The sequence below is a fragment of the Aquarana catesbeiana genome, linkage group LG01 (assembly GCF_042186555.1).
Source record: "Aquarana catesbeiana isolate 2022-GZ linkage group LG01, ASM4218655v1, whole genome shotgun sequence".
Taxonomy (NCBI): Eukaryota; Metazoa; Chordata; class Amphibia; order Anura; family Ranidae; genus Aquarana; species Aquarana catesbeiana.
The window spans coordinates 613,121,128-613,265,306 of NC_133324.1; the positions used below are offsets into that span (position 1 = coordinate 613,121,128).

Consider the following 144,179-nt stretch of genomic DNA (forward strand, 5'->3'; position numbering starts at 1 on the left):
TAAAAATTAACTTGGGATAAAGCCTATACACGTAGGCTTCTGCTTCCTCCTAGTCAGTACTGCAAACTGACTGTGCTTTGTCGCTTAATCTTTGAATGGGCTTTTGGATCCATGACCTCCTCACAAGTGACACCCATTCCCTGCCTGGATATACAGTATCTCACAAAAGTGAGTACACCCCTCACATTTTTGTAAACATTTTATTATATCTCTTCATGTGACAACACTGAAGTAATGACACTTTGCTACAATGTAAAGTAGTGAGTGTACAGCTTGTATAACAGTGTCAATTTGCTGTCCCCTCAAAATAACTCAACACACAGCCATTAATGGCTAAACCACTGGCAACAAAACTGAGTACACCCCTTAGTGAAAATGTCCAAATTTGAACCAATTAGCCATTTTCCCTCCCCAGTGTCATGTGACTCGTTAGTGTTACAAGGTCTCAGGTGTGAATGGGGAGCAGGTGTGTTAAATTTGGTGTTATCGCTCTCACTCTCTCATAAGGCTCGGTTCACACTGGGGCGACTTGTCAGGCGACCTAGTCGCCTGACAAGTCGCCTCCCGTTCTGTGCTATGGAACCGTTCTAATCGGAGCGACGCAAGTCGCTCCGACTTAGAAAAAGGTTCCTGTATTACTTTGGGGGCGACTTGGGGCGACTTGCATAGACTTCTATGCAGAAGTCGTCTCGCAAGTCGCCCCGGCAGTCGTTTGCAGGTCGCCTCGCTGAGGCGACCTGCAAGTCGTGCCGCCCATGTGTGAACCGGGCATAATGGTTCACTGGAAGTTCAACATGGCACCTCATGGCAAAGAACTCTCTGAGGATCTGAAAAAAAGAATTGTTGCTCTACATAAAATGGCCTAGACCAGGGATATGCAATTAGTGGACCTCCAGCTGTTGCAAAACTACAAGATCCAATCATGCCTCTGCCTCTTGGTGTCATGCTTGTGGCTCTCAGAGTCTTGCTATGCCTCATGGGACTTGTAGTTCTGCAACAGCTGGAGGTCCGCTAATTGCATATCCCTGGCCTAGGCTTTAAGAAGATTGCCAAGACCCTGAAACTGAGCTGCAGCATGGTGGCCATGACCATACAGCGGTTTAACGGGGACAGGTTCCACTCAGAACAGGCCTCACCATGGTCGACCAAAGAAGTTGAGTGCACATGCTCAGCGTCATATGCAGAGGTTGTTTTGGGAAATAGACGTATGAGTGCTGCCAGCATTGCTGCAGAGGTAGAAGGAGTGGGGGGATCAGTCTGTCAGTGCTCAGACCATACGCTGCATTAAATTGGTCTGCATGGCTGTCATCCCAGAAGGAAGCCTCCTCTAAAGATGATGCACAAGAAAGCCCACAGTTTGCTGAAGACAAGCAGACTAAGGACATGCATTACTGGAACCGTGTTCTGTGGTCTGTTGAGACCAAGATAAACTTATTTAGTTCAGATGGTGTCAAGCGTTTGTGGTGGCAACCAAGTGAGGAGTACAAAGATGAGTGTGTCTTGCCTACAGTCAAGCATGGTGGTGAGATTGTCATGATCTGGGATGCATGAGTGCTGCCAGCACTGGGGACCTACAGTTCATTGAGGGAACCCTGAATTCCAACATGTGCTGTGACATACTAAAGCCGAGCATGATCCCCTCCCTTCGGAGATTGGGCCGCAAGGCAGTATTCCACCATGATAACAACCCCAAGCACACCTCCAAGACGACCACTGCCTTGCTAAAGAAGCTGAGGGTAAAGGTGATAGACTGGTCAAGCAAGTCTCCAGACCTAAACCCTATTAAGCATCTGTGGGGCATCCTCAAATGGAAGGTGGAGGAGCACAAGGTCTCTAACACCCACCAGCTCCATGATGTCATCATGGAGGAGTGGAAGAGGACTCCAGTGGCAACATGTGAAGCTCTGGTGAACTCCATGCCCAAGAGGGTTAAGGCAATGCTGGAAAATAATGGTGGCCACACAAAATATTGACACTTTGGGCCCAATTTGGACATTTTCACTTAGGGGTGTACTCACTTTTGTTGCCAGCGGTTTAGACAATAATGGCTGTGTGTTGAATTATTTTGAGGGGACAATAAATTTACACTGTTATACAAGATGTACACTCACTACTTTACATTGTACCAAAGTGTAATTTCTTCAGTGTTGTCACATGAAAAGATATAATAAAATATTTACAAAAATTTGAGGGGTGTACTCACTTTTGTGAGATACTGTAAATATTATTTTTTATTTATGCTTTAATAAGTCAGTCAGGTGACATGAAAGGTCCTCTTCTTGTCTGAAACTTCTCCAGTGGTGGGCAGCTACAGAGAGCGACACTGATGTCACCACCTCAATGAGGCTCACTGCAACAATACACTATGAATGAAGGGTGCCATGATGATGCCCCATTGACACCCTACATCCATATTATATCCTCAGTCTTCTTAAAGTGGTTGTAAATTCCCCAAAAAACCTGCAAGACAAAGGCATAATGAGCTAGTATGCAGGCGGACTCCAACTGAGAACAAACATCATGTGCTCAGCTGTAGAACCACTATTTTCAGGGGAGATCAGCTACTGTATTTCTCTCATGATAGTTGCATAATTTTAGTGATGCCGCTGTCTGTCCATGTGCCACATTTACCAAGAAACATGTCAGCCAGTGCCCAAAGAAGCATGCTAATAAGAGGCAGCAAAGCCTTGCAGTGCAGATAACATACTCCATCTATAGCTACCCTGATGAGAACTTACCCTGAGGGTGAATAGTGGAGACATTATCAAGCACCCTCTAACATTTATGACCAGCATGACTGGTTAAATTTATGGGTAGCTTCAGCTAGTCATATAAAGTCAGTAGGAAATAAAGTAATGTGTGGTGTAGCAACAGGACATGAGTCAGTTGAATATGTATGGTGGGTGGGGAGGTGAATTAGGTGAATGTGTAAGACAATATTGAGGATAAGTGTTAACAAGCAATAGCCCTGGAGACGGGGGCTGGGTGTGAGAAATGCATTTCATTTGCAGATGAGGTGGGGGAAACCTCAGCATGTGGCCTGGAAAACATCTTGATGCATGGACTTTTTAATTGAAGGAGTGTTGACCTTTTGACCAGTTTTTTAATCAATAAAGCATAAGTAAAATGTCTTAAAAGATCAAAATGCATTTAATTTTATTGATCTGTCACTGAACAGATGGAACACATTTTTGATAGATATGTAAAATATAAACTTGTGTAAAAGCATTGTGTAGATTTTTATGATCATCTGGATAGATTTGGACCTGAAACCAGCATTGCAGCGATTGGCGTTGACCAAGTGCAGAAAAATAGTATGTTGCATTGGAAAGAAAATCAGTCACTTCTGATCTGTGGTTCCAACCTTCTTCTCTCTTGTTGCATGTCTTCCAGAGCACCTTGCAGCCAAGTCACCTTCAAAGAATTTTACTGTATCTCAAGATTGGACATTTAGCACTCATGGCACTCTGTGCCCTCTCACCCCCTGTCTACCATTCCAGGGGTGTTTGGACCAGAGGTGTAAAGGAGGCCTTCTTGTTACTTGGGCCTCTAACCAGGTACTTGATAGTAGCCTACTGTTAGCCTAACCAGGTATTTGATGTAGCCTACTGTTGCTAAACTACTGGAAATGCTAGGTGTCTGGCTGTCTCTGTCGTCAGTGTTTTTCTTAAGTACTGTTCTGGAACAAGCAGACAGCAACTGAAGTAAGTGTGAAAACAGAATGCCTGATCTTCATACTTATTCCAGGTCTGTCACTCAAAGTATTAAAGTAGAATTCCATCCAAAACCTAATTACTTCTAAAAATGCTCCCTCCTCCTCATAACACCTATTCTAACTAACCTATGTAAAGGCCCATACACACGGTCAGAAAAACTGAATATAAACTTCGTCCGATGAACGATCTGACGATTTTCTGATCGTTAGTATATTGCTTTTGATAGCCAATTATGTATTTTCGGCAGACAAAAACTGGATGTGCAGGCTTGAAAATTTTTGTCTGATGTGACCACAACATCCGATTTTCTTTTCATTAGTACAGTTTTCTGACAAAAAAAAAAAAATCTGAAGAGCAAGACTAGGCATGCTCAAAAATGAAAGAACACATACAAAACAATTCAACACATTACGTCACTTCTGACGTTGAATTCTGTTATCAGAAAATTTTTTGATGGTAAGTACCCTCTTCACTTTCGATTTGAGACAACCAAAAAATGACGAACATTTGTCCAATAATCTGACCGTGTGTACAAGGCTTTAGAAAGTTCTGCACACTTACCAATTTTCAGACTGCTGCGGTCCAGTCACATGATATGGCTCCCCTGTGTCAGCCAGCAGCTTCTGCAGGGGAGAGGAGGGAGTGCTGACAATGGATGAGCCATAAGAGTCCATGGGTGCCATCACCGCTCCCAGGCATTACCAGCCATTGCCAAGTGCTCTCTCCCCTCCCCTGCAGCCGCTGCTGGCTAATACAGGGGACAACAGGTGACCAGACTGAAGGGGGCTGAAAATAGGTAAGTGTACAGATCTTTCTTACACAGGTTAGTCAGAATAGGTGTTAGGAATGGGGAAGTAGCATGTTTAGGAGTAGTTAGATTTTACATAGAATTCTACTTTAAGGCCCCTTTCACACTGAGGCGAGAGGTGCGTCGACGGTAAAGCGCCAATATTTTTAGCGGTGCTTTACTGTCGTTTTAGCGGCGGTATTCGGCCGCTAGCGGGGCGGTTTTACCCCCCACTAGCGGCCGAGAAAGGGTTAAAAACCACCGCAAAGCGCCTCTGCAGAGGCGCTTTGCCGGCGGTATAGCCGCGGTGCCCCATTGATTTCAATGGGCCGGAGCAGTGAAGGAGCGGCTCCTTCACCGCACCAAAGATGCTGCTAGCAGGACTTTTTTCAGCGTCCTGCTAGCGCACTGCTCCAGTGTGAAAGCCCCAAGGCTTTCACACTGGAGACACAGCAGCGGCTGTTTCAGGTCAGTTTGCAGGCACTATTTTTAGCGCAATAGCGCCTGCAAAACGACCCAGTGTGAAAGGGGTCTAAAGCTTTTTGACCAGTTTGACAACCAGGCAACTAGCATTTTTAGAAGACATCTTCTCTATTTTAACTCCCATATTGGGTATTCTGCTGCTGTGGAAGGGGTGCCACCTTGTTTGAAAACACCCTTAAGGCACCACCCTTAAAAAAGCTGGCCATGCAGGCTGGTGCCCCCTTAATCACAGCAACTAAATCAAGTCAATCAAATGTTGCCGGCATGCAGGTGTGTGCATCAGCATGCTTACTACCCTCCTGCCATAGGCATACAAACCCGCATTCCTGGTGTGGCAAGTTGGTGATATCAAGAAGGGGTACCTCACACTGCTGATGTTTTAAGTAACAATATAGGAATTAACTTTCTAAATGCTATATAGCAAGTGTAACTCTAAGGGAAGAGACAATGGCTTTTTAATGTTCGCCTAAACAAAAAGGAGCATTCAACCCTTGGTTTGAGACACACTGCAAAGGTAACTTTGGGTTTTCCTCTGAGTTCAGCTATAAGTGAGAAATTGAATGCATGTTGTAAACTGTTAAAAACAGCCCTTTATTTTTGCAAACTTTGATGTCAGTAATGCATTACAAATATTTCAGTAACATTTATTGTTGCACTGCCAATTATAATGTTGACATTTTACAGTGGTTGCCCTTGTACTTTGCACCTTTCAGGATGGTTAAGTATGAGTGTGTTCATGTTGTACAATAATCCTAAAACAAGTTAATATTCAAACCAGAGGACAGCAGATGTGACTGAAAGAACATAGTCAGTTTATTATGCTTTCTTCATGGGTGGATGCTGAGCCAGACCGGTACCAAGTGTTCCCTGCCGTAGATACGTCTCTGGATTCTGTTGGAATTTCTCTTCTGGAAGGCACAGCATCATTCTTACACAATATTTTGTTGAGAAACTGAAAGAAAAAAAATATATTCTTTTTTTTTTTATAATCAAAATTTTTATTTTCTGTTATACTTTTCACAGTTCACAATTATACATCCTTAATTTCTTACTTTACAGTAACTACACAGGATTAACATATTAAACATTAATAAGAGGCCACCTGGTGACATCGTTCTCTTACAACTGACCCTATCCCCTCCCCTCCCCAAAAAGAAAAAAAAAAAAAACAAGGCGACCGCTGCCTGTCTCAGCCCCCTCCCACGCCCAACATGTGTTCGACAGCCAAGTATATCCTGTGACTGATGAAATTCCCAATAATTGTGCGTATCAATCTGTGTATCCAATTCCTCATTGGCACTCCCAACACCTACAAACCAACACGTTAAACAAACCAAAATCATATCAACAGAGAGAAGAAAAAAAAAAAAACCCACCTCACAACCCCATCCGTACAATCCCTGTGATTATTATTGCTATTCCTTAATTATTCCTCACTTCTAAAGAAAAAAAAAAAAAAAACCCTGCCCCACCCGTACACACCCTGTGGTTATTAATTGGTTATTCCATAATTGTATATATTGGCCATTCATGGCCTAGTTCCTCACTTCTATTAAATAATTCATTTAAGGTGATCCAATTAAGCCTAAAGTAAAAGATCCTTCTCCTACCTCCATGTGTTACCAAATCCCCTATAATGTAAGAGGCCACTAACGGCCATATTTGATATAACATCTATAATAGAGAAAGAAAAAAAAAAAAAAAAGAAATCTTAGGTGATTAGCATAATTCCCATTGATTGTGTGTTTCAATCTTCATATCCCCTTCCTTAGTGACATTCCCTACACCAAGCGCCTGCAAACCAGCACATTAAACGAAAACTTCCCACCTCCCTCCCCCCTTTCACCAAATCAGGTATCTCATTATACAGGTAAAAGGGACGGGGAGGGGGGGAAAGACAGCAGTAAAAAATAAATAAATAAATAAAATAAAAAATAAAAACCCAGGTGCTTCCCTTTCCTCCCTGGCTAAACCCCTATGTGACTATTCCAAGATCTTTATATGGCTATGGCTCCCTACACCTTCTCGTTTCGTATTTCCCTCTTAATCTATCCCCTGTACACAATGTATCCAGCCTGCCCATATGTCCTCAAATTCCCCTTTTTTATCTTTTACTACATGAATCCATATTTCCGTTTCCATTGTCCGATTGACCTCCCTTTTCCAATCCTCTAGTGAGAAAAAAAATATATTCAGTTCTGATACATGAAGAAAACATGACAATCTTTCTTAAAAGCAATAGCATGGGCCCATTTAAACCACTCAGGTCCGTTGTGGTGCGCTTAATGCATTCACTTTATGTTGTGCACTACTGTACATTGCTTTAAATTAGAAGCCCAGGCTAGAACTAACTAAGCTTAAAATAGCTTCCACCCACCTTTTAACTCCTATTCTAACTACACTGAAAAAGGAAAATGCATATACGTACCTATTATCAGACAAACAAAAAATGGTGAAGAAAGCGCTGTACCACAGGAAAATAATTATGATGCCATTCCTTGCTAAAAGCATGAACGTTTATTATTTAATAAGGGCATACAGAGGCAAGGGATGGCTGCAAGTGGTGTCACCAACCCAATGGAAATACCTGGAAGTGGGAGCTGCAAGAGTGACAGGGTGGCTCCTGGTATTCTGGTCAATCAGCTTGGGCTGTCAGATAAAGGGTATGCACAGCCAAACTCCCAGCGGTGGAGGGGTGGTCCAAGTCCCAGCCCGATGGCCCACTGGAGAGGCTGATGGTGAGGTCAGCACCTGGGTGTATGGATCGGTTTCCTGGGGACACTGAGGAGCCCAGATCTGATGGCCGTGTAGCGTAATCTGTTAGGAAGGGAGCCAAGCTGAGCCGACTGTGCCCAAGAAACGTAAAAGCCAGCTGCAAAGACTACATGTTACGGGGCAAAAATCCCCTTCTTCAGGTCATTTGGTACCTACCTCCCGGCCTTGCAGCGGTTTACACCATTGTTCCAGCTTTCCAAGGGTTTTGTACTCTTCCTATTTCTGTACATGAACTCATTCTTAATGCATGTTTTCTTTGTTAAAAATGTATTAAAATGGAAAATTTGCTAGTTAACCAAGAGTTCTAAAGGTATACAGCAGCTCTAACACAACTTTTGTGTGTGTGCACATCTACAAAAGTACCAAACCTACATTATCCTACGATACAAATCTGGGACTGAACATGTCTATACAGACTCTACCACTTGTCACTTAAAAGAAAAATGCCAAGTGCGCTAGACTGACCATTATATATACATTACTGCACAGTGTGGCGCAACTCCAATAAAGTAGATTAATAAAACACAATATAGTGCAAACAGTAAAAAACTATAAAAGTGTACACAATAAATATATACAATAAATATCTATATAAGAAATCCATCAATAAAGTCCATATAGGATGATCTTATCAATCTTCTTGAAAAGGAGAGGGGAACAAGTGCGCAAAAAAAGTGAAAAAAAGAATAAATTAAGGATGAGAGAAACCGCCAAACATAAAAAGTATTCCCACACAAAAAAACAATAGGATAAAAGAAATATGTGGCGCTAACTAGAATGTAAAAGTAAATCAAATATCACACAAATAATGTGACTAAATTGTGTAGCTAATGACAATTCTTCAATGTGACATCAAGTGGCTAACAGGATAATAACATTCAATAAATCCAATAAACCTCATAAAGTGCATAAAATTGAACAAAAAAAAAAAAAATCACATGATCCCTGTCTTCTTTGATGTAAGTGCAATACAACCTTATTTTTAAATAAATGATTTGAATTACTGCACCATGAGAGCGTTCTTTCCACTCCCTCTCTATATGGCAAAACTGGAGCTTTGAATACGCTATCTATATAAACACTGAATGTATGATATCAGCGGTTTGGATTCATTCCTGTGACCTCATGTACGACATCTTGGATTTTTCCATATGCCTAATTTGACTCCCTGTAATAGGGGTCAATTAAATCTGGTTGAGATGAGAGTTGAGTGACACTTTGATATAGCGCGGTCATTTACCCCGTAGGGTCCCGACGCACTTGGCGGAGTCCCTAGAAAAAAAACCCACCGACTAGAAGGAGACAGCAGCAGGGAAGCAGCATGAGAGATGGAACAAGAGAGGCTACGCAGGAAAGGCTTGTGTGAAGAATCAAGTCTTCAGTTTCCTGCCAAAGACCAAGATGGTAGGGGCCTCCTGGAGCTCAGCAGGGAGGCTGTTCCACAGCACGGCACCTTGGTGGGAGAAAGCTCGGCCACCACGCCGGGTCTTCTTAGGCACAGAGATGTGGAGGTGCGTGCATTGTGTGTTTGCATGTGGGTGGAGAGGAACCTTTCCTATACTCACTGAGGAAGTTATTAACCCGTGGGATTTATACATGGGCTTCACAATTTTTATGTATTTTTTTATAATTCAAATGAAGGTTTATTCAGTATGGTGATTTATGGATATGTAATTTATGATATAAGAGCGCAGTTTCTTTGTTTCTTTTCACGTTTTAGGTGTTTTTTACACTTTACAACACGCAGCTCTTAATTGTAGTTTATTCATTTTTTGGTCATTGATTTGCGTGGGTTTGGAACCTACTGGCTCCCTATATTTTCTTTTGCAGAAAAAATAAATCCACTTACAATAAAAATAACTTAGGCAGTGCTAGCTGTAAAAGGCATGCGTTGACTTACAACCACTGTTTTAGATGGCCGCAAGATCCTTTTATTCTGCGTATTAAATATTTAAAAACGGAGAGCACTAGATTTGGTTTGTTCTGTTTCCATCTTCATATGCACATCTATGAGTTTGTGGCTGATATCGTGGCATAGAAGACATGGAGGTATAAGGATGCTATATCCCCATCTTTATTCCCCTTAAAGGGAACAACAGCTTGTTATGACCTTACTGGTGATGAAGGTTTCATAACAGTAAGGTGAGCGACTAATGTGCACAAATGTTGGGTGACACTGATACTTCAGGATTTTGTCACACAGTGTCACAATGTATCATTTTATGGACTGTTTTATCGCGTCACAAGAAGGTTGATAAGATCATCTTATATGGACACTTATGCACTTTATAGATGGAGTTCTGATATGGATATTGTGTACACTTTCTATTTTTATTGTTTGCACTATATTGTGTTATTAATTTACTTATTGGAGTATATTATAACCAGATACGACGCAAGGGCAGGGTACTGCATCTCGCGCTCGCTGCAATAGGAAAAACAACTTTTCCAATTGCGGCGAGCGCAGGGCATCCCAGGCCCTTAGGTCTGGTATGGATTTCAAGGGGAGCCCCCTATGACGAAAAATGGCATGGGGTCCCCCCTAAAATCCATACCAGATCCTGGTCCGAGCACGTAGCCTGGCCAGTCAGGAAAGGGGGTGGGGACGGCGAGCCCCCCCCTCCTGAACCGTACCAGGCCGCATGCCCTCAACATGGGGGGGTGGGTGCTGTGGGGGAGGGGGGCGCCCTGGGACTGTGAGGGCATAAGGGGGCGGGGTCAACATCACCCGGTGTCCACGCCGCCTTATGCCGTCACAGTCCCAGCATGCCCAGGGACTGTGACAGCATAAGGGGGCGGGGTCATCACCTATATAAGTCACATCGGAGCGCTCAGAGAGCATTGCAGCTGGAGAGAGCATTATGTCAACATCGGAAGAAGAGGGAAGAAGCCAAGAAGCCAAAAGGCAGAAGTCCGGGCCACCGCTAGCAAAAGAGCGGCATGAAGATAGCGGAGGAGGCGGCAGAAGAACTGGAGCACCGGGAGCAGAGGTCGAACACCGGGAGAAGAGGCCAGAGAGAGCAGAGAAGAACCAACCGGACGCCGGGAGAAGAGGCCGCAGGGACCCCTGAAGTCAGAAGAAGACCCCCGGAGCTGTCTAATAAATTACTTTAAAAACCAGTGTAGTATTTTTTTATTGACACTTTTTCCCCCAGGTGAATGGGTAGGGGTACCATGTACCCCATACTCATTCACATAGGGTGGGGGGCCGGGATCTGGGGGCCCCCTTATTAAAGGGGGCTCCCGGATTCCGATAAGCCCCCCGCCCGCAGACCCCGACAACCAACGGCCAGGGTTGTCGGGAAGAGGCCCTTGTCCTCATCAACATGGGGACAAGGTGCTTTGGGGTGGTGGGGGCCGCAGGGCGCCCCCTCCCCCACAGCACCTACCCCCCCATGTTGAGGGCATGCGGCCTGGTACGGTTCAGGAGGGGGGGCGCTCGCTCGTCCCCATCCCCTTTCCTGACTGGCCGGGCTGCGTGCTCGGACCGGGGTCTAGTATGGATTTTAGGGGGGACCCCACGCCGTTTTTTCGACGTAGGGGGTTCCCCTTAAAATCCATACCAGACCTAAGGGCCTGGGATGCCCCGCGATGGGGCTCGCAAGGTGTCAATCTCGCCGACAAAAGCGGCGAGATTGACTTCCTTTTCTAGTTCCGTCGTACCCGAGTCACGTTCAAAATGAACGGACTTGTCCGTGTGTGGGCAAGTGCGTTCATTCTGAAAGTCCGGCGGGAAGTCCGTCGGGAAGACCGGATTCCGGAAAGTCCGGTCATGTGTAGGCAAATCCATCCGTTCAGAAAGTCCGGCGGTAGCCTGCTGGAAGTCCGGCGGTAGCCTGCCGGAAGTCCGGCGGGAAGAACGTCGGACCTAGCTTCCCAGAAAGTCCGGTCGTGTGTACGCGGCATTAGAGAATAAATCTGATGTTTAGGTGTAATGTTAAGCGTGAAAAAGTTTTTTTAATGCTATTGCTTTATTCCACCATAAGGTAAAAATGGCATTCTTCTTTCCTTATGATCTCTGAAATAGCTAGTTTACTCATAATCCAGTGCAGTCATTGCATGCCAGATTCTGAAACAGTCCTTCTTGTGTAGCAGATACACAATCAAGTTAGGTTTTTAGGGTTATGAAAAGACTTGCACATCATGCTATGAGATTCTGTCAGGTTTTAAAAGCTGTGTCCCTGCTGAGAAAATGTACCAGACTCTACTAAAGAAGGAATTCTTATTGCTGTGCTCATATTGTGGGGATTTCTCCTCATTTTGTTGTGTATGACATCCATTTAAATTTGTAATTGATGATAAGTGGGGAGATTTTCTGTAACTTCTTGTTGTTCTGATTCTCATTAAATGGACAGGAAGTGCGAGGAAATTGCCCAAACAGCAGCAGTGGCAGGATTTTGTACAGTTACAGGCATGTGTAAATAAATTATATGGTCTGCTATGGTCAACTTTAGGTAACAATGATACAGAAGGATTACAGGTTACAGGAGCATTGACATGCTAGCTACCTTCTTTATTGTATTTTGGAGCGCTTTCCCTTGAAAACATTGAGTTGTGAAAATCCATCATATTTTTATTACGAAGGATTACTGCTCAGGTCGTAACAAAAAAAGTACACCTCACCTCTGGTCTTCTGTAACCTTTCTTCTCAATAAATTCTTTAAAAGCAGTAGTTCCATGAAGCTGCAATAATTCTTCATCCTAAAATTAAACAAACCAGTTGCTAGAAAAATCCACATTTTTTAAGCATAACCTTCATTTAGTAACGCACAACAAGGCTACACAACACACGAAAAAAAAAGTTTCTGTATAGTTCCTGTCTCCACTCTATACAGAATCTGATATATCTTTGTCAATCTAACATTCCAAAATCCACTGGTAGGGCACTGTATGCTGCAAAAGTTGACCTGCCCATATGGATCTGTGTTGTCATCATTACCGTCAAGCAAACCCAGAACATTGAATATCTAAACTTTAAACACATTAATATTTGCAAAATTACACTTCCTCATCTCAGGTCTGTTTTGATCAAGCGTCACATGGGTATAATTCTTTTTATTTACCTTTTGACTGAGCTTGGTTTTTGAGTGAATGCCATTTTCATTATTTTCCAATGCTGGGTCTTTTAATGGTTCATTGGCTTTAAGTTCCTTCCACGTTTTAGGATCCAGGTACCAAGCCCCATATCTAGATTTCACCCAGCTTGGGTTGTACGTGGTCTCCTGAGAAATAAAAGAAGTCAGAATCACGTCTTACTCCTTTATATGTGTAAGGCAGACACAAAACAGTACAAGCACATATCCAAACCCAAGAACATAAATGTAAAAATATATTGCAGCTTACCAATCCTTATGCCGCGTACACACGACCGGACTTTACGACATACTTTGCCCGGCGGACTTTTCGATTGACTTTACGACGGACTTTCCGAATGAACGGACTTGCCTACACACGATCAACCAAAGTCCGACAGATTCGTACGTGATGACGTACGACCGGACTAAAACAAGGAAGTTCATAGCCAGTAGCCAATAGCTGCCCTAGCCTCGGTTTTTGTCCGTCGGACTAGCATACAGACGAGCGGACTTTTCGACCGGACTCTAGCCCGCCGGATAGATTTGAAACATGTTTCAAATCTAAGTCCGTCAAACTTTTGATAAAACAAAGTCCGCTGGAGCCCACACAAGATTGAATTGTCCGACGAAATCCGGTACGCCGGACCAAGTATGCCGTAAAGTCCGATCGTGTGTACACAGCATTAGATGTGGTGGCTGCATTCCATTTTAGTTTTTTTTTCTCCCTTATTTTCAACTGGTGATCTGGCAAGTAACACACTTCCTGTTCTAGGGTGGCTCCATCTATGGAGGAGTAACAGACACACCCTTGGACAGCAGTATTTTCTGGAGAATGTAGTGTTAAGGCCCGTACACACAATCGGACTTTTTGACAACAAGCATGCAAATTAGCTTGTGTATGCTCCATCGGACAAATTAGCTCGTGTATGCTCCATCGGACAAACTTTTTCTGTTTCCATCGGACTTTTGTTGGCTGTGCGAATGGACAAACTTTCCGGCAACAAAAGTCCGATGGAGCAAAGTCCGATCGTGTGTACACAAAGGCATCAGAATTTTGTACAAACTACAGTACGCGGCCGCGAGAATGTTTCCAGCGCGAACCCATTGCGCTGGTTCTCAGCGACAGGGTACTGTACATCTCGCGCTGGCTGCAATATTGGGGCGAGCGCAAGAGGGAATTCCGGCCGGTCAGGAAAGGGGGTGGGGACGAATGAGCGCCCCCCCCCCTCCTGAGCCGTACCAGGCCGCATGCCCTCAACATGGGGGGTGGGCGCTTTGGGGGAGGGGGCGCCCTGCGGCCCCCCCACCCCAAAGCACCTTGTCCCCATGTTGATGAGGACAAGGGCCTCTTCCGGACAACCCTGGCCGTTGGTTGTCGGGGTCTGCGGGCGGGGGGCTTATCGGAATCCGGGAGCCCCCTTTAATAAGGGGGCCTCCAGATCCCGGACCCCCACCCTATGTGAATGAGTATGGGGTACATGGTACCCCTACCCATTCACCTGGGAAAAAAGTGTCAATAAAAAAAACACACTACACAGGTTTTAAAAGTAATTTATTAGGCAGCTCCGGGGATCTACTTCCAACTTCAGGGGTCTTCTTCCAACTTCGGGGGTCTCTCAGGCCTCTTCTCCCTCTCTTCAGTGTCGTCTCTGCGCTCTCTGGTTCTTCTCCGGTGCCTTCTTCCTTCTGCCGGGCTCCTCCGCTATCTTCTGCTCTTTTGCTGCTCTTTTGCTAGCGGAGGAGCTCGGTCTTTTGAGACGTCTTCTTCCCTGTTCTCTTCCAGAGATGTTGACACGACGCTCTCTCCGGCTGTAATGCTGTCTGTGCGCTCTGCTATAACTTATATAGGCGGTGACCCCGCCCCCCTATGACATCACAGTCCCAGTACATGCTGGGGCTGTGAGGTCATAAGGGGGTGTGGTCATAGGATGACATGACCACACCCCCTTATGACCTCACAGTCCCAGCATGCACCGGGACTGTGATGTCATAGGGGGGCGGGGTCACCTCCTATATAAGTCCACTGCGGAGCGCTCAGAAAGCATTCCAGCTGGAGAGAGCTTCGTGTCAACATCAGGAGAAGAGGGAAGAAGATGATCCAGATGTCCGTGCCACCGCTAGTATAAGAGCGCCAGAAGATAGCGGAGGAGCCGGCAGAAGATCTAGACACCGGGAGAAGACGCCAGAAAGACCCCCGGAGTCGGAAGAAGACCCCCAGAGTCGGTAGAAGACCCCCGGAGTCGGAAGAAGACCCCCGGAGATGCCTAATAAATTACTTTAAAAACCTGTGTACTGTGTTTTTTTCTTGACACTTTTTTCCCTAGGTGAATGGGTAGGGGTACCATGTACCCCATACTCATTCACATAGGGTGGGGGGGCCGGGATCTGAGGGCTTCCTTATTAAAGGGGGCTCATGGATTCCGATAAGCCCCCCCCACCCGCAGACCCCGACAACCAACGGCCAGGGTTGTCGGGAAGAGGCCCTTGTCCATATCAACATGGGGACAAGGTGCTTTGGGGTGGGGGGGCCGCAGGGCGCCCCCTCCCCCAAAGCACCCCCCACCCCGCATGTTGAGGGCATGCGGCCTGGTATGGCTCAGGAGGGGGGGGGCGCTTGCTCGTCCCCACCCCCTTTCCTGACCGGCCGGGCTGCGTGCTCGGATAAGGGTCTGGTATGGATTTTGGGGGAACCCCCACACTGTTTTTTCGGCGTAGGGGGTTCCCCTTAAAATCCATACCAGATCTAAGGGCCTGGTATGCCCCTGAAGGGGAACCCATGCCGGTTTTTTATTTAAAATTTGGCTTGGAGTTCCCCCTCAAGATTCATACCAAACACAGTGCCTGGCATCCAAGTCGGATCCCCGCACCAGTGTGAACCCGGCTCGCAAGGTGTCAATCTCGCCGATAAAAGTGGCGAGACTGACACAATATCAGACAACAATACAGAAGTTGACCAAAGGGTGGTGGTAAAGAGCTGAAAAACCATGTGATTTGGTGAAAGTTGGCTGGAAAAGTCCTGCCGTCTGTATGCAAGACAAACTTCTGGCCAACGCCCTTTGTACAAAAATCAAAGGGAAAGTTTGTACAAAGTCCTATCGTGTGTATGGGGCTTTAGGCACACCATACACTATACATTTTTCCTGACGCCACCATGGCAGCATACTAGTGATAGGCTCCGCCTTTCTCCCCTCCCTCAGGACCAATGAAATAGCATAAATTAAAGGCCAGTTAGGCTCCGCCCCATTCTTCTTTTTGTCCTCATACCTCCACGCACCAGTGAAGAGTAAGCAGTACTATGTTCCCCCCTCTGCCTCCAGGCTGCTGCCGGCTGGGTTAAGCCTCTCCCAGTACGAAGTCCCAGTATCAGGCTGCTAAAAGCGCCAGAGTAGCTTGGGAGGAATGAAATATGCCTTTAAGGTTGGTGTCTGCAACGCTTGTTGGGTTTGGGGAGGCCAGTTTTGCATCCTTCTTACCTTTGCCTTTGTCTCCTGTCATTTTCTCATTTTCTGCACCTCCTGATCTTTTCCTCCTGCAGTGGCACTGGTCTGGGTACATTACTCCCCCTAGACAGGTTTTCTGTCCTAGGCCAGCTGTAGGTATAGCTTATGTTTGTAGGTTGTGTATGTATAGGTTTGGGCAGGTGGATATGTGTGTGTATATATATGTATATGGATATGTATATATGTGTATTGTAGGGGATCAGAGGGGTGGACAGCTGGCTTAGAGATAGCCCATTAAAACAAAAGCATTGTTATTATTCAGCAAAATGGCAAAATAAACATAAGATAAGACAGACTTGTCTTGTCACACGGTTGTGCACACAGGTACAGCTCACAGTTCAGCGGCACATAGGCTTACAGGTAATAGTTCATGGCTCCAATCAGAACTGCAGTCTTTATGTGGTTAAGCTCACCCAGCACACCATCCAGCAATGGACATGTTCACAGCATGCTGCTGTCTTTCTCTCTCTCCTACTCAAACAGCTCCTCTCTGAGACTTTCAGCCCAGCTGACAATAAGCAGGTCTGAAGGGGAAATACCTGCCCTCTTCTTCTTAACCCTGCCCCAGGCTGACCCTCTACATTATGTATATATGTTCATGTATATGTTTGTGTATATATGTGTATGTTCTTAAGTTGGTTGGTATGTATGTATGTATGTGGGGGGGTGTTATATGGAGCGGTATGTGCATGTATTTATATATGCATGCATATTGTTTTTTTTTTTTTTTTTTTTTTTTTTTTAAAAAGGGGGAAAAGAGAGAGTGTGTAGATGTATATATGTGTATGTAAATATTTAGATATACTTTAATAGAGGGAGAAGCGAAGTCGCTGTTGCCTTATCTATTTTTCCTCTTCTCTGTCTTTCTGCGGCTGTCCCGTCTCTCAGCTGGTCGTCCCATTTCTCCACGGTTCGAGTATCAGCCCATACAAAAGACCCTCAACACTTAGGTGGGGACCACCGTGTCGGTACGTTTTCAGGAAAGGAGTGCCCTCTTATGCGGATTGCTTTGATTTGCTTCAGCTCCGCACGCCCACGCTCTCAAAGGCCAGAGCCAGAGACCATAGAAAGGCGGACGTTCTTCAGAGAAGCATAGCTCGGATGCCGCTCCCACTCAGGAGAGAGGTTCCAAGGAAAACGTCTTAGCTCTTCTTTCCCAAACCCAGCACCTCGACAAGAGTCCTGCAGGACCTGTGGCACAGTGCCTATGCCCAGGAGGCTGGTGAGTGAAGTCGGCCTGGTTGAAGTTTGCAGCTGACAGGTAATACTGAATGTCCTTATTACATTTAAGGTGGCACAAAAGTTTTAAACTCACTGTAATTACTCTAGCTAGCCAGCCCCCTTGTTGCGGGTCTAGCCACTAGCAGAACAACCTGCCTCATTGATCAATCATACTCTCAGTACTCCTGAGGAGGGGGCGCAGCATGCAAATGATTTTAGCTCCCTTGCACCAGAGGAAGGTCTGGAGCTACTTGGTGTCAGTTTTTCTTTGGAGAACTGTGTATCCAGGCAGTCATGCAGACCATTACATGGGTTAAAAGACAAAGTCATATTTACCCTTTCAATGAGCAATCACTTTTCCATTAGGAAACTGGTTTAATGCAAGGCGGATATAGCATCGCTGAAATCCATGCCTACAGTGGAACTGGCTGTTGTCCAATAGGGTGGCGGCTGGGAAGGGCCTGACACTCAACAGAGGCCCTTACCTTGGTGACAGGTACTTTGGGTTTCTGCTCCAAGGATATGGTTGGGGAGGAAATCCTTAGGGCTGATATCATGGGACCCGGCCAAGATGTATCGGCAAATTTCACTGCAGAAGCAGCAATAGTCTCAACCTGGTTTCTGGCCAAGGCAATGCTAAACTCAGTTACGGCTAGGGGTACCCTATGGTTGAGACCCGGGGCGGTGTTTGGCTTCCTAGAAACAAAATTGGAATAGTCACTTTATAGTGCAAGATCTCTGTTTGATATGAAACCAGAGACAGCCATGTCAGAAGTGACAGGAGGAGGGTCCGTTCTTCTCCCATAACAGAAAGCAGGAAAGTGAAAAAAAAAAAAAATATAACTAAAAATAAATAATAATAAATAAAGGGAGAAATGTGTTTCTCCCGCTAGGTTCCACTCCTCTAGGGGTAACCTTTCATAAGATCCATTAATGAAAATCTTTGGATGTACCGCAGGTACCCACAAAACCCTTTTAACGGGCGCATGCCCAGTAGGGTAAGTCCCAGTGGGCATGCATCACGGGTTACTGGACAGTGGATTGTGCAGATCCTTGGAGGATAGGCACTCCTGGTCACTTTTGGTGGATTCCTCACTGTTCCTTCTCCGGACCTTTTTCTCCCCCTCGGAGCTGCCAGATCCACCGCAACCACGGCGGTTACAATACTTACAGACACTTCAGACTCAGAGGGGGGCTGTTCTGGTCCCATCTTACAGGAGAGATTGTAGGTTTCCTACCCACCCCTGTTTGTAGGTCGTGGGGGTTGGAGAGAAGCATTCGCTTGCAGCAGATGGCTGGAGGCTTTCGCTAGATCATCAGGATTCTTAGCTTTACATCCCAAAAATGTTTTCTTTTCTTTTTTATTCCAAAGTAAATTTGGCGATTGGTTGGACACATCTCTGTTTTATCAGCCTACCTTTTAGCCTAGGAATATCTCTAAGAATGTTCACATAGGTTTCAGTGCCGTGTCAGTTCCTCTTGGAGAACAGGGTCTCCAGATTCGCCACTACCTAGGCGTCATTCCTTTCTACATAAAAAAAAAAAGGCGGCAAACTTTTGCTTTCCAACAGTTAAAGTGCCTGTGGGGGCTCTACTGGTTCCTCTGCTTCCATCAGAAAAGGACAGTGACGGTCATAAGGAGAATTATGAGATCAGATGCCTTTACTTCCTGGACGACTTCTAGGTGTCTCAGCCTCCTGGCTGTAATGTTGTCATTCATACCGATGATTTCTTGGGTGCATGGGCATCGGTGCTAGTTTCAACTACAACGGAGGAAACAGGATCCGGCGCAGCTATGGTCAGTGTCACGCAGTATGTATAGCGGTCTGCAGTGATGGAAAGACCTTGAGGATGTCACGAACCATATGACTGGATCAATGTGATGAATCATGTCGGCAAGACAGCCTGGAAGGCGCACTGCGAGGGTCTGTCAGTCAAGGCAAGCTGAGATTGCTAGCCAAGGAAGGTAGTCTCGAAAGCGCTGGAAGGTCAGGCAGCCTTTTTTATCACTTTGACCTTGCTACACAGAATCAAGGGTGACCAGTCATCTTGCGGTTGAGCAACAGGACAGTAATTGCGTATTTTCAGCTCCAGGGAGGATCTCGCGGCAATATGCTATTGAGAGATGTAGAACCCAGAATGTCTGGGTAGGAAGATCACCAGCAAATTCCAGAAGCAATTTACCTCCTAGGGGACTGGAATACACGGACATACTGTCCATCATGCATGCTTGCCAGAGCATGAGGGGGAGGCTTGTCCACAGGTGGCCTACCACAGACAGGCTTCTTACAACAAATTCCAATTTAAGAAGAGGTCTGACTCGGTTTCCGCTCCCCAAAGCAAAGAACAGTGTTTCTCCATGAATCTGCAATCAAGCCTACTGTATATGTTTTTCCCCAACTTCTCTCGTAATGAAATTCCTCTGGAAGCTGTCAAGAATGAGCATGGTAGTCACGACCACCCCTCCATTCTGACCATAGGAATCTGGTGCTTCCTGGCTATCCACTTCAGAATACAGAAGTCGATTCCCCTTCACACATGCACAGACCAGAGATGCAAGCATAATGGCAGGAAGGGGAAGCCGCAGAACCTAGATTGCTCCAGAGTTGCTCCAAGAGTGAGCTCTACTTTGGGTGGTACGAAAGGCACTCTACTAACAGCCTCTATGCCAAGATCTGGAACAAACGTGTTTTTTTTTATTTTGCATGGCAAGATGTTATTCTTACTGCAGCTCTGGTGGCAGCTGTTCTGGTCTTCTTGTAGGTCAGATTGGACATGAACCTTACCCTATACTCTTTTCAGGTTGCAGGTGTCAGCAAGAACAAGGTTTAATTTGGCCAAAGGCCCTTTAGTTTGCAAAATTTTGAAGACAGTCAGGAGGTTTAGTCAACCGCAAGAGAGAATCTTTCACAATTAAAATCTTTCGATGCTGTTGGGGTTTGGACTGTTTACTCCAACAGGGCAGTGTTGGGTTTAAGACATCGCTTACTAACCAGTATTTAGCGCAAATCATCAAACAGAAGTCAGTTTGAAGTTTCAAGCCCTTAGAGCTTCAGAAAAGCATATTGCTTTTGTTACAGGAGTAGAGCTTCATCCTGTAGTTCAGCTTATATCAGAGGTAGCGACAGCCCTCCATCTATCAATCATCTGTCCATTGCCTAACTTTCCAGACGTTCAAGCAAGAAAGCCACACAAATTGGTCATTCCCAGAGCTTGAAAGAAGTTTCTGTCCACAATTGCTCTTTTCAGGTCATATGATAAGTCTTTCATTGTTCCAGATGGAATTCATCAGGCAAGAGAGGTTGCCTCCTGGACTTTAGCAAGATTGGTTGTGCAGATGGGAAATGGGTCATGAGCCTCCTTTAGTGGCAGGATGTATCCTCTTCCAGAGGGGTTGAGGCCTCATAGGAGGCCCAGTTGAAAGCATCTATGGATTCATTCGACAGGAAAGTGGCATGCTTTTCCCAGCATACCTTTTCAACGTTTACATAATAGATCTGGGTGCCTTGTCATCAGTGGGCTTTGGAGGAATGACTGTTCAGTATTCTGTCCCATTTGAAAAAAAAAAAAAAAAAAAAAAAAATAATATATATATATATATATATATATATATATATATATATATATATATATATATATATATATATATATATATATATATGTATATATATATATATATATATATATATGTATATATGTATATATATATATATATATATATATATTATATATAAAATAATTATTTTGGTTTGTTAAGTAGAACCCACCCTGTCAGCTAGGATATGTATCACTAGTATGCTGCCATGGTGGCGTCAGGAAAACGGAAAATTGTATCATACTTACCGTAATTTTCCTTTCCTGACGCCAATCCATGGCAGCATACGTACCCACCCTTGTGCGTTTCGGTATCTAGCTAATTACGAAGAATGGGGCGGGGCCTAACTGGCCTTTAATTTATGCTATTTCATTGGTCCTGAGGAAGGGGAGAAAGGCGGAGCCTATCACTAGTATGCTGCCATGGATTGGCATCAGGAAAGGAAAATTACGGTAAGTATGATACAATCTTCCATTTTTTTTTTTGTTTAACCAGCAGGTTGAACAAAAAAAAAAAGGGGGGCCGATTCCCCCATCAACACATTCAGGTTGTATAGGGGAATCACTATTGTGTTCTGCCAGCGGGGAGCCTTCCCCGTTGGCAGAATAAAATGATTGATGTTGCCGGCTATGGCTGGTGACACCAATCGTTTGGCAAAACGATAGATTGACTTATGTGTAAAACCAGCTAGCCCATACATGGCTTGAAATATTTAAGCAGCGTGTGTTTCTTTTCAAACTGGGAGCTGGGTATTTATGATATCACCTTCATCACCACCTACTGATGAAAAGTACCATTGTGTCAGGGCCCATTCACACTAAAAACTGCACATCTACTGCGCATGTTTTCCTTGCACGTATGAATGCATTTGATGCACATTTTATGGGCATTTACATGCAGTCAATTCATGTTTTTCTATCTGCATTTGTTCTGTGAGGTCACTTCCTTCTTTCTTTCCTTAGGCTTCTATGTGCACGGTGATGCATTGCAGTGTGTTGGAATGCGTTTACATGTGTTTGCATGTGGAAAAATGCAATATGTTGAACCTTTTTTTCACTGCACTGCAATGGTGTGAATTATACCCACAGGATAGCCTGGATTTTGGACTGTCTATGCAGTTGGTGTACAGTCAAAAATGCATCCAACTGCACCTGGTGTGAATGGGCCCTAATGCTGTGTACACACGGGTAGACTTTTCGACCAGACTTGTCCGACAATCCGACCGTGTGTGGGCTTCATCGGACCTGCAGCAGACTTTTCGGTCGAAAATCAGACGATTAGATTTGGAACATGTTTCTGCCGGAACTCCGCCGGACCTCGTTCCTATCGAGAAATCGGCTCGTCTGTATGCTAGTCCGACGGACGAAAACCAACACTAGGGCAGCTATTGGCTACTGGCTATGAACTTCCTTATTTTAGTCCGGTCATACGTCATCACGTACGAATCCGTTAGACTTTGGTGTGATCGTGTGTAGCCAAGTCCGTTCGTTCGAAAGTCTGTCAGAAGTCTGTCAAAAGTCCATCGGAAAGACCGTCAGCCCTTTGAGGTCGAAAAGTCCGCCCGTGTGTACACGGCATTAGAGTTGTGCTGTTGTTTACAAGAGGCTACTGATAATAGAGCAACATGAACTCCCATACATACATACATAAAGGGCAAAACTGGGTTTATGAGCCCCAGCCATTTTCGGATGTCCTGTTCCTAGCATACATTTGAAACACTGATCCTACCGTACACTCTCTTATCCCCGTAGGTGCCTTGGTCATTTCTTGTCGAGGCAAAACCCCCAGAGACATTCTCAATTCTGCAGGTACATTGTTCAGCTCTACCACGTGGATTGGGACGCTGAGGGTAGGCTTGGTGTCATATCCACTGGCAAAAAGGCTGAAGATGGTGGCTTCATTGACACTGCAGTTTTCTCCTCCCTAAAAGGAATACAAATGTTAGTTCAACTCAATATTTTTTAGCTAACAGATAATTTTAAAGCAATATTAAACCCTTAGCATTTGTTTAGCTTAACACATTGCGGTCAATAAAATAAACAGTCCCCAGGAAACTATTTAGTAAAAGTCTTAGGGCCCTTTCACATGGACGTGTCCGTGTACGGGCTCCGCTGAGCAAGCAGATGACAGGTCTGTCTCTGCACACTGTGCAGGGACCGACCTGTCAGAGTGCTGCTCTCCTCTATGGGGGATCAGATGAAGACAGACTGTAGAGTCCGTTTTCATCCAATCCGATGACATGACATGTCACCGCTGACATCCGTCGCTCCATAGACCTGTATGGAGCGATTCAGGTCCACCTAAAAAACTGAATGGTCCGCCCGTGTGAAAGGGGCCTAACCCCAGCACTGGCAGTTTACAACTTTCAATGCAGCTGGAAGCTGCCTTCTCAGTGTTGCTTTCCTGTTTTTTCCTGATGACGCGCGCTTGAGCGTGAAATGCATTGAAAGTGAGGCTCGACACGCAGTACACGAGTCCTCCGCTTCCGCACACAGCTGAGACGCACGCCAAGTACTACAAACACTTGAATGGTGCCGGATCGGCATCTGCTATCCTCTATAGCTGCATCTTAATTCTGCTGTACCTTACACTGACCATACTGGATTCTGTAAGTGTTGCTTTTTAAGCTATTAAAAAACTTTATTACACTATCCATGCCTTTCTGTGGCTTTTCATGGAGGAGCCATCTTTGCAGATGATTGGGATGTGGGCTGGTTTCACTAAGGAGTCATACATATATACATATACCATTTCCGCTTGGATTGAGATCTGGTTTATCCATAAACAGCTGGCCTATGCTGTAAGACCCATGAAGGGGTACATCGGATGAAAGAAGTGTTTCTATTTACTACATGCCTGGTTGGTCACTTGGTGGCTGACGGAATCTGGTGAGCGCTTTGATATACCACTTCGGGTGAAGCACATTATTTGAACCATTCTTGCACTTTAGTATAACACGGTGAATTGAGTATAAATAGAAGATCCATCTATTTACATTTCTAAAGCAATGTCTGATATAAATATGGACTTTTATTTACGATAATGTATTGTCTGTGTATCCACATAATGATTATTTAGTCTATTTGACACTTTATAACTGTTGCGCCCTTTATTGTTTCAAATTTTGCTTATTAGTTATTACTAATTTTAGGTGCAGCATTAGTTACAGGATATTATATGTTATTGCAGTTGGCACCGAAACCCATCCTCCCATTTCCCTTAGCCCTAATAATGAAGTTCAATGGCTCTAACATTCCCTTGGCAGAGTGCCCACAGCGCATCTGCATCACGTACCGCGCTCCATGCGCGACGTCATTTTTGGGCGTCGTGGCAGGAGCACAAGGTTTTCTTATCCAGCCGACTCAGCTGGGGATTCAGCGTCAGCCACAGGGGTGTCCACTGCCTGGGCTGGTAATACTTCATATTCCCATCGCACACATTCCTGGATGAGCTCTCGAGTGTGGATGCTGCAGCAACAACCAGCTGGATACTGGTTTAAGTCACAGTGAAGATATTTGCCAGCACACCATGGAACGACATAAATAGCGTCCAAACGGGTCATCACATGCCTGACGAAGGGGTCCTGCGTGACTCCGAAACGTTGCATTCTCCCTGTGTTGTGATCATGCAGTAAATTACCAGGTTGGACGCTATCTATGTCGTTCCATGGTGTGCTGGCAAATATCTTCACTATTGCCTGGGCTGGGGCCCCTCCCCGCACTTGTCCTGCTGCTGTGACGCTGGTGGCAGACCTTGTAGGTGGGGGGCGTATATAGGGTGGCTCTCCAGGCACAGTTCCTCTAGTTTGTTGCACAGGTGTAGATGCCTTGTTCCACTGAAGCACTATGTTCCTATATACATATTTAAGGCAATCACCAAGCGATCTCATCACACTGTTTCTCAGTAAGTTTTCTTTCTTTCCTATTTCTCACACTATACTCTTGGTGAGTGGGATCTTCTTATGGTGCTCTTTGCATACATCCTTCGTTCACCTTCGTTCTCTACATCTCTGTTGGTGTCTCTTACCACTATCTCACCTGCACATGTTTCCATTTCTGTCAAATTCCATCTGGGTACCTAGTCTTATCTCACTTCCAATTCTTATGGATATTTTATCCATTTATTACAGACCCCATTGGAAAATATCACTCCTGTCTATTACCTTGGACTCATTATGGAAACTGGTAATCTGTGCTATGGGGATGCTGCGTGTGCACCCTGTTGGTGCGGGGCTTCTGTCTACCTCAGCTCCTGGGATGGACTCCCTCTCTGGCCCCACACATACTTCACACCGTTGTTATCTGTTGCATGTAAGTACTCAGAACTGCAGATCCTGTCTTTTTCGGATGTGTTTACTGTAACATTAGGCTTAACCACTTAAGTTCTGGACCATTTGGCTGCCCAAAGACCAGAGCACTTTTTGCGATTCGGCACTGCGTCGCTTTAACTGACAATTGTGCGGTCGTGCAACGTGGCTCCCAAACAAAATTGACGTCCTTTTTTCCCCACAAATAGAGCTTTCTTTTGGTGGTATTTGATCACCTCTGCGGTTTTTATTTTTTGCGCCATAAACAAAAAAATAGCGACAATTTTGAAAAAAAAAAACACATTATTTTTCACTTTTTGCTATAATAAATATCACCCAAAAATATATAAAAAAACATTTTTTTCCCTCAGTTTAGGCCGATACGTATTCTTCTACATTAAGCGTTTTTTGATTGGTTTCCGCAAAAATTATAGCGTCTACAAAATAAGGGATAGTTTTATGGCATTTTTATTAATAATTCTTTTTTTTTACTAGTAATGGCGGTGATCAGCGATTTTTATCGTGACTGTGACCTTATGGCGGACAGACCAGACACTTTTGGTGCGATTTTGGGACCACATTTATACAGCGATCAGTGCAATTAAAAATGCATTGATTACTGTGTAAATGTGACTGGCAGTGAAGGGGTTAACCACTAGGTGGTGCTGTAGTGGTTAAGTGTGTCCTAGGGAGTGATTCTAACTGTGGGGGGGAGGGGCTATGTGTGACACTACACTGATCACCGCTCCCGATTACAGAGAGCTGTGATCAGTGTCAGTGTCACTAGGCAGAACGGGGAAATGCTTGTTTACATCAGCATTTCCCTGTTTTTCCTCTCCGTGAGACGATCGCGGGTATCCCCGCAGACATCAAGTCCGTGGGACCCGTGATCACACTCACGGATGTCGTAGCGCGCGCGCCTGCCCGCATACCGCTTCTTAAAGGGAAACGTACAGGTACGTTAATCTGCCTGTACGTGCCCTTCTGCCGACGTATATCGGCGTGAGCCAGTCGGCAAGCGGTTAATTATATTTTTGTTTCTTGTAGATACCCCATAGCATCTGCCCCTTAGGAAATGTTTTTTACACAAAACGTGTCGGGCATTCAGGATGTAGCTATATGCCTCAATAGGATTAATATCTAGATACATATTCTCTATCCAATTTTTTCAACTCATTTAATTTGGTTTGTGCTGCTAAGTTGACATGTGTGCATATATGAATTTACATATTTTTTATCAACAATATCTATTCTTGCTATGTGCTGTTTATGTACATATCTATGAATTTATGATGTCCATGCCATGCGTGCACGTGTACTGTATGTATATATATATCTATATATAGATATATATCTCTATCTATATCTATAGCTATATATATGATACTGTTTCTACATGTTTTGTATTACTGCATTGTATTTTACTACTCATGTCAATTAACCACTTGCTGCCCGCCCACCGTCAAATGACAGCGGGATGGTGCGGTTCTTGTTCTGGGTGGACGTCATATAACGGCGCACCCGAATGTCTGTTCCTGGTAATGATTACATTAGAGCGCTACTAGTGCCAGCAACCCATGCTAACCAGTGCCAGCAATCAATGCCCACCAGTGCTAACAATCAGTGCCCACCACAGCCAGAAATCATTGCCCATTAGTGATGCCAGTTAGTGCTGGCTTTCAGTGCCGCCTATCAGTGATACCCATTAATGTCCATCAGTAAAGCCCATCAATGCCCATCAGTGCCACCCATTAATGCCCATTAGTGTCACCCATCAGTACCCATCAGTGCCGCTTATCCATGCCGCCTATCAGTGCCCACCAGTGACGGCTATCAGGGCCCGTCAGTGCCACCTATCAGTGCCCACCAGTGCCACCTATCAATACCCACCAGTGCCACTCATCAGTGCTGCCTATCTGTGCTCATCAATGCCACCTATCAGTGCCCATAAGTGCAGAATATTAGTGCTTCCTCATCAGTGCCACCTAATCAGTGCCCATAAGCGCTGCCTCATCAGTGCCCATAAGTGCCAGCTCATCAGTGCCCATCAGAGCAGCCTATTAGTGCCCATCAGTGCCGCCTCATCAGCGCACATCAGTGAAGGAGAAAAATTACTTATTTACAAAATTTACTGACAGAAACTAAGGAAAACCTCTTTTTTTTTCGACTTTTTTTTTTTTTTTTTTTTAGGAAAAAAATCAAAATCCCAGCAGTGATTAAATACCACCAAAAGAAAGCTCTATTTGTGTGAAAAAAATGATAAAAATTTCACATGGTTACAGTGTTGTATGACCACGCAATTGTCATTCAAAGTGTGACAGTGCTGAAAGCTGAAAAATGGTTTGAAGGGGGTGAAAGTGCCCAGTAGATAAGTGGTTAAACATGTTTATATACAATTGTACCCCTACCAGTCAATAACCTCATTCAAAGACCCAAACTCCCTTCTTTGTTTACCGGAACCAGGGATGGAGGTACATATTTATGTGCCTCATCTAAAGTTCCAAACTTCCCCCTTTTTTAAACAAATTAAAGTCGAACGCCAGGTAACTCTTTTTAAGCAGTAAAAGCAACAGTTTTTTGGAATAAAGGTTTTACATAAATAAATATAAGCTGACCATTGTAAGTTCCCCTGTCAGTGTTAAATAGTTTGTCTCATTCCTCTAACTGCCACTTTTGCTGGACAGCTTGGTCTGTTAAAGGAAGTTGATATATAAGTTGATAAATAACAGGTTCAAATTAAGTAATGCAGCCACCATGAAGATTCGGTAAGCTGTTGTTCATATATGTGTATACAGTATATACTAAATTATATATATAGATATATATATATAGATATATAGATATATATATATATATACACATACTGTATACTATATTGTAATAAATATTTTCTGTTTATTTATTCCAAACCTCAGCTTTATTTGGCTTAGAACAGAAAGCTAAAAAGCCCTTTGTTTAAAACATAGATCCGCATTGTAACTGCAAGAACGATGGATAGGATCTATCTAGTTATTCTGGTTGTGCAAGCCTGTCAGGTCACTTAGCTCACCACCATGTATTCAGGTATATACAATCATTGCCTTATTGTATCCAGCCAGGAACATTAAAATCTGATAACTTGTTTTTTTTTATTGCATTAGGGTGGCCAAAGTTACAATTACAATCATTTCAAATTACTTGAATAATCAAGCTGTGTGTGACCTCAATAGGGAATTATAATGAGCACCTTCAGCTATTGGAGATGCTCATTAACACGCACAGAGACTTTTCAACCTGTTGAAAAATCTCTGTGGGCAGACTTCATCTGTCCTTTTATGCAAAAACAGGAAGAATCAAACACAAATAATATATTGTGACTGTCAGCCAAGCATTACAGCCGGTCCTGGCATTTGAGCAATCTGCTTGAGGACAGAAAGATCTCTCTTTGCTTGTGGCATTCAGAGAAATAACGTAGTAGGTATGCTGGCATGGTAGGCATGGTAACAAATAATCTGGCCTTAGATATTTCTTTGTTTTTATTGGATTTCCTTGCATGAGCTGTGCTGCACCGCTAAAAATAAATCTGAAAATAATTCATAACACTAGAGCTGCTTAGCTTATACCAAACAGCTGATTGGCAGCGATACAAGCGGAGAGGACCCCAAAAGTCAGCATTGGAAGACACAGTTTTCTATATTCTGGCTGAAAATGGAAAACCTCCTTAAAACATTTCAATTATCTCAACATTTTTAGAGAACAAAGCCAATTATGCCACCAGCCACTTGAATTTCTGCTATTTTTTGGCAGTGGATGGGAAAAAAAATACAAAAAAGGCATCTTAGCTTGGCCTGGTTTTAGGAGTTTTCATGTTTTAATACGAGTGCCCATAAACTCTAGGTGCCCTGAACTGCTTTGCCTAGCAAACGTTATGCTACAGTTAAAATTAAAGGCTCTCATTGAAACTAATTAACATGTGAGAGATGCTAGGTTTCAAGTATTGCACACTTGCCAAAGATGTCACCCAGTCACAGAAGTCCTTAGTCGCCTGCTTGACACTTTTATCTAATGCTGGTGTCAATGGTCTTGGAACCTTAGATCTTTTCTCGTCCTTTACAGGCTTCTCTTGCTTGACTATCCAAGTATATGGATTTTTAAGCCTAGACTGTTCGCTCCTGTAAATTTGAGATTCAAACAGCATTAAATCTCACTATGCTGAAACAAAAATAGATCATTTATTGTATCAAAATAAATAATATACAATAATACCTGCCTTTTTATTAGATGCTGAAGCAAACACATAATGTATCATTGTAAATATAATGCTGTATGTATTTCTTTTAGAAGAAAACATGGTATGAACTGTCCAGCTGTGTAGGGGTGGGCAGTTCCTACATTGTTTGACACCCCATAGTTATATCCATATGGGATGAATGTAAGAAAAGTCCTGGACAGCCGCACTCAAAATGATAATCGCCTTTATTGATAAAAACAACAAAAGTACATGCCACAGCAAGAAGTACAGGAAATCTGACGAGTTTCACACTATAGTTAGTGCTTAATCATAAGCTATGATTAAGCACTAACTATAGTGTGAAATGTGTCAGATTTCCTGTACTTCTTGCTGTGGCATGTACTTTTGTTGTTTTTATCACTAAAGGTGATTATCATTTTGAGTGCGGCTGTCCAGGACTTTTCTTACATTCATCGTTACTAGCATTGCCGGCACCTGAGGCTTCCAGTTTGGAGGAGAGGTTCCTGACTGACCTCCTTAGAGCGGTGATTTTTCTTTCTATATCCATATGGGGTGGGTGCATACTCCAAGGAGAAGATGGGGAAGGCAGAGGCAATGAACTAGACATACATGGGCCAGGCAGTTCATGCCATTTCTTTCTGTTATGTTTTTTTTCAGCACTCTCAAAAACTCTTATCTTTTGAGGCCTGAGGCCTGTCTTCCATACCACTTACAATTCAACTCCTTTGGGTGTCAGTCCATTCAAAAGAGGTTTTTTTTTAGATACTAGATGGTTAAAGCGGAACTTTACTCATAACAGTTGGATAACAATTAAGGGTTGTAAACCCTCGTTTTTTGTTTTTTTTTACAAACATGTCATACTTACCTCCACTGTGCAGTTCATCTTGCACAGTGGCCCCAATCCTCGTCTTCTGGGGTCCCTCAGCAGCCTCCTTCCCGCATCAAGTGTCTACATTGGAGAAGCGCTCTCCTTGGTGGACACCCGTGTGGGCGTGCTCCCGAGTCCTGCATCTGTGTCCATTTACAAAGAATGCAGGACTCGCGCCCCCCCCCCATTGGATTTGACTGACTGCAGCGGGAGCAGGACACAAGGCACCAGCTAGAGATGGTGTGCCCAATGCCAGACAGAGGATGACAGTGTTCAGGTAACTAAAAAGGGGGGGGGGGCTGCAGCACCACAGAAGGTTTTTCACCTTAATGCATAGAATAGAACCCCTTTAATGTTCTTTAGCAAAAGAACATACATAACACATTTATAATTATGCTACCAAAATTAGTGTGTGCTGTAAATTTCCTCCAGCATTGACAACCTCTAGGAATTTGCCTCTCACGGGGCCATACTGTGGTGTACCGGACACAGACAATGACTGATCAGTGTACCAGCCTGCTGCCGGTACCATGTGATCGCTGTGATCAATCACAGCAGATCACATGACAGTTGTAAACAATGGATGGCTTCCTTTTATGCTATCGATTGTTTACAATTGTGTTGCTAGCTGTGATTGGTCACAGTGATCACATGGTACAGACAGAGCCAATCACAGCTAATCACAACAAAACACACTGAATGAATCAGTTTCATTCAGTAAAATTGGTTGCTTATACCAATAAATTTCACTGATATAAGCAATCCTAATGTGTAAAAAAAAAATAAAAATAATCCTGATCGCTTCCCCAGAGTAGTACAACATATAATATAAACATATATTTGGGTTATTGTCACCAAAGAAATGTAGCAGAATACATGTTGGCCTAAATTAATGAAGAAAGATTATTTATTTGCAAAATTTTATAACAGGAACAAGGAAAAACACGGGGTTTTTTTCAAAATTTTGGGACTTTTTACGTTTATTTAGCAAAAAATAAAAAAAACCCAGTGGTGATTAAATACCACCAAAATAAAGCTCTATTTGTGTGAAAAAACTGAAAAAATGTCATATGGTTACAGTGTTGCATCACCGCGCAATTGTTATTCAAAGTGTGACAGCGCCGAAAGCTGAAAACCTGGGCAGGTAGGGGGTGAAAGTGCCCAGTATGTGGTTAAATCAACTGACACATTTCTATACCTCTTATGCAGCATACACACGACCGGACTTTCTGGGAAACTAGGTCCGACGGTCTTTCCGACGGACTTCCGGCAGACTTCCAACGGACCTTTTGAAAGGACTTGCCTACACACGACCGGACTTTCCGGCAGACTAGGTCCGCCGGTCTTCCCGACGGACTTTCGACGGAGTTACGGTGGACTTTCCTAATGAACGGACTTGCCCACACACGGACAAGTCCGTTCATTTTGACGGGACTAGAAAAGGAAGTCAATCTCGCCGCTTTTATCGGCGAGATTGACACCTTGCAAGCCCTGTCGTGGGGCATACCAGGCCCTTAGATCTGGTATGGATTTTAAGGGGAACCCCCTATGTCGAAAAAACTGTGTGGGGTCCCCCCAAAATCTATACCCCTAAGACCCCTATCCGCACATGCAGCACGGCCGGTCAGGAAAGGGGGTGGGGATGAGCGAGCGCCCCCCCCCCCCTCCTGAGCCGTACCAGGCCGCATGCCCTCAACATGGGGGGTGGGTGCTTTGGGGGAGGGGGGCGCCCTGGGGCCCACCCCAAAGCACCTTGTCCCCATGTTGATGAGGACAAGGGCCTCTTCCCGACAACCCTGGCCGTTGGTTGTCGGGGTCTGCAGGCGGGGGGCTTATCGGAATCCGGGAGTCCCCTTTAATAAGGGGGCCCCCAGATCCCGGCCCCCCACCCTATGTGAATGAGTATGGGGTACATCGTACCCCTACCCATTCACCTAGGGAAAAAGTGTCAATAAAAAAAACACACTACACAGGTTTTTAAAGTAATTTATTAGACAGCTCCGGGGGTCTTCCTCCAACTTCGGGGGTCTTCTTCCGACTTCGGAGGTCTCTCTGGCCTATTCTCTCAGGGTCCGGTTCTTCTCCGCTCTCTCCGGCCTCTTCTCCCGGTGTTCGACCTCTTCTCCCGGTGTCCGGTTTTTCTGCCGGCTCCTCCGCTATCTTCTGCTGCACTTTTGCTAGCGGTGGCCCGGTGTCGCCTTCTTCCCTCTTCTATTCTTCCGATGTTGACACGACGCACTCTCCAGCTGTAATGCTGTCTGAGCGCTCCGCTATGACTTATATAGGCGGTGACCCCGCCCCCTTATGCCGTCACAGTCCCTGGGCATGCTGGGACTGTGACGGCATAAGGGGGCGGGGTCACCGGTTGATGTTGACCCCGCCCCCTTGAGCCGTCACAGAGCTCTCAGACCGCATTACAGCCGGAGAGAGCGTCATGTCAACATTGGAAGAAGAGAAGAGGGAAGAAGACGACGTAGAAGTCCGGGCCACCGCTAGAAAAAGAGCGACAGAAGATAGCGGAGGAGCCGGCAGAAGACCCGGATACCGGGAGAAGAGGTCGAACACCGGGAGAAGAGGCCGGAGAGAGCGGAGAAGAACCGGACGCCGGGAGAAGAGGCCGGAGAGACCCTCGAAGTCGGAAGAAGACCTGTGTAGTGTGTTTTTTATTGACACTTTTTCCCTAGGTGAATGGGTAGGGTTACGATGTACCCCATACTCATTCACATAGGGTGGGGGGCCGGGATCTGGGGCGCCCCCTCCCCCAAAGCACCCACACCCCCATGTTGAGGGCATGTGGTCTGGTACGGCTCAGGAGGGGGAGCGCTCACTCATCCCCACCCCCTTTCCTGACCGGCCAGGCTGTGTGCTCGGATAGGGATCTGGTATGGATTCTGGGGCGGGACCCCACGCTGTTTTTTCAGAGTAGGGGGTTCCCCTTAAAATCCATACCAGACCTAAGGGCCTGGTATGCCCCGCGCTCGCCGCAATAAGAAAATTTGTTTTTCCTATTGCAGTGAGCACGAGATGCAGAACCCTGCCCTTGCGTCGTATCTGGTCCGTCGAACCAGCATACAGACGAACAGGCTTTCCGTTAGGAACTGAGTCCGGTGGAGTTACGACGTAAAGATTTGAAGCAAGTTTCAAATCTAAAGTCCATCGGATTTTTGACCGAAACGGTCCGTCGGAAGTCCCATGCAGCCCACACACGGTCGGATTGTCCGCTGGATTCGGTCCGTCGGACCAGTCCGGTCGGAAAGTCGGCCCGTGTGTACGCGGCATTAGGCACGCTATCAATGAGATCTCTTTGCTTCAGTTCCTGGGTATGCACACCTCCTTGGTACTATGAGTTATTCCCACTCTCCCTGTTAGATTATTTTCTTGTATATACTGTATTATGACAAACTCAATAGGTGATGCTAAAACACAAAAGGTAGTCTGAAACACCAAAACACCCCGTTGGATTTAAGAATTATAGCAGGGAGATTTAACTTTTGGAGAACCAAGGTCATAAAAGAAACCAGGGGCAGGTTCAGCCCACCAGGCTTCTGCTGTAACTAACATTTCACTTTTGGATCGACTAATCTTTTAAACTCTTTCTTTTTGTGTTTGCCTGTCATCGTGGTAGCAACAAGAAAGTTAGGTTGTGGCTGTCTAATTCTCCCTCCGACTTCTCCACCATGAAGCTATGGTAATAGGCAAACACTATGGCAAGACACACCTCATTACCACAAGGACCAGGGATGGTGTTTTGCTCTTACTTAACTGCATTATGTTTACTACTAAGTTAACAGTGCAGCTCACAACTGTCATTCTTTTTTTTTTTTTTTTTGAGGATTATTTATTTAGGGGTAAACAAAAACAATGCACAACATAACCCTAATATTTTATTTAAAGAAAAAACTGGCAAATGTCTGTGGAGGGCAGTCCCATGCTGCAGAACCAAAGGGATGTGGTTCCTCCACAAATAATATCCATAACGGATTATGCAAAAAAAACTTTTGTCGTCTTTCAGCAGCCTTCTCTTAGGGCAAGCACCAAATGTAGAACTGAACCACCCTGTATCTTATAGTCTGAAGCAGTCTTCTCATCATTCATTTGTTTCCCACTATAGGTCAGCCTTTGTTGTTGTGGAGGAATACCCTCCTTTTCTTCAACCCGCTCAGTTGGCTCAATATCAATTTCTATCTCCTTCCCAGTCAGTGACTTCACTTTGATGAGCATGTTGCCGGTATGTGTTCGCTCTCCCCGCCTCTCAGTCTCGACACAGCGCAGACTCGTCATTCTTCTGCTACACCAGACAACAATAGTTTTTCTACTACTCTACTGCTACTTATGAGTCTATTTAACACAATATTGGCATGAAAAATACATTGGCGAAACAATGCTTACATATTTGACAGCCTTGTGCTGGTTTCGCGTGATTTCACACTTTGTGTTTCCTGCTGTTCTTTTGCTGGAGTGAGGATGTTGTCCTCCTGATCCTCCGGGATAGCTTCATAAGAATCGGAAGGACTCTTTAATCTCATTTCAGGGTCAAGAATCTCCACAATGTCTTCGAATAGCTTTACATAAAAAAAAAAATTACGGTAAGTATTTGCAACTAAACTATACTAGACTTTTGATAAGCACAGAAAAGTATTGTTAAAATCACCTTTATATAAGAGCCAGTAAATTTTAGAACTTCTTTGCATAGTAACCACCTAACAATCAGACCTAACCTTCTGCCTTTAAAGTATAACTAAAGGCAAAAACCTTTTTAGTTTTACATTTGCAGCAGAGCAAATGACTGGCTCTTAAAGCCTCATACACACGGTACGATTGTTGGCAGGGGATTCGGCGGACAATGGCTTGACATCAGATTTTCGTATGGTCAGTACACAAATCTGTCACACAAAAGTCGAATGTACAAACACGCATGCTCGGAATCAATGCTCACCAAACACGAAATTAGCAGAAGGGGCCCAAAGGGTGGCGCTCAAGAGCTGAAATTCCTCGTAGTACCTCACTACGTTCGTGTTTGTGGAACGACAATCGTTAGTATGCAAAACAAGATCCTGGCACACGCCCTTTTGACAAAAATTAGACGATTGGTTGGTCAACAATCGTACCGTGCGTACGAGGCTTTAGACCCCATACACACTATTAGATTTTCTACAGATTTTTGTCTTCAGATTTACCAAAACCATGTAGTGCAAGGGCCTGCCTGATTGCATACAAATTGGCCACGAGCAGACCATGCAACTGTACATGCACTGATCCGAAGCAGGCCGGGCTCGGGAAAGCTTGTACGAGCGGATTTTTTGACTGGACTCGAGTCCGTCGGAAAGATTTGAAACATGTTCCAAATCTAAAGTCCGAGAAAGTCCGCTGCAGGCCCGATGGAGCCCACACACGGTCAGATTGTCTGCCGGATTCGGTCCGTCGGACCAGTCCAGTCGAAAAGTCTGCTCGTGTGTAGGCGGCATTATTTCCTTAAAACTACTTTTAAATTAAATGTGGCTCTTACTTCATGTGATATGCCTTCTTCTAAGTGAGGGTAAAGAGCCAGTGGGTGCTGTGTAAGGCCATATTCTATCTGAGCAATGTATTCTCGGCGTGCCTGCTGTAACGGGAGCAGTTTTGAGTAACAGGACTGCTCTATGGTGAACTTTTTTGGCTTCTGGACAGGTTTTGAGTCATGTTCTGCATTCTGTAGGATGGGAAGATGTACACCCGGGAACAGATCATTTGAAGCATCAGAAGAAGCAGGATAACCATCTCGGAAATCATCCGTTCCTTTTGGCAAGAATTTCCATTTTTGGCATTTGAGGGCACCAGATAAGTTCAGTTTTTGGTTGGTTTCTTTGAGAAACTTTCTTTGAAGCCTTTCCTTATACCTGCAAAAAAAAAGAAATAATAATAATAATAATAATCACATTTTTTTCAGTCGGATGGGATAAAAGGGTAGTCCAATGGCTAATAAAACTGCAAATTTTTTGAAAATATATATTTTCATAAATAATACACACATTATTATTTTACTGTACACACAATACAATCTCTATTTTTTTTTCTTTAAATATAAAAAATGAGACTGCATCAAGGTAATAGGAACCAATTACTGTATTTATTGTCGTATAACACTCACTTTTTCACCATGAAAATCGGGAGCAAATAGCGTGTGCGTGTTATACGCCAATACTTCAATTTTAGCTGACTCGGAGGGGACAGGGAGGGGGCCAGGACGAGCGCCATCAGATTACATACAGTGAGAATCTCCTGTTTACTTGGTGGCCTCTGTAATAGGAAGTCCCGTCTCCTGGGCCACCATTGGACCACTGTTCTGTTCTGTCTATCATAGGAGATTCTCACTGTATGTAATCTTTCAGCACTCGTCCCGCCCCCCTCCCTGTCCCCTCTGGGCTGCAGATGGGCACTGACCCTTATTTTGCTTCAAAGTTCCTTATTTAAAATTTAAGTTTTTTTCCTGAAACTTCCTTTTTAAAATGAATGTGCGTGTTATACGCCGATAAATACGGTATATCTACCGTAAAACCACATGCAGTTGCAAAACAGTGGAAAGCTGCCATACTAAAAATTGTGATGTGTTAAACTTTTTTTTCCCATTTTGGATAGAGTAAGGGAGGGTTAAATCCCCTGTAAGGCAGATTTTTGCCATCTGTGTCCCATTTGGGAGAGTTACCTTCACTTCCTGTCTCATAGCCAAACAGGAAGTTTGAGAAAATCCCTGCAAATTTAGGTGAATACCTTGGGGCCCCCAGGTCATCAGAACCAGTGTCCCCATTGGAAGATTTCCCTACTATGACTTTTCTGGGAACAACCCAAAATTTGGGATTTTCTTTAACTTTCACTTTCAATGATAATGGTATACAGGACAAATAGTGAGGACGAATCTCCTTAATGGGGGGCACAGACAGCAATAAAAACTGACCGGTGTTCTAAACTGTCTCCCCTCTTTCCAAAACTAAAGAAAAACTTTTTGCCTTTAGTTCTACTTCAAACTTAAACGACAGTCTCAAGATTATTCTTCTACCTCTTCTATGTGAAGGATACCTATAGTGAGGATACCTATAGTGTAAGGCTGCTTTCACACGCTTTACAGGCACTATAGCGCTAAAAATAACGCCCCCAAAGCGCCTCTCCTGTCACTCCAGTGTGAAAGCACGAGGGCTTTCACACTGGAGCGGTGCGCTGGCAGGACGCTAAAAAAAGTCGTGCAAGTAGCATCTTTATACACGGTATACACCGCACCTAAAGCGCCCCTGCCCATTGAAATGAATGGGCAACGCCGCCGAAGCTCTTTTAACCCTTTTTCAGATGCTAGCGGGGGTTAAAAGCGCCCGCTAGCGGCTGAAAAAAGCACCGCTAAAACGATGGTAAAGGGCCGCTAAAAATAGTGCCACTTTACCGTCGATGCCGCACACGCCCCAGTGTGAAAGTGCCCTTAGAGTTATGCCGCGTACACACGGTCGGAATTTCCGACAACAAATGCTCGATGTAAGCTTGTTGTCGGAATTCCCACCGTGTGTGTAGGCTCCATCAGACATTTTTTGTCGGAAATTCCAACAAACAAAATTTGAGAGCTGGTTCTCAAATTTTCCGACAACAAAATCCGTTGTCGTAAATTCCGATCGTGTGTACACAATTCCGGCGCACAAAATTCAACGCATGCTCGGAATCAAGCAGAAGACCACACTGGCTATTGAACTTCATTTTTCTCGGCTCGTCGTACGTGTTGTATGTCACCGCGTTCTTGACGTTCTGCATTTCCGAAATTTGTGCGACCATGTGTATGCAAGACAAGTTTGAGCCAACATCCGTCAGAAATAAATCCAGGATTTTGTCGTCAGAATGTCCGATCGTCTGTACGCAGCAAAAGAGTAAGTACACCCATATGTACTAACTGCATGTGTGTGTGTGGAGGGGGAGGCTTTAATATTTTATTTTTTACTTGTGGTTTTGATATTGCAATTTAATTTTTACTTGCTTCATTACAAGCCTCCTATGATAGCACGGACAGGTACTCTTTATGGAAACCATAGTTAATGGAGGCCTTAGCTGATTAGGGTTTCCACCTCATCCTTTTAAACCCGAACACATATTAACTACACAGGTTCTTTGGCTAATTAAGGTGGTAAATAAACTTACTTGGTGCTTTATCTGCAGTAAATTAGCCTCAGAACCTGTGTAATTCATATGTGTTCGAGTTTAATGGGATGAGGTAGCAACTCTATAGCTGAACCCCAGCCAGTGCAGATCTAAGACCTAAGACCCAAAGAATGTAGCTTGCCTAGTTGCTGCCTCCAAGACTCTGTAGGCTCTGAACTCGTAAGTGATCTGACCTGTGCGTTTACGAGATCCTGGTTACACATTAGCTTACAAGAGTTTAATAGCAGATTGCAACATGTCATTCTGACAATGTGTGTGGTGGGGGTGACATCTCTCGTGATGTATGCCCTGTTCAGCTAACTTCACTACTAAAGGCAGAATTCTCCAGCAGTAAAACAGGAAGTTGCAATCTCCTGTACATATTATCCATAGCCCATCTTTATGGTTTTATTTGTTAAAAGAGCAGGGAATGATTAGAACCCCTGCCTGGTATTTTTTCCTTTGTGTGTTTCGTTGTGCAGAATGCCTTTCACTTCCTGACCCGGAAAATTAATAGGAAAACTTTGCAAAAGGAGGGGAAATCTCCCCTTGAGCTTAACATACACTGTAAGATTCACCCATTTACGGTAAACGGCTATCTGGGAGCCAACATCCGCAGCTGTCAGAATACCCAAAAAGTGGCTGCATCTGATTGGAGGCAGCCACTGTTCAGCTTACAATTTTTCACCCGCCTCCTTCAATTTTCAGATCGAAGGATGTCGGGAGGGGGATTCTGACAGGGCCAGCCACAGCTTGAGTTTTGGCAGGTTCTTGATAAATTTGCTCCGTACATGATTAGTTCTAGATACTGTCATGAGAACAGGTGTCCACATTGGAAGATTTTCCCTTTTTTGTGTTTTGGTAACAGCTGTAATATTTTGGATTAGTCATCACTTTCCATCTCATTGATAAGAACAAACAGGACCAAGAAAGAGAATAAAAGGGTCATAGATGGATCGAATCACGGCAGGTTCAGCAGGGGCCAGCTGAGATTTTATCCACCTATGGGCAGGCGGGTTGTACTGAAGCTGATCCATTGATCGACTTCAGTACAACCAGCCTGTCAGATTTTTTTGCATGTGATCACTACTGGCGGTTATAGCAGTGATCATTGTGTTCTGCCAGCAGGGAAGGCTCCCCTCTGACAGACAACAATAGGGCTGCAGGAGGGATTCCCCCAGGGCCGCTCATATGTCCCTACCACATGTGACTGTTTGATGTGTGATTACATGCAAGCTGACCACCTGTACTACCCACCACACAAATACACGCAACTTTGGCGACATTTTTCAAATAATTACAAGCATTTAACCTTAAAAATAAAAAAAACTGTGTTTACCCAGCGCCCTCTTTTGTGTCACCCCTTGAAATGATTGCTTTTATTGCCAGTAGCCCCTAATCATTTTTCAAACAATTGTCAACTAATGTAAAAAAAAAAATAGGTAGGTAGTTTTTTTATCAGAATTTAGAATATACTTTACATGTTACTTGTACAGCATGAAAAATGTCCATGTGGAAATTGCTGTGGGGTATAGAGATGAAGCAGCTGAACTGATTAAAATGTGTGTAACTGCATGCATTGCCAAATTTGTAACTCTTGCTATAACAAATAGTGATGAGTAGCCTTAACTATTTTTATGTTTCACAATTCAGCTTGAAAATTGGTATTGAATTTGCAATCCTTGAAAATTAGACCCAATCCATTAAATCTAATATACAGCGGGGACGGAAAGTGCCTTCTGAGTATTTGCTTTGCTCAGTATTTAGTAGAAGCACCCTTTTGATCTAATACAGCCATGAGCCTTTTTGGGAAAGATGCAACAAGTTTTTCACACCTGGATTTGGGGATCCTCTGCCATTCCTCCTTGCAGATCCTCTCCAGTTCTGTCAGGTTGGATGGTAAACGTTGGTGGACAGCCATTTTTAGGTCTCTCCAGAAATGCTCAATTGGGTTTAAGACAGGGCTCTGGCTGGGCCATTCAAGAACAGTCACGGAGTTGTTGTGAAGCCACTCCTTCGTTATTTTAGCTGTGTGCTTAGGGTCATTGTCTTGTTGGAAGGTAAACCTTCGGCCCAGTCTGAGGTCCTGAGCACCTGGAGAAGGTTTTCATCTAGGATATCCCTGTACTTGGCCGCATTCATCTTTTCCTCGATTGCAACCAGTCGTCCTGTCTCTGCAGCTGATCCACAGCATGATGCTGCCACCACCATGCTTCACTGTTGGGACTGCATTGGACAGATGATGAGCAGTGCCTGGTTTTCTCCACACATACCGCTTAGAATTAAGGCCAAAAAGTTCTATCTTGCTCTCATCAGACCAGAGAATCTTATTTCTCACCATCTTGGAGTCCTTCAGGTGTTTTTAGCAAACTCCATGCAGGCTTTCATGTGTCTTGCACTGAGGAGAGGCTTCTGTCGGGCCACTCTGCCATAAAGCCCTGACTGGTGGAGGGCTGCAGTGATGGTTGACTTTCTACAACTTTTTCCCATCTCCCGACTCCATCTCTGGAGCTCAGCCACAGTGATCTTTGGGTTGTTCTTTACCTCTCTCACCAAGGCTCTTCCCCCCCGATAGCTCAGTTTGGCCAGACGGCCAGGTCTAGGAAGGGTTCTGGTCGTCCCAAACATCTTCCATTTAAGGATTATGGAGGCCACTGTGCTCTTAGGAACCTTAAGTGCAGCAGAAATTTTTTTGTAATCTTGGCCAGATCTTTGCCTTGCCACAATTCTGTCTCTGAGCTCTTCAGGCAGTTCCTTTGACCTCATGATTCTCATTTGCTCTGACATGCACTGTGAGCTGTAAGGTCTTATATAGACAGGTGTGTGGCTTTCCAAATCAAGTCCAATCAGTATAATCAAACACAGCTGGACTCAAATGAAGGTGTAGAACCATCTCAAGGATAATCAGAAGAAATGGACAGCACCTGAGTTAAATATATGAGTGTCACAGCAAAGGGTCTGAGTACTTAGGACCATGTAATATTTCAGTTTTTCTTTTTTAATAAATCTGCAAAAATGTCAACAATTCTGTGTTTTTCTGTCAATATGGGGTGCTGTGTGTACATTAATGAGGAAAAAAATTAACTTAAATGATTTTTGCAAATGGCTGCAATAAATCAAAGAGCGAACAATTTAAGGGGGTCTGAATACTTTCCGTCCCCACTGTAAACCTCAATTTCTTAAAGAGGAACTTCAGTCCCCTTGAGACTTGGCTCCGCTCTTCCCTCTCTCCAGCATTGCCATATTTTTTAGTCTGACATGGGCACAGATGTGCCAAAGGGCTTTGCCTGGCTTTTGGGTCCTGGCAGAGCCCTGCGGCACATTGGCCAACGCACGGGGGGGTTCTTGGGATGTTGGAATTTCCACACTGGTGCTGTCTTTGTGCATGCATGGCAACCTGTGCATATGCAGAATTGGCAGAGGGCTCTGCCAAGACCTAAAACCCTGTGGCACATCTGTGCATGTGCAGAATAGGGGGGGGGGGGGGGGACATTATTCTCGCCTATGCAGCGCTAAAAGCCAATAAAGATGAAAAAAATTTGAATGTAAGAGATTAAGGGGGGAGAAGGCAGGGGAAAAAAGTAATTCTTTAGGCTGCTTTAAATTGGAACTAAACTTAAAGAGGAGCTCCAGCCCCCACCACCAAACAATTTAAAGTCAACAGCTACAAATTATGTAGCTGCTGACTTGTAATATTAGGACACTTACCTGTCCAGGGATCTTGCGATGTCGGCACCACAGCCATTTTCTCAAATCGGCTCTCGAGTACTGCCGCTGCCATTTGTTGTAAGGGAAACAAGCAGTGAAGCCTTGCGGCTTCACAGCTGGTTCCCTACTGCGCATGCGTGACGTGCGCTGCGCTTTGTGCATAGCCTGTTGGCGGGGAAGGGAGGAGGGGGGCTAAACTTCCGAGGGACCTCGCCACGGCAAGGTCTCCCAGAAGTGGGGACGGGTGCCTGTCAAAAACAGGTATCTGCCCCCCCCCCCGAAAGGTGCAAAAGGTGGCAACAGAGGGGGGGAGGAAGCAAACAGGTAGGGCTTCCCCTTTTGGGTGGAGCTCTGCCTTAAATAATGAATTAACTAGAAGCAGGCAGCTCTTTATTGCAGAAGGGACATGCTATGTCCCTTCTGCAATAATAAAACACTTACTTGCCTGCTCACAGTCTTCTATTAAAGTGCATACTGAGCTGTGTACTGTATGTGCAGCTCAGCATGCATTCCTAACACACTTTGGCTGTGCTGAAATTACAGACTCCTTTTTTGCATGATGACATCATTCCCTGACCAGTCAATCAGGAGGCCAAAAATGTGGCACGCAGAAGTAGCCGGAGAGAAGAAGACAGGGGCCAGCAAGGAATTTAGGGTGGAAAAAAATGGAGCGTATTTAGGTCGTTCAAAATGGAGCTCACTGTAGTGAGCAATGCTGAAACTGACTGCAGACCCGCCAATGCGTGGGTGTGACGTCAAATCGGCCAGGCTAATAAAAAGCGCCCAGGGATCAATATCCAGAAGCCGGCCGCTTGAAGAAGATGTAAGCGGCCTGCAGGGAGCTCCAGAACGCCACATCGCTGCAGCCAAGGCGAGTATAGTTCCACTTTAACTGCCGCATCGCTAGAATGGGAAGGTGAGTATTTCTGGGGGTTTAGTTCTGCTTTAATGTCATTTCAAAAGTCGATGTGAATACCACTTCAAGACCGCAATATATATATAATATATATCTCTATATCTTGCGGTTTTGAAACAGTTGTCAGCCATAACCCCGGTATTAATATTTTCAGCCGGCGATTCTTTTTCCTAAAAGTGATCCGAGTGGCTAATTAGGGCATGACATCACTTCCGGTTTAGGGTAGATGTGAATACTGCCTTTTTTTGGAAAAGCATCAGATCAATGTTTGTTTAATTTTTTTTTGATCTGATGTTTCAAGGGTAGAGGAGAGATTTTGATTCTTATAGACCCCAGAAGTTCCCATAAAGAGGACCTGTCATGCTTTATTGCTATCACAAAGGATGTTTAAATTTCTTGTGATAGCCATAAAAGAGATTTAAAAAAATGTAAAGGGACAATGTAAAAATATCATTTTTAAATCCCCCCCCCCCCCAAAAAAAAAATATACCACTGCGCAAATACCATATGACATAAAAATGATTGGTCATTTTCTAACAAAAATGATTGATTTTTACTTGTAAACAAAACATTTTTAGAAAAGGCATGGTCTTAAAGTGGTGAAATCAGCAGCTTTTATTAGAACAATCCCGGGTGATTCTACCACGAAGATCCTTGTTTAGACACTTTCTACTATGGGTAACAAATTGTTCTCCTGCATGGTCACCCCGTCACATCCACCTCTTGTGAAGGCCACAAGCAGCTTTACCAACACACATTGCACAGGCATCATCACAGTAAAGAAGCCAATCCAGAGCAATGATGTGCAGCCAACACCAGAGTAGATGCATGGAGATAGGAATTGGTTGAAAGAAGCTGCAGGAGATCTGCAGCACTAAGATGAAAAATTATGAAAAAGTGAAAAGGTTAAAAAAAATACCATTGTTTGTGATGCGCAATGCACATAACAAAGTAAATAAAATCCAATTAGGCTTTTCAACCTTTTGAGCCTTCTTATAATACCAATGTTATATGTGTTCTCGGCTTTCCTCCATCTTTGTGGGGTATACAGGAAATGGTATGTGTATATAGCACGTGTACTTACCAAGGGTGGTGAGGCTTTGAATCATTTCTGTCTCCATCCAGGGTGGACATCTTTCATCAGATCCTAATACAAAGCAGAATTCTTATTACATGTATTGCAGCTTCCAAAGACACAGGGAATATGACCAGTAGGGCATTACTGCACTGTCATATACAATCACCTGTAGAGTGTTCAGTACAGTGTATAAAGTGTATAGTTCTCACACTCCCAGCACCTGCCAGCTCTTGTATTGCCTTCCATTTTGGTTACCAAGGTAACCATGGCATCCTTAGCAACCCTTGTATACACTGACTCTTTTTGATGAGGTCACTAAAGCTGGCCAGTTTTCATATACACACCTGGCTTCTCGTTTTCACAGAAGGTGTCTTCAGCAGGGGGTGTGTTAGTGTTCTGGTGGGCCAGTGTAGAACGGATTTAAATAATATCTGACGTTTTACCTGAGAAAGTTAGCAACTGGCTTCTTTATGGAAACAAACGTAGAAAGGAAATCACATTGCACGCCTTGTGCTCCATCTAGTGGTGGAAAGAGGGAACAGCAGATAAGACCAGAAGACCTGTGCTGAAAAATGTGTGGACTGATGTTTCTATCTTTGGTGTAATAAGCCAGTGCCCCCCCCCCACCCCTTTTTTTTTTTTTAATTCCCCGTCTGATTTCTGTTACGCTACCTTTTATTCTTCGTCTTGTTCCCTGTCCTCTTCGCTTTGTGCGACCCACAAGGTCTTCCCTTTCGACCCCCTTTTTTATAATAGCGGCACTCACCGTGTAAAAAATCCCACGGGGTACAGAGACTCCTTAGTACCTGGTATTCCGGGTCATTCCTTCATACATATACAGTAAAACCTTGGATTGCGAGCATAATTCGCTCCAGAAACATGCTTGTAATCCAAAGCACTTGTATATCAAAGCGAATTTCCCCATAAAAAATAATGGAAACTCAAATGATTCGTTCCACAACCATTTATTCATAGGTCCTTTAGTTTATAGTCCATATAAAAAGATTATAGCAATATGATAGGTTGTGTAACCATAAAATGTCCATCCACAAATGGAAGCCTCCACAAGGGGATTAGAAGCAAAATCAGCAGGAGCTACAGAGTATAAAAGAGAAGAGAGGCACCTCTAAGTGTAGCAATAAGTTGCTAAATGTTGTACCTTCATTAAATGTAACAATATTGCTACACTTAGAGGCCCCTCTCTTCTATTTTATACTCAGTTGTGACATGACGCTACTTGTATATCAAGACATCGCTTGTATATCAAGTCAAAATTTATTTTAAAATGTTGCTTGTCTTGCAAAATGCTCTCAAACCAAGTTACTCTCAAACCAAGGTTTTACTGTATCTGCCTCTTATATACGCAATGGCTGACACTTTGTCAAACTTTTTATGAAATTACAGTAAACGGATGATCCGTTCAGGTCCGCCTGTCAGTTTTTTAGGCGGACCTGAATGGACACTCCATAGACCTCTATGGAGCGTTGGATGTCAGCGGTGACATGTCTGCTGACATCCATCCTGCTCCGATCTGAAAAAGTGTGTCAGAGGAAAAACCTACTTTTCCATCCGTCTGCGGATCGGGTGACAACAGACTCTACGGTCCGTCTTCATCCGATCCCCCACAGTGTGCAGAGACGGACCTGTCATCTGCCTGCTCAGCGGGGATCGACGGAGCGATCCCCCCGCTGAGCAGAGCAGGCTCTGTACACGGACACGTCCACGTAAAAGAGCCCTAACTTGGTTTGAGAGCGTTTTGCAAGACAAGCAAAATGTTTTAATAAATTTTGACTTGATATACAAGCGATGTTTTGATATACAAGTAGTTTCATGTCACAACTGAGTATAAAAGAAAAGAGAAGCGCCTCTAAGTGTAGCAATATGGTTACACTTAATGAAGGTACAACATTTAGCAACTCAAATGGTTGATGATTAAAAGAGGCACATCTAAGTATGCAGGCATCCGGGGTAAAGCTGTCAATATAAAACCATCCTCCGCACCACCATCTATGACATCCCTTTCACACTGCGCTCAACGAGCGGTTCAAGCCTTGCTTTCAGATCGCTCTACTGCAGGGTAGTTTTTAAGGGTCACGATTGCAGACTGACAGCAGTGAGAGCCGGGGGTGTGGGGGATGGTTTATGTGGACAGCTTTACCCCGGATACCTGCATACTTAGATGAGCCTGTTTTATACATCCACCATGTGAGTTGCTAAATGTTGTACCTTCATTAAATGTAACCATATTGCTACACTTAGAGGCGCCTGTCTTCTCTTTTATACTCTGTAGCTCCAGCTGGATTTTTCTTCTAATCCCCTTGTGGAGGCTGCCATTTGTGGATGGACATTTTATGGTTACACAACCTATCACATTGCTATAATCTTCTTATATGGACCATAAACTGAAGGACTTATGAATAAATGGTTGTGGAACGAATCATCTGAGTTTCCATTAATTTTTATGGGAAAATTTGCTTTGATATACAAGTGCTTTGGATTACAAGCATGTTTCTGGAACTAATTATGCTTGCAATCCAAGGTTTTACTGTATTCCATTTCAGTGTTGCCAGAATTGGTTTCTGTACTTACCATGTGTTGCTTTGATATAAAGTATTCTGGAAAAAAAAATCCAGTGGTTTTCCTGTGGTGAGGAATGGATGAGCCACCCTATATGCAGAGGCAAAAATCTGTTCCTAACCAATGGATGTATGGATACGCGCGAACGGCTCTCAGCTTGTCATTGCTTTATACAGGGTTCGCAGCCGCAACTGTTCACATACACCTCTGATCCCAACCACAAGAATCCGCTTTATGTCCCTAAAAGCCCTTGTGAATGTTGAGGGCCCATTTCTGCTTCTCTGAGGGTGTGAGGAGGCACTGTGAGGGCCCCTAAAACCCCCTACGCCTCATGCACACCGGGGCTCTTGTAAATTCTTTTCTCCTGACAAGAGAAAAGTAGCCTGAAAGAGCCACATTTCTTCAAGTGCATTTAGGCCCCTTTCACACAGGCGGCTAGAATTCAGCTTTTAGCTGCGGATAGATGAAGTTATATATCACACCTAAACTCACACAATGCTTTCCTATGCCCCCATTCATACACTGTGTTAAGTGATGGTTTCGTTACATGGGGTTTTGTGCAGTTAGAAAAAATTAATTTGGCTGCGTCCAGGACCGATTTATCGCAGCTATCTGTACCTAACTGCAGGTAATCAAAGTGTACTATTTCACCTGCGGATAGCAGCGGCAACAAGGAAAGAAATACAACAGAAAGCACATCAGATATGACAAGAATGTTCCACCACAGCTAAACGCAGCTGCATGTAAACGCACATTATCGCTGCTAATTGCAATGTACAACTGAAAGTGATCGCTGTGCCTGAAGTCTTGTAATTTCAAAATAGCAAAACATGCTTTTAACAGCGGTAGGATAGCTGCCCATGTGAAAGAGGCCTTAGGTGCATTAAATACTTATTTATGAACAATTATGAACCTCCTCACACCCACACTATAGCCGAAAGACAGATACAGCGCAGGCCTAAATTGCCGGGAGGGCATCCATGTACGTCCCCCAGAGCATGCGCCAACCCAGGCCCCTTACCACGTGATCAGCTGCCAGCCAATGACAGCTGATCACTTGATGAGAAAAAAAAAATCTGATTACCGGCTTTTGCCAAAGGGACATCAGCCCCGCACATGGACACCCACTGCTGCTAAGCAGTGCTCATCAGTGCCACCTACCAGTGCATATCAGTGCTGCCTATTAGTGCCCACCAGTGCCACCAGTGCCTATCAATGCCCACCAGTGCCTATCAGTGCTGGCAGTCAGTGCCTTCTATCAGTACTGCCTATCAGTGTCACCTACCAGTGCCCTCTAGTGCCACCTTTCAGTGCCCCCTGTCAGTGCCCATCAGTGCTGCCTGATCAGTGCCCCCTTATTAGTGCCTATCAGCGCAACCTCATCAGGGCACATCAGTGAAGGAGAAAAATTACCTGTTTGCAAAATTTTATAATAAAATATGAAACGTTTTGTTTTTATCATGTCTTTTTAGAAGAAAATAAAAAACCCAGCAGTGATTAAATACCACCAACAGAAAGCTCTATTTGTGTGAAAAAAATTGTAAAAATTTAATTTGAGTACAGTGTTGCGTGACCATGTAATTGTCATTCAAAGAGTGACAGCGCTGAAAATTGGCCTGGGCAGGAAAGGGGGTTAGGTGCCCAGTAAGCAAGTAGTTGCTGGACTCTATGGGGGGTCATTTACTATAGCAATGCAGTGCAAATTAGCGCTAAAATGGTATTCACTATATCACTAGTAAAAGAATACTCCCAAAATCAAATTTAGTTCCCTGAAAACAAATAGCGCCCAAACCCTTACTCTGCTAAAACCTGGAGTAGTGCACATGGAAATAATGTTTAGAGCATGATATAATTGCCTAAATGGTACTGAATCATGTGGTATATTGTTTAAAGATAATCTGCTTTCACACTGTGTGAAAAAATGATTTCTACACTGAAATAGCTTTAAAAGTCTGAAAAGAGATAAATTCCCTGTCTCTGTACAACTAGGTGCCAACACAACTGAGCATGCTCAGACTGGCAAACAGCTCTCATTTTAGCTCCTATGGCTTTTTTACAAGGCACTATAGTAAAAACCAAAATTAGCACTGGGCTAAAATGCGCTTTTGAGAATTAAAATCGGCGCTATTATAGTCCAATGATTCTAATGGTACAATTGTAACTTCCCCAAATAAATACTTTTAATGTTGAGATGAAATGTATCTTTCTCTGAAATAAATGTTCCTTGCAACAATGCTGCTGCTTCTATTTTGTTTTTTCTCATCTATTTTGTTTTTAAGAATGCTAGAATGTGGAATGTTTTGATGTTTTGGTAAAATATATTTTTCTCTGTCACTTTCACTTTCAACTCTCTATCTCACAACAATCTTTACCCAAACTCTGGGTAAAGTAAAACTGTAAAACTGTCTTTACAAACCACAAACAATACCATTGCTGATGCAAATTTAAAATGGGTCACAATTTTGTCATAATTTGAGCCCGAAAAATGTGATATGTGTACCAACATCAGAAATCAAAATGTAATTCCCATAAATTAGAGGGTAACGTCACTATTCTACACTCACCCACCGAATATCACAGAATATATCAAGAAGAATAAAGCCGCGTACACACGATCAGATTTTCAGACTGGAAATTTGTGACAGGCTGTTGGCGGAAAAGCTGACCGTGTGTATGCTCCATCGGACAATTGTTGTCGGATTTTCCATGGACAAATGTTGGATAGCAGGTTTTAAAATTTTCCGTGGACAAATGTCTGTTGTCGGATTTTCCGAGCGTGTGTACACAAGCCTGTCAGACAAAAGTCCAAAGTACAAACACGCATGCAAGGATGAACCAGAAGCGGTCGGTCTTGTAAATTAGCGTTTGTAATAGAGAATTAACATTCGTGACGCGGCAAATTATGAAATCTCGAAATGCAGCGCACATTCTCATCTTCTTTAATGGGATTATAATGAAGCTGCTTTGCTGGTGATACTGATGGAGTTATTGCAAACAAATGTTCAAGGGCTTTTTTTTCTAGTGATATCAAGAATAATATTATTATGCTTTTTTTTTAATTTGGGCAAGTTACCACAACACCATTATCCCCTAGTTTTTAAGATAAAAAATACAACTATTTTGGTGTCCCTTGTTAATTTTACACATATACTGCACATACTGTATACTGCATTTCTTTGGACATATAGGTGGTGGAATTACATTATTTAAGAGTAAAGCCTCGTACACAAGATCGGATTTTCTGCCAACAAAATCGTGGACTTTTGTCTGAAGGGCGTTGGCCCAAACTTGTCTTGCATACACACGGCACACAATTGTTGGCCAACAATCACGAACGTACTGATGTACTACATGGTTTTTCAGGTCTTTAGCGCCACCCTTTGGGCTCCTTCTGCTAATTTTGTGTTAGTAGAAATTTGGTGAGTATTGATTCGCGCTTTTCTTTTCGCACTTTTCATTTAGCGCTTTTCAGTTCACGCTTTTCATTTCGTGCTTTTCAGTTCATTTCTGAGCGGCCATTCGTCAACCAGACATGTTGCGGAATCGGAGGAGATGACGTGTTATTAATTATTGGCCTTGGAGTTTTTGCTTTGACATTATTTTTTTGGTTGAATAATGATTTGATTTGGTATATTTTCTATATTTTTGGATGCATAGAATGCACTTTTTGGTTAAGTTCTATTACCAGATAGCATGTCTAATTTTGTTTGTTTTATTTTTTTAATGCACAATAAAAAATTGTGGAGAATAATACGTGGCTATGTGTTTTACTTCAAATAACAGTTTGGGAGTAGGCAGTTACATTTAAAAAAATACAATGTAAAATTAACAAGGAACACCAACATAGTTGTATCTTTGATCTTAAAATTTTAAAGCCTGCCATCAAAAAATTTGTCCACGGAAAATTCGACAACAATTGTCCGATGGAGCATACGCACGGATTTTTTTCGCCAACAGCCTGTCATCACACAATTCCCATTGGAAAATCTGATCGTGTGTACGAGGCTTAAGACTGGGATGCCATTACAGTTTATGTGCGTATAAAGGCAGGTGTCCCAATACTTAGGCCAATATATTGTATATTGCTTGTGACACTGAGCATGGCTATGGACTTAGGGCTGGTTCACACCACAGAGATGCAGACTACATGTGTGAGGCTGCCCACTGGCTAAGCGGGTAGCAATTCCATCTAGCAGCGCTGGGGTGCCTGATTCAGTTCCCCAACATGCTAATGCTTGTGTTGAAGTTTATATGTTCTCCCTGTGTGGGTTTCTCACCACAATCCAAAGACATGTTGGCAACCTATTTGTCTCCTGTCGAAATAGTCTCTAATGTAACAAAGTTAGTTTTGGACTTTTAAGCTCATTGCAGCCAGATACTGATGTTAATGTTTGTTAGCACTAATCATGCCCAGGGACTTGGACATTTACAATTGTAGGGTTTACACTGCACAGGTACATATACTTAGAAAACTGTTGCTTTGTTTATGTGCATGCAAATGGCCTTCGATCTTTGGCCTGTAGTTCGAGATTTGATGCACATAGCCAAGGGCTAAGACAGTTGCAAATAGTATTATGTGTTCCTGCTCATCATGTGCAATCACTTTAGACATACATGAAGAGACAGATTGAAAGATACTGGTGGGCGTGTACTTCTATTGGGCGTGTGTCAGTGTGCTAACAATACAACCTTATATAAGTTCTTATATAAATGGCTGCAGTAGGGGGGTTCGCTTGGCCTGTGAAGAGGCACATAGGTCTGTGAGTGGTCTGCAAGTGCACGTAGGTCTGCGGGTGCGTGTAGTTCTGCGAGTGGTCTGCAACTGCACGTAGGTCTGCGAGTACCTGTGTATTGTCTTGATGAGTTACTGTGTATTGTCTTGTTGAGTATTAGTGTCAGGAAGCTAGTTGTTAGGTAATTTGGACAGGGTAAAATCCCCAATCCTCATTAAATTTAATAGGTACGATGCCCGGCGGGTGTGGAGAGGCGACTCGTTGTACAGCTTGCGGCATGTATGCATTCCTTGATCGAGGGTGAATACTGCTGTGCAAAATGTAAGCGCATTGTTTCCCTGGAAGCCCAGGTTCTGAATCTGGGGAAGCAACTGTCAGCACTGAGAAGTCCCTCTACACTAAAGGAGAGCCAGGAACATACACGGCAGGTGCTGGCTGGGGCCAGCACAGAGGCGGTTGGAGACAAAGAGGTGCAGGCACTAGCAAAGAGTAGATGGGTGACAGTCAGGAAGGGTAGAGGGGGAAGTGCCAGGGAGGCCGATCCAGGGCTGGAGCATCCCAATAAGTACGCTCCATTGAGTGACATTGGTGAAATCGTGAAATGCTGGAGCTGAGGGACTCTCCTAGCTGCCAGGGGAAGAACTCCTCCAGTGAGAGTGGGGGGGAAGTGAAGGGAAACGAAAGACAGATTCTGGTGGTAGGGGACTCAATTCTTAGAAGGACAGAGAGGCCTATCTATAACAAAGACCTGAAGCGCCGAACAGTATGTTGTCTACTGGGCGCTCTGGTTCGGCACATCACGGATCTGGTGGACAGATTACTGGGAGGGACTGGGGAAGACCCAGCTGTCATGGGGCACATTGGCACCAATGACAAAGTCAGAGGCAGATGGAGTGTCCTAAAGAACGATTTTAGGGACTTAGGAGCTAAATTGAGGAAAAGGACCTCCAAGGTAGTATTCTCAGGAATATTACCGGTACATCGAGCCACACCAGAAAGCAGAGGGAGATTAGGGAAGTAAACAAGTGGCTGAAGAGCTGGTGTAGTAAGGAGGGGTTTGGGTTCCTGGAGGACTGGGCCGACTTCTCAGTCGATAACTGATACTTTAGAAGGGACGGACTGCACCTAAATGAGGAGGGTGCAAATCAGCTAGGAATGAAGGTGGCCAAAAAGTTAGAGGGGTTTTTAAACTAGGCGATGGGGGGAGGGTCCAAAGGTAGAGATAGTCAGCGCGGAACATATTCCAGAGGATAGTATTGGGGACATTAGTGGTAGGTTGACCAAAGCACATAAACCCAAGGTAAGTATAGTAGCAAGTCCTAGTTGCAATATCTGAACACCCAATAAGAGGATAATATGCGATCGGTCTAAACTACATGTTTTTTTCTAAAAGGAAAAATTTGCGCTAGGTGTAAAGTGAAAAATATAAATCAATGAAAAATGATATTGTGCTCAAGTGTGCAAAAATATTGATAATAATAAACCTATGAGGAAGTATCCTGCGACTAAGCGCTATAACCCTGATAGGGGGCACCACTAAGAATATATACAAAAAGCGCAGCGCTGGATTTGAGTATACAGTGAAAAATATTCAAGCAATAAAATTATTTTGTTCAAATAAAAAATGTGCATATTAATCTTCAAAAAATGTCCATAAAATACAAAAATATAAGTGATTAAACGTCCGTGAGGTACATGAAACACCAATCTGGATATCTGACTTCCACCGCTGTGAGACCCGTCACCAGAAAGATTGAAGGCTTACCGGACCGCCTCTTTAAAAAGGCATGAATCAATCACCACCATGGATGCTGTCCCTCTCCTGGCTGGATCCTGCTGTGAAGCACTAGATGGTTGATCCCAAATCAGTCAGCCGTGAAGGAGCGCCAATCCCAGTAGCATAAATATCCAAAGAAAAAGGGGGGAGAAATGCTCCAATGGTGTAGTAAATTATTAGTTCCTTTATTAAAAAGCCATGAAGGCGTTTAACAATACAAAAGTCCTTGCAAGGAGTGATAAAACAATTCCGATAGAAAATGAAAGTCCGCGCATGCGCAGTCCGTGCGTACGTGTCTACCCTACGGCCGTTTCGTCAGAAATGACATCATCAGGGGCACGCCTACACGTCCGCGCATGCGCTTTAAGTACCCGAGCGGCGAAGCGAAGACACTCAGCCATTGGTTGTCTAATTATTGAAGTTTGGAGACAGCTCGAGGGGGGATGCGAATTGTCCTTCAGCCTTTCCTTTTTATATTTTTTCTATATTTTTTCTATTTAAATAGGCTTAAAATACCAGATCTAATTTAAACTTGGAGCATTATCCAAATTGTCCACAAGATGGCATCGGATAAGATTCATGGAAGCATATTAGTATCAACACTAGTGGTGATGCTTCAGCTGTCTCCAAACTTCAATAATTAGACAACCAATGGCTGAGTGTCTTCGCTTCGCCGCTCGGGTACTTAAAGCGCATGCGCGGACGTGTAGGCGTGCCCCTGATGATGTCATTTCTGACGAAACGGCCGTAGGGTAGACACGTACGCACGGACTGCGCATGCGCGGACTTTCATTTTCTATCGGAATTGTTTTATCACTCCTTGCAAGGACTTTTGTATTGTTAAACGCCTTCATGGCTTTTTAATAAAGGAACCAATAATTTACTACACCATTGGAGCATTTCTCCCCCCTTTTTCTTTGGATATTTATGCTACTGGGATTGGCGCTCCTTCACGGCTGACTGATTTGGGATCAACCATCTAGTGCTTCACAGCAGGATCCAGCCAGGAGAGGGACAGCATCCATGGTGGTGATTGATTCATGCCTTTTTAAAGAGGCGGTCCGGTAAGCCTTCAATCTTTCTGGTGACGGGTCTCACAGCGGTGGAAGTCAGATATCCAGATTGGTGTTTCATGTACCTCACGGACGTTTAATCACTTATATTTTTGTATTTTATGGACATTTTTTGAAGATTAATATGCACATTTTTTATTTGAACAAAATAATTTTATTGCTTGAATATTTTTCACTGTATACTCAAATCCAGCGCTGCGCTTTTTGTATATGGTCTAAACTACATGGCATGTACACCAATGCCAGGAGCCTGGTGGACAAGATGGGTGAACTAGAGATACTGTTGTACGAGGAGGATTTGGATTTTGTGGGAATTTCAGAGACCTGGTTCAACAGCTCTCATGATTGGCTGGCAAACATTCAAGGGTATACCCTTTATCGCAAGGATAGAGAGGGTTAAAAAGGGGGAGGGGTATGCCTATATATGAAGAATAACGTAAAAGCAAATGTGAGAGATGACATCACTAAGGGAGCTAGGGAGGAGGTGGAATCCCTATGGGTGGAGCTCCAAAGGAATGAAGCTAAGGGGAAAATAATACTGGCAGTATGCTATAGGCACCCTAACCTGAGGGAGGAAGGGGAGACAGATCACCTATCACAATCTGGATTAGCAGCAAGGATGGGAAGTGTTATCATAATGGGGGATTTTAACTATCCAGACATAGACTGGGCGGAGGGAACCGCGCATTCATCTAAGGCTCCCCAGTTCCTAAATGTCTTGCAGTACAATTTTATGGGTCAGATGGTAGACGCACCAACTAGAAATAAAGCGTTACTGGATCTACTGATTACCAACAATACAGACCTGATCACGGATGTGGAAATATGGGGCAATTTAGGTAACAGCGATCACAGGTCAATTGGCTTCAGTATAAATCACACAAATAGGAAACATAAGGGGAATACAACGACACTGAATTTCAAAAGAGCCAACTTCCCTAAACTACGAGCCTTGCTAGAAGGCATAAATTAGGATAAAATCTTACGAACAAAGAACACGGAGGAGAGATGGGTTTGCTTTAAAAGCATATTAAATAAGGGCATTAGCCAATGCATCCCATTGGGTAATAAATTTAAAAGCGCGAACAAAAGTCCTGGATGGCTTAACTCCAATGTAAAAATGCATATAAAAGCAAAGGAGAAGGCCTTCAAAAAATACAAGGTTGAGGGATCATCATCAGCATTCAGACTATAAAGAATGCAACAAGAAATGTAAGGGTGCAATAAGGAAGGCTAAGATAGAACATGAAAGACACGTAGTGGAGGAGAGCAAAAAAAAATCCCAAGAAATTCTTTAAGTATGTAAACAGTAAAAAAGGGAGGACAGACCATATTGGCCCCATAAAGAATGAGGAGGGACATCTAGTTACAAAGGATGGGGAAATGGCGAAGGTATTGAATTTATTCTTCTTCTCAGTCTTCACGAGGGAATCGGGGGGCTTCAGTAACCAAAACTGCAGTGTTTATCCTCATGACACATCACAGGAAGCATCTCTATGGTTAACAGAGGACAGAATTAAAATTAGACTTGGGAAACTTAACATTAATAAATCACCGGGACCAGATGGCTTGCACCCGAGGGTACTTGGGGAACTCAGCCAAGTAATTGCCAGACCATTGTTCCTAATTTTTACTGACAATCTACTGACTGGAATGGTACCAGGTGATTGGAGAAAAGCCAATGTAGCACCAATATTTAAAAAGGGCCCAAAATACATCCCTGGTAATTACAGACCAGTTAGCCTAACATCAAAAGCATGTAAACTCTTGGGGGGATGATAAGGGACTATATACAAGATTTTAGTAATGAGAATGGTATCATTAGCAGTAATCAGCATGGACTCATGAAGAATCGTTCTTGCCAAACCAATCTATTAACCTTTTATGAGGAGGTGAGTTGCCGTCTAGATCAAGGAAGGCCCGTAGACCTGGTGTATCTGGATTTTGCAAAAGCATTTCACACAGTTCCCCATAAACGTTTACTGTACAAAATAAGGTCCGTTGGCATGGACCATAGGGTGAGTACATGGGTTGAAAACTGGCTACAAGGGTGAGTTCAGAGGGTGGTGATAAATGGGGAGTACTCAGAATTATCAGGAGTGGGTAGTGGGGTCCCCCAGGGTTCTGTGCTGGGACCAATCCTATTTAATTTGTTCATAAACAACCTGGAGGATGGGGTAAACAGTTCAATCTCTGTATTTGCGGACAATACCAAGCTAAGTAGGGCAATAACTTCTCCACAGGATGTGGAAACCTTGCAAAAAGATCTGAACAAATTAATGGGGTGGGCAACTACATGGCAAATGAGGTTCAATGTAGAAAAATGTAAAATAATGCATTTTGGGTGGCAAAAATATGAAGGCAATCTATACACTGGGGGGAGAACCTCTGGGGGAATCTAGGATGGAAAAGGACCTGGGGGTCCTACAGTACCTGACCGCAAGATTGTGTTTCTAGCGCGATACCATTGTGCTGGCTCTCGGTGACAGGGTACTGTGCATGTCGCGCTGGCTCGCTCATCGGGAAAGGAAAACTTTTTTGCCTTTCACGATGAGTGACAGGCAGTGCTGACAGCTGTCTGGTATGAATCCTGAGGGGGGAACGCCGCGCCAAATATTAAATTAAAAACCGGCGTGGGTTCCCCCCGGGGGCATACCAGGCCCTTAGGTCTGGTATGGATTGTAAGGGGAACCCCCTACGCCGAAAAATCGGCCTGGGGGTCCCCCCAAAATCCATACCAGACCCTTATCCGAGCACGCAGCCCGGCCGGCCAGGAAAGGGGGTGGGGACGAGCGAGCGCCCCCCCCCCCCTGAGCCGTACCAGGCCGCATGCCCTCAACATGGGAGGGTGAGTGCCTTGGGGGAGGGGTGCCCACCCCAAAGCACCTTGTCCCCATGTTGATGAGAACAAGGTCCTCTTCCCGACAACCCTGGCCGTTGGTTGTCGGGGTCTGCGGGCGGGGGGCTTATCGGAATCCGGGATCCCCCCTTTAATAAGGGGGCCCCCAGATCCCGGCCCCCCACCCTATGTGAATGAGTATGGGGTACATGGTACCCCTACCCATCCACATAGGGAAAAAAGTGTCAATGAAAAAAAAAACACAGTACACAGATTTTAAGAATAATTTATTAGGCAGCTCTGGGGTCTTCTTCCGACTTCGAGGGTCTCCGTCCGACTTCTCCCGGTGTTCGGCCTCTTCTCCCGGGCCCCTCCGCTGTCTTCTTCCAGCGGCAGCAGACTGGCCCCTCCCTGGCAAAAGAGCTGGAAGAAGACAGAGGAGGGGGCCGGGAGAAGACAGCGGCGACAAGACAGCGGCAGTAGACCGGGCTCCTCCCTGGCAAAAGAGCTGGAAGAAGACAGCAGAGGGGCCTGGGAGAAGAAGCGACGAGGCAGCGGCGACAAGACAGCGGCAGCAGACCGGGCCCCTCGCTGGCAAAAGAGCTGGAAGAAGACAGCGGAGGAGCCCGGGAGAAGAAGCGACGAGACAGCGGCGATAAGACAGCGGCAGCAGACCGGGCCCCTCGCTGGCAAAAGAGCTGGAAGAAGACAGCGGAGGGGCCCGGGAGAAGAGGCCGAACACCGGGAGAAGTCGGAAGGAGACCCCCCGAAGTCGGACGAAGACCCCGGAGCTGCCTAATAAATTATTCTTAAAATCTGTGTACTGTGTTTTTTTTATTGACACTTTTTTTCCCTAGGTGAATGGGTAGGGGTACCATGTACCCCATACTCATTCACTTAGGGTGGGGGGCCGGGATCTGGGAGCCCCCTTATTAAAGGGGGGCTCCCGGATTCCAATAAGCCCCCCGCCCACAGACCCCAACAACCAACGGCCAGGGTTGTCGGGAAGAGGACCTTGTCCTCATCAACATGGGGACAAGGTGCTTTGGGGTGGGCCCCAGGGCGCCCCCCTCCCCCAAGGCACTCACCCCCCCATGTTGAGGGCATGCGGCCTGGTACGGCTCAGGAGGGGGGTGCTCACTCGTCCCCACCCCCTTTCCTGGCCGGCCGGGCTGCGTGCTCGGATAAGGGACTGGTATGGAATTTGGGGGGGACCCCCAAGACGATTTTTCGGCGTAGGGGGTTCCCCTTACAATCCATACCAGACCTAAGGGCCTGGTATGCCCCCAGGGGGAACCCACGCCGGTTTTTAATTTAAAATTTGGCGCAGCGTTCCCCCCTCAGGATTCATACCAGACAGCTGTCAGCACTGCCTGTCACTCATCGGGAAAGGAAAAAAAGTTTTCCTTTCCCGATGAGTGAGCCATCTCAGCGCTGGCTCCCGTGATGGGGCTCGCAGTTGTCAAATCTCGCTGAGAAATGCGGCGAGATTGACACAATATCGCGGTCACCTACTGTAGTAGATGATAGGCTCAGCAATGGCATACAATGCCAAGCTGCTGCTAACAAAGCAAACAGAATATTGGCATGCATTAAAAAGGGGATCAACTCCAGAGATAAAACGATAATTCTCACGCTTTACAAGACTCTGGTCTGGCCGCACCTAGAGTATGCTGTCCAGTTCTCAGGAAGGATGTACTGGAAATAGAGCGATTACAAAGAAGGGCAACAAAACGAATAAAGGGTCTGGAGGATATTAGTTATGAGGAAAGGTTGCGAGCACTGAACTTATTCTCTCTGGAGAAGAGACGCTTGAGAGGGGATATGATTTCAATTTATAAATACCGGACTGGTGACCCCACAATAGGGATAAAACTTTTTTGCAGAAGCGAGTTTAACAAGACTCGTAGCCACTCATTAAAATTAGAAGAAAAGATGTTTAACCTTAAACTACGTAGAGGGTTTTTTACTGTAAGAGCGGCAAGGATGTGGAATTCCCTTCCACAGGTGGTGGCCTAAGCGGGAAATATCGATAGTTTCAAGAAACTATTAAATAAGCACCTGAATGACCACAACATACAGTGATATACAATGTAATACTGACATATAATCACACGCATGGGTTGGACTTGATGGACGTGTGTCTTTTTTCAACCACACCTACTATGTAACTAGGTTTTTTGTTGTGATTTGTGGGGGAGGGGAGAGAAGGAATGAGATTATGAATAATGACAAATGCCCAACTAGGGTTGTTTGCTGAAATTCTTGTGCATTTTTTCCATCAAAAGTGGGTTTATGTGGCCATGCTGTCAATGTTGTGTGTGTGCATTCCTGTCTGAACAAGCATTTATGGTTTGGGAGCATCTTCTGACCTTCTACTCTTTGATCTCATTGCTTAATCTTGTACACAGAAATGCAGCTTCCAGCAGAACATACTCCCCAATGTATGTGTGTGGATTGTGGGGTGGTGGTGGGTGTTATAGTTTGAATATGTGCCTTTTTTAATATGTTGTAATGCTTTGTAAGAATAATGACTGTTAAGTATGTTTCTATAATCTTGCAGATAAAAAATGTGATGTGCTACCTGTTATACACTGAAAGTAAAGCTTTGTCAACTCTAAGGTTTAGACAAATTTTAGATTGTAAGCTCCTATGAGCAGGGCCCTTAAAACCCAATTACTAACTGTTTTGTTAAATGTAGCACCATACAGTGGAGACGGAAAGTATTCAGACCCCCTTAAATTTTTCACTCTTTGTTATAGTGCAGCCATTTGCTAAAATCATTTAAGTTCATTTTTTTTGACAGAAAAACACAGAATTGTTGACATTTTTGCAGATTTATTAAAAAAGAAAAACTGAAATATCACATGGTCCTAAGTATTCAGACCCATTTCTCAGTAATTAGTAGAAGCACCCTTTTGATCTAATACAGCCATGAGTCTTATTGGGAAAGATGCAACAAGTTTTTCACACCTGGATTTGGAGATCCTCTGCCATTCCTCCTTGCAGATCCTCTCTAGTTCTGTCAGGTTGGATGGTAAACATTGGTGGACAGCCATTTTTAGGTCTCTCCAGAGATGTTCAATTGGGTTTAAGTCAGGGCTCTGGCTGGGCCATTCAAGAACAGTCACGGAGTTGTGAAGCCACTCCTTCGTTATTTTAGCTGTGTGTTTAGGGTCATTGTCTTGTTGGAAGGTAAACCTTCGGCCCAGTCTGAGGTCCTGAGCACTCTGGAGAAGGTTTTCGTCGAGGATATCCCTGTACTTGGCCGCATTCATCTTTCCCTCGATTGCAACCAGTCGTCCTGTCCCTGCAGCTGAAAAACACCCCCACAGCATGATGCTGCCACCACCATGCTTCACTGTTGGGACTGTATTGGACAGGTGATGAGCAGTGCCTGGTTTTCTCCACACATACCGCTTAGAATTAAGGCCAAAAAGTTCTATCTTGGTCTCATCAGACCAAAGAATCTTATTTCTCACCATCTTGGAGTCCTTCAGGTGTTTTTTAGCAAACTCCATGCGGGCTCTCATGTGTCTTGCACTGAGGAGAGGCTTCCGTCAGGCCACTCTGCCATAAAGCCCCGACTGGTGGAGTGTGCAGTGATGGTTGACTTTCTACAACTTTCTCCCATCTCCCGACTGCATCTCTGGAGCTCAGCCACAATGATCTTTTGGTTCTTCTTTACCTCTCTCACCAAGGCTCTTCTCCCCCGATAGCTCAGTTTGGCCAGAGGGCCAGCTCTAGGCAGTGTTCTGGTCGTCCCAAACGTCTTCCATTTAAGGATTATGGAGGCCACTGTGCTCTTAGGAACCTTAAGTGCAGCAGAACTTTTTTTGTAACCTTGACCAGATCTGTGCCTTGCCACAATTCTGTCTCTGAGCTCTTCAGGCAGTTCCTTTGACCTCATGATTCTCATTTGCTCTGACATGCACTGTGAGCTGTAAGGTCTTATATAGACAGGTGTGTGGCTTTCCTAATCAAGTCCAATCAGTATAATTAAACACAGCTGGACTCTCAAGGATGATCAGAAGAAATGGACAGCACTTGAGTTAAATATATGAGTGTCACAGCAAAGGGTCCGAATACTTAGGGCCATGTCATATTTCAGTTTTTCTTTTTTAATAAATCTGCAAAAATGTCAACAATTCTGTGTTTTTCTGTCAATATGGGGTGCTGTGTGTCTGAATACTTTCCGTCCCCACTGTATATTCTGAAGAATATTTATTTTTTTATGCTAGTAAATGTACATAATTTTGTTTCTGCTGGCAAAATAAAAGTACATTATTGAGCTTGTTTGTTGTTCTCTTTTCTTTCTTCTTTTTAATTAGTTTTGGGGGGGGGGGTTTGGGGAAGTGCAATATCTTAGGCCCCTTTCACACTGGAGCGGTTTCCAGGCGGTATTGCGCTAAAAATACCGCCTGAAAACCGCCCCTAAACAGCCTCCGCTGTTTGTTCAGTGTGAAAGCCCTCGGGCTTTCACACTGAAGCGGTGCGCTCACAGGACGGTAAAAAAAGTCCTGCGAGCCGCTTCTTTGGAGCGGGGAAGGAGCGGTGTATTCACCACTCCTAAACCGCTCCTGCCCATTGAAATAAATGGGACAGCGCGGCTATACCGCGGTAATTACGCGGCTATAGCCGCGCTGTACGAGCGGATTTAACCCTTTTTCGGCCGCCAGCGGGGGTTAAAACCGAACCGCTAGCGGCCGAATACCGCTACAAGAACGACGGTACAGCAGCGCTAAAAATAGCGCTGTTGTACCGCCGACGCCCCCACCGCCCCAGTGTGAAAGGGGCCTTACTCTTATCCATAGAAATTATAAAATATAATTGTGCACCAAAAAACCTAATCTCTTCAGCACGCCTGCAAGTAAAAGATAAAGGTGTTTAGGTGGAGTCTTTGTATATAACAGCTGTGGAGAATTGCAGGTAATGAATTCAGCTGGTGGATAGACAGTGTTGTATGTGTCAGCCCTTGTTCACATTGGTGCAATCAAAACGCATGCCAAATCGACGGCAATTGCACTGTCCTTACTGGTGCGGCACTGCAATTTCCAAAAGTAGTTTCTGTACTACTTTTGGTGACTTCGGGGTGTGATTTCCATTGACATCGGTGCAGAAACCTGCACAGATGTCTCTGAAATCATCCCCCCCCCCCTTGCAGTTGGGACTGACACGCGGTAATGAAATTGTGAGTTCAGCTGAACTCGCACTATTTCCTCCCACTGTCAATGTGAACCAGGGCTCAAACTGGGCCTTTGTAATTCACCTGCTGCAATCCCAAGGACACCATTTCTTATTAAACTCCCTTAAGTTTGCCTTCAAATATTGTTATATGTAGAAATACAGATTTGCATATCTGCAAATAAACTAGAATAAAAAATACTAATCATGTTTGCGATCGCAGCTGCGATCAAAAGAGCATGGTTTCACCTTCTGACCCGGAAATTAGTCATTGTAATCACCCGGAAGTGCCGGTCAGGATCTCCATCTAGGTGGACATGGTGAGGTCCCTCTTTAGCAAATAAGAGGTGCTGCTCGTTGGCCGTGTAAGTGTAGAATATGTGCTTACTCAATGTGGAGGTGGATGTGGTAGTTAGATTTGGGTTGGTTGGGGTTCATTGATTTGTTTGGCATCATCACACATTTGCATCCGTCCCATGTGCACACATCACTTCCTGCATTTGTTCTACTGATGTCAATCAGTAAGGACTATGCAAATATAAATGAGAGCTCCTTTTATTAAAATAAATTTATATATATATATTATATATATATATATATATATATATATATATATATATATATATATATATATATATATATATAATATGGCTTGTTTCACACTTGGTTGACTTTTCCAGCAAATTTGGACCTCCGAGTTGTATGACAAGTTGTACCCTATGATTCTCAATGATAACCATACATATCTGTGCTACTTCAAGTCGCACCAACTTCAAAGTAGTCTCTGTACTACTTTGGTTTGACTTTCATGCGACTTGAGGTACAAAAGTTGCTATATTACACAGGCATTCCCAGAAGTTGGGGCAAAGTGGCAGCGAAATAGTGTGACTTGTGTGACTAATGTGAATGAGATTCATGCATAGCACCTTTGAATTTGGCCCTATTGTCACTTGTGCATCCTGAAAGTGGGGCAAATTCGTCCCTGCATTACCTTGGTTTGACTTTGATGCGATTTGAGGCCCATACACCACAAGATTACACAGGCATTGCTTCAAGTCACGGCAAAGCTGTGCAATTTTAAGGTCGCACAAATGCAAATAGGGCCTAATTCAAAGGGTTTCTCAATTAATCTCATTAGGTTACTTTCACACTTGGGTGACTTTTCATGCAGCTTTGGACTTCAGAGTGGCATGAAAAGTTGCTCCCCACGATTTCCATTCATATCTATGCAACTTCACCCATGTTTACATAGCTCTGAATTGACATGTCAAATTGCAGGCAAAATCGGCGCCTATTGACGGCAATGGAACTGTCCGAATTGGTGCGACGCCGCACAGATTCCCAAAAGTAGTTCCTGCACTACCTTGGGCGACTTCAGGGGGCGATATCTTACCTCCCAACTTTTTGAGATGGGTATTATTAGCAAAAGTATGTAGGCATAGGACACACCCCCTAAAACACCTCCTTAAAGGAGAATTATTCCCCCAAAAAAACCCAAAAAGAATTATTAGTTAAACCCCTAAGTTTTTTTTATCAATAATATTCCTTTAGATTGGCTTTGGAAATTTACAAACAAAGCAATTTAGAAATTAGATGAAAGGTTTAGCGCTGGGAAACCCTTTTTGAAAGATAAAAAGTTCAATGAGTACCATTCATATCTGTGCGACTTCAAGTCACACCAACTTCAAAGTAGTCCCTGTATTATTTTGGTCCAACTTTTATGCGAGTTGAGGTCCATAGACCTCAAGTTTACACAGAAATTCCCTGAAATCGCGGCAAAATTGCAGACGCAAAATCGTAGGAAAATTGAGCGACTTTCCCTGCTACTCCTTCATCCATAGACCTCAAGATTACAAAGGCATTGATTAAAGTGGCATCAAAACTGCGCGACTTTCAGGTCGCTAAAGTCACTGTGCTGAGTACTGTTATACCTAGAATATAAAGTAGTCCCACCATCAAACACTAGTAAACGTATGTTCTCAATATAATTGTGCTCAAACGGCTGAAAATCCCACAGATGGTATCACCTACTGAAAGCTTGCATTGTACTCAGCAGCATATGCTGAAAAGAGGCAAACGCCTATTAGCCAATGCAACATCAGCATGAGCATGGTTGTTACTATAATATTAATGCCTGAAAGGCAAAACATTATTGGTATAAAATCATACATCAAACAGAATCGGACTGCGGGCAGGGGGTTTATCGGAATCTGGAAGCCCCCTTTAACAAGGGGGTCTCCAGATCCTGCCCCCCTATGTGAATGGGTATAGGGTACATCATACCCGTTTACAGGGGCGGACTGACAACTCATGGGGCCCCCGGGCAATAGAAGATCATGGGGCCCCCTGTGTCTCCGCCCACATGCAAGCCGCACCTACACAAAGCCCCACTTACATGGGGCACACAGTAAGGCACATCACATGGCACACTGCAGAGCACGGGGCACATCATGGGGCACAGGGCATGGGGCACACAGTAGGGCACATCACAGGACACATAATGGGGCACCCAGCAGGGTTTATTATGCTGTACACATCAGGGCACATTATTGAGCACAGCATGGTGCATCACAGAGGGTACAGGGCACATCAGTGGGTACACAGCGGGGCACATCACAGAGCACATCGGGAGATACACATCAGGGAACGTGCTGCACATCACAGGGCATGTGGCAAATAGTAGGGCACACAGCAGGGCACACAGTAGGGCACATCCTTGGGAACAGGACACAGGCGGTACACATCAGGGCACACATCCCAGGGCATGGGGCACACAGAGCACATTACAGGGCACACAGTAGAGCACAACAGGCGGTACACAGCAGGGCACATCACAAGGCACATCACAGGGCAAGGGGCACAGAGTAGGGCACATAAGGGGGTACACTAGCAGGGCACATCACAGGCCATGGGGCACGCAGTAGGGCAAATAGCAGGGCACAAACCAAAACACAGGGCACACAGTAGAGCACTGGGATCCTCCAGACTTAACACAGTGTCTTTCAGGGTAGCCATCAGGGCGGAAGGCGACACAGTGGGGGTGGAGGACACAGGGAGACACCATGGGGGGGGGGGGTTGGAGGGCACAGGGGGACACTGTAGGTGGGTGGAGGGCACAGGGGGACACTGTGTGTGAGTGGCACAGGGAGACACCATGGGGGGGGATGGAAAACACAGGGGGACACTGTGGGGGGTGAAGGGCACAGGGAGATACTGTGGGGAGGTGGAGGGCACAGGGGGACACTGTGGGGAGGTGGGGGGCACAGGGGGACACTGTGGAGGGGTGGAGGGCACTGTGGGGGGGAGGTGGAGGGCACATCACAGAGCACATCGGGAGATACACATCAGGGAACGTGCTGCACATCACAGGGCATGTGGCAAATAGTAGGGCACACAGCAGGGCACACAGTAGGGCACATCCTTGGGAACAGGACACAGGCGGTACACATCAGGGCACACATCCCAGGGCATGGGGCACACAGAGCACATTACAGGGCACACAGTAGAGCACAACAGGCGGTACACAGCAGGGCACATCACAAGGCACATCACAGGGCAAGGGGCACAGAGTAGGGCACATAAGGGGGTACACTAGCAGGGCACATCACAGGCCATGGGGCACGCAGTAGGGCAAATAGCAGGGCACAAACCAAAACACAGGGCACACAGTAGAGCACTGGGATCCTCCAGACTTAACACAGTGTCTTTCAGGGTAGCCATCAGGGCGGAAGGCGACACAGTGGGGGTGGAGGACACAGGGAGACACCATGGGGGGGGGGTTGGAGGGCACAGGGGGACACTGTAGGTGGGTGGAGGGCACAGGGGGACACTGTGTGTGAGTGGCACAGGGAGACACCATGGGGGGGGGATGGAAAACACAGGGGGACACTGTGGGGGGTGAAGGGCACAGGGAGATACTGTGGGGAGGTGGAGGGCACAGGGGGACACTGTGGGGAGGTGGGGGGCACAGGGGGACACTGTGGAGGGGTGGAGGGCACTGTGGGGGGGAGGTGGAGGGCACAGGGGGGCACTGTGGGGAGGTGGGGGGCACAGGGGGACACTGTGGGGAGGTGGGGGCACAGGGGGCACTGTGGGGAGGTGGAGGGCACAGGGGGACACTGGGGGGTGGAGGGCACAGGGGGGCACTGTGGGGGGGGGTGGAGGGCACAGGGGGGCACTGTGGGGAGGGGGAGGTGGAGGGCACAGGGGGGCACTGTGGGGGGCACAGGGGGACACTGTGGGGAGGTGGGGGCACAGGGGGACACTGTGGGGAGGTGGAGGGCACAGGGGGACACTGTGGGAAGGTGGGGGGGCACAGGGGGACACTGTGGGGAGGTGGAGGGCACAGGGGGGCACTGTGGGGAGGGGGGAGGTGGGGGGCACAAGGGGGCACTGTGGGGGGCACATGGGGACACTGTGAGGAGGTGGGGGGGCACAGGGGGGCACTGTGGGGAGGTGAGGGCACAGGGGGGCACTGTGGGGAGGTGGGGGGCACAGGGGGACACTGTGGGGAGGTGGGGGGCACAGGGGGGCACTGTGGGGAGGGGGGAGGTGGGGGGCACAAGGGGGCACTGTGGGGAGGTGGGGGGCACATGGGGACACTGTGGGGAGGTGGGGGGGCACAGGGGATCACTGTGGGGAGGTGGGGGGCACAGGGGGTCACTGTGGGGAGGTGGGGGGCACTGTGGGGAGGTGGGGGGCACAGGGGGACACTGTGGGGAGGTGGGGGTCACTGTGGGGAGGTGGGGGGCACAGGGGGACACTGTGGGGAGGTGGGGGTCACTGTGGGGAGGTGGGGGGCACAGGGGGTCACTGTGGGGGTGGAGGGCACACAGGGGGGCACTGTGGGGAGGTGGGGGGCACAGGAGGACACTGTGGGGAGGTGGGGGGTACAGGGGGACACTGTGGGGAGGTGGAGGGCACTGTGGGGAGCACAGGGGGCACTGTGGGGAGGTGGGGGCACAGGGGGTCACTGTGGGGAGGTGGGGGGCACAGGGGGACACTGTGTGGAGGTGGGGGTCACTGTGGGGCACAGGGGGACACTGTGGGGAGGTGGGGGTCACTGTGGGGAGGTGGGGGGCACAGGGGGTCACTGTGGGGGGTGGAGGGCACAGGGGGCACTGTGGGGAGGTGGGGGCACAGGAGGACACTGTGGGGAGGTGGGGGGCACAGGGGGACACTGTGGGGGCACAGGGGGACACTGTGGGGAGGTGGGGGTCACTGTGGGGAGGTGGGGGGCACAGGGGGTCACTGTGGGGGTGGAGGGCACACAGGGGGGCACTGTGGGGAGGTGGGGGGCACAGGACACTGTGGGGAGGTGGGGGGCACAGGAGGACACTGTGGGGAGGTGGGGGGGCACAGGGGGACACTGTGGGGAGGTGGGGGGCACAGGGGGACACTGTGGGGAGGTGGGGGGCACAGGAGGACACTGTGGGGAGGTGGGGGGCACAGGGGGACACTGTGGGGAGGTGGGGGACACTGTTGGGAGGTGGGGGGCACAGGGGGACACTGTGGGTGGGAAGCTGTGCAGCAACTTTCTAATAGCAGCACGTGGTGCAAGCTGCTGCACTTTCCTTCCTACATGCAGAGTAGCGCGGGAAGCGGCTGTATACAGACCTCTCGTGATGCGCTCCTCCTCCTCCTCGCCGGCCCCTCCTCTTTTCTGTCCGTCCGAGGTGATGACAGATACAAGCACCTGGGGTGGACGGGAGGGAAGGAGGGGCCGGCGGGGAGGAGGAGGAGCGCATCACGAGGTGTGTGTATACACTGCAGTCTCTTAGCAGTGAGCAGAGACCCGATCAGCCCGTCAATCACAGCTAGCTGACGGGTAGATCGGGTCCCGAAGTGGAAGCTGCCATGGGGCCCCCTACTGGCCACGGGCCCTCGGTCAGCGTCCGAACTGCCCGATGGTCAGTCCGCCCCTGCCCGTTTACCAAAAAAAGCAGTATAAAATAACTCCAAGCTGTCTTCTTCCCTGAGCCGTCTTCTCCTGCCACTGTTTCTCCCACCGCCATCTTCTCCCCGAGCTGTCTTCTCCCAGAGCCTTCTCTCCTACCGCCGCCGTCTTCTCCATCTACTGTGTTCTTCCACACCGCCGGTTACACGCTAATAAAAAAAAAGGCGCTCTTCTTCTGTGGCGGCCTTCCTCCACTGTGTGGTCACCCACTGTGTGGCGTTTCTTACATGGGGTGGGCTCTCCGGGTGACGTCATCAGATGGCCACAGAAGACCGCCACAGAAGAAGAGCGGCTTTTTTTTAATCATTAGCGGGTAACCAGCTGCGCGGAAGAACACAGCAACTGGAGAAGACGGCTCGGGAAGAAGAAACATCAAACACTAGTAAATGTATTTTCTATGTATGATTGTGCTAAGCCCAATAGGCTAGTGGTCAGAGCTTCTACTTTGAAAAACTCAGGCTTTGAAGGACTCATGGGTTCAAATCCCACAGAGAGATGCTAAAAGATTTCATTGGTGAAAAAAAAAGTGAATGCCAATTAGCCAAAGCAGCATATGCTAAAAATAGGCGAATGCCAATTAGCCAATGCACTTTAATTTGGCTGACTCTATTATAACTCTTCAAACGCATGCAATGGTATGTAAGTATTCTATAATATTATGGTATGGAATTTCAAACACCACACACTAGCTAATGGCCAGTTTACATTTTTTGTTTGTTTATTTTAATTCGCTTGTGTACTGGAAAAATAAACACAGCTGGTGAATGGTAGGTTGGCTGGGATTTGAACCCGTGCCGTGAGTGTTGTGGAGACATCTGAGCAGACCACCAAGCCATTGTGCTAAGTACTTTGAACCCTGCATAATAGTGTAGTATGATTAAAGAATGAACATAAATAATTACCACTTTTTAGTCACCTAAATAAAAAAAAAAACATGAAAAAAACAACATACAACAAACAGGTAACTTAAATGTTCAATACATGTAACTTTACAGAATAACAGACAATACTCTGTAATAATCATTCATAACTATATTCGTTAGCAAAAGAAGGAAAAAAACTAGGAATACTAATTGCAATATACATCAATAGATGCACATGAGGTAGAGCACATATCACATAAAAATGTTTATTTCACATACATGGATCATAGTTGCAGTGCAGTGCTATATAATAACTTAGTAGAAATTGGCATTTGCATATACGCGGAATTGCTAACTAGTGCTGATTTCCAAATTTACTAACGTATGTTTGCCGCTAATAGCGGCCTTTTTCATTTGCACGTTCGAATGTTGAAATCTTAATTGCCTAAAATGTTTGCTATTATATGTAATAGTGCCCAGTACTTCCCGGCGCTAAAGTAAATGACCCCCTATGTGTCAATTTCCTTTTTCGTGTGATAGGATCTAGAACAAAGCATCATGGCATGTGTAGTTCAGAATGCTGAAGTGACTATGCCAGCAGGACTGATCTGAACTACAATTAACCGTATGCTGAATGGACACAAGGGATTGCTGGGAAAGGGTATAAAAATGGCTGGTGCGGCCTAGATCAGTCTTTCAGGATACCCTTTGACTCTGCCAGCGTGACAGTGAGCTGCTGTTGATTTGCGGCCTACACAGCAGGGAGCCGGACAGCTATACCCAAGGGGACCTCTGTGGACAGCCTCGCTTCTTCCCTGCAACGGACCGGAGGGTGTCCCAGGTCATCCAGAGATGCCTGCACTTCAGATCTCAGTGGGCTGTAGCGTGGCGCGGTGGGCACCATTTCCCAGAGCCAGGATACAGAGAGAGTTCCTGTTAGAGTCTTCTAATCATCTGTGTCCTTGCCAACTGTATCTGAGTTCCAGAGTGGTGAGCGGGCATAGCCCATCTTATTGTTAAAGACATCGCTTTCAGACATCATTCACACAGTTCAGCTGGTGGTACTTGTAGTTCCACTGAGGTCAGTTCTTATTTTATAATGAACACTGAAAGCAGACATCTATGCCCAGTTCACATTATTGATTCTAGTAGCTATACTGGCTAACACTATTAGGATCATATCAAAGGAGGTTACAATACAACAAGGATAACCTAAAGTTCTGCTAAATTTGCCATACCTTGTTATCAAGGATCACGTTAGTTACAACACAACGAGGCTAGCTAAAGACATCTGGACTTCAAGGAACACCCTTTTACCTTTTGTTATCCTTTTCCCTCATCTGCTTTAATTGCATTGGACTTCATCTAAAGCAGGGGTCTTCAAACTACGGCCCTCCAGCAATGGCGTCCCTAGGGGGGGCCAGAGGGGGCCCTGACCCCCCCCAACATTATGCTGTGCCCCACCATGTGCCCCCCCCCCAATAAAAATTTTTTTTTTTACAAAAAATCAATGTCTAAGAGGGAGAGAGTCCCCAGTCAGCTCCTGCGGGTGATTCCTCCCCCCTCCCTCTGCTTGCTGACACTGCATAATGCGAACGCTCACACAACCACGGCCGCCCGATCTGCTCCTTCACCTGCATCCTCATTGGCAGGGAGAAGAGCAAGTTGCAGGAAGGACTCCACCAGGACTCTCAGTTACTGAAAAAACAGACTGATTTCTCCCATCCTTAGGACAGGAGAACCAGCCTGTAAATTCCAAGAGATGCCAGACCAGAGCAGTCAATAGCAGGGGCAGGACAGCAAGAGGAGGCTGGGAAACCCCACAGTGGCAGAACACCAGAGCCCGGAGGCAAGACAACCTTTGCAACCCTGATAGTTCTCCCACTGCTTTGGATCCTTATATTTTCTTGGTATGCTGGTGACATATATATCTTGTTTTCTTATTCAAAAAACAAACAGGAGGGGCTTTTGGACTTTTTAGGCACAACTACAAAATACTAGTTATATAAAATAATATTTTATTAGAAAAATACATAGAAAAAAGGACATTGATAAAACACCACAACATGTGTATATATAAAGGCGCTAGCTATACAACACCATCTAAAGTGTACAATTCTTCGGACATCTGGGTAATCACTCCAAATACTGATCGGTTCGAGAAGATGGCTAGATAGTAAATCCGCAATCAATTCATGTCATGTGGACATTCGATGCTCGACATGTTTCGCGTGTCATTACGCTTCTTCAAGAGCGAAACAATATGTGTTGTGGCTATCAAAGTACATAACATAGCAAATATATGATTAATTAACATATACATCCGTAAAAAACAGACATCTATGTTGACGCCACATATTATGAATTTAAAAAAATGTATGCTGGTTCCGCACTTATCACCGCTCTGTCTGAACCAGCATACATTTTTTTAAATTCATAATATGTGGCGTCAACATAGATGTCTGTTTTTTACGGATGTATATGTTAATTAATCATATATTTGCTATGTTATGTACTTTGATAGCCACAACGCATATTGTTTCGATGACACGCGAAACATGTCGAGCATCGAATATCCACATGACATGAATTGATTGCGGATTTACTATCTAGCCATCTTCTCGGACCGATCAGTATTTGGAGTGATTACCCAGATGTCCGAAGAATTGTACACTTTAGATGGTGTTGTATAGCTAGCGCCTTTATATATACACATGTTGTGGTGTTTTATCAATGTCCTTTTTTCTATGTATTTTTCTAATAAAATATTATTTAATATAACTAATATTTTGTAGTTGTGCCTAAAAAGTCCAAAAGCCCCTCCTGTTTGTTTTTTGAATATGATTTTGTAGGACGTGGCACAGGTTTATTTTTTTGTGTATCCACGGTGCCACTCTGTGCTACGATACACCTCCATTTTTGCATATATATCTTGTTTTCTGCCACCCTGGGGGACCCCAATACAGTAGGAAGGGAGCTCACTGCAGAACATGTGAAAGGGCCGTTGTGGGGTCGTAGTAAAGGGCCCAGTATATATTTATATATCTATATATATCTATATAGATATATATATATCTATATAGATATATAGATATATATATCTATATAGATATATATATATCTATATAGATATATATATATGCATTTTATAGTTGCTCCCCTACTTTTGTCCCTGTCCCCCCATGTGCCCCCCCTAAATATGAAAGCTGGAGACGCCACTGCCCTCCAGTTGTTCAGGAACTACAATTCCCATCATGCCTAGTCATGTCTGTGAATGTCAGAGTTTTACAATGCCTCATGGGACGTGTAGTTGTGCAACAGCTGGAGGGCCGTAGTTTGAGGATCCCCGATCTAAAGGGAGCCAGCCAATTTGAATATAGTAGTCTGTATATTGCTTCTTTATACTGTGCAAGATTTAGTGGCCTGTGAGTTGAGGAGGCAGAAAGGAGAAACCTGACACAGAAGATATAGTGCTAGTTGTCTACCCTTCTGTTAACCTGTTCATGTAGGTTTCTGTGATTGGGTTATTTGTGCTCATTTACATTTAAAGGCACTTTGCACCATTGTATTGCATTTCTGATAAGTATAGATAAAATATCTGTTTGTAAGAGTATTTTCTTATTAGCTGACAAAGTTGAGATATACCTATTTTTGTGTTCTTACTAATACAGTAAACATACTTGAACTGTTTCTTTAATACTGTGTGAGTTTCTACTTACTTATACAGTTGGTATTATGACTGAACCCAGGGTGTCGGAGGTAATGGAGGATTTGCAGAGTCGAGGTAATCAGTGGGGTACAGAGTCTATTAGCAGCCCTTACGGGGGTACCGCTACACCTGTAAAACAGACATTTATGACCTGAAGTGTTCATGAGGCCTTATTATTATTATTATTATTATTATTATACATGATTTATATAGTGCCAACAGTTTGCGCAACGCTTTACAATGTAGACGGGGGGACAGCACAATTACAGTATAGTACAATACAGAAGGGACAGGAGGGCCCTGCTCGTAGAGCTTACATTTTAAAGGGAGGGGGTGGTGGTACAAAAGGTAATAGATGCAGGGAATGATGGGGGTGGCTCAGAGACAGCTGTTAGGTGGGTGTGGGATAGGCTTCCCTGAATAAGTGAGTTTTCAGGGATCTCCTAAAGGTGGACAGGTTAGGGGCTGAATGGGGCAGGGAGTTCCAGAGGATGGGAGAGGCTCTGGAGAAGTCCTGAAGGCGAGCATGAGAGGAGGTAACAAGGGAGCTAGAGAGCAGGAGGTCCTGGGAGGAGCGGAGGGGACGATTTGGGCGATATCTGCAGATGAGGTTGGTGATGTAGCTGGGGACAATGTTGTGGATGGTCTTGTATGTTGTGGTTAGCATTTTGAATTTTGTACGGTGGGGTAGGGGAAGCCAGTGAAGGTATTGGCAGAGAGGTACAGCAGTCACGGATCGATTAGTGAGGTGTATTAGTCTAGCAGTAGCATTCATAATAGACTGAAGGGGGGATAGCCTGCGTAAGGGTAGGCCATTAAGGAGAGATTTGCAATAGTCAAGGCAGGAAATAATCAAGGAGTGAATAAGTTGCTTTGTGGTGTCATTAGTCAGGAAGGGTCGAATTCTGGAGATGTTCCAAAGGTTAAGGTGGCAGGATTTAGCCAGTGATTGGATGTGGGGGCTGAAGGAGAAGTCAGAGTCAAGGATTACACCCAGCACCCTGGCATGTGTGGAGGGACCAATGGTTGTGCTGTTGATCTTAATGGTAAAGTCATGAGGGGGTACCGGGAAGGAGGAAATATTACAAGCTCAGTTTTAGAAAGATTGAGTTTGAGAAAGTGGTGTGACATCCATACCGATATGTCATTCAGTAAGTTTGAGATCCGTGAGGAGATCGAGGGGGTGAGTTAAGGAGTGGAGATCTGGGTGTCATCGGCGTAGAGGTGGTTTTGGAAGCCATGGGAGGTTATTAACTGGCCCAGGGAAGAGGTATAGAGCGAGAATAGGCCTTATGGAGAGGGAGCCTTGACTGATGGAAGCATGGCTATTGAGTGGGCGTGACTAAATGCAGGGAAGTTAAGTGGCTCCATCAGGATTAGCTACAAGCATAGGCGTGTACAGGGGTGTGTGTCAGGTGTGCCTGGGCACATCCAAATCATTACATGCATTTCCAATTCCCCCTACTGCCTGGGCTTTTCCTGTGTTGGCCCTGCAGTGTTGCTGGCTTCCTACCTTTCCCTCCAGCTGCTGCGGGGAACGTTTCAAGGTGGAGAGTGTGGGAAGGAGCTAGTACAGACCCGTATTTAAGGGAGGGCAAAAGGGGTAGCTGCCCTGGGCCCCATCATTGTTGTGGAGCCCAAAGCAGCTGCCTCATACTTGCCAACTATCCCAGTTTAAATTCCCTTGTTCCATGAAGTTTTAGTCCTGTGCTGTGTCCTGATATCTCAATGTGGAGTTCTGTTACTATTACTGTCCAGCTCTGCCCTGTTGCCGTGTACAGATGACTCACCTGCATACCCTGTGTTTACATGTAAATAACCTGCATTAATATGTAAATAGCCAGGGGCCGACGGCATTAATATGTAAATAGAGATGGCATCCATATGTATATCATGCCCCCCCGAGGTCATATCCACCATCACTTCTGCTGAATGCTGCCCACTCAGGAGGTAAAGGGGCATGCAGCCTGTTCTGCAAAGGTAAGCAAATTGGAGGTGAAACCCTTTTTCAACATAACATGGTGCCACAGCACCGTGAATTTTGATGGATGTGAAAATGCACATCTCAGAAGATGCGTGAGGGTGTCATTAACAATTATTGCCACTGCTGTGTATCTGCTAAAGAGCAGCATGTTTCTGTGGTGTCAGTAAATCGATTTTGCATGCGTTTCTGACACACACAAATGTGAACGCAGGCTTAATGTTTCAGTTACATTGGTGGTCAGTGTAAATATTCTCAATACATTGGGGCTTGGTGTACAATCCTTTCATTCACACTAGTGGCCAGTGTGAAGGTTCCCCTTACATTGGTTGTCAGTGTAAATTCTTCATTACATTGGTGATCAGTGTAAATTTCCCTTTACATTGGAGGTAAGTGCACAATTTCCCTTACACTGGTGGTCAGTGTAAATCACCCTTTACATTGGTGGTCAGTATTAAATTCCCCCTAACATTGGTGGTCAGTACAAATCTCCTCAACAATGGTTGTCAATGTAATTTCCCCCTTACATGGAGGTCATTGTATATTCCCCCTTACACTGGTGGTTGGTGTAAATGCTCCTATTACATTAGTGTCAGTGTATAGATCCCTCTTTATATTGGTGCGTGGCGTAAAATCTCCCATTACATGGTGGTCAGCGCAAATTCCCCCTCACAGTAGTGGTCAGTGTAAATCTCCCCTCACATTGGTGGTCAGTGTAGAATCCTGCACTATATACTTGCCAAAGATTTCCAGCTTTGCTCTACATGATTCAGAATTTGCCACAGTGTACTGCCTCCTAACTTATCCCATCCCCCACCACTGCCACTGATCCCATCAACCCCCCAGCATTGCCACTGATCCCAGGAGCAACCAATTAGTGAGCAGTAATAATGTGCAGTAACCTCTAGAAACCAATTAGTGAGTGGTACGGATGTCCAGTAACCTCTAGCAACCAATCAGTAAGCAGTATTGATGTACAGTAATCTCTAGCAACCAATCAACAAGCAGAAGTCACGTGCTGTAACCTCTAGCAAATAATCAGTGAGCCATAATGTGTGCTGTAACCTCTAGCAGCCAGTCAGTGAGCGGTAATGATACACTGTAACCTCTGGCAACCAATCGCAATAGCTGCCTGATCTGATTCAGTAAACTGATTTTGAGTCTAGGTGCTATTTATTGTGTTTCCCAGTGCAGGTGGAGAGCGAAATTAGATGGAAGGGCATGCCCCAAGAAAATGTTTGCCCAGGGTCCAATCAATATTAAAGACGGCCCTGGGCTAGTAAATATGTCATTCACCAGCACCTTCCTTTTCTAAATGAACACACTGAACACACTCACTCACTGTGTGCATTCATAACTGAAGCATGGTAAACTGCGTTTACCATGCTTCAGTTTGTGAAACAACAGGAACCGGTTCAGCACAGAGCACTTCCTATTCATTCACTGTCCAGTGCAGCTGAGGCTGCAGAGAAAGGCATGTGTGTTTGAGCTTTGGGGTGCAATAGACTGCGCACACCTGATGTGAAGGGGTGGAGCTATGCTGAGCCTTCAACCAAGTTGCCCACCCACCCGCTCTGTGATAATTTATTGCAGCTTTATTAGCAGTTGGATCTTGCCAACAATTATCATTGCTTTAATGGGTTGCGCCCGCAAGATTAATTTTTGGTCAGTCTCGTGCCAATGTGGCACTGATGGTAAGGACTGGCCTCTTGGACTATGTCAGGTTATGTTTACATATGCTCACAGTAGAACTGTGTCTCCCAGAGTTTTTTTTTAGATTTGAACATTTCTGGGCCTTGCCCTTTTCCAAGTTTATCAGCCTCTAAGTCATCTTTTGGCAGGGTATATTTTTTTAAGTTGGTCTTGACTGAGCCTATGTTTCTCAGCAGTTATGTCACCTCCTTACCACCTGATTTAAACATGTAAATGCTGAGCAGCCACATGCATTGCAAGCAGTCGCAGCACAGCCCCATAGCTTTGCATTGGTTGTGGATGTAATGCTCATGCTCAGCATATGTACAGCCCTGAGCAGCTTAATGCCCTGGTTCAGCTGGGCAGTTGAGGGAGGGTGTAAAATCGTAACTCATATACCTGGTTTTACTGCCCCCTAGTGTGAGTGAAGCCTAAGAGATGGGAACATGCTAGCTTTTGGACAGAGTTGCTGGATCGTAAACCCTTACCGAGACCCAATGAAGTGACTGGCCTCAGGTGATTCACAGAGGTGAAACAAATCCTCCTACTTAAATTGTACCTGTTTATTTGCAGCCATTTGTCCTGTACATCCTTGTGAAACTCAGATCAAAAGGATTTTTCACAGACTCGCAAATCAGGGGGCAGAGAGCCACAGTTGCACACTGTACAAGAGCTCTGAGAGCTGATTTGAAGAAAGGAAGCAACACCCCCCTTCACAGAGCACACAGGAACAGAGCTGAGGCTGTCAATCACAGATTGACCCCTCCCCTGTCACCTTTCTTCACTTGGGGTCAGGAAAACTTGTCAGAAGTGATGCACGCTGATAACAGAGGAACTAGGCAGCAGAGAAAAATGGCACTTAGTGCTTTTGAGAGAAGCAAGTAAACACTATAGAAACACGTTTTATGTTCAGATTTCATGTCTGACGTTTACAACCACTTTAAGTCACTGGCATGACATTAAAGCAGGGCTCCGCTTGTTCGCACCCTCCCCCCCTCCACTGCCACATTTGACACTTTTTGGGGGGTAGGGGAAGTGGGTACCTGGTTTTGACAGGTACCTGCTCCCACTTCCTGGTAAGATTGCCGCACTGCAATTTATGTCATGTCTGGCCACCCCTTCCCCCCACTGCCTTCTGGGACCCGCTTACTGGACACTTATACTCCCTTCCTGACCAGGCCAATTTCCAACTTTCAGCATTCTCACACTTTGAATGACAATTACTCAGTCATGCAACACTGTACCCAAATACATTTTTTATCATTTTTTTTTACACAAATAGAGCTTTCTTTTGGTGGTATTTAATCATCACTGTTTTTTTTTTATTTTTCTGCTAAACAAAAAAAGACAGAAAATTTTGATAAAAAAAACAAAAAAAGTTTTTCATATTTTGTAAACAGGTCATTTTTCTCCTTCACTGATAGGCGGCACTGATGGGCACTGGTGGGCACTGATTAGCAGTACTGATAGATAGGGCCCACTGTGATTGACCCTTTACCCTGCTCTGCGATCAGCCGAATACCAAAAACTCCACGATCACAGAGTGTGGAGCGAGAAGAGGAGGACGTACATGATGCCCTCCTGACATTTGTGGTCCACGCTGTAGCCATCTTTCTCCTATAGCGCGGATGTCAAGTGGTTAATTCACTGCATACCATATGGCTTGTGCATGGGAAGCACTCCTCACTGTTCGCCTTCTTTTGAACGCAGATATGCTTCGAACGGAGCTGGGGATACAGTTTGCATCCAGGTTCACTGGCTCTGGCTACATACAGGCTTATGGACACTGCCTAGTTTGTATGTGCCCATAGTATTCTGACTCCGATTGTTGTGAATCGATTTATCCCTTGTGAGACCTCTATACCTGGCCCGTATAAGATATAATCACTGAGGATAATCCTCATCAGATAGCTTGAACTTACCAAATAGTGATTCCATCCACAAAGGTGCTTTTATTCTGAACATCAGGTTACAGCAGATGACAGGATACAAACAGATGAATAGGTTGTAGTATTTATGCAGTCAAAAGATGATATTGTCTGTACCTTACTATGCAGAATACATGTGACCTGCTACATGTGGCTTGTTAGCTGCATACATGACACAGGAAGTACAATCACAGGAAGAAGGGTGGAGCATTACATATGAATATGAAGTGTGTCATAACATAAGGGAAAAAGAACATAAGAAACAAGTGCATTACCACAAAAGGTCACTAGATGGCAGCATGTGAACTAAATATAAAAGTCCATAGAAAATGGTTAAGGAACAATCTATATAAATCTAAATCTATGCCCCGTTGGGGCAGCACACTCCCCGTCTGGCATGGTAAATGTCATTATATACATCATAACGGTAGTTATGCAACTGCAAATAACAAACAGTGTAATTTGCTAGATGTCTTAAAGACCTGAAAGACATAAAAATAACATAACAATAACTCTTAATTTACGGCTTAAAGTTATGTCAACTAAAGTTCAAGACACTTTCTTCTTGAAGTCACAGGTAGGATCCAGCAGCGTAGGTAAACAAGTTCATTCTCCAAAGGGTAAGAGCAGAATAAGTTCCGTGATAGGTCTGATAAAGGACTTTACAGTTCCTTGTCTTGAAACCTTCATCTCCACCTTACGTACCTTACCGTCATCACTAGGAAAGCTCCTTACAATAAGTCTCATGGGCCATTCGATTCTTTCAGTTTGCTGCTTCTTAAGCAGAACAAGATCTCCAACTTGCATGTTAGGGTTCAGCCATTGCTATTTCCTGCGTCCTTGCAGAGTAGAAAGATACTTTATCTTCCAACGATTCCAGAAGCAATTGGCGAGGTGTACTCGCTTCCACTGGTCATAGCACAGATTTCCTGCTTTAAAGTTTCCAGGTGGAACAGAAACAGACCCAAGCTTCTGGATAAGAAGAGTAGCCGGGGTAAGGATAGTTGGGGTCTCTGGATTTTTGGACACTGGAACAAGTGGTCTTGAATTAATTATGGCAGATGCCTCTGCCAGGAAGGTGGTTAGAATCTTGTGGGTAAGTCTTGTAGAATTAAAGTCCATAAGTATAGAGTCCAATATTTTACGTGTGATGCCTATCATTCTCTCCCATAAGCCACCCATGTGGAAAGCATGAGGAGGATTGAAAATCCATGTACAGCCCCTTTCAGCTAAAAAGTCTTGGATTGGTCTAGAGTTAAGCTGTAACTCTCGACAGGCTCCAACTAAATTAGTTCCACCGTCAGATCTTAGTGTCTTGACTGGTTGTCAGGGATCTACCAGTGCCAGACCTGGGCGTTTGCATGCGCCTATGCGCCGGTGCGCCCCTGTGCAAACTTTGCAACGAACGTCTGCTGTTCCCGGGCATCTGCGCGGTGCTCTGGCGCGCGCGGGTGCGCAGCGCGTGTGCGCGTTAGCGCCATTTGGCGCCAAAGAGCGCATAAAAGTTCCCCTGTTCCATGGGCGCATTGCTGCTTCGTCTCAGCTCTGTGATTCCTGTTAATCTGCACCTGATTGATTGTTACCTGATTGCCCGGCTTGTCTGACCATCCATCCCGCTCCAATCCAACCCGGCCTGCCTGACTATTCTGTTGCTTCTGCCTGATACCGTTGTGGATCCCTGCCTGCCTACCGACTCTGCCTGCCGTTATTTCCCGCCTCACCTGCCTGATGACCCGGACTGTCTGACCTTGCTTGTGCCTGCTGTTTGTCCTTGCTGTTGCACCTTCAGCTCCAGCTCCAGCTCCAGCTCCAGTGATCTCTGCACCTCCAGTGTTCCAGCCTGCTGTTTCCAGTTACCACCTGATCTGCAGTCCAGCCATCCCTGGAGGGATCTCCATCTCATCCCAGCATCAGAGACTCTGCTCAACAGGCACTCCTACCCCACTGCGCTCAGGAGACCACTGTTCCCACTCCAGTGGCTCCTGAACCAGCGTTGTATGAGAGGTCTTCTCCTACAAGTCAGGCTCTACTACCAGGTACCTAACACTGGTCCTCTGATGGCTAGGAATTGTCTTAAAGCATTGATGAAACTTGAGGCATCCATAGATTCTATTACTTCAATTTGTACTGCATGCACACTCATGCAAGTGAACAGCACTGCCCATCGTTTGCTATTTGCTTGGCCACCTCGAGTTCTGCCAGGCTGTTACCATCCATGGCCCAAAAACATCCAAACCAACATGAGTGAAAGGTGGGTCAGTACTTAACCTGTCAGCTGGCAAATCTGACATTTGCTCTTGCTGAAGTTTCCCTCTCAGTTTGCGGCACTGAACACAGCTGTGCAGTGTAGCTGTGATCTGTCTTTTTGCTCCTATAATCCAAAGGCCTGCAGCTCTTATGGCACCCTCTGTGAAGTGTCTACCTTGGTGCTTAACCCCTTCATGGTAGTGCCGTATGAGCAAAGTGGTGATGTGATGGCGAGCAGGTATAATGAGAGGTTTCTGTTCTTACTCACTCAATTCAGCCTTGTTTAAACGTCAATGAATGGATTCAGGTTGGCAATTGGACTGTTTTTTGCAGTGTGCCTCTTGTCACGGATACATTTAATTTCTGAGCCAAAGACACTCTGTTGTACACTACGTATTATGATCAGTTCACCTTCAGCAATGTCTTTTGCAGAAAGAAGCTTTTGGCACATGTGCCAACCTTGACAGTGAGCATCTGTGGGCTTTGTGTGGAAGCAATCTGCAATGTGGATTAACCTTGCGGTGGTGCGTACATACAAGTCTTCTCCACTGGGAGAAATGTTCAAAGCATTGACAGCCCAAGACGAGTTTTTGTTCAGTTCTGGTGATGAGGGTATTGACTTCAGGACGAATCTCTGGATCCTTGTCAGGTTCTAGAAGACTGAAGACATCAGCTGTGGTTTCTTCTGGATGATCCAGCAAGAATTCAGGCCCTGTTAACCAAGAAGAATTTGCAAAGACACTTGCAGACAGTGGCCTGGTGGCATGATCTGCAGGCTTAATTTCAGATGGAACATGCCATTCATTGTTCAGGTTTAGAGGATTTCCTGATTCTCTCTACACGGTTGCTGACATAGACATAGAAACGTTTAGTCTGGTTGTATATGTAGCCCAGAACAACCTTGCTGTCTCTGTAGAATCTGACGTCATCTATCTGAATGTCTAGCTCACGCAGTATGAAATCTGCTATTTCTACAACTACCACAGTCCCACAAAGTTCAAGCTTGGGAATCGTGTGTTCAGGCTTAGGTGCTAACTTAGCTTTCCCAAACAGAAACCCTATGTGGGCTTGATTGGAAGAATCTCTTACCTTGAGGTAAGCGACAGCTGCTATGGCCTCAGTAGATGCATGTGAGAAGATGTGAAACTCTTTCCTCTGACTTGTGGCAAGGGAGGCAGAAGTGTAGCAGCGTGGTATACGAATTCCATCTAAGGCATGTAAAGATTGTTTCCAGGACTCCCACTTTGAAAGCTGGTCTATTGGTAGTGTTTGTTGAAGTGAATTGAATCTGGATAGAGCCTGTTCACAATTGGTTGGGAGTTTAACCCTTGCAGCACAAAGAGGTAACGGTGCAACCCAGCTGTTAAACTCATCCTGGAAAAACTCTTTGTCCATTATTTTGATGAACTCTCTGTCTTCGACTGACAAGGCTATTTTGTTGTCATCGCTTGTAGTACAAAACACTTTGGTACTTATAGTAGGATGTCATCACAATGGTTAGGAGTCACATTAGGTACTTGGATGATGTCAAGAGGCTTCTCTTTTACTTCATAATGGCGAGGGCACTGTTTGAAGTGGGATGCACGTCCGTTTCCTAACATGTAAGTTTTGAAGGAGTGGATCTTGGATGATGTATGCATTCAATCCAAGCATACGTTGCCCACGATTACCCAGCCTGAATCAAGTTTTTGTGCGTAAGGGGAATCATCAGGTCCAGTGCACTGCTTGCATACCTTGTGTACCCTGAGAATGTCTCTTCCTAGCAAGATCAAGATTTCAGAATTCATGTCCATTGCAGGAATTTCATTAACAAAGTGCCTCAAGTGAGGATGGTGATATGCAGTCTCTGGAGTAGGAATTTCTTCCCTTTCATCTGGTATCTGGTCAGACACGACTAATGTTGGTAGGGGTATGCCCTCTCCCTTATTGATATGAGAGACCATGAACCCATCGGCCCTTCTAACGAAGGTCTCTTTGCGACCAAAACAGGTTCTGAGAGTTTACAGTGATGCGTGTCCCCCTATACCAAAGATCTCAAAGAATTTGCTCTGTTCATCTATTATGGTATACATCCTAATAGCTTCCTCAGGTTGACCCTTTGGATATATCTTGACTAGGCATATCTTAGCGCAGCATTTGTGATCTAAGCCTTCCCCACAGACTTCTGTGCATGAAGAAGAAATGTTAGCTGTGGCTGGAGCATGACCTTGTTGCTCCCCACCATGACTTGAGACAGGGCTGGAGGTAGGAGGCTGCTGTGAATTGTCTGAGGGTGGGCCCAGATGCAGAGCTGTAACATGTCTGTCTTTACTGCATTTTGTGCACTTGATGATAACCTTACAGTCTTTAGCAAAATGTCCATAACAAGCACAACACCTGTAGCATATTCCAAGTTTCTGAAGAATCTCCCTGCGCTCTTGTAGCGTCTTTGCCCTAAGCCCACAACATTTCTTTACGTCTTGTCAATAGGGCACTGACAATTGGGGTCTTTATCTCTGTCGCCCGAATCGCTCTGGTGAGCAGGAGAGGATACGGGTGGTGAGATGTCTGTTCTTTTAACAGATATTGCTCTATTAAAGTCTCTACGTTTAGCTGCTATGTTATCATACCTTGATGAAGATGATGATGATGATGAAGCAGGTAAGTTGGGTTCAGGGAAGCTGAAGCTGGGATTTTTTCTCGTCCAGGCTTGATCACTGATGAACCTGCAAAAATATGCAAATGGAGGAAAAGATACGTTATAGTCTCTTTTTTACCTTGAGCCTTGTGCCCATTTTTCTTGCAAGCCGTATGGCAGTTTAGACACCACTGGATTAGCACCATGAGCAGTGTCCAGGAAGCTTAGTCCAGGTAGAAGTGGGTCTGTTTTTGCCAACTCCAGCTGAAGAAGATCACTCAGATCTTGGAGCTTGCAATAGTCTTTGTTCCCTATTTTTGGGAAGTTTCGTAGTCTCTTGAATAGAGCATATAACATAGATTGATGCGCTCTGATACAAAGTTCAATCAATGTGAGTAAAGAATTTTTTGTGCTAAAAAACCAATGTGAAAAAAAAAAAAAATTACTACCAAATCGCTAAAAAAAAATCGCATATATATAAAATTGCAAATATATGAAAAAATCGCAAATATTTAAAAACTGTGTTCCTCCAGTTATACAAATCCACTGGAAGTGGTGCGATATCACCAAAGTAAACTAAGCAACAATTGTGTATAGGTATACTAAAAATGCGTTTGCAAATAGTAATCAATCCAAATTAGTGCCAATAAATAAATAAATTATTAAACATATAACATAGATTGATGCGCTCTGATACAAAGTTCAATCAATGTGATAAAATAATTTGTTGTGCTAAAAAACCAATGTGAAAAAAATTGCTACCAAATCGCTAAAAAATCGCATATATATAAAATCGCAAATATATGAAAAAATCGCAAATATTTAAAAACTGTGTTCCTCCAGTTATACAAATCCACTGGAAGTGGTGCAATATCTCCAAAGTAAACTAAGCAACAATTGTGTATAGATATACTAAAAATGCGTTTGCAAATAGTAATCAATCCAAATTAGTGCCAATAAATAAATAAATTAGATATATTCCCTGTGATAAGTGTTGAATCCTCCATAATAAAACATAAATAAATGATATGCTTACAAAGGTGCAATATATATACAATTGATGAGTATAAATAGATAAATAGTGCCAATAGAATCTGATTAAATATAGATGATTAAATTCATGAGATAGGATAAGTAACAGGCAACAGTTCAATCCTCAGTAATCTGGGATATCTGGATTCCTGCAGTACTTATTTGTTCACCCTCTGAGCTATTTCTTCCACAGCCACAATGAATGGTAATTTTCTCCGTATCAAGTGGGGAAAGTCAGGTGTCAGTGATGCAACACGTGGGAGGAGCCTAGGACACAGTCTGTTGAATATATTGTATCAAGCAGCAGCAGCTTGCGTAGCAAGCCTTGTCCTTACAAGCCAGCTGAGATCTGCCTGTCTGCATGCCTAAAACAAGTCAGGCACACGTGAGTGTATCACTGTGCTGTTTTGCCTGTGAACTTTTATTGTAACAATATTGCGCAATGTTTTCTCTCTTTGTTTATTTTACATAAAACCACTTGATACAGAGAAAATTACCATTCATTGTGGCTGTGGAAGAAATAGCTCAGAGGGTGAACAAATAAGTACTGCAGGAATCCAGATATCCCAGATTACTGAGGATTGAACTGTCGCCTGTTATTTATCCTATCTCATGAATTTAATCATCTATATTTAATCAGATTCTATTGGCACTATTTATCTATTTATACTCATCAATTGTATATATATTGCACCTTTATAAGCATATCATTTATTTATGTTTTATTATGGAGGATTCAACACTTATCACAGGGAATATATCTAATTTATTTATTTATTGGCACTAATTTGGATTGATTACTATTTGCAAACGCATTTTTAGTATATCTATACACAATTGTTGCTTAGTTTACTTTGCAGATATCACACCACTTCCAGTGGATTTGTATAACTGGAGGAACACAGTTTTTAAATATTTGCGATTTTTTCATATATTTGCGATTTTATATATATGCGATTTTTTTAGCGATTTGGTAGCAATTATTTTCACATTGGTTTTTTAGCACAAAAAATTATTTTCTCACATTGATTGAACTTTGTATCAGAGTGCATCAATCTATGTTATATGTTTAATAATTTATTTATTTATTGGCACTAATTTGGATTGATTACTATTTGCAAACGCATTTTTAGTATATCTATACACAATTGTTGCTTAGTTTACTTTGGAGATATCGCACCACTTCCAGTGCATTTGTATAACTGGAGGAACACAGTTTTTAAATATTTGCGATTTTATATATATGCGATTTTTTTTTAGCAATTTGGTAATTTATTTTTTTTTCACATTGGTTTTTTAGCACAAAAAATTATTTTCTCACATTGATTGAACTTTGTATCAGAGCGCATCAATCTATGTTATATGTTTTAATTTTTAGGGGATTCTGACCACTCTATAATTGATAGCAGCTTGATATCATTGTCAATCTAACAATTTTTATTTAATTAATTGCACGTGCATTCACATACATTTGATTTACACTTATTTGATTGTATATGTCACGCTAGAATATTATTGCGCTTGGTGTTTTTGTTTATTTACTCTTGAATAGAGCGCTTTCTATGGCTTCAGAACTACCATAGGCTTGCTCAAGTCTTGCCCATGCAGCAACAAGACCTGTATCTGGGTGGTCAACGTGCACTGTTCAAAGTCTTTTAAAACAATCTGCAGATTCTGGCCCCAGCCACTTTATGAGCAAATCAAGTTCCTCCTTGGTAGTAAGGTTCAGATCAGCAATGGCAGCTTTAGTACATATTTACTGGTACCTTCAACTGGGTCTTGCGATTCCGCTGGGATGTACCAGTCTGAGTTAGCACTTTCTCCCATCGCTTGTTCGAGAACTCTCAGCCTTGCTAGGGCAGCTGCTTCTTCCTTTTCCATTTGCAGAATCTTTAATTAGGAATCTGCCTCTGCTTGTTGAGCTTTCATCTTTGCCTTTTGTGTTTCTATTTCTGCTTTTTGAGCTTCCATCTTCTGGTAAAGGAGCTTCATACTTTATTTGCTTCCAGACTTGCACGGGCCTCTATTAGCTTGTCGCTTAATGTTGAACTTCTGGAGTGAGAGGATCTAGAAGAACGTGCAGTGTGCTTGGTTGATGTGGATCTGTGAGATCTGGTCTTCTGCAGTTGAGCAATGCGGAGTTCTGCCTTACACTGTGCCTTTTGTAATAAGAGATCCCTTTGTTGGTTTAGTGCATCAGCCCTGGTCAGTTCTGCTGAAGAGTCCTCTATATTACAGTCCTGCAAGAAACCTGTGTATTTTGCAAACAGCCACTGGTAGCGTTCATACGCGGCAGATAAGCGATCTATAGAGTCTCTTTGTTCAGCTGGTCGATCATTAAAGTGTAACAAAACTAACATGCAGTGTGAAGTTCTGTCCCATAAGTCTGAAAGATTGCTGGAGAACTCATCTCTAGTGGGTTCATAGTTTTCTCTGAGTTTCTGTGTCGGTTTTATTGTATGTTTGGGTCTTACACTCTGTTCGGCAATATCTGCAGAATCTGCTCCCTGTACATCTGCGGGTTCAGAGGCATGATGAATCTGTGTTGGTTCAGCCACAAAAGGGTGATTAGAGTCTTGTCTAGACATTTTTTTTACAAAATAGTACGGTCTCCTTATGAAGATGAACAGCAGCTTAGACAGGTGGGGTAATGCAGTTCAATGTAGAGAAACAGTTTTTAACATTCACATGAGGTGCAGTAAAGTCGGGCAACCATGTGCTTCACAAGATAACGGATGGCACTGACCTTGATTGCAGATCAGGCGCACACATATACACAGCAGGCTGTGGGAATTCTATACATCTTTTGACTATTCTGAATTCGATTGCTGTGAAGCGATTTATCCCTTGTGAGACCTCTATGCCTGGCCCGCATGTAGCGTCCTGCTCCTGATGGGCAGGTGCTATCTATGTAAATTTAAGTTGTGTAAAGCTGTGGTTTAGCTCAGACTGATTATGGTAAATTTCCTGGTATTTGTACCAGTTCAGCTGGGTTGTTAATTTCCACTTGGCCGTGGGTGTCGCTGTGGCCACCGGTAAGTGTTGGAAATGCAACAGGCTGGATGTATTGGGTACCCTTTTACTCAGAAATAACCCGGTGGAGTGGTGCATTCTGGGTAAGGGTACTTAAGGTACAGGTGCCATTTGGCCGGGGTTCATTGTTCCTGACCTGGAGGCCCTCCTGGCCCAGGGTGTGCCATGGCAGCTCTGCTGTCTCGGGGCCGGCTGGCCCGAGGCTTTGTTACTACAGAAGTAGGCCCAGGAGTTCTGGGGCCTACTGATCCAGAGGTTGGTCCTGTGCTGTCTTGCCTGTGGGGAGAAGCCGATCGATTGGAGGAGACCAGGGGAGGACTTCTCTAGAGGTGACCGAGCCAAGTATGCTGGTGTCTCAGGAGGAGCCTGGAAACTCAATCGGGGGATTCAACCTGGATCATCTAACTCGCAGTATCGCCGGGTCGGCTGAAAGAATCTGGTACTGTGCAGCTAAACTTAAAATCTAATTAAAGTTTGGTTACCATCCTGTGGCAGAGGATTGTGTACGACCGTAACGATATTGTGTTTTTTCATCAAGTCTGTGGCAGAGACTGTGTTCAAGCATTGCACCTGGCTGCGAGGTCAGTGAGAGAGACCTATCCGGTGATTGCTATATCCAGTTGAGGAGACCATTAGTCCTCTGGACAAGTAGAAATACCTTGACCCGCAATCGAAGGTACCTGAATCTCCCTTAATCCTCCATCCCTGTTCTTTTGGATTCAAAGAATAAAAGAATTGCAACAAAAGAAACTAAGTGTTTGGTGCAGACATCGTTTAATACTCTTTTTTTCCTCTTCACCATTGCGACCCCTATGACGGACACAAGTTAAAGGTAAGCCCAGACAAAACCAGCAGCTCCTTTGGGGCTAAGTGCTACACGTATAAGATATAATCACTAAGGACAATCCTCATCAGATAGTTTGAACTCACCAAATACTGATTCCATCCACAAAGGTGCTTTTATTCTGAACATCAGGTTACAGCAGATGACGGGATATAAACAGATGAATAGGTTGTAGTATTCAGTCAAAAAGATATTGTCTGTAGCTTACTATGCAGAATACATGTGTCCTGATACATGTGGCTTGTTAGCTGCATCCATGATACAGGAACTACAATCACAAGAAGAAGGGTGGAGCATTACATACAAAGGAAGTGTGTCATAACATAAGGGAAAAAGAAAATAAGAAACAAGTGCATTACCACAAAGGGTCACTAGATGGCAGCATGTGAACTAAATATAAAAGTCCCCCGTTGGGGCAGCACACATAGCATGGAGTAGTGTAGCATCTTAGAGAAGGAGACCCAACTTATGATCTTGTACTTATTATCATTGGTACTTATATAGCACCGTTAATTTATGCAGTGCTTTACATATACATTGTACATTCACATCAGCCCCTACCCTCAGGGAGCTTACAATCTAAGGTCCCCAACTCGCATTCATATGGGCCAATTTAGACAGGATCCAATTAACCTATTAGCATGTCTTTGGAATGTGGGAGGAAACCGCAGTACCTGGAGGAAACCCACGCAAGCACAGGGAGAACATTTAAACTCCAGGCAGGTAGTGTCACCAGGGACTGAAGGCAATAATCACCTACAGATCTGTCACTATCAGACCGTGCAGTCAAAAAAAAAAAAGGAACCTGCTCTTAGATGAAAGAGTAGACTGGCCTTGTGCCTTCCTACCATTTCTTGTAAAAGAAGAACCTGTATCAGCTTGCTATTCTCACAGAAAGGATAATGATAGAAAATAGTGATAATGCAGGACATAATTTAGTCAAACTGACTGAAATGCTAGCACATGGTTTACAGACAGCATATTACAAGAAGTTAAAAAGAAAATTGTTTTCTGGTAATGTTCCTGCTTGTATTGGGACAATAATAAAGGAGTAAGCACACTGACTACATACAGAAACTGTTTGATCACTTTGAGCCATACTATGAGGAGTAGATGTTTGCTGACTACCATATGTCTCACCAGAAAGAAGGGAAAGAGGTTAGCGCTTTTATTAATTGATTTAAAAAGTTATACCTGTGGTGTTCAATGTATCGCATTGCTATACCCCCTTCTGCAGTGGACTCTATGAGAACATGTGGGGTTTGAAGCAAAGCACTAACACAGGTATACTCAGCAAGACAAGTCTACTCAGCAAGAATACTGTTATGGACAGTGGTGTCACTAGGGTTGGCATCACCTCTCCCCCTCCCAAGTAATTTTTTTCCAATATACTTTTGCCCTACTGGGGCACTGAGAAGACTAACGCATCGATGCAGCTCTCCCCCCGCCACAGTGCTCTGTCCTGCCCAGTGGCGGTGCGTCCATAAGGGCGTACGGGCGCCGCCCCCTCTCTCTAGCCACCCCCTCTATCACCAATAGATAGATTAATACATTGCATGAATCTATCCATGGCTGGCGCTGCCACCCCCTATTCAGGTGCCCGGCCCCTTTTCGGGCACCTGAATTGCAGCGGCAGGGGGTGTTTTTGAAGCACCTGATTAGAGTCATAGGCTCTGTGACAGACTCACCCGGGACAGAGGCTATTGGAGGGGACTGAACGCAAGCCTCTTGCCCACCGATTATGGGCCCTAGCATTTGGGGGAATGGTGCTCTCTGTGAGCTGTATGCCTGGGGACCCTGGGGTTGATGTTACTTTGGATTCAGCTCCATGTCCCCCCAAAACACACAGACTCTGGGAACCCTTTATATGCCATATTAGAATGATAAGACTGAATTATACTGTTGGGACACATCCTGTGAGGAGATGCTGGTGTCATCAACTCCAGCTACCTGTGTTTATGTTAATTGAATGAGCTGATCACATTGTCCTCTATACAATGTAGAAGACGGGACGACTCCTATTGGAGCTCATGTTAATTAGGTTAATTAGATTGTTGTTTGTATTGTTAATTGTAATTAGCTCCAGCTATTGTGTTTATACTACTGTGTGAAGCTTGGTGCCCACAAGTCTGTCATCTGGTCTGGGTAAATTTTGTAGTAAATTAGCTCATGTTAATTAGGTTAGCTTTGGGTCAGCCTGCTGTATAAATGTGTGTGAGATCTCAAATAAAGAGTTAGTCCTGATGTACTCCAAGACTGGTGTTGTCTAGTTCTTGGGGGTTCCTATAGCCAGATCCATTAGACTCGTGTTCCAGAACTTAGGAAGCGGTATACTGACGGAAGCACTCAAGCGGAGTGTGGGACGTTCCGTGACAGGCTCTAATAGGCGTCAAAAAAGGTAAACACCGATCGCAGTTCACCCAGCTGTGTTAGGAAAGTGAATATTCATTCGCTTTTCTAACACTGAACCGCCTCTCCGCCAATCAGGTGCTCAGGTCTGTTACCCGTCACCTGATTGGCTGAAACGACAGGCGCTGTGATTGGATGCCCATCAGGTGTCCAATCAGAGGCGAGGACGAGATAAGAAGACATGGCTGTGTTTGATGGACACAGTGAAGCTGCAATTGATGTTTTGTTTTCAGAATCTGTTTGCACCCCCCAAAAATTTTGAGCACCAGTAGCCACTGGTCCTGCTGCTGCAGAGTGACAAGCTAGACATGCTACAGCATAATTAGGTTAAAATAACACTGACACTGGTGCCGCAAATGCTGCACAAAGGGTTTAATTAACTGCCACTGGTCACTAATGCATCAGTGACCAATGGTAGTAGCAATATATTAACCTCTTCATGCTCCACATTACTAATTGCATTGGTAATCTAATAAACACTTCACCACCAAGCTCCCCACCCCCCCAGAGAGTTACCCACTACTGTTCACGAGGAACGGTTTATGACCAACACATTCAGCGTGTCAATAAGTCATGCATAGGAGGATCTGGCAGACAGTGCCTGCTGCTTTTCTTACTTGTATACGTGCTCCTGTTGCGCCACTCTCCTCTGGATCCCAGCCTCTGAATGACATCCCATCAAACTTAGCCGGGACTAGAAATCATCGGTCAGGCAGAGATTACTCCACCTGCCCAAGAAATGTATCTATACCTTCCAGCCTAGTGCAGGAGCACACTCGACAAGCCTCTTCAGCTGTCAAAACTGCGTGCACAGTGTGTTCTGGCTCTATTCGCTTAATAAACAGCAGTGGCGGCTATCTATGTACTGGGCCTGCTCCTATTCCTTGTGTCACCAGGGTGAACCCCCATAGCGACGCCACTGGTTACTGGTTATGGATAACCAAGAACTGGCACAAGGTACATTGCAGCCAGTTGCAAAGCGTGACACCTGGTATAGGTGATGGGTCCTCCGGTAGGGGCTCAATTTCCAATAGCAACCGGGATCAAAGCCATGTCATGGAGTTCCACGACCTAGTCACATGGTATAGTGAATTTAATAAGTGTATGCATGAGGTCCGTGCTATGTGCACGGCAAAGCCCCATTCTGTTACTGGGAGTGAGGCAACAAAGGTATGTTGGCTTGGTGGAGAGAGCACGGTTTCAGCAATGTGCCTTCTAAATGCAACCTACATCAGGCAACAGTGTGTACTGGCATGGGACAGCACCTTCCAGAGGAACTCTGCTCTTTTTAATTAGTGCATACAGTGACACATCTTATCTCAAGTTGTGAAACTGCGTTAGATTTCACATGACGCAGATCCCACCTGGTCCCGCACATTGGTGAGCGTGCGTACAGCAAGAGTTACCCTCCGTGCAGGGTCAGTGGCCCCGCCCACACTGACCAGTTTTACCTAACGCTAAACAATTGAGTGATATGCTTTTGTCTCAATACTGATCTTCTAGCCTCCTCCTTTAGCTGGGAATGTGGTAGCTAACTGATTAGTCCTCTTGACTTGCAACACTGGGATCTTTAGATCAGTTTTGACTTAGCAACACTTTTCATTTACATTTCTTCAGGTTTATGTGGGTTTTCTCCAAATATCCTGGTTTCTTTTACAACCAAAAACAGGTTTCTATTTCCCCATTGTTGGTGCCAAGCTTTGGCTGGTAAAGGAAAGCTAGATACAAAGATATCAATATGGTCCCATGACCTTAGTATGTATGGCCTCTTGTGGTTAATTTACATCGGTTCAGTGGGTGAACATGTATTGTGTTAAGTCACTCCATTCATTTGAATGAGCCGTCTAACATGCCAAAATGCACAAAAAAAAGGGTACATGCGGTATTTTTAGCAACACAGTACACCAGTGTGTTACTGTGCACAGCCATGTAGGTGCGTTTTGGGTGCCCTCCAAAGTGAAGTTCAAAGTGCATACAATGTTTACCGCAACACAAGCGTGAATACAGCCTTAATGCCTGGTTAGCCTATTCATATATTTTCTGATGTTATTTTACATTATATATCTTGTGTGATATTAAAGAAATGAATACAGTAATTACTCTTTATTGATCAATACTGCTGCAACTTTTTCACATTTTACATTTATGTAAACACATCAATGAAAATCTAGTTTATTTTTTACATCAATGTAACAGTATTTATGCCATAATCAGTAACTTGCTGCACAATATAGATTTCTCAGATAGGATATTGGACTTGCATTCAGCTGAAATCACCTCCAAAATTTTTTTTAAGTTATAAATAGAGTAGTGAAGAATTAAAAACCCTGCTAGGTTTTTTTCTTTAGGTCTTTGCACAATTAAGACATTTTTCTTCACTTCCTGTCCCAGAGTTGCAACAGGAAGTTATAAGAAATCTCTCAAAGTCAGGAGAATTCTCGTCACAGGCAGTTGTCCCTGAAGGATGTGTCCCTATTGGAGAATTTCCATTTACCTCTTGCTCTGTCAACAACCCCTACATTTAGGATTACCCCTCACTTAATTTCTCTGTGACAATGGTTACCAGTATACACACATAAAAAAGGGCTTTCTTTGCCTATATACAATTTAAATATGTATTGATTTTTTACCAGCAAAGAGGTTCACCTGAGAAAAAAAAAACACAAAGGATTACCAACATGTGGAAATACAGTATATGAATTGACAAGACCTAATCAAAAAATCTTTAATTTAGTTTTGGGTAGAGGGGAAGTAGGGCAACTTCAATGTTATTCAATAAAGCAGTGCAATGAGCAATGTCAATGTACACCAACCTGTAGCATTCTATTGAAGTCAGATCAGTAAAAGATTAATTTTGTAAATTTGCTTTAGCAACTGTGCAATTAGTAACTTAAAAAAAAAAACTTTTTTAGCGTTCTGCTATAAAAAAGGGGGGGGGGGGGAGTGTATTTCAAAAAGGGGCAGCTGTCCAAGTTCCAAAAGCAGCATGCAACTTGGTTTCTGCAGGCAACTGGTCCAACTTTTTTAAAATAAGCCTAAAATGGCTGATATATGGACACTATGTTGACAGAAAATTAACTGGTTACTATGAACAACAGTAAAATTTCTCCTACAGCACACATTGTATACATCAGCATATAGTCTAGGCAAAAGGTTTTTAGTATGACTACTTGGAAATTGATGGTGCTGCTGCCTAAACATTGTTTGTTTTTTTTTGTTTGTTTGTTTTTTTAAGACATTTTTCCTGATGTTCGCATTGCAGTAGTTCCCTTTGAAAATTACAGGCAAGCAGTGGCCTTGGCATCTTTCACAACATAAAACCCAAAACTTAGAGACGGGAGAACAAGAGGAGAGCCGGGAGCTTTTTCCTTCCCATTTAAGGTAGGCAACGTTTTGTCATCCACCATTCTCAACATTTCACCGTTCAGCAAGACAGTTCTTAAAAAAAAAAAAAAAAAAAAAAGACAATTAATAACTGCCATTTTAATTAGGGTGAATTTTAGAAACTTTTGTATACAAAATACATTTAAACATAACAATTTCAAGCCAACACTAAATTATGCCTAACCTCAATAGCATGTAAACTCTTGGAGGGGATGATAAGGGACTATATACAAGATTTTAGTAATGAGAACGGTATCATTAGCAGTAATCAGCATGGATTCATGAAGAATCGTTCTTGCCAAACCAATCTACTAACCTTCTATGAGGAGGTGAGTTGGCATCTAGATAAAGGAAGGCCCATAGACGTGGTGTATTTGGATTTTGCAAAAGCATTTCACACAGTTCCCCATTAACGTTTACTGTACAAAATAAGGTCCGTTGGCATGGACCATAGGGTGAGTACATCGATTGAAAACTGGCTACAAGGGCGAGTTCAGAGGGTGGTGATAAATGGGGAGTACTCTGAATGGTCAGGGGTGGGTAGTGGGGTCCCCCAGGGTTCTGTGCTGGGACCAATCCGATTTAATTTGTTCATAAACGACCTGGAGAATGGGGTAAACAGTTCTGTATTTGCAGATGATACTAAACTAAGCAGGGCAATAACTTCTCCGCAGGATGTGGAAACCTTGCCAAAAGATCTGAACAAATTAATGGGATGGGCAACTACATGGCAAATGAGGTTCAATGTAGAAAAATGTAAAATAATACATTTGGGTGGCAAAAATATGAATGCAATCTATACACTGGGGGGAGAACCTCTGGGGGAATCTAGGATGGAAAAAGGACCTGGGGGTCCTAGTAGATGACAGGCTCAGCAATGGCATGCAATGCCAAGCTGCTGCAAGCAAAACAAACAGAATATTGGCATGCATTAAAAAGGGGATTCATTCCAGAGATAAAACGATAATTTTCTCCCGCTCTACAAGACTCTGGTCCGGCGCACCTAGAGTACGCTGTCCAGTTCTGAGCACCGGTCCTCAGGAAGGATGTACTGGAAATGGAGTGAGTACAAAGAAGGGCAACAGAGCTAATAAAGGGTCTGGAGGATATTAGTTATGAGGAAAGGTTGCAAGCACTGATCTTATTCTCTCTGGAGAAGAGACACTTGAGAGGGGACATGATTTCAATATACAAATACCATACTGGTGACCCCACAATAGGGATAAAACTTTTTTGCGGAAGTTTAACAAGACCCATGGCCACTCATTAAAATTAGAAGAAAAGAGGTTTAACCTTAAACTACGTAGAGGGTTCTTTACTGTAAGAGCGGCAAGGATGTGGAATTCCCTTCCATAGGCGGTGGTCTCAGCGGGGGGCATCGATAGTTTCAAGAAACTATTAGATAAGCACCTAAACAACCACAATATACAGGGATATACAATGTAATACTGACATATAATCACATACATAGGTTGGACTTCATGGACTTGTGTCTTTTTTTCACCTCGCCTACTATGTAACTAAGTACTTTATTTCCATTGACAAACAGAATGGCTTCCTTGACTTACTTGGAGAACAGTCCTCCATCTCCAGGTAGAAGCAGATACTCATCTATGAACTTTCCAGACAGAGAGCTTGGTAGCTGTATTTGTTGTGTGTGGTTGCTCAGGTTCATGGCAAATACAGAAACATCTCCTGTTCTATATTTCAGACTGTGAAAATAAAGACGGAGGTTCAGTGCATCAAAAAACATCCCCCGTGTACAATCAGGTAACAATGGTTTGTAAAATCATTTGTAGGGCCAGAAATAAAGGCAGATTAGGTCACCTCCAATCTCAACTTTTCCTGTGACTATCTGGTTTGACCCACCACCTTCCAAATATCTCTATTGGTCAGAGAGGCCACCCATCACAATACAGGGCTGCAACATCACCTAGCTGTATCTGTGACTCTTCTGATTACATTAAAAGACGGTAACCTGTGCTTATACAATATACATTTTAGACTGAAGTATACAGGTTTATGTAAACCCTAACAATATATTTGCTCTCTTTGGGTCTGTTAAATATATACACCATTTAAAGCACTTTGTTATATGTGTTTAATAAGTGCAGAAATACCTGTTGATCTTGTCATATTAAGAACTGTACTGTTTTCTGAGCACACCTCCCATGTTAATCGTGGAGTCCATTTAGGTCGCCTAGTTCTTAACCTGGATTAAAGAATAATTAGTCCGTTGGAGACTAAAGCCCCATACACACCATACGATTTTGTACAAACTTTCCATTGGATTTTTGTACAAAGGGCGTTGCCCAAAAGTTTTTCAGCTCTTTACCACCACCCTTTGGTCAACTTCTTTATTGTTGTCTGATATTGTGTCAATCTTGCCACTTTTATTGGCGAGATTGACACCTTGTGAGCCAGGTTGACACTGGTGCGGGGATCCGACTTGGATCCCTGCCAATACCAGGCACTGTGTTTGGTATGAATCTTGAGGGGGAACTCCACGCCAAATTTTAAATAAAAAACCGGCATGGGTTCCCCTCCAGGGGCATATGGCCCTTAGATCTGGTATGGATTTTAAGGAGAACCCCCTACACCAAAAAAACGGCGTGGGGGTCCCCCCAAAATCCATACCAGACCCTTATCCGAGCACGCAGCCTGGCCAGTCAGGAAAGGGGGTGGGGATGAGCGAGCGCCCCCCCCCTCCTGAGCCGTACCAGGCCGCATGCCCTCAACATGGGGGGTGGGTGCTTTGGGGAAGGGGGGGGCGCCCTGCGGCCCCCACCCCAAAGCACCTTGTCCCCATGTTGATGAGGACAAGGGCCTCTTTCCGACAACCCTGGCCGTTGGTTGTCGGGGTCTTCGGGCGGGGCGCTTATCGGAATCCGGAAGCCCCCTTTAATAAGGGGGCCACCAGATCCCGGTCCCCCACCCTATGTGAATGAGTATGGGGTACATCGTACCCCTACCCATTCACCTAGGGAAAAAAAAGTGTCAATAAAAAAAACACAGTACACAGGTTTTTAAAGTAATTTATTAGGCAGCTCCGGGGTCTTCTTCCGACTTCGGAGAGACCCCCGAAGTTGGAAGAGGACACCCGACGTCGGAAGAAGACCCCCCGAAGTCGGAAAGGACCCCCAAAGTCGGAAGAAGTCCCCAAAGTCGGAAGAAGACCCCGGAGCTGCCTAATAAATTACTTTAAAAACCTGTGTACTGTGTTTTTTTATTGACACTTTTTTCCCTAGGTGAATGGGTAGGGGTACGATGTACCCCATACTCATTCACATAGGGTGGGGGGCCGGGATCTGGGGGCCCCCTTATTAAAGGGGGCTCCTGAATTCCGATAAGCCCCCCGCCCGCAGACCCCGACAACCAATGGCCAGGGTTGTCCGGAAGAGGCCCTTGTCCTCATCAACATGGGGACAAGGTGCTTTGGGGTGGGGGGCCCGCAGGGCGCCCCCCTCCCCCAAAGCACCCACCCCCCATGTTGAGGGCATGCAGCCTGGTACGGTTCAGGAGGGGGGGCGCTCGCTCGTCCCCACCCCCTTTCCTGACCGGCCAGGCTGCGTGCTCGGATAAGGGTCTGGTATGGATTTTGGGGGGACCCCACGCCGTTTTTTCGGTGTAGGGGGTTCCCCTTAAAATCCATACCAGACCGAAGGGCTTGGTATTCTCCAGAAGGGAATTCCCTCTCGCGCCCGCCGCAGTAGGAGAATGTGTTTTTCCTATTGCAGCTGGCGCGAGATGTACAGTATCCTGCCGCCGAGAACCAGCGCGATCCGATCGCGCTGGAAACATTCTCGCAGCTGCGTACTGTAGTTTGTATAAAAGTCTGATGGCTTTGTGTACACACAATCGGACTTTGCTCCATCGGACTTTTGTTGCCGGAAAGTTTGTCCGTTCCCACAGCCAACAAAAGTCCGATGGAAACTGAAAAAGTTTGTCCGATGGAGCGTACACACGGTCGGATGTTGCTCCAAAACAGTTAATTTGCATGTTTGTTGTCAAAAAGTCTGATTGTGTGTACGGCCCTTAAGAAAGGGAGAAGGTTTTAAGCATTTTTATTTAACCACTTCAGTCCCGGAAGGATTTACCCCCTTCCTGACCAGAGCACTTTTTGCGATTTGGCACTGCGTCGCTTTAACTGACAATTGCGCAGCCGTGCAGCGTTGTACCCAAACAAAATTGATGTCCTTTTTTCCCCCCCACAAATAGAGCTTTCTTTTGGTGGTATTTGATCACCTCTGTTTTTTTTTTTTTTTTTGCTCTATAAACAAAAAAAAGAGCGGCAATTTTGAAAAAAAAGCAATATTTTTTACTTTTTGCTATAATAAATATCCCCCAAAAATGTATAAAAAAAACCCCCAAAAATTTCTTTCTCAGTTTAGGCTGATATGTATTCTTCTACATATTTTTGGTAAAAAAAAAAAATAAAATAAAATTGCAATAAGCGTATATTGATTGGTTTGCGCAAAAGTCATAGCGTCTACAAAATAGGGGATAGATTTATGGCATTTTTATTAATTTTTTTTTGTATAAGTAATAGCGGCGATCTGCGATCTTTATCATGACTGTGACACTATGGCGGACACTTGACACTATTATGGGACCATTGTCATTTATACAGCCATCAGTGCTATAAAAATTCACTGATTACTGTGTAAATGACACTGGTAGGGAAGGGGTTAAACAATCGGGGGCGATCAAGGGGCTAAGTGTGTCCTAGGGAGTGATTCTAACTGTGGGGGGGGGGGAAATTGTCTCACTAGAACATGACAGAGATCACTGCTCCCGATGACAGGAAGCAGTAGATCTGTCATGTTGCTAGGCAGAACACGGAAATGCCTTGTTTCTGACACAATTGTGGGCCCCCCGGTGGACATAGAGTCCGAGGGACACGGTCACGGAGTACGCAGCGGGCACGGGCACCCTGTCGGCAGCGTGCGCGCCCACAATGCCACGATTTAAAGGGGACATACCTGTACGCCTATTTGCCCAGCCATGCCATTGTGCCGACGTACATTGTCGTGCGCTGGTTGGCAAGGGGTTAATTGATTTATTCAAGGGCAGGGAAAAGCAGAGGATTATAAAATAAATAGTCAGCCTGTGCATGGATTACAGGTAGCAGGGTAATATTAGATCTCATACAGTTAGAGAAATGTGGTTTTTCAACTTTCTTTGGGTTTTAGTATTCTCCAAGTGGGTACCAGAGCTTGGAGATTTCAAAGAGCTTTAGGAAGGAAGAAGTTTCCTGCCCAGTCTCCAAGGTTTGCAGGAGGCCAGCTAGCTGTGAGTGCAGGTGCATGCAGTCCTTATAATTAAGGAGTTGGGCAAAGTTCAGAGCTCCAGTATGGAGACAGGTGTACTCCACTGAAGAGGCAGTACTTCATGCTGGAGGAGAGATTCCTTGTCCATAGATGGCTAAGGATATTGGGGGATATTGAGACAGTCAGGGCAAGTAGGTGAGTCCAGGAAACTGAGGGAATCTGGAAGTCTCAGAGCCTAGGGTGTCAGGAGAAACCCTATTGAGAGGCCAGAGAGTGGGCCCGTGTAGCGGCTGCTGCAACTGAGAAGGCTGAGAGAACCAGGAGAACAGAGAAGACAGAGAGCTAGGACAGCTGAATGGACACAAAGGTACTGTGTGTAATGATCTGAAGGACCAGCCAAAAGCCAAGGTTTAAAGGCCTAATGCCCTGTACACATGATCCGAAAATCGGACGACAGAGTTGTAGTGTATTTGTATTGTATTTTCGGATGACAACTGTACTCATTAAACGAAAATCTTATGATCTGATATCGTACGAGAAAAAGCTCTCGAAAGCTCTGTACCAACGATCCGATTATCGCACAATCGCATCAAAAGCAATATTTTTCAGATCATGTGTACGCACCATAAGTCTAAGTACTGCTGAATGAGCAAGGTGGCTCGTTTGTTACCCGTTTTTGATGAAAATTTTTTGATAAAAATTCCCCACGTGGGCAACCATTTTTGTGCAACATTGATTTTGTTTAATAAAATGGTACGACAAGCCCTAAACCAGTTCTTCCTTTGAGATATTGCAGAATATTGTCTACAGGCATCAGGTCCCTCCCCTTCATTGTTAAGCACTCTTTTCTTCCTCCACATTCAGAAACATCCTATGCCTGCCCAATGGTCCACCTCATCCAACTCTCCTCTGTGGGCGAATCCCTCCCAGAACAAGGCACTCTTCCTGGTGTACAAAGGTGGTCCTCCAAAGGCATTAAAAGGTTTGTGTTACATATATACCCCATGGGTTTTCAAATCCTTCAATCAGTTAAGTGAAGAAGAATTTGGACCCCAGGACAAGTTTTTTTTTTTTTTTTTTTCTTTTACTACCAACTTTGCCATGCCATTAGAGCTCAGTTTGACTCTCTGTCCAGCTCCAAAGAAGCTACACCTTTTAAATATAAAAAAAAAAAAAAAAAAAAAAAAGCCACACTACTGCGATTGGATTGATCTCCTTGTAGTATTCTGTCCTCACTGGTGATTCAAGGAGCACGGGACGCTGCCACACACTAGCTGGATGTGACGAGCTCGGCGCTCGTAGATGTTTTACCCCCCAGCTGCTTTTAAATGTAAGTGCATGAACTTTTATGAGTTTTCAATAAATTACATGATATACGGGATTATGCTATGTGCGGTTTCTGTTTTTTACATACCGCACTAAACAACTCTACACAACGGGTGGTGAAACTGGAAGCGGGGAGAATCTCTCAGAAGATCCAGAGTCTGGGATTATACGAGCTCGACGCTCGTGGGTTGAGGCGTGCGCTCATTGTCTATAAGTGAGTGCAACCCTCCCCCCTCTTCCCCACCTGTATTTTTACATCAAACGGTATCATACTATATACCACTCGTTCTTTGTTTTCTACATATGATATACGGCATCACCAATCAACGCCACCTGCTGTACCGTTGGACTTCCCTGCCTGCGGGGTCTTCTCTGCATATGCTGTATACCTTACAGCTGTAAGGTAAGGGGCCTGGGAACACAAAGGTGCCCCCACCTGTCATCATCTTATTCATATCCAGGATTGTCACATTTGGTGGTGGGACTGTCGTCATCTTGTGATTTTTATTTTTATTTCCCATTGTATTTTTCACCAAGTGCTGGCGGCTCACCAACACCAATCACTGGGACCATTTCTATGGACACTTATACTTACTCTTTATTCACATTGTTAATGACTATTCACGTGTGTACTTATATCATCAGTTGATCATTTTATTTATATACACATGGTTATATTTACTTCATTGGAGTACCTTTTATGATATTATGATATATTTCAGATCTATGCTCCTTTTTTAGCAGATTCACATACCCTTGCACATTTTTTGTTGGTATACATTTCCAGCCTTTTCTATTTTATTTCAATTTTGGTTTGATCACGGTCAATTCTTTATACATCATTTAGTGACATTTGTTTGTGCGTACATTTTATTTATCTATTTGCATTTGTAAGTACGCTTTTACATGATTTATTCACATTTTCAGGTTATTTGATATATATTGATTTAGTCTAGCCCCCCCCCTTTCTATCACAGCGCAGCCACCACCCTCTTAGTCTATTGTTGTTTTGTCTGTTTTGGAGCAGTCTTGTGTGTTGCAGCAGTGTCCCCTTAGCATAGGATCCCTTTGACAGCGCAGGACTTTGACACATTTTTTCTGTTTCAGTTGTTTTTATTAGTTTTACTAAATCGAGCAATACAATTTAGTATACATTTTTTTACACTGTTGAGGCCATCAAGATTAGTAAAGGCATACAGTAGTATCAAAATCAAGGTATACCGGTATAGTCCACAGGTTCAATAGTCGACTAGGAGCAGGAGACTAACCCAGGTGTACCTCGCTGGTGATTCTGATATATACTCAATGCCCAACGAAAATTACTTTAGTTTGACCTACACATTACAGACAGACTGGTATGAGCTTATAAGGATGTATAAATCTTCGGTCATCTCCTCTGAAGAAGATAGAGAGAGAGAGAGAGAGAGAGAGAGATTCAACTTAAACTGTTCCACCATAGTCACTTTCCATACACCTGAATGCTTCCTGTTTCAGGGGATGCATATACAGTACGTGGCTGATTTCCTCCATGAAGTATGAGAAGCGCTTGCTGCAAATACTATATTTTTATGCTAAAAAAGACCAGCTTACTTACGTGGAAAGGTGTCACTGTCCCTACTATATCCATATGGCTACAACAGATTAACGCTAGCCCCCTGCTTTATAAACTTACATATGAGCTTCAGAAGAAGCCTTGTTTGTTTAACGCGGTTTGGGACCACTGACTTTCTAACCCTTTTACTCTTGCCTCTGCGACTACAGATAGTTATTAATTATATTTCTATGCTTTGATTAAGTTCTCTACTACTACTCTGGTGTGAATTGTGAAGCATTGATACACAGCTTAGGGCCCAGGGTTTTTCTCTTTGTTAGAGGTTTTTCCTTCAACTTAAGTTTTCTATTTTGTACTTTGTATTGCTTTTTATAAAACGTAATAGATCTTTAAAAACCCCAGTTTGGACTGGCACAGACTCCCTACAAATGCTTTTACCACTGAGCGAACAATCCTCCAATATCACAAAACCCTGCTCTGTATGACGGTAACTGCTATTCTTTACATTTTCTATATTTTAAAGGAAAAGGGGGGGGGGGGGGTAAGCATATGAGGGTGGTGTGCTTGAGTAGTTTAGCAAAAGGACAACTGGACATGGCCAATACCATACAGTCCACAAAAATGCTGTGTTTTCATCCTACAACAGATCTTAGTTGCTGAGCAGATCAACTGGTGTTCCTCTTTTTGCAGGGTCTTTAAAGGGATAAGACAGAGAATGTGCATGTATTGCAGGGATGTACCGCATATATTTTTTCCTGACATACACTTTAAAAGACAGGCTCACTTACTTGTCAGCATTTGTGCAATGGGCATAAACACGAATCTTTGGTTTATATAGGTCCTTGGAATTTTTAAAGCTGGCATTCAAGACAACAGATCCAACTAGTTTCTTAAACAGCAGGGATAACCAGTAATCCTAATACAAAAATTGCATACATTGGACATTAAATATGCAAATTTGAATACACCTAAAATATTTTATGTAACATTAAATACACATTACAGTTAGTATGGAAAAGAGTTAGACCCTCTTCAATTTTTTAATGCCGATTATGTCCCTGGTGGGGACATTTCATGACTGTGCAGTCACTGGGACATAGCGAAAGATACATTTCAAAATCATTCCCACTCTATCCTCAGCAAAAGGATCTGACTTAAGGTCTATACTAATATAAAGTTAATTCTCTTTGGAGGTTTTTAAAACTCCTCAGGCCAGGTTATCAGTGTTAATGGATGAAATATCTGGATTTTATATCATAAAGTTGTAAGTTTATCAATATCACATGACACTTCAGGTTTCAGAGGCTTGTTACATATGCTAATATTTGGAGTGTCATTTGATCTGCATACTGTACATCAGTTTAAGTGTTAAAAAAAAAAAAAAAAAAACTAAATCCATTATAAACCCTTAGTTAAAATGTAATCATCCCCAATTAACTCACCCTAATCTTCCTGCTTCAGTTTTATTTTTATCATTCATACAGCAATTTTAGTTTTATTTTGCGCATTTTTGTTGTGCCACTTTACAGTCACATGCTTTGCTGTAGCTCATGGAATTTTTTAAGATGACCTCTATTTTCTGATTTTATTTACAGAAGGGAACAGTCTATACAATATACAAGGCACAATTACCTTATGTGATTGTGTCACTTTTTATGTTTTAAAAATTGTATACACTAACTTTATTTTTATGTGAAAGATCAGCATATAATCTACACCCTTTGACAAGAAATACACCCCTTCAGGTGACTCATTTTTGGCTTTGCAAACTGGATTCCAGCTTTTGTAATAGTAGAACTTTTTATTTACATTGCAGAATCGTAAAAACACAACTTTGTAACATTATCTGCCCTAGATGTATCCAGAGGGTAGCTTTAGGTCATAATCCAGCAATTGAAAATAATCATATCAATTGTATAATATATAAAGCAGGCCTGCATTAGTAAGTTGCCAATAATAGAAAATATTTATTGCCCTATTTTTTTTTTTTTTTTTACAGGACACCGAATCAAATAGAGAACAGTGAAACCATTGTTGTGATGGCTGGATAGACGTGCACATTTTAGTGGGAGGCATCTTGCCAATGGAGGCCCCAAGAGCAAGCAGGTAGTGCAAAATGGCAGTAGCCCAACAAAACTGAAACATTATGTTGACCTTTAAACTATACGATATAAAAAGGGAGTTAACACCAATACCCAGTTTAAAGTGGTTGTTACCTTGAAAATGTAATTCACTGGCAGCCCCTCTATTATTATCTAGGTATAACACACAGGGTAAGTGTTTTACTAAAACGAAGCTTGTAAATACCTTTTTACAGCTATATTCAAGACGGTCACGTGATTCCCGGCCAGTCTCCTACTCTGATCCAGGGCAACAGCGGGAGGGGCTGAAATCTCCCCCTGACGTCAGCCCTGTACACAGAGGGAGACACAGGATCTGGCAGGATCAGCCAGGTTTGTTACAGCTTAGAGGGGCAGGTTAGACAGCACAAGCACTGTGCTGTTTAACCTGCTATAAGGGAACAGGATCTCTTATGCCCTCTACACACGGTCGGACTTTCCGACGGAATATGTGCGATCGGAGCTTGTTGTTGGAAATTCTGACCGTGTGTGGGCTCCATCGGACTTTTTCCATCGGAATTTCTGACACAAAGTTTGAGAGCAGGCTATAAATTTTTCCGACAACAAAATCCGTTTGTGTAAATTCCGACTGTGTGTGGACAATTCCGACGCACAAAGTGCCACGCATGCTCAGAATAAATTAAGAGACGAAAGCTATTGGCTACTGCCCCGTTTATAGTCCCGACGTACGTGTTTTACGTCACCGAGTTCAGAATGATTGGATTTTCTGACAACTTTGTGCGACCGTGTGTATGCAAGACAAGTTTGAGCCAACATCCGTCGGAAAAAATCCATGGATTTTGTTGTCGGAATGCCCGAAGGTCCGAATATAGCAAGTCAGTGTGGCTGGAGTTCTTTCTGATGCACGGCACACATGCGTTCAAGCTCACCACAATGCGCAAATATGAATCACCTGAAAAAATGCTGCAGGTCTGATAAAGTCCATGTTATGGTGCATTGGCAACTCACTCAAAATGAGCAAGCTATCTTACAGAAACATACAGATCAACATGTATACAATAACACACTGCTGAATGCAGATTAAATGTGGCCGAAGCGCAACTGTACATAGTTACTTAGTAGGTGAGGTTGAAAAAAAGACACAAGTCCAATCCATTTGTGTGATTATATGTCAGTATTACATTGTATATCCCTGTATGTTGCGGTCGTTCAGGTGTTTATCTAATAGTTTTTAGAACCTATCGATGCTCCCCACTTAGACCACCGTCTGTGGAAGGGAATTTCACATGCTTTCCTGCTTCTACAGTAAAGAACCCTATACGTAGTTTAAGGTTAATCCTCTTTTCTTCTAATTTTAATGAGTGGCCACAAGTCTTGTTAAATTCTCTTCCGCAAAAAAGTTTTATCCCTATTGTGGGGTCACCAGTATGGTATTTGTATATTGAAATCATATCCCCTTTCAAGCGTCTCTTCTCCAGAGAGAATAAGTTCAGTGTTCGCAAACTTTCCTCATAACCAAATATCCTCCAGACCCTTTATTAGCTTAGCTGCCCCTCTTTGTAGTTGCTCCATTTCCAGTACATCCTTCCTGAGGACTGGTGCCCAGAACTGGACAGCTGTCACGTACCTGGTAGGTTTTGAGCCTGAAGTGCAGAGAAGGACCTCCCTTACAGCTCCCACTCCTGTTCCTCTGGAATGGAGACAGAAGGCCAGGAGTGAGGAGTGGTATGGGTGCCTGGCAGGATCGACAGTCACCGGAAGTTCAGGAGTGGTGGCACCCTCTGGATCCAGAAGCTGAAGAGGAAGCTGGAAGGCAGAGAGGACCCGGAGCCACAGCAGGTAAGGAAGCAGGTAAGTACGCAGGACTGGAACCAGGAACAAAGCAGCAGGTAGTAGCCTGGAACGCTGGACTGGAACCAGGAACAAAGCAGCAGGTAGTAGCCTGGAACGCTGGACTGGAACCAGGTACAAGCAGCAGGTAGTAGCCTGGATCGCTGGACTGGAAGCTGGAACAAGCAGCAGGTAGTAGACTGGAACGCTGGACTGGAACCAGGAACAAGGCAGCAGGTAGTAGGCTGGATGCTGGACTGGAACCAGGAACAAGGCAGCAGGTAGTAGACTGGATACAGGTATCAGACTGAGGGATGGTCAAACAAGCCGGAGGTCGGTATCGGTCGATCAGCAAAGGTACCAGGGACAACACAGAGGGATGGTCAGGCAAGCCAAGAGGGTCTGGTGCAGGCAGACAGCAGGATGGTCTAACAGGAAGCCGGGTCAGATAGCAGAGTACACAGGTCAGATCAGGTTAAGGCACACGGAACGCTGTAGAGCAGATAGCGGGGATAGAGTGTGACAGGCCGGTTTAAATAGCCCGCCTGGCACTAGCGGGAGTGCGCGCGCGTGCCCGTGCGTGACAGCACCCGTGAACGCGCGTGCATGCGCAGTGGAACCCGCGGCCGTGTCCCCCTGCGTCTGGATCGCTGATTACTGGCAGGATCTTCATGACATTGCCCCCCCCCCCCCCCCCCCAAGGGGCAGCCTCCGGATGCCCCTTTGAAGGAATTTCTCCGGATGGGCTCTTTTAAAAGATTGCAAAAGATTTTCAGCATGAATATTATCCTCGGGTTCCCAAGAATTTTCTTCTGGGCCGAACCCCCTCCATTTTATCAGAAATTGATTTTGGTTGCCTCTTCTCCTATGGTCCATGATAGCCTCCACCTCGAATTCTTCCTCCCCATCTACCAAAATTGGATCAGGAGGATCCGTACTTCGGCCTGAAAATGGGTTAGAAACAGAGGGTCTGAGTAGAGACACATGAAATACTGGATGCACTTTTAATGAATCCGGAAGTTCAAGTTCGTATGCCACCTCATTAATTCTTCGCTTGACAGGAAATGGTCCAAGAAACTTGGGACCCAATTTCTTTGATGGGCAAGCCATCCTGAGATTTACTGTAGACAACCATACCTGGTCCCCGGGTGTAAGTAACAGCTCACCTTGTCTCTTCTTATCAAAAGTTGCTTTATTATACTCCTGGGTCCTGGTCATGGTCTCCTGCAAAACTTGATTGTTGGAAGTGAAGAAGTCCAACCTCTCCTGAACTGCGGGTACTGTGCACTCTGGAAGAGAATTAGGCAGAAATGAAGGATGGAAACCATAATTTGCAAAAAATGGGGTTTGTTTGATAGCGGAGTGAATAGAGTTGTAGGCGAATTCAGCCAATGGAAGAACAGAAATCCAATCATCCTGGGCAAATGAAGAAAAACAGCGTAAATATTGTCTGGTAAGAGTCTGGTTTGTTCTCTCTGTTTGCCCATTAGTCTGGGGATGATAAGCAAATGAAAATGAGAGTTCAATCTTCAATGTTTTGCACAGAGACCTCCAGAATCGGGAGGTAAACTGTACCCCCCGATCTGAAACGATATTAACTGGTACCCCATGGAGCCTGATGACTTCTCTAATGAATGCCTGTGCCGTTTCTGTAGCTGAGGTAGTGCCCTTCATTGGGACAAAGTGGGCCATCTTCGACAACCGTTCTACTATGACAAAAATTGAGGTGAAGCCCCCAGCCGGAGGTAATTCCACAATAAAATCTATAGAAAGCATCTTCCAAGGCCTATCTGGGACAGGTAATGGCTTTAGCAAACCCCATGACTTGGTCCTGTGCCCCTTGTTCCTGATACAGGTGGTACAGGATTCAACAAATCTCCTACAATCTTCACATAACTGAGGCCACCAAAAGGTACGCTGTACCAGATCAGTAGTCTTAGCCACTCCAAAATGCCCAGCCAATGCATGGTCATGACAGAGTTCTAGTACTGAAACTCGTAGTTCTTCAGGTATAAAGATCCTATTCTCATGCCATAATAACCCATCCTTAACTTGGAGTTCTGACCTAATAGAAAACCCCAACTCTGCGGAAGCCTGCTTAATCTGGGAAAGCAAGTCTCCCTGAAGCAAAAGAAAATTCCCCGGGGACAGAATGGTGTCTGGAGGGGAAACCTCTTGGGGCTTGTGAAACATCCTGGATAGGGCATCAGGTTTGGTATTCTTGGAGCCGGGGCGATAAGTGACATGAAAGGAGAACCTGGAGAAAAAGAGGGCCCACCTGGCTTGGCGTGGCTTCAACCTTTTTGCAGACCTCAAATACTCCAGGTTCTTATGATCTGTAAAAATTAAGACTGGATGAGCGGCACCCTCTAGCAGATAGCGCCACTCCTCCAACGCTGATTTGATAGCCAATAACTCTCTGTCACCTACATCATAATTTCTCTCTGCCGTGGACAATTTACGAGAGAAGAAGGCCACAGGATATAACAGGGCCTTAGTTCCCGGTCTTTGGGACAACACTGCCCCTACTGCAATTTCGGATGCGTCCACCTCTAGTACAAATGGCAGAGAGGAATCTGGATGTTTTAGCACGGAAGCAGAAGTAAAAAGGCCCTTGAGAGTCTCGAAAGCCTCTTGAGCCTCAGCAGACCAGTGGAAACGTGTACCCTGTTTAGTTAGCTGTGTGATGGGTGTGATGGCTGAAAACCCCTTAATAAATTTACGGTAAAAATTAGCGAATCCAACGAATCGCTGGATCCCCTTCTTATCTGTCGGGACTGGCCAGTCTAGTACTGCAGTGACCTTTTGAGGGTCCATCTTAATGCCCTTGCTGGAAATGATTAACCCCAAAAATGGAATACTTTCCTGTTCAAATTCACATTTCTCAGCTTTTGCATATAGACCGTGTTGTCGAAGCCGGGCCAACACACTTCTGACGTGCCTGCGATGGGATTCAAGGGAACAAGGAAAAATTAGTATGTCGTCTAAATAGACGATAACAAACAGATCTAGAAAGTCTCGTAAAACATCATTGATGAAGTACTGGAATGTAGCAGGGGCATTACACAGACCGAACGGCATCACAAGGTATTCAAAATGTCCATAACGGGTACGAAAGGCGGTCTTCCATTCGTCTCCGTCCCTAATACGAACCAAATTGTAGGCTCCGCGGAGGTCAAGCTTAGTGAATATGGTAGCTGTCCCAAGTCTTTGGAACAACTCTGGTACCAGGGGAAGAGGGTAACGGTTCTTTACAGTGATCTTGTTCATCTCGCGGTAATCTACACATGGTCTGAGGGTCTTGTCTTTCTTTTGTACGAAGAAGATACCTGCACCTGCTGGAGACGTGGATGGACGAATGAAGCCTTTCTTTAGATTCTCATCGATATAATCTTTTAAAGCCCCTTGTTCCACTTCCATCAAAGGAAATATTCTTCCAAAAGGTATCTCGGCACTGGGGAGTAATTCGATAGGACAGTCATAGGCCCGGTGAGGGGGTAAGACCTCTGCCCCCTGCTTGCTGAATACATCTAAGAAATCATGATATGCAGAAGGGATGGAAAGGTGTAGACTAGGATCTGTGTTCAAACAGAGCAGGGTAGGGTTCTCCTGAGTGTTCTGAAGTCTACAAGACTGTTGGCAATATGGGGAGGAAAAGGTAACTTCACCTGTGATCCAATTTATGTCAGGATTGTGGGTCTGTAACCATGGCATGCCGAGGATTATGGGGAACAGAGGTGAAGCGATGATATCTAGGCGTAACAGTTCTTGATGAGAATTGGAGATGGAAACAGGTATTGGAACAGTCTCTTGGGTAACAGGCCCAGACTTAATGGCTGTTCCATCAGCTAGGTGGATGGAAAGTCCATGGGCTTTAGGCAACAGAGGTATCTGATGTTGGGTAGCAAAAAGAGAGTCCATGAAACAACTGTAAGCTCCAGAGTCAATAATGGCGGTTATTTGCAGAGTCTCTCCTGGAAGCTGTAACAGGAGAGAGAGAGCAAGGTGGGTAGTGTTCTTAACCAGAGGTGCAACATAGTCAGTGGACAGGGATAGGCACTTACGGAGTTTAAGGCTCTGTTTCCACTAGTGCGACTTTTCATGCGACTTGGGACTGAAAAGTCGCATGACAAATTGTATCCCATGATTTCCAATGAGTACCGTTCATATCTGTGCGACTTCAAGTCGCAGCGACTTCAAAGTAGTCCCTGCACTACTTTGGTCCCACTTTGATGCGACTTGAGGTCCATAGATACAGGCATTGCTTCAAATCGCGGTAAAAAGTCGCGGTAAAAAGTCGCGGTAAAATCGCGGTTAAAAATCGCGGCAAAATTGCGCGACTTTGGGGACGCAATAGTGGAAACATAGCCTAAGGGGACAGTTCCTGACATAGTGCCCAGGTTCCCCACAATACAGGCACAGATTATTCACTCGACGACGTTGTCGTTCCTCCTGAGTAAGAGAAGGCCGCAGAACTCCTAATTGCATTGGCTCAGGTGGGTTAAACGTAGAGATTGGTGGTGCTGGTGATGAAGGATGGGGAAATTTAGGGGTAACCCAAGTTGGGCGAGAAGTTCCCATAGCTGTCTCAGTCCTACGTTCTCTTAGACGTCGATCGATCTGGATGGTTAGATCGATCAATGCATTCAAAGTCTGTGGGGTACCCACCCTGGCCAATTCATCCTTCAGAGAGTCAGAAAGTCCCATTCGAAACTGATAGCGGAGAGCCGCATCATTCCAATTTGTGTCCGCACTCCATTTTCTGAATTCCGCCACATAGTCCTCTGCAGCCCTGCGACCCTGCTGAAGGGTGTGCAAAGCCGCTTCTGCGGTCACGGACAGCTGGGAGTCATCATACAGCTGACCTAGCGCGTCAAAGAAGGTGGGGAGATTAGTCAGGGATACGTCCTTTTGCTCCAAGAGGCGGTGGGCCCAGGTTTGGGGGTCACCAGAAAGCAGAGAGATTACGTAGCCCACCTTAGTAGCCTCCAGGGAAAAGGTACGTGGCTGAAGAGCAAAGAACAATTCACAGGAGTTGCGGAAAGCCCTGAATTTGAGACGATTTCCGGAGAAACGTTCAGGCGTCGGGACCTTGGGTTCTGGAGGGAGCATCACCACTGTTGATGAAGGCCTGACTGAAGGAGCAGGAGCGGAAGGAACCCCCTGAGCCCCAATGGGATTAGACAAGGTTAACACTTGTTCCTCCAGCCTGGTGTAACCTTGCTGTAGATTCTTGACTGCTTCAGTCAATCCTGCCAGGTGTGCACAAAGTTCCTCCATGGGAGACGTTCCCTGCTCAGGCTCAGACATGGCTGTCTGCTACTGTCACGTACCTGGTAGGTTTTGAGCCTGAAGTGCAGAGAAGGACCTCCCTTACAGCTCCCACTCCTGTTCCTCTGGAATGGAGACAGAAGGCCAGGAGTGAGGAGTGGTATGGGTGCCTGGCAGGATCGACAGTCACCGGAAGTTCAGGAGTGGTGGCACCCTCTGGATCCAGAAGCTGAAGATGAAGCTGGAATGCAGAGAGGACCCGGAGCCACAGCAGGTAAGGAAGCAGGTAAGTACGCAGGACTGGAACCAGGAACAAAGCAGCAGGTAGTAGCCTGGAACGCTGGACTGGAACCAGGAGCAAGCAGCAGGTAGTAGCCTGGAACGCTGGACTGGAACCAGGAACAAAGCAGCAGGTAGTAGCCTGGAACGCTGGACTGGAACCAGGAACAAGCAGCAGGTAGTAGCCTGGATCGCTGGACTGGAAGCTGGAACAAGCAGCAGGTAGTAGACTGGAATGCTGGACTGGAACCAGGAACAAGGCAGCAGGTAGTAGGCTGGATGCTGGACTGGAACCAGGAACAAGGCAGCAGGTAGTAGGCTGGATGCTGGACTGGAACCAGGAACAAGGCAGCAGGTAGTAGGCTGGATGCTGGACTGGAACCAGGAACAAGGCAGCAGGTAGTAGGCTGGATGCTGGACTGGAAGCTGGAACAAGCAGCAGGTAGTAGACTGGAATGCTGGACTGGAACCAGGAACAAGGCAGCAGGTAGTAGGCTGGATGCTGGACTGGAACCAGGAACAAGGCAGCAGGTAGTAGACTGGATACAGGTATCAGACTGAGGGATGGTCAAACAAGCCGGAGGTCGGTATCGGTCGATCAGCAAAGGTACCAGGGACAACACAGAGGCATGGTCAGGCAAGCCAAGAGGGTCTGGTGCAGGCAGATAGCAGGATGGTCTAACAGGAAGCCGGGTCAGATAGCAGAGTACACAGGTCAGATCAGGTTAAGGCACATGGAACGCTGTAGAGCAGACAGCGGGGATAGAGTGTGACATGCCGGTTTAAATAGCCCGCCTGGCACTAGCGGGAGTGCGCGCGTGCCCTTGCGTGACAGCACCCGTGAACGTGCGTGCATGCGCAGTGGAACCCGTGGCCGTGACCCCCTGCGTCTGGATCGCTGATTACTGGCAGGATCTTCATGACAACAGCATACTCTAGGTGCGGCCGGACCAGAGTCTTGTAGAGCGGGAGAATTATCGTATTATCTCTGGAGTTGATCCCCTTTTAATTCCTGCCAATATTCTGTTTGCTTTGTTAGCAGCAGCTTGGCACTGCATGCCACTGCTGAGCCTATCATCTACTAGGACCCCCAGTTCCTTTTCCATCCTAGATTCCCCCAGAGGTTCTCCCCCCAGTGTAACAAGTCATCATGTGTTCAAAATTTCTCACACTGACAGGCAACCATAAAATGCATTACAAAATAGGCATACTTGGTGCAAAAGTGTTTCATCATATTAGTTATATTGCAATGGCTTTATCCTAGTAAGAATTTTAAAAATGTGCCTTCATTTAATGTGTACTTAAAACACATTAAAGTGTTACTAAACCCAGGATTCACTATATCTGGTCTCCCACAGTACACATGAAATGCAATTATTGTAGTAAATATAAACTGCTAAATACCTTTTCTCATCAGCTGTATATAGCAGTCTCGTGACTTCTATCAGTGTCTGGTTAAAGCTTGTAGTAGTTTTTGTTCTCCTCTGACTGTCCTATGAGACTGCAGGACACCCCTGACTTTGTCTGGACAGTGCTGATTGGCCCTGTGCCGATCACATGCACCCTCTCAAGAAAAGAACAAAAAAACTCTAGCAATACTCACCAAACTGAGCATGTGCAGAGTGACTCTAAAATTATGGCATGTTATAAAAGATTTAAAAGTATAACTATAAGCAAATCGCTTTTATTCATTTTGGAAAGCGCAAGGGAGGTTTATAACCCCTGTCAATTTTTTTTTTTGCCATTTGTGTCCCATTGTGGAGATTTCCCTTCACTTTCTGTCCCATAACCAAAACATGAAGGGAGAGTAAATCACTGGAAATGAAGAGATTTCCATGGGGACCCCCAGATCACCCGAACTAGTGCACCTATTGAAAGATTTCACTTCTATTACCTTTCTGGGGTCAACCCAATTTGGGATTTTTTTTACTTTCATTTTCAATTATAATGGTAAACAGGACAAATAGAGAGGGTGTATCTCCTTAATAGACATCAATAATACCAGGTGTAACAATAATGTATAATAATGGTGTAATAATAACAGGTGCTCTAATCCATTGCCACTCTCTCCAAAACTGAAAAAAAAAAAAAAAAAAGTTTTCCCTTTAGTTATACTTTAAGGTTTGTGTCGACTGTCTTTTTGTTTTTAAAGAGGTTTTGCATTATTACACACGTCTATGGTAATGCAAAACCCACTTAAAGAAAGCCAAGTGTAGGTCAGAAGGAGGTCCATCTTCAGGACAAAACACACCCAACAATGAATTCTGAATGATCTCAGAAGCAACTTAAACTGATGGCAAACTGTTGCCATCCATACAAACCCAAAGCCCAACATGGGCCCTGTACTTAATTCACAAATCATTTCAGGTGAGTTAATGCAATAGCACAGACATTTGTATAACTCACAGGCAAAGGTTCGAAATCAGAATCCACAAGATTGTATGATCCGGCACCAAAAAGTGCCTGCCTCATCACAACATCGATTCCTAATTTTGCCGACATTCCCAACTTATCCAACCACCTGCACAGAAGAACAAAGAAAAACAATTTTGATAGTAACTGGATATAGGACATTTTCAAGGAAGGCTATTTGTTAATGGCTGAAGAGATCAATCCAAAAACAGCTGAAATGGTACAAGAGCAGTGTGAAAAGCAAGCTTTTACAAAGCATTTGTAGAGCTTACACCAAGCTTTGTCGAAGTTAGAACTGGTTTACACTTGTGTTGATTAGTGACACACATTAAAGTGGTTGTAAACCCTCTCATATCCAGTGAAGTAAATAGCCTCAGATGATACACAAAGATGAAACTAATCCTCCAACATAGGTTTTACTTGTTTATCTGCAGTCTTCTCTTTTCTACAAACCCTTCAAAGTGCTGAAAACCCTTCTGTAACACACAAGAGGGGGCAGGGAGCTGAAATTAAAGCTCTTGTACAGTGTGTGAAAGCTGATTGGAGGAAAGGAAAAGAATTCCCCTAGTGGAGGATTTTAAAGGCACATGTAAAAAGAATAAAAGGGGTATATAAAGTATGAATAATAATTTATTAATTGGAAAAACAGTAAAACATATAGCAGAAATGTAACAGTAGTTATTAGGAATGCGAATCAGGTACTTATACATTGATACAGTGTTAAAATGATACTCTTGCACCCGACGAGTTTCAGAGTTATTTAGCCTCCTTCTTCAGGGGTGGGTATGCGTTTATAGAAAATTCTATATTGAGAAAGGTGTATTGAAAAAATAATGGTAAGCATAAAAGTATATGTAGGCAAAGAAACATTACATCGTATGCTTTATATACCCCTTTTATTCTTTTTACATGTGCCTTTAAAATCCACCACTAGGGGAATTCTTTTTCTATATATATTAAAAATTTGGATGTGGCACAACCCCACAGTCGGCTGCCGTTCTACACCTTTTGCTATTGGAGGAAAGGAACACACTCCTTCACACATGGCACAGAAAAGAAGGAACGATGCAGAGCTGTGTTGTGAATAGACAAGCTCTGTGCTGAGCTCTCCTCCCCGTCACCATTTTATCTCTAGTGTTGGGACAACTTGAAAGTGACACATGCTGATAACAGAGGAAAGCACCACCAGAGAGAAACAACACTCAGAGCTTTGGAGAGAAACAAGTAAAAACTGCAGATATATGGGCTTTATTCAGATTTCATGACTGAGGTTTACAACCACTTTAAAGCACCTACCACTTTAACATGAATTTTTGATGTGATGTGTTTTTAAAGTATTTGCAGTGCATTTTTTAAGCATTAATGAAGCTTGGCAGATGTCCCGAGTGTGCTGGGTTCTCTATTTGTTTTAAAGTGGCTCAGTAATACTCCTGCTCATTGGTAACCCCCAGCTCTGCTGATCCCCTGCTCAGTAGTAACCCCTAACTTTGCTGAAATTCTGGTCCACTGATCCTCCTCTCTTTGGTCCCTGCTATATTGCTTCCATGCTGCGCACCATGTGACATCCCCTAGTTTTCCTGCTCTAGTCCCCCAGCTCTGCTGATCTCTGCTTCAGTCCTCTCACGCTGGTTCTCGCACATCTTCCGCTATAGCGCTCCCACGTTGTACACCAAGTGTACCGTCTGCAAGTTGCTCCATGCCAGTCCAGTCCTTGCTCACCTTTCTGCTGTTCCAGGCTGGACACCAGATGTGGCATCTGCAGCAGACACTCTCGTTATATATACCACATAAACCGGAAGGGACTGCTTAGGTCTTTTTTGCTCTCTTGTTGGTGTCCCAGTGCATCCGGTGATATTCCCTACTTCATACTCCAATACTTCCAAAACAAAGACAACTATCACAGTGCTTCCTAACAGCACCTGCAGATGTTGAGGGGCGCTTATGCAGATGCCAAATCCTCCATACAAGCACCAAGAAAGCGACAGAGTATAAATTCTGAAGCAAAGCACGAGTTCAACAGTGTGTACAGGACTGTAAGTGATAGCGGCTTTGATTGGCATTCAGAATGCTTTCAAAAAAATGAGGGTCAAATGCCACATTTAAAGTGTAAACAAGGCTTTAAAGTCTCAACTCCAGTATGTAAAAAATGAACACTGATCTTAATAAGAGTGCTGATTGCCACTTTCAAAAAGCTGCTAACAGGCTTCAGCACTACTTAAAGCTTGTTGAAAACCGAATGAAGCCTGCTAACAGCTTATTTAAAGTAATAGTCAGGACTTCCATTAAGATTGGTGTATACCATTTCCAAACAGGAGCTGAAGGGTACTTTAAAAGGTTTAAAGAAAAGTAGTTTGAAGCTTGCCAAAGGTTTCATAAATGCTTACTGTTCACACTGCTCTTGTACAAGCTGAAGCCCATGTGAGCCTACAGATCATTGCTACACACAATTGATGAATGCAGGCAGCACCAGTAACGTTTTAAAAATAAAGAATTAGCTAAACAAAAGGGCACAGTCGCATTATACTAAGTATTAGAAAGGGCTTTATTGTTATTTTTCATTTTTTTTTAGTTCAGTGACACTTTGACAGGGGGTGATGGTCTCATTAGGCTGGCAAAAGTCAAAGCTCCATGTACTGTACTGCCTACGTGTAAAGTAGCTCCTCTTCAGCACTGTTACTAGAGATGTGCACAATGTAAAAATTTGTTTCTGATTCGTTTGTTAACCAATATGACAAAACGATTCGTTTTCAAAATATGTATGTATGTATGAATGACTCCCGCACTGTCAAAAAAAACCTAATCTAGGGGGCACTGCTGCAAAAACCTGAAAATCTGATCCAAACAGAGAAATAAAATATAAAATAGTGATGGTGTTTGCGCTGTGTGAATACAAAATAAAGGAAAGGAGGGTGCTGCAAGAAAGATACTAGTGATATGTGGAAGGTAAAAGTTATATATACACACACGTGCTATTACCAAATGATCCTGGTATTGAAAAAATCTAAATTCATCAAATAATAACTTGTGCGGTGTGATCAAACAATCAAAAGGATAAACATGTGTGACACATATAAAAAACATGTACTAAACATATGACACATAGAGCTAGGTGAATACACATATAAATACACACAATGAATCAAAAGCAATATTGATAAAAAATATATTAAAGTGGCATGTAGCGATATAATATAATGGCAGGAGTCCGTGTAAGACAACAAAAACAACCGATCAATCCCACCACCAGGAAACACAAGTGTTCAAAATAAAATATTCAGTGGTGGCACCTCTGTGTCTGCAAGCAGCTCACCTTACTTAGTTGTAAATACAACTTTCTATATTTCTCCATATGATCTAACACCTGCCACTGGGATTGTCCAAGCAATGTATAGGAGACCACCATACCATTGCATCTACCATCCCTATCTGTGACCAGTATATGCTGTATACCTTACAGCAGGAAGGTGAGCTGCTTGCAGACACAGAGGTGCCACCACTGAAGATTTTATTTTGAACACTTGTGTTTCCTGGTGGTGAGATTGATCGGTTGTTTTTTTGTCTTACACGGACTCCTGCCATATTATATCACTACATGGACTTTTTGCCACTTTAATATATTTTTTATGAATATTGCTTTTAAATCATTATTGTGTGTATTTACATGTGTATTCACCTAGCTCTATGTGTCATATGTTTAGTACATGTTTTTTACATGGTCACACATGTTTATCCTTTTGATTGTTTGATCACACTGCACAAGTTATTATTTGATGTATTTAGATTTTTTTCAATACCAGGATCATTTGGAAATAGCACGTATATATAATTTTTACCTTCCACATATCACTAGTATCTTTTTTGCAGCACCCTCCTTTCCTTTATTTTGTATTCACACAGCGCAAACACCATCACTATTTTATATTCCCTTTTCAAAATATGTTTTGTATGTTCGCATTTGTTTTGTATATTCAGATTATTTTCCAATCGATTTGCATTTTGTTTGGTTTTATTTTATTCAATCTTTTTTTTTTTTTTATCCTACGCTATTCTAGTCTTCTCTATTCTATAAAGCAGCCATAGTAGGAATCCTCATATTTCACTTTTATACCTTACTGTATTATTGTAATATGTTGTAGTTTGAATTTTAATACATTTTCGAATAATTCATTATTTCATTGCATTATTTTGGATTAGTTAAAATTCAACACTATTGTAATGATTTGGAAATTTGGATATATCCGAATTTCCAAATAACTAAAATTTTGTCTGAATTTTGATTTGTAATTAAATGAATCACACATGTCTAATGCCCCGTACACACGGTCGGATTTTCCGAAGGAAAATGTGTGATAGGACCTTGTTGTCGGAAATTCCGACCGTGTGTGGGCTCAATCACACATTTTCCATCGGATTTTCTGACACACAAAGTTTGAGAGCAGGATATAAAATTTTCCGACAACAAAATCCGTTGTCGGAAATTCCAATCGTGTGTACACAAATCCGACGGACAAAGTGCCACGCATGCTCAGAATAAATAAAGAGATGAAAGCTATTGGCCACTGCCCCGTTTATAGTCCTGACGTACGTGTTTTACGTCACCGCGTTTAGAACGATCGGATTTTCCAAAAACTTTGTGTGACCGTGTGTATGCAAGACAAGTTTGAGCCAACATCCGTCGGAAAAAATCCTAGGATTTTGTTGTCGGAATGTCCGAACAAAGTCCGACCGTGTGTACGGGGCATAAGTGTTTTTTTTATGTCCAAAGCATGTTCACTAAGCCTAGTACTCTTTATTCATGACAACCTCATTGAAGTATATGTTAAATAAAAAAAAAAAATTATATTATTATATATATATATATAACACCTTTTATTAGCAGTCTTAAGAATAATATAAAAGTTGCCAAAGAGGTTTGTCAGTTTTATACTTACATAAATCCATCAACATATGTATCTGATAGTCCAGGGCATCCACCACCATATGCAGAGCTGGTTTCCCCCAACCATACTAGCTTTCCAGGAACAGTTTGATTAACAATCTAACAATAATACAAAGAGAAAATATTTTTATCATTTGCAAAAAAAACAAAAAAGGGCGTATTCCAATAACCTACTATATAGTAAACTTTCTGGGGAGGGGGGTGTGACTGGAAAGTGGGGATGAGGGCGAGGGATCTTTTCCTGGAGTTTCACTGTAGAGGTCTCTACACTATATTGATCATGCTAATTTACCATGAGCTGTAGCTATAATTCTAGCAGGGGTTCCTAAGACCTACAAATTTTCAAGGGTTCCTCCAGAATAGAATATTTAAGAAAGGCTGTTATAGAGTGTTTTTCCCTTTATTAAACTGTCTGTTCTAGAGCTCAGTTGAAACAGTATGAATTTTGAAACAAATTTATACATTTATATAAAAGCTGGCCATAGATGTACTTACATACAAAATACATTTTTTTCTTAGCGCACATTTTGATTAGGCAAAATTAATTTAAATGGCAAATGGGTAAATTCAGTAGAAGGAACGTACCCAAATGCACCACCACTTTGTATTCTGTGTATTTTAAAGAGATTTACTGGAATCATCACTTATGACACCGAAATGGCTCTAGCACAAGTTTCTATTCATTACTCATATCTGACCAGAAGCTTGACGATAAAATAAATAAATAAATAATAAAACCCACAACACGCACTACTACACTGACTCTAATGGAGAAACAGCTGAAATCAGCAACATATACTGACCACAGAGTCATCCAGGAAACAGAATTATGCACAGTATGCACAGCAGCTCAGCACTGACAAAACATCCCCTAATGTCATAATGATTTATAAAACATAACATGAATTGTAAAGATATCAATGTAGCAATTTCACTAGAAATAAGGCAAACAACCAAGTTGGAAAATATAGACACGATTATATGGACATATTAGAATATTTTTTAATGTGTGGTAACCCTTTATGAAACATTGCACAACCAAATGTGTGTTTATATTGATTTTTAGTGCATAGTGAACACAATCCCCATACAGAATGTCTAAAGAATTAAAAATTAAAAACACTTCCATGTAAATGTCTTTAAAAGAGAAGTAGGGGGTAGAGTTTTTTTGGTCATACTTCTCTCCTGAGTCACAGGAGCACACTTATAGTGCCGCACAGGCAGCTTATAGGGGCTAAAGTCTGCTGTCAGCCGATGTCACAGAGCCACTCCAGACTCTGGAAGGATCCCGCTAATATTGTAGGGAATTACCCAAGTGCCTGCTTGGTAGAGTGGAGACTGGTGAATGACAGTCACTGCTCTCTGCTCAGAACAGACTGAGAACTGAGTGATCGGTGGTCATGTGATCGATAAGTTCTTGGACTTAGAACCAAGGGCGGACACTGCAGCATCACTGATGATGTTATGGAGGTGGAGTATGCAATTTTGTCTTTTTATAACCCCAAACGTCTCCTTCAAGTCCACTATTTTCATAATTTGGATCGGATAATGTTACACATTTCCTAGCATAAAAGTGTTCCTAAGTGGAAAAATATGCAATATGAATTGCTATTCAAAATTATTATGTAAACCACATAAGATATGTTGTACATTTGCTGCTTGAAATGGAAGGTGGATCAATCGCTTGTCAGCACACCAGGTGATGAAGCAAAGAGTGAGTCCCACTAGTTAACAATATAGATGAATTTGGGTTGAGTTGGAGTTCTACCTAAACCCAGCCTACTATCAGTTTGGAAAACGGGCAAACAAAATATTTAGCCTGTTCACCCAACAGAAGCCTCGGGTAAGGTTTTAAAAACTGGAAGCCCCAATTAGAATAAGTAGGCCCCTCCTACATTCGATCCCCTCAGGTGAATAAATACGCTTTGTTAAATAAAGCGAAAAAGTAAATAAAACACTCACACTGTGAAAAATGTCCTATGATGCACATCCAACATCATTCACATTGTCTAGCAATGGAGATCCATGTCAGTTACGATAATATATTACCAGACGAGGTTGACCCACCACGACTCCTGTTACTATGACAGATGCATTAAAGAGACAACCTCCCCAACAGTATTTAAAACATATGTTTCATTGGTACATGGGCCCCATGGCAGTGCCCAGGTACCCATGGCCTTGTTTACAAAATTAGCCTTAAAAAAAAAAAAAAAAAAAAAAAGAAGAAGACAGAAAAAAAACAATGTATGTGGTGCTATGCTCACTATTCACAAACCTCCCAGTGGGTTCATTGAATGTCCAGCAAGGCAAACATTGTCTGGGTCTCTCATCACTTATTAACAATGGGGGGGGGGGGTTTGGCAATACACATATACCTCACAAAGTTCCTTGGTAGCACACTGAATATTAGAAATAAAATCAATGCTTGGAGATGCTGCATACATGGCTTATTACATACCTGAAATACTGTCTTAATCTCCGAAGCCAAAGAATCCAGTATATGTGGATTGAGAAAATCTCTTTTAGAAGCAGTTCGCCCGTCGACATAATAGCTATTAACAGTTTTTTAAAAATAAATAAATAATTAAAAAAATTACAATCAGGAAATGAAGTAGCGTCTATGATTTGGTCCGTTTTAGAACTAAACATGAAATGAATCATCTGCCCTATTGTGGTTAACAAAGATGATTTAAAACACACATATCTAAAGTCGCAAAACTTCTTTAAAAGGGTAGCAGATTGTATGTATGTATGTATGTATGTATGTATGTATGTATATATATATATATATGTATATATATATATATATATATATATATATATATATATAAAAATGTATTTCTATTCTATTTTTGGATAGCTTAGGAAGGTTTGGAACCTCTTGTTATTACTGCTACCCAGGGTCAGCTAGAAAGATTTACCCTCAATTCCTGTCCTGCTAACAGTTTCACCAAAGAGGAAATGAAGAAAAATCTGCAACAGTGACACAGACTGAAATAAAAATCTGACAAGGTTTCTAGTTTTCCCCTACTGTACTAAAGAAAAGCATTTTTACTTCTGTCTGCGTTGTTGCTCTAGATCAGGGCTATGCAATTAGCAGACCCCCAGCTGTTGCAGAACTACAAGTCCCATGAGGCATAGCAAGATTGATGGCCACAAGCATGACACCCAGAGGCAGAGGCATGATGGGAGTTGTAGTTTTGCAACAGCTGGAGGTCTGTTAATTGCATATCCCTGCTCTAGATCTTTCTTCACTTCCTGACTGGTAAAGCATGGTTAGCAGTAGGAATGGGGGGGGGGGGGTAAAGTAGTGAGTGTACAGCTTGTAAAAAAGGTGTAAATTTGCTGTCCCTTCAAAATAACTGACACAACTATTCATGTCTAAACCGCTGGCAACAAAAGCGAGTACACCCCTAAGTGAAAATGTCCAAATTGGGTCCAATTAGCCATTTATCCTCCCCGGTGACATGTGACTCGTTAGTGTTATAAGGTCTCAGGTGTGAATGGGGAGCAGGTGTGTTAAATTTGGCGTTATTGCTCTCCCTCTCTCATACTGGTCACTGGAAGTTCAACATGATACCTCATGGCAAAGAACTCTCTGAGGATCTGAAAAAAAAGAATTGTTGCTCTACATAAAATGGCCTAGGCTATAAGAAGATTGCCAAGACCCTGAAACTGAGCTGCTGCAAGGTGGCCAAGACCATACAGCGGTTTAACAGGACAGGTTCCACTCAGAACAGGCCTCACCATGATCGACCAAAGAAGTTGAGTGCACATGCTCAGCGTCATATCCAGAGGTTCTCTTTGGGAAATAGACATATGAGTGGTGCCAGCATTGCTGCAGAGGTTGAAGGGGTGGGGGGTCAGCCTGTCAGTGCTCAGACCATACGCCGCATACTGCATCAAATTGGTTTGCATGGCTGTTGCCTCAGATGGAAGCATCTTCTAAAGATGATGTACAAGAAAGCCCGCAAACAGTTTGCTGAAGACAAACAGACTAAGGACATGAATTACTGGAACCATGTCCTGTGGTCTGGTGAGACCAAGATAAACTTATTTTGTTCAGTTGTGTCAAGCGTGTGTCGCGGAAAACAGGTGAGGAGTATAAAAGCAAGTGTCTCTTGCCTACAGTCAAGCATGATGGTAGGAGTGTCATAGTCTGGGGCTGCATGAGTGCTGCCGGCACTGGGGAGCTACAGTTCATTGAGGGAACCATGAATGCCAACATGTACTGTGACATACTGAAGCAGAGCATGATCCCCTCCCTTCGGAGACTGGGTCACAGGGTAGTATTCCAACATGATAACTACCCCAAACACACCTCCAAGACAACCGCTGCCTTGCTAAAGAAGCTGAGGGTAAAGGTGATGGACTGGCCAAGCATGTCTCCAGACCTAAACTCTAGTGAGCATCTGTGGGACCTCAAAACGGAAGGTGGAGAAGTGCAAGGTCTCCAACATCCACCAGCTCCGTGATGTTGTCATGGAGGAGTGGAAGAGGACTCCAGTGGCAACCTGTGAAGCTCTGGTGAACTCCATGCCCAAGAGGGTTAAGGCAGTGCTGGAAAATAATGGCGGCCACACAAAATATTGACAGTTTGGGCCCAATGTGGACATTTTCACTTAGGAGTGTACTCACTTTGGTTGCCAGCGGTTCAGACATTAATGGCTGTGTGTGGAGTTATTTTGAGGGGACACCAAATTTACACTGTTATACAAGCTGTACACTCGCTACTTTACATTGTAGCAAAGTGTAATTTCTTCAGAGTTGTCACATGAAAAGATATAATAAAATATTTACAAAAATGTACTCACTTTTGTGAGATACTGTATATTTATGAGGATTGCATTAATCAGGATATCCCAATTGGTTATTTTGCATTCAGCACTTTATTTGGTAGTGCTATTGGACTTTTGCAAACACTGTATCACAGATGATTTACAGTACATTTTGATGTACTATAGGATAAGGTGGAGTAACTGATATTACAAAAAAAAAAAAAAAAAAAAAAAAAAGAATCTTTCTACTTACTGGTGCCAAGTAACTGAGTTTATGACTTTACCACCTTCATTTAAAAAGCTGCAAAGAAGAAAAAAAAATATATTGTTTATTCTTTTGTTATGCCAACATTTATACCTCATGAGAAAAGCCTGAGACACACTAATTTGTGGACACTGAGTACATGGTGGTCCAGCGTTAAAAAAAACAAACAAAAAAAAACAGCTCTTTACCACGCCTAGACACATGTTAACTCAGGTGGTCAGTTTCAGATGGTGCTTAAAAAGTGAAAATGTACAGAGCGGTCAGTCTGCCATGCAGGAATATAGTAGGCAGAGCCACCTATAAGGCAGTACAGCCAGCCCTCCTGTATGGTCCTGGGCCCCATCTTCAACAGTTAGGGTCTGGGCACCCGATGAGGAGGGCTGACTCTACTGCCTTATCTTGAAGCCGATTCCCCCTGAAGCGCAGTTGGCATCTCCTCCTTTTCCTCCCGCTGGATTTCAGGTGCTGCAGAGGGAGCCACAGGGGGATTGGTTCCAGTTTCTATGCTTCAGTTTGCAAATGAACAGGTACCCTCTGTACAGAGTGCTTCCTGTTCATTCACCTACAGTGCAGCAGAGACTGCCAGGAAAGGGACCATAAAAAAAAAAAAAAAAAAAAAAATAATAATAATAATAATAATAAATTATATATATAATCCTGATTGTTTACACATGCTCTGCTCTCTGAAGAGCGATTATTCCTCAGACAGCATTTGACAGGCAGCGAGGAGAAGAATATCACTGCTTGCTTTAACCCTGCGCTAGCATGCCGCAAGTCTTAATTTGATAGGTGTGGGTGAGTGGCCCCAAATGCACACTGTCTGGGTTCAGGGCCATACATCTGCACTCACACCTATCAATTAGGAACTGCACATGTGTTTGTACAGTTGCTGTAGCTGCCTGCACACAGCTCCAGGTGGCCTCAAGACCTCATTTACACACAGAGCTTTATTTCTATCTCACGACAGTTTAATCCATTAGATTTAGCAGAAATTTTGTAAGTTATACTGTGCTTGTGTCCGCTAAAAATTTTAGTGTATTTTTTGCAAAAATATTGTTTTGGTATTTTCTGGGGAGGTTGTCAGGTAGGCTGTATGGAGCCCCGTGATTTCTAACAGAAGCCCTAATAGAAAGAAACAAAATCACTTCCCTCTTCTGTGATAGAAATCGCTGGAGGCCCTTTATGTTAAGAGATAAAAATCAAGGCAGGAGATAAAAAATAAATAAATAAAAACAATAGATATAAGGAAGTCCTGAGGGTGCTGGGATAAGCATAGAAATTTTAATGTATACGTCAGCTGAAGTGTGTAATAAAGAGCATCTGACAATTTATGATCAGAGTACTCTGAAAGTAGAACTTCAGTCAGTCAATCATTTTTGGATAGAGTAATGCGCCGTACACACGGTCGGATTTTCCGATGGAAAATGTGTGATAGGACCTTGTTGTCGGAAATTCCGACCGTGTGTGGGCTCCATCACACATTTTCCATCGGATTTTCCGACACACAAAGTTTGAGAGCAGGATATAAAATTTTCCGACAACAAAATCCGTTGTCGGAAATTCCGATCGTGTGTACACAAATCCGACAGACAAAGTGCCACGCATGCTCAGAATAAATAAAGAGATGAAAGCTATTGGCCACTGCCCCGTTTATAGTCCCGACGTACGCGTTTTACGTCACCGCGTTTAGAACGATCAGATTTTCCGACAACTTTGTGTGACCATGTGTATGCAAGACAAGTTTGAGCCAACATCCGTCGGAAAAAATCCTAAGATTTTGTTGTCGGAATGTCCGAACAAAGTCCGACCGTGTGTACGGGGCATTAGAATCAGAGCTTTTGTCATTTTTTTTTTGTAGTCTGTGTCCTGCCCAGGAAAAAAAAAAAAGAAAAAAAAAGGAAATCCCTACAAGGAAGTGGAAACCCCACCCTGTCCCTTGTCAGACATGTGTCAAACAGTTGTTCCCGTAACCTGCTCTGTTGACAGTTGTCATTTTAGATTTTCCCTTATCGTTTGTCTCAGTCAAGAGGGAAATTTTCCCAATGGGGACAACAATTAAATATATTAAAAAATTTCTAACCCTTCTTTACTCCACTTTAAAGTATAATTCCAGGTATGTTTCTGTTCCATAGTTACATTTGGTTCAATGTAAGTATGCATATTTCTTAATTGGTGGATCCCTGTGGAAGCGGAGGATTATTGTAGTAATCACCACCTCTACAGTAAGCCTCACTGCCCTCTGAATCCCATGCCCAACGGCTGCCCTACCGCATAGTAATGATCATCCCCGTTAATCAATAATCTACATGAAAAATACAATTACTACCTTTTCAGCATCTTTTGAGACTGTTTTTTAGGTTGGCCAATATCAGGACCATAGACTCCAGAATTCTTGTAGCGGAGGTACGTGCTGAGTAGCTTACGCAAACTCAAGAAATCCTTGCCAAGCTGAAAGCCATCAATATATAGTCCAGACTTCTTCTTAAAACTGTTGGGCTCTAAAACAAGCAAAAGACTAAAAATTGAAATATTAACCTGAAGTACAATGTTTGAATTTTTTTTTTTTAACGCAAGTTACATCATCCATAAGGTGAAAGTCAGGGCATGGAACAGTACTTAAACTGGTTATAATGCTTAAACATTTTTTCTCCAATGCATTCCTTGTGACCACGGCTAACGTGTACTGCTCATCCACACAAACAGAAGTTAGGGGGCAAAGGTACGGGAACTCACAGCAGAGGTTTTAAGAAGGTAGAAAAACAGTAAGAGAATTATTGAAACAGATTACAGAGCCATTAACAGATGTGTATGGATTATTTTGAGAATAGGGATATTGTTTAGCCTCATTTTAACAATTTTAGTTGTTTACATATACAGTATGATTAAAATGGGAAGGGCTGTCGATTTTCCCAGCTGGCCCCCAGCCCTCCACGCTTGCACCCAGACTCTTAGCTGATCTGTAAGTACATGTGGGTGTATTTGTTTATCTTTCCTCCCCTTAGATAGACTTATTTAACCCTTAACATATTTTTAATAGCTACTTATCTTGCATCTGTTCCTGAAGGAGTGAAAGACATTCATGAAACATGTCACGCTTTATTCATAGATGCTACTTGATTACATTTCCAAAGTGTTCTTATTAACATCATATATTGATCATGTTTTACTGGATTATACCGTTGTATATATGGCACACTGAGGCTGGTGTTTTATTATTTCATTATTATGGATCATCATATAACCAAGTATGGAATAAAACCATTTTTATACTATTGCCTCATTTTGTTTTTACCATGTTATGTTTATACATGTATAGTTACCAATTAGTGGCGGAACTACCGCCATAGTGACCCACACGGGCGCTATGGAGCCCGCAGCCGAGTGGGGCCCGGGGAGGATGAGAAATGCATACTGTACTTGCCAACTTTTTTTTTTCTTCTTGCCGTCGCTAGAGGTCTGTGGCACTGGTCATTTCTTTCTCTGTCGCCATTTTACAGAAGACCAGTTAAGGAAGAACCAAGAGGCGGAGCCCGGGTGGCAATGAAAGCGGCTGCAATAGAAACGGAGCTCTATTTCTATTGGCCGCTTTCTTGCCACCCAGGCTCCGCCTCCTGGTTCTGTAAAAGGCGCGGAGACGAACACAGTGAATCCTGAGTGGCGCCGAGGCCCGATGGAGAGTCCTGTGTCCCGGCGCCACGCTATCCCTGTCTGACTGAGACTTAGCTGTCTCTCTCACTGGCTGTCTCCTATCACTTTGTGCTGCCCGAAGAGTCAGTGACAGTCTGAGCAAGTAACTCTCTGGGGGGCTACACGCCCAGGTGCATGAATGGGGGGGGAATTTTCCTGGAGGGGGTCTGTACTCCTGGGGGGGTCCGTACAGATGGGGCTGATTTGTCCAGGGGGGTCTGTACAGATGGGAGGAAGGTCCATACTGATGGAGGAGGGTCTGTACTGAGGGAGGACTATGGGGGGAGGGGAGTACCTAATGTAAGGAGGGACTCTACTGGGGGCACCTGATGGCAGGCGACATGGCAAGTGACATACTCGGGGTTCCCACTGATTCTGCATTATGGTGAGTTGAACTATTTCATTTTATATTGTAATGTAATAATAGAAATAATGCGCTTTAATCATCCTGACACCATAGCAAGCATGGTGCCGTGATGATTGAAGCGCTAAAACCAGGTGTCTGGAGTATCTTTATCTGATTGTTAAACTCTCTGGAATACATATATGGCTATTGTGGTGTAGGATCTGGGCCTGTTGTCCCTCCCTCCATCCTTTCCTTCATCTCAGATTCGAACCACACCCCCTTTGAGCCATGCCCTTTAAGCCACACCCACTATTTAATTTAAGCCCTGCCATTTTTTTGTGGGGGGGCCCCATACAACATTCTATGGGGCCCTGCGATTTCTAGTTACGTCCCTGCTACCAATAATGACCTCTCCACCAGATAATATTGTTCTTGTTGCCCCTTTTTGGTTGTATGCTTTGAAACCACCAAGCTCCTCATTCACTCTCTTGTTATCTCTCGCCTTGACTATTGCAAGTCCCTTCTCATTGGCTTACCTCTCCATAGGCTATCCCCTCTTCAGTCTATCATGAATGCTGCTGCCAGACTTATCCACCTTACCAACCGTTCAGTGTCTGCCAACCCTCTACTCCAATCCCTACACTGGCTGCCAATCACCCAGCGAATTAAATTCAAAATACTAACCACAACAAACAAAGCCATTCACAACTCTGCCCCGAGCTACATCACTAATCTTAAATATCATCCAAATCGACCTCTCCGCTCTTCTCAAGACCTCCTGCTTTTAAGCTCTCATCTTCTCCTCCCATGCTCGTCTCCAGGATTTCTCCAGAGCCTCACATCCTCTGGAACTCGCTACCTCCATCTATCCGGCTATCCCCTACTCTTGCTACCTTCAGGCGATCCCTGAAAACTCATCTCTTCAAGAAAGCCTATCACGTCTCCAACTAATCTCCTACCACTTCCATCAGCTCATTCCCCACAGTTACAACCTTTGTACCACCTGCCTCACCCTATTAGATTGTAAGCTCTTCTGAGCAGGGCCCTCTTAATCCTCTTGTATTTTATTGTATTAGAACTGTATTGTCTCCCTTTTATATTGTAAAGCGCTGCGTAAACTGTTGGCGCTATATAAATCCTGAATAATAATAATAATAATAATAATAATAATATAAAGTCCCAAACCTGCCCCATTTTATCATTACAAATAAAGTATGTTAACCAGTGCACTGAAACATGTCTCAATGTAAAATAACAAGTAAAAGTGCTCTGCTACATATGTTTCAAGTTTACACATCATTTATCAATAAGCATTTTATTACACTTACCATTTCCTAGTTCCCATGACATATTATACTTCCTTGAAGCACAGTAATCAATGAGTAGTTTAGCATTGGAACTATTCCACTGATCATGTATATTTCTCAGTAATGCATTCAGTCCAAAAATGAGATGCAAGCCCGAGCAGTTTGCAAATCTGTACAACAGATCAATAGTTTCCTCTAAAATAAATTTAAAAAAAAAATTGGGTTTTGTGTGAACATTTTCTCATTTAGATTATTTAAAATACCAATAACGAAAGCATGGTCAATATTGTCTTACTTGTTATTGTAGAATTTTTGTATCTTTTAAGAAATTCTTCCGTAAGTATGATTTGCTCTTGGATTGGCCATTGAGCTTGAAGTTTATGTTGCACAGAAAGGGGGACTTTGTATTCATAACATTTGTTAGCTGAAAAGATAAAATCGTTTAAACATGTACTAGCTGAAAACAGAAGCATTTCTTCTATTAATTTAAGCTTCCAAACCTACAGGTTTATTTCTGTGACACCACTGGGGAGGTTTCTTTTACTTCCTGTCCCTGTGACACCTGCACATTAAATGGAAGGGCGGGGGAGAGGGGAAGAGTTGTGTCTGGTACAAAAAGGCACAGGTAGCAATGCAATTATTGTCAGACATTGTAACCCTTCCCCATTATTATAAAAATGTACTTTTGTAACTGTGTCCACATTTGAAAAAAGATTTCCATAACTCCCTGATTAAAACTATGTTTTTGGATGGAACTGGGCTTTAAAAGTAAAGTTTTATTTCTAGCAAGCACATACTTTGAGTTATTGTTGAAGTTTTTTACCCTAAAGCAGTGGTTATAAACTTATTAAATGAAGGTTGCCTCAAGGTTGACCCCAGAATGTCTATTTCACTGTCATGGGAGACTGGAAGTATTTCTAGGGCGACGGTGTGGTCCTTCACTAATACCTTTATGGCTCACTGTGGACAGAAGCTACTATCTGTATCCTGTTGTAATTTGTGGCCCTAAAGTTTGTTCGCTAGAGCTGTGATTGAAACTTAAATTTTTCTGTGTTGCACCTTTTTTGGAGCCAGTTATTTCTCATCTGTATGCTGCCATGGAGTTGGTCAGGAAAACAGAAAATTGTTATAATTTGCCTTTCCTGATTAATGGCTGTATAGCAGTGGTCATCAACCCTGTCCTCCGGGCCCACTAACAGACCAGGTTTGCATGATAACTGAAATACATCACAGGTGTTATCATTTGCTGCTCAGTGATTACAGTATTCTACTCTGCATCTCCCCAAGGTAATACATAAAACCTGGCCTGTTAGTGGACCATGAGGACAGGGTTGATGACAACTGCTGTATAGGATCCCTAATTGAACCAGTCTCAAAATTTATGGGAGAGGAGTCCTGTGAAGTAGGACTGAGTGCAGAGCATACCCACATGTAATGTGCCATGGAGTTAGTCAGAAAACAGTATATACATAGTTCAACAGCTATAGCAGAGGGAAAAGCATCTGCTCTGCAGCACACCTTAGGACATGCAATACATTGCAGTGTACTGCATAAAAAAAAAAAAAAAAAAAATAATAATAGATATAATTTTTAGTACGATTTCAAAATGAATAGGCTGCCTTAACACACTATACTGTAGCTGCAATAAAAAGGGAGGGCAGAGGCAACACACACCACTTACTATGTAAAACACAATGCAGACCCTTTCTTCCTCATTCTGTTTACAAGGCTTTACTTTTAAGTGCTCCTCTGGAGTGCCGACTCATTCAGCTCCTGAGTTTAGTCCTGGACTGTGGCTTTAATGGATCTAAAGTCTTTTTCACCTGCAGTCACTCACATCTAATTTGGGGTCTAGAGCACACCGAGCCACCTGTTGAGTGCTAGAAGACTGCATGTTGGGCACATCTTCCTAAAACAGTTTTGTAAATTCTGGCTCGTCCATATTTTTGTTAGTGTATTAAACACGGGGTATTTAAAATACTAGAGGAATATATATATTTCAACTCTAGTCAGCTGTTGAGATGAGGCATCAACCTCACAGAGGTTTTCAATGAGCCATGTGACTTTTCCCATTGTGAAGAACAGTGTGACTCGACTATTGTATTACAACTCCTTGTAAAGACGGAAGTCAAGCCTACATAACTAGTGAGCAAATCTGGCTGTTCCATTTACATGTATAATTACATACTGGAATTCAAGTCTAGATCTAAATACGCTTAGAACTGCCCTAACCCCTTTTAACACCTATACTAACTACCCTGTAGAAGAAAGATGCTTATACTTACCTATTCCCAGGGCACTCTGGTCCAGTCACATAATCAGCTTCCAGGAGCCGGTTTCAGGGGCAAGCAAGAACAGCCAACGTGGATTCCCTATAGTAAGTCTATGGGTGACATCACCGCCATGGCATTCCATCTATTGTTGCCACGCTTTCCGAAACTGGCCACTGGGAAATTCACGTGACCAGACAAGAGTGTCTTGAGAAAAGGTACATCTTCCTTTTTCAGGGTAGTTAGTATAGGTGTTAGAAGAAGAGGGTCGGGAGCCAGACTTGAATTCCAATTTAAAAAAGGGAATGTAAAGGTACAAAAAGACCAACAATACATCATTCTTTGCCCATTCTGTCATGCATTTGACTACATCCTTGCACACATTGTTTTGTAAGTTTCCTATTTCTGTTTGTCAGAAGGCTCATTTCTGTGACAATAAGTTTTGAGGTTCTGTCAAGTCCCCCTGCAAAGTACATTCAAAAAGGTTTTTGTAGAATATGCAAGTGTTGCAGACTCAGATAGATGTGTGAGGATCTGGGGGTGGGAACAGGAAGTAATGAAGTGAAACAGGTTTGCACTGGGTTTACTGCTGGCTAGAAATAAACAGATTCTTCACAAGATTAGTTTGACTTCTCATCATTGCTTCAACAAAATCTACAGTTTCCAAATGGGCATTCCCATTGTTTCCATATAGGCTAACGTCTAAACGGTTTTACCTCATTTTACGGAGGTTATTTTATGAAGGAAAAACATGTTTTAGAAGCCTCATATAAAAACTGCTGTTCTCCATCCCCTTTTTTTTCCCCTCATATAGATGGTTTGCATGGTAAGTGAGTGAGGTTTGGGAATGGCCATTGTTGGCCTTTTGAAATTGTTAGATGTTCCACCGTGCCTGGTATCAGTACTTTTGAGTCACCAACACAGGACCAGCATATTGTAAATGAGTGTCAGAATTCATTATCTTTATACTTGTTCCAGGTCAGCTACACAGATAGTAATGAAGCCAAATCATCAGCATGACAGTCAGGGAACCAGAATGTTCAAAAGGAGTGATCGATAATGACAGCTTAAATCCAGGTTTATTCGACCCACTTACCTGACACCCAGAGTGGATCCTCTTCTTGTCGGTTCAAAGTCCTTAATGATGTCAAGAATAGAGCTCACGCAACAGTGAGTGCCAGTATCTGCAGAAATTTCCTGCAAGTCCAGGCAATGATAATGATGCACCCCCAGGGGGTGAGTCCATGCTATCATGGGCTTACAGGAAGTAGGCTACATGATACTGGGCACCATTCATCCCAGAACAGAATTAGTAGCAAGATGTCAGACTCGAATTAGAGTAAAAAAGGGCAAGCAAAAAGGTATTTGGCCATTTATTTTAAAATGATTTACTGAACATTGCGTTCAGCTTTATGGGGGAAAAAAATGGTTTGCCTTATTACTTTGACACCATCTTTTTGTCTGTACTTTCCATCCCATTTTTCTTATTACGTCCCCCCCCCTCCTTTTCCTTCTGATCTTGTAGAATGGATCTAGCAGGGAGAAAATATCAAAATGTGGAACAAGTAATTTTTAAAGGGGCACTGATGTGGAAGCACTGATTTATAAAATAGGTTGTAATAGCAGGGCTGCTGTTAAAAATCACGGAGCCCCATACAGCCTACCTGACAGGACCCTCTTCCCCTGGCCGAAGGTGACTGAGGACATAGATTTATCAGTCTCTTTCTCTGTATATTCAGATGCAGAGATGAATGAATAGGAAGCGTTTCAAAAGCTTCCTGCTCATTCACAAACAGAAGCATGGAAAACACAGTTTTCCATGCTTCAGTGGCAAATGAACACAGGAGTGATTGGTACCGAAGGCTCACTGTGTCTATTCAGAAATGGAAGGGGCTAGTAAATTACATATTTACCAGCCCCTTCCCCCACTCGCCATCCTGAAACATCCCCCTGTGTGCCTGCAGCAGCTGCCAGCAGGAGAGGAGAGAAGCCGGAAGTGCTGCGGGGAAAGGGGCGCATGTGCTAGAACCAATACCCTGCAGTGCAGCTCTTCAATGCAGGCTAAAGCATGAGAGAGTTTTTCACTGTGGTAATTTTATTTTTTCACTAAAAATAATGCAATGCACTGGGCAGGTCAGATTGGAAATTGGAAGTACCTGGTCTCTGTATTACAAAAGGTACTGACACTTTGGGGTTGATTTACTAAAGGCAAATATACCGTGCACTAGCTCCAATTTGCAAAGAATACTCAATCACGTGCAAGGAACAATAAAAAAATAAATTAAAAAAAAAAACCCAGCATTTTGCTTGCATATGATTGGATAGAAATCAGTAGAGCTTCCCCTCATTTCAGAACCTCCCCTCAGATTTAGAGCAAGTGCACTTGCAGGGCCACCGCATATTTGCCTTTAGTAAATCCACCTCCCCGTGTTGTCTGTCCTTTACCTAGAATGTATGCACCCAAGTGGTTAAGCTTGTATTTCCACTCGGTGCTATTCACCAACATCTGAATGGAATGCATATCAAACAAACCATGACTCAAGCTAAAGCACTAAAAAGTTATCCGTTTTCAAATTACCTTACTCCAATTAGTACAGGGAAAAAACTGTCCAAAAGCTCTTCAAGCTGTTTTAATATTAATTTGAATTTGTATTGGGAGGGATAAAGTGTGAACTGCCATTGCAAGGCTCTTTTTGAAAAGTCTCCTGGATCTTTTGATGCCAGAAGTCAGAATCTAAAAGTATTAAAGCCACACAGCCATCTGCTTGACAGCCAGGCAACCAGTATTTTCAAAGTGAAAAGTCAGCAATGCCAGCCTACAGGTTATGCTGGAACAGAGTTCCCTTTATTGTTCAAGTCAGACTTGGGTAAAAAAAAAATAAAAAAGGGAAAGTAGTCCAGCAGTAATGGTAAATAGAAAGAGAAGCTCTGGCTGTAACACTCACCCAATCTGATGCACTGTCCACCACTATTACCAGCTCACTGAGCCAACAAAATAATTGGATCAAGAGGAGGGAAGGGGTTTAAAACCCTCTGTGGTCACTAGGAAATTAAGTGAAGGAAGTTTCTACAAGCAAGACAGACAACAGTATACACCTAACCAGGGCTGGATTTACCATTAGGTACAGTAGGCAAGTGCTTATGGGTTTGAGGCAAGACAAAAGAGCAGCTTTTCCCAGTATAGTTAGTAACTATACACCCCCCCCCCCCCCCATTATCAGTACAGATGGTCTATATATATATATATATTTTTTTTTTAATTTACAGAATTTTCAGCACTAATGAGTTACCAAAATGGTCAAATGTGCGTCTACAGTAGCCTCTCATAACCTTTTTAGCATGGGGGAACCCTTGAAACCTTCTTGGCTAATGTAACCCTTGCTAATAATTACCATTTACAGTACATTGGTGTGATGTTCACTTAGAAGAATGCTCCTTACATTTGTGGTCATTGTAAGTACCCCCCCTCAGACAGCTAAAGAGATCATTGTGGATAGTGGTTTCCCAACTGAGAGGCAGAAGTCCCTAAAGGAACCCCTAGTAACCTCCACAAAACCCTGGTTAAGAAAAGCTGGTCTACACACTCCAGAGATGGAAATCCAGTCATGCACCTGAAAGTCTCTAGACCTTCCCTAGCTCCATAGTTAGTTACATAGTTAGTCAGGTTGAAAAAAAAAAAAAGGCACAAGTCCATCTAGTTCAGGGATATGCAATTAGCGGACCTCCAGCTGTTGCAGAACTATAAGTCCCATGAGGCATAGCAAGACTCTGACAGCCACAAGCATGACATCCAGAGGCAGAGGCATGATGGGACTTGTAGTTTTGCAACAGCTGGAGGGCCGCTAATTGAATATCCCTGATCTAGTTCAACCAAAACTCCAAACTATCTATATTTGACAGTTCTGCAAAAACGTTATGTTTTGGTGCTCATTAAATGCCTATGCACGTGTTAAGGCACTCCAAGCACTTGGATCAGCCTCTTAACCTCCCTGGTGGTATGATTATGTCAGATTTTTGATGAACCGAACCCCCCCCCCGGTTCGGAGCAGAACAGGCAAAAAAATTTGTGCGAACACCATTAAAGTCTATGGGACACGAACATGAATAATTAAAAGTGCTAATTTTCAAGGCTTATATGCAAGTTATTGTCATAAAAAGTGTTTGGGGACCTGGGTCCTGCCCCAGAGGACATGTATCAATGCAAAAAAAAAAGTTTTGAAAACAGCCGGTTTTTCAGGAGCAGTGATTTTAATAATGCTTAAAGTGAAACATTAAAAGTGAAATATTCCTTTAAATTTATTTCGTACCTGGGGGGTGTCTATAGTATGCCTGCAAGTGGCGCATGTTTCCCGCGTTTACAACAGTCCCTGCACAAAATTACATTTCTAAAAGGAAAAAAAGTAATTTAAAAGTACTCGCTGCTATAATCAATTGTCGGTCCCAGTAATACACATATAAGTTCATTGATAAAAATGGCATGGGATTCCCCCACAGTCCATTACCAGGTCCTTTGGGTCTGGTATGAATATTAAGGGAAACCCCAAACCAAAAAAATATGGCATGGGGGTCCCCCCAAAAAATCCATACCAGACCCTTATCCGAGCACACAACCTGGCAGGCCGCAGGAAAAGGGGGGGGGAGAGCGTCCCCCCCCCCTCCTGAACCGTACCAGGCCACATGCCCTCAACATGGGGAGGATGTCTCCATGTTGATAGAGACAAGGGCCTCACCCCCACAACCCTTATCGGAATCTGGAAGCCCACTTTAACAGGGGGACCCCCAGATCCTGCCCCCCTCCCCCGTGTGAATTGGTAATGGGGTACAAGTACCCCTACCATTTTACAAAAAAAAAAAAAGTATCAAAAATGTTAAAAAAAACCAATAGCCGGTTTTTGACAATTCCTTTATTAATGTCTTCTTCTTTGCCCGCTTCTTCTGGTCTTCCTTCGGTTTTCTTCTTCTTCCTCCATCTTGTTCTTCCCCTGCTTCTTCCTCCGGTCTTCTCCTCCAGCATCTTCCTCCGGCTTCTTCTTCCCCACTTCGTCCTCCGGACGATCCGCCTCAATGGGGTCTCCTGCTGTGTGACGCTTCTGTTCTTGTGACAGCTCTTATATAACTGAGGATGGGGCCATCCGGTGACCCCCCACCCCCTTTGACACACAGGGACTTCCCTCGTGGTGTCAGTGGGGGGCGAGGGTCACCCGGTTACCTAACCGGGTGACCCCCGCCCCCCTCTGGTACCATGGGGAAGCCATAGGGAAGTCCCCATGCTCAGATAAGGGTCTGGTATATATGAGGGGGACCTCCACGCCATTTTTTTTTCAATTTTGGCTCGGGGTTCCCCTCAATATTCATACCAGACCCAAAGGGCCTGGTAATGGACTGTGGGGGAAATCCCATGCCGTTTTTATCAATGAACTTTTATGTTTATTGCCGGGACCGACAATTCATTATAGCCGCGAGTACTTTTAAATGACTTTTTTTCCCCCTTTAGAAATGTCATTTTGTGCAGGGACTGTTGTAAACACTCGAAACATGCGGCACTTTACAGGCATACTATAGACACCCCAGGTATGAAATTTAAAGGAATATTTCACTTTTATTGTTTCACTTTAAGCATTATTAAAATCACTGCTCCCGAAAAAACTGACGTTTTTAAAACTTTTTTTTGCATTGATACATGTCCCCTGGGGCAGGACCCAGGTCCCCAAACACTTTTTAGACAATACCATGCATATAAGCCTTTGAAAATTATCACTTTTGATTTTCCCCATAGACTTTTAATGGGTGATCCGCGGCTTTCGAATTTGCCGGGAACACCCTAAATTGTTCGCTATTCGGCGAAAGAGCGAACAGCCAATGTTCGAGTCGAACTCATGTTCGACCCGAACATAAAGCTCATCCCTAATCCCAGGTATGATAAAGTTTGGAACACGAAATCATAAATTAGAATATAATAAACAACAATAATTATACCAAATAATATAACAACATGTATTCAACAAAGCAAAAACACTGAATTTGTTCAGTTGCAGGATTGTCGCTGAATTACTTTCAGTGTTTGATGTCGCATTTCCCCACAAATCACTATCTCTCAATTCTGCAAGTGATTCTAAATTTATTATCGCTGTTTTCTAGCTGGTCTAAAACCGCTTTTGACGTAAAGAGACATTTTTTTGGTTGCCATGGACAATCTCAAGTTTCCAGGCAGAAAAAAACAAAGTATATATCCTGAAGAGCAGACGCTATTCTTTTGACATTTAAGTTAGTTGAAGCTACAGTTTGGCTTAGCTTATTATTATGTAAATTAAATGGTTTCTGTACCAGTTTAGCTGGACTGTGCAGATTTCCATCTGACCATGAGTGGTGCTGTCACCATTGGTAGATGTTGTAAATACAGTCTTGTCGGACATATTAAATACTCTTTGCTCAGAAACAATTCGGGGGGAGTGGTTCATCCACCGAGCATTCTGGGCAGGGGTATTTAAGGGACAGACACCGTGTGGAAAGTGGTTGGCGCTTCCTGGCCTCATGGCCCTCATGGCCCTCCTGGCCTGGGGAACTTCAGTTTTTTAAAGTTCTGCCTTGAGGTCGGCAGACCCAAGGCCTAGCTACTAGAAGAAGGATCAGAGTTTTAGTGGCCTGCTGGTCTGTAGGACGGTCTGTTTGCTGTCTGGCCTGCGGGAAGAAGCAAGGGATTGTAGTGACCAGGGGAGGACTCTTCAGGAGAGGACCGAGCATAAGGCTGGTATCTTGAGAAGAGCCTGGGATCTCAGTCGGAGACGCATCTGAGATCAAGCACAGCAATCAGTTCATTTAAGATGGTAAGGTCTGTGGCAGAGGCCGTGCTAAGCATCGCAGTCGGTTCATTCAGTATTGCAAGGTCTGTGGCAGAGACCGTGTTCGAGCATCTCATCGGCTGCTAGGTCGGTGAGAGAGACCTATCCGGTGGTTGTTGAATCCAGCTGTGGAAGTGCTATTCGCTGGATATAGAAATTACCTCAAACCGCAAGATCCAAGGTACCTGAATCCCTTTCACCCTCTACCTTTTCTATTGCATATCTTTGTTTCTTTAATAAAACTTGGAAAAAGGACTAAGTGTTGGAGCAGTGTTTCAATTGAGCAATTGATAAGTACCCCTATGATGACCACTGTGAAGATGGTAACGGTAAGCCCGAATAAAACTGTTAGCAGCTCCTTCGGGGGTAATTTATGGTTTGAGATATATCTATCTATCTAAAATATATATAATATAATACTACATGCAGGGCACTGGACAAAAAGGGATGTGAAATAATTTGATACAGTAGTGTAATCTGTAAGATTACAGTGCACTGTATGCGTTATGGGGTTTTCACTTTTTGAATTTGGCGCCGGGCTTCATCCCCGTGCGCCGCGACGCTCACATGGAACGGAGCCCGGCACTGTGATAGACCGAGCGGAGGAGACAGCCCGCACACATAGGGAGAGGATCGCAGGATTCAGGGGACAAGGTAAGCAACTTTGCCTGGATCCTGCAATGCAATCCCGAGTGTGGCTCGGGGTTACCACCAGGGATGATAACGTGGGACAGGTGCAATTCTTTATACTGCATATTTACACTGGGTGCCATTTAAAATTGATCTCTGGTTCACGTAGGGTGACATATACTGTGCATGCATAGGTGTGAATAAAGCTTTAAAGATACACCCATCTTTGTTTTTTGTTTTCTTTTTTTAATGTGAATTTTTTTCCCCTTTTTGTAAAGGATTGCTGCATCGTATGCTATATATTAAAAAATAATTTTATTCTGTAGTATTCTGTTATAATAGTTGTCTGCATATCTGATAAAACATAATCCACATAGTGAGTCTATGATTTGTGTCTGAACTGACATATTTGACAACAGAAACACAACCATGTAACCTTAGGGCCAGTTCACATCTGAGTGGTGCATTGCATTTTGGGCACGTTTTAGGGGTGTTACCACTGAATGCTTGTTTAGATGAAAGATCAAAAATGCAGCGTGCAGGACTTTTTTGTACAATAAAACAAAACACAAGGAAAAAAAAGGGGGGGGGGGGTTACTAGGTCACCTTGGTTTGTTGATTTTTCCCAGAAAATTATTTTCTCCTCTGAAGCATTTTTTTCTGGTTCGAAGAACAGGAAATCTGATTTAGTTCCTCCAAATCTCAAAAAGGCAGGTGATAAGCCTCTTGTCAAAGTGATAAGCTTTTGAGAACTAGGAGAAAATTATACATATTTTAAAATTCTTAGTGGCATGAAAATATACACACGCATGTATTTCTGAATTTGCAAAGGTAGCAAAATTAAAGAAAATCTATCACCATAAAATGTTTTATCTTACAGTTCTATCCCCTATAGGACAAAGCACTACAATACTTTCTAACTCTAGTTATGACCCGTTACCCTCTCCTTCTGTTGCGGCCACTCTGACAACAGCTTTGAAGGAGACAGTTGATTTAAGGCTGCAGCTTGTCTTGGCTGTGAGCACTTTACTGAGACAAGCAAAACCAAGAGCACTGATTGTTCATTCAGGAAAGATCACTCAGCTCTGTGTGTACATATACACAGCTCCGGCAAATGGATTACACAGCCTTGCAGTGCTGTGTGAACCTTACATTTTATGAAAGACCAATCAGCGCAATCAGAGTCTGTTAAGTTTATGATACAGCCCCGCAGCACTGATTGTTCATTTATTAAAACGAAAGTTGAATATCCAACCATGCTGCTACATGCACTTGGTGGCCCTCCAAAGGGTTGAATAAAAGTTCAAGTGACTCAGTTTTTATTTCCCCTGTACCATACACCTATGACATTTTTAACCTGCTGGTAGATCTGATATTTCTTTTCCTTTTAGAGTGTATTCACACTGTAAAACACACTGTGCTGCAGCACATGGAAATTTAGTGTGGGCTACTTTTTTTTCCCAGCTCACTGCAAAGACAAAAGCAAAAAAAAAAAAAAAAAAAAAAAAAAAAGTGACAAAATCCAATCAGGGCCGGATTTAGACTTGGGGGGGCAATACGGTACAGGCAGACATTTACTGTAGAGCAGGAAGAAAAATCGATCAATTATGAGTGCGCTCACCAGCACCCTCGCAGTTTGAGAGCTACGAGCCATCTCAAGCAATGGAAGGCGGTATTTGTTTTTGTTTTTTTAACAAAGTTTATTTTTAAACAAAACAAAGGAAGAAAAAAAAAAAAAGGGAGTGGTACATTCGACAATCCACATAGGCAGCATAAATAAGCAGAAACAAAGCAGAAGCCGTAGTCAAGGTTAGTTATATATGCATTACACATTGAGCAAACTGCACAAAAGGTCACATAGGAAAGGATGGGCATAGTCCAATACATGCAAGTAAGGCTATGGATAGGGACCAAGAAAGGTTTGGACATAATTGAGAGGAATCAACGTCTTTAATTAAGTCAGTGTTTACTCTGTTCCATAAGAAGTAATCACTTTAGCCAAATCCTGTGTTACTCCGGTCTGGATTCCAAACCCTACTCCAGAGTCAGCTGCCTCTCACGAATCCCCTACGCCCATATCTTATCAAAATTTTTGGGGCAGTTGCGTCCCATATAGTTAAGTTTATTCACCAAGGTTCTCCATTGCTGTACCGGAGGGAAGGGGTCTCGTTCCATTTTAGGAGGCCTGCTTTCCTAGCATAAAAGGCTGTGTAAAATACAAACAGTTTTTTAGTTTGGGGGCCTCCAGTGCGTCAACAATACCCAGTATCAATAGTATCAAGTCACATGGGACTCGTAATTTGCCTATGGAATTGACATAGCTAACCACCCCTTTCCAATAAGCTTGCAGTTGGTGACAGGACCAAATAACATGAAAGAAGGAGCCCACCTCTGAGGTGCATTTAGGGCAGATCGAACTCCTGGCAGGGTATATTCTGGCTAATCGCTCCAGGGAGTAGTATGCCCGGTGTATAAATTTAAGCTGGGTGAATCTATCTCTCGCAGAGATCATGAGGGGAAGGTATTGCTGGATATGCTCTTCCCAATCATCATCAGCGAGCGTAGGTATGTCCGCCTGCCACACTGAAAACAGCCGGGAGACCCTAGAGGTGTCCAGTCCGGTGAAGTCAGAATAGAGAGCTGATAGAGGTTTGAGGTCATCTGCCAGACCCAACATGCGTTCAATACCGTTAACCTCCAATACTATAGAATGGGGAAATTGGGTCCGATAGGCATGACGAAGCTGTAGGTATCTAAAGAACATGTGGTTAGGCATGTTGCGTTCTCATTTTAGAGTGTCAAACGTTCGTAAACCATCCGGAGTGACAATATCTGCCAGCGTTTTAATGCCATATCGAGCCCATAGCACAGGGTCCGGGATGGACCAGAAATGTGGCAGTCTCAGGTTCCCCCATAGTGTAGTGTTTGGGGACCAGCTATTGGATTTCTCCACCTTGACCCATACCGTCTCCCAGACTCGAAGTGTAACACGCATCAAGGGTGTAATATTAGGGTTGGATCGGGGTCCCCTATGTATCAATTTTTTTGGAGTTCAGAGTAGGAGTCAATCAATGCCACCTTCAACGTGGCTGCGGGATTGACCGGCTCCTTGGACAACCACCATCTGACTAACCAGGATCGCTGCCCAATAGTATTTGACAAAAAAGGGCAATGCCAGATCTCCCAAAGTAACCGGCAGCTGCAGAGTAGTTTTTGCTATTCTGGGGATGCCACCATTCCACACAAAAAGCAGAGAAGAAGGCTGTCTAGTTTTTAGGAAAAACGTGTGCAGGATGTAAACCGGGGTTTGTCTGAAAAGGTAAACAAATTTGGGTAGCATCGACATTTTAACAAGATTAACACTACCAACTGGGGTGAGGGGCAATGTTTTCCAGGCGGTACATCGTTGAATCGGGAGGGAAAGCACCGGATAAATTGTGAAATCTCTCTATGTATAACACCCAAATATTTGAACTGTGAGACCCTTTGCAATGGAGTATCTATTGGCAGCATGGCGTCCGGGGAGTGTAGTGCAAAGAGGACAGACTTTTCCAAATTGACATATATGCCTGAGTACCTACCAAAGGTGTTAATAAGCGAGAGGGCCTCCCTCAGTGAGGATGTAGTATTGCTAAGCTACAGAAGGGTATCATCAGCATAGAGGGATGTTGTTTCTTCTACAGGGCCTATTTAAATACAACAAACCGCCGGTGAGGAGTGCAGAAGGATCGCCATCGGTTCCATAGCTAGCGTAAAAAGCTCTGGGAAGAGCGGGTACCCTTGGAGACAGAAGAGAGGTGAGAGGATCGAGCCAGTGCGTACTTTATAAAAACCCAAGAATCGCGCTAATGTGTAGGTAAAACCATAAATTGACATATAAAACTAAGTGAGTAGATTAATAATAACTAGAAAAATTAAATTGAAAACAAAATTGAATGGGTATAGGGTGCAATCATAAAATATAAGTCTCTGTGAATAATGACAAATATCATCCACCCATGCAAAACAAAATAAAGTACAAAAAACGTCCACAAAAGACGATCTTCATCCACTGTGTGACATAAAGATGTGATCCACCACCAGTATAGAAGGGGTTACTTCTTACCAAACAAACATAATCCCCCACTACAGAGGATCATGAAAACCATAACAGCTGTGACTCTGGAACTATCACCCGTGTTGATCTGCCGCTGGGTCCTTGGATCATCGCCTTGTATGGACCGGCTCATAGGAAATGCATAGCATGTAACAAAAGATATGGAAGCTCCAATAGTGTAAAACCTTTTAAAATTTATTTCGTAGGATAGATAAAAACACACTTACAGAAGTCGTATGGTAAGATAAGCCTTAAGTCCGTAGTGCAGGCCGAACACGCTTGGACAGACCTGTCCTACTGGAATGGGAGCAGTGACTGGAGGTGACGTCAGCGCGTCATCCTGCTCCACCCTACGCGTTTCGTAATAAAATTATGTCATCCAGGGGCACGGGCGGCGCGCTGCGTCACCTCCCTAAATACAACAAGATCGTAACCAAGCCTCGCATTGAGCCGCAGTCCACCAATCGACTTCCGCAATAATTAGTATGGACCACAAGAACAAAACGGATGGCATTAAAATGGAATTGAATATTAATATTAAACAAAGCAAAAATATAGCATTAATGAAGTATGATTCAAACGTCAACAATCCATATAAATGAAGTAAAGCACTAATGTGAACACATCTGCTAGGATTAAACCGAGGAAATGAATAATCCCTGCACAGATGATCCACATAAAGAATGGATAGACTAACATATAGTGGACCAATG

The 144,179-nt window shown here is 43.9% G+C and overlaps 2 protein-coding genes across 8 annotated transcripts in view; both read right to left on the bottom strand.

The window, feature by feature from the left end:
• Window positions 1-5,553: 5,553 nt before the first annotated feature.
• FAM47E (family with sequence similarity 47 member E) lies at window positions 5,554-73,235 on the bottom strand. Of its 5 annotated transcripts, none has more exons than XM_073599847.1 (9): window positions 73,129-73,235; window positions 44,414-44,476; window positions 36,064-36,433; window positions 34,947-35,119; window positions 29,447-29,609; window positions 22,881-23,075; window positions 12,825-12,983; window positions 12,385-12,462; window positions 5,554-5,938 (listed from the first exon to the last, which is right to left on the bottom strand). In XM_073599847.1, exons 2-9 carry the CDS (start codon window positions 44,461-44,463, stop codon window positions 5,795-5,797), a joined length of 1,332 nt encoding a protein of 443 aa, XP_073455948.1. In that variant the 5' UTR covers window positions 44,464-44,476; window positions 73,129-73,235; the 3' UTR covers window positions 5,554-5,794. The 5 variants fall into 5 exon arrangements, with proteins under 5 accessions (XP_073455948.1, XP_073455921.1, XP_073455937.1 ...); XM_073599820.1 differs by lacking the exon at window positions 73,129-73,235 and adding an exon at window positions 44,574-44,720; XM_073599836.1 differs by lacking the exon at window positions 73,129-73,235 and adding an exon at window positions 44,574-44,681 and having other exon boundaries at window positions 44,414-44,494.
• Window positions 73,236-92,989: 19,754 nt separating this feature from the next.
• HPSE (heparanase) overlaps window positions 92,990-144,179 on the bottom strand; it is a 55,315-nt gene continuing 4,125 nt past the window's right edge. Inside the window, exons 2-12 of one of the 3 annotated variants that reach the window (XM_073599860.1) lie at window positions 139,977-140,122; window positions 129,927-130,055; window positions 129,653-129,826; window positions 126,618-126,789; window positions 124,280-124,327; window positions 121,707-121,800; window positions 119,238-119,344; window positions 114,301-114,415; window positions 103,222-103,349; window positions 95,854-95,997; window positions 92,990-94,339 (exon numbers count right to left, since the gene is read on the bottom strand). In XM_073599860.1, the coding sequence (XP_073455961.1) occupies window positions 94,180-94,339; window positions 95,854-95,997; window positions 103,222-103,349; window positions 114,301-114,415; window positions 119,238-119,344; window positions 121,707-121,800; window positions 124,280-124,327; window positions 126,618-126,789; window positions 129,653-129,826; window positions 129,927-130,055; window positions 139,977-140,122 (1,417 nt within the window). In that variant the 3' untranslated portion in view covers window positions 92,990-94,179. Of the gene's footprint in view, window positions 94,340-95,853; window positions 95,998-96,405; window positions 96,498-103,221; window positions 103,350-114,300; window positions 114,416-119,237; window positions 119,345-121,706; window positions 121,801-124,279; window positions 124,328-126,617; window positions 126,790-129,652; window positions 129,827-129,926; window positions 130,056-139,976; window positions 140,123-144,179 lie in introns of those variants that run through there. The other 2 variants (XM_073599870.1, XM_073599878.1) reach the window with 2 other exon arrangements.

What these genes read in the sequence shown, in the direction of transcription:
- FAM47E (XM_073599847.1), bottom strand. Translation starts at nt 44,463, where the DNA reads ATGTCCACCCTGGATGGAGACAGAAATGATTCAAAGCCTCACCACCCT. An exon ending in AGCACAAGGCTGTCAAATAT is followed by an intron (nt 29,610 to 34,946) that starts GTAAGCATTGTT and finishes TCAAATTTACAG; the next exon opens with GAGCGAACAGTCTAGGCTTA. An exon ending in CGGGGATAAGAGAGTGTACG is followed by an intron (nt 12,984 to 22,880) that starts GTAGGATCAGTG and finishes TTTATTTCTCAG; the next exon opens with GAGACCACGTACAACCCAAG.